This window comes from Acanthochromis polyacanthus, chromosome 13, assembly GCF_021347895.1.
Source record: "Acanthochromis polyacanthus isolate Apoly-LR-REF ecotype Palm Island chromosome 13, KAUST_Apoly_ChrSc, whole genome shotgun sequence".
NCBI lineage: Eukaryota > Metazoa > Chordata > Actinopteri > Pomacentridae > Acanthochromis > Acanthochromis polyacanthus.
In genome coordinates this window covers 36,468,686-36,612,864 of record NC_067125.1, presented here as the reverse complement: position 1 = coordinate 36,612,864, position 144,179 = coordinate 36,468,686, and the positions used below count along the sequence as shown (strand labels likewise).

At 40.4% G+C, this 144,179-nt stretch overlaps 6 protein-coding genes across 10 annotated transcripts in view; 2 read left to right on the top strand and 4 right to left on the bottom strand.

Moving 5' to 3' along the window:
* The window catches only part of si:dkey-202l22.3 (7 transmembrane receptor domain-containing protein), a 17,966-nt gene extending 10,663 nt beyond the window's left edge, over positions 1-7,303 (top strand). The window contains exons 2-4 of the mRNA XM_022196137.2: positions 1-53; positions 304-701; positions 1,522-7,303. The exon at positions 1-53 is cut by the window's left edge and continues 420 nt beyond it. Coding sequence (XP_022051829.1) covers positions 1-53; positions 304-701; positions 1,522-1,749 — 679 coding nt within the window. The 3' untranslated portion in view covers positions 1,750-7,303. The remainder of the gene's footprint in view (positions 54-303; positions 702-1,521) is intronic.
* A 5,308-nt stretch (positions 7,304-12,611) lies between these two features.
* On the bottom strand, positions 12,612-17,563 carry gpr184 (G protein-coupled receptor 184). The gene is made up of 2 exons (XM_022196107.2): positions 17,236-17,563; positions 12,612-14,887 (listed from the first exon to the last, which is right to left on the bottom strand). The coding sequence occupies exon 2, from the start codon at positions 14,842-14,844 to the stop codon at positions 13,819-13,821; it is 1,026 nt and encodes a 341-aa protein (XP_022051799.1). The 5' UTR covers positions 14,845-14,887; positions 17,236-17,563; the 3' UTR covers positions 12,612-13,818.
* Positions 17,564-33,186: 15,623 nt separating this feature from the next.
* prkd2 (protein kinase D2) lies at positions 33,187-72,299 on the bottom strand. Of its 5 annotated transcripts, none has more exons than XM_051957777.1 (19): positions 72,151-72,299; positions 45,158-45,296; positions 44,673-44,804; positions 44,338-44,537; positions 42,384-42,567; positions 42,213-42,284; positions 42,010-42,027; positions 41,665-41,824; positions 41,442-41,553; positions 40,622-40,699; positions 40,218-40,536; positions 39,659-39,711; positions 39,490-39,562; positions 38,745-38,851; positions 37,008-37,169; positions 36,656-36,754; positions 36,176-36,443; positions 35,491-35,576; positions 33,187-34,817 (listed from the first exon to the last, which is right to left on the bottom strand). In XM_051957777.1, the coding sequence occupies exons 3-19, from the start codon at positions 44,710-44,712 to the stop codon at positions 34,593-34,595; spliced, it is 2,256 nt and encodes a 751-aa protein (XP_051813737.1). In that variant the 5' UTR covers positions 44,713-44,804; positions 45,158-45,296; positions 72,151-72,299; the 3' UTR covers positions 33,187-34,592. The 5 variants fall into 5 exon arrangements, with proteins under 5 accessions (XP_051813737.1, XP_022072773.1, XP_051813738.1 ...); XM_022217081.2 differs by lacking the exon at positions 72,151-72,299 and adding an exon at positions 68,510-69,541; XM_051957778.1 differs by lacking the exon at positions 72,151-72,299 and adding an exon at positions 64,446-64,461.
* A 387-nt stretch (positions 72,300-72,686) lies between these two features.
* strn4 (striatin, calmodulin binding protein 4) lies at positions 72,687-92,448 on the bottom strand. Its single transcript, XM_022217078.2, has 18 exons — positions 91,634-92,448; positions 84,042-84,145; positions 83,793-83,869; positions 83,552-83,630; positions 83,233-83,418; positions 81,233-81,410; positions 80,971-81,127; positions 80,329-80,424; positions 79,834-79,952; positions 79,559-79,734; positions 79,424-79,471; positions 79,197-79,318; positions 78,936-79,103; positions 78,713-78,853; positions 78,500-78,598; positions 78,326-78,412; positions 77,641-77,829; positions 72,687-75,664 (listed from the first exon to the last, which is right to left on the bottom strand). The coding sequence occupies exons 1-17, from the start codon at positions 91,943-91,945 to the stop codon at positions 77,660-77,662; spliced, it is 2,319 nt and encodes a 772-aa protein (XP_022072770.1). The 5' UTR covers positions 91,946-92,448; the 3' UTR covers positions 72,687-75,664; positions 77,641-77,659.
* A 1,161-nt stretch (positions 92,449-93,609) lies between these two features.
* fkrp (fukutin related protein) lies at positions 93,610-97,368 on the top strand. Its single transcript, XM_022217083.2, has 2 exons — positions 93,610-94,423; positions 94,690-97,368. Exon 2 carries the CDS (start codon positions 94,800-94,802, stop codon positions 96,396-96,398), a length of 1,599 nt encoding a protein of 532 aa, XP_022072775.1. The 5' UTR covers positions 93,610-94,423; positions 94,690-94,799; the 3' UTR covers positions 96,399-97,368.
* A 1,846-nt stretch (positions 97,369-99,214) lies between these two features.
* Positions 99,215-109,611, bottom strand: slc1a5 (solute carrier family 1 member 5). Its single transcript, XM_022217080.2, has 8 exons — positions 108,926-109,611; positions 105,119-105,161; positions 104,921-104,989; positions 104,624-104,790; positions 103,661-103,894; positions 103,278-103,472; positions 102,989-103,123; positions 99,215-101,990 (listed from the first exon to the last, which is right to left on the bottom strand). Exons 1-8 carry the CDS (start codon positions 109,453-109,455, stop codon positions 101,762-101,764), a joined length of 1,602 nt encoding a protein of 533 aa, XP_022072772.2. The 5' UTR covers positions 109,456-109,611; the 3' UTR covers positions 99,215-101,761.
* Positions 109,612-144,179: the final 34,568 nt, after the last annotated feature.

Here is a 144,179-nt window from a genome sequence, read left to right as displayed (position 1 = left end):
TGCATCAGTGCTCTCACTCACTGCCATTGCCGTGGACCGCTATGTTGTTGTAGGTAAGGAACTTAACATAGTGTTTGTACTTGTACTAAATATGCAAAAAGTAAATGTGGTTTATTTGCACCATATAGTGCTGGTATCCTAAATGACAGTAATGAGGTAGACAGTGATGCATGCTGATAATCAACTACTCAGATGAATCTGGAGTTATTGAGCTGCCGTCAGATTAATTTGAAAGATGTTTCAAAGTTCTGGCTTGGTGGTTTACCTAATATATGCCATGTCTGTATTTCTTCGTTGTCTCAGCTCACCCAGTGCGGAGGAGGATCTCTGTGTGGGGCTGTGGTGCAGTGACTCTGGGCATCTGGCTTTTGTCTTTGGCCTTGGCTGCTCCTCCGTCTTACTACACTCGCTACCTGGACCTGCGACCCAGCCACATCGATCTGGTCGTGTGTGAAGAATTCTGGCCAAACAGTGGCAATCTGCGGCTGCTCTACTCCTGCTTTATTCTCATAACCTCCTACATGATCCCACTGCTGTCGGTCAGTGTATCCTACTGCGCCATCACCGTCAGCCTAAAACGGTACTCCATCCCTGGGGAGCCATCCAGCAGTCAGCAGCGCTGGAGCCAAAGGAGGAAGAAGACCTTCTCTCTGCTGGTGGCCTCAGTGCTGGCCTTTGCACTGTGTTGGCTTCCTCTCCAGGTGATAATGTTAGATCCAACATTAATTTTGTTAACTGGGATTTTAGAAAGACCTTGATCAAATCAAGAAGATCAAGCTTCGATTCTTTTGTAGGTATCTGTTTCCAAAGAATAAACTCAATAGGAGTGAAGTGACAAAAAATAAAGCTGTAACTGCCCATGAGATGACTGAATTTAATGCATCATTTACCACGGAAGCCCATCATTGGTAATTGTGGCTGCAAAACCAACATTATGTCCACAATGAGCCATGCAAAAGGCTGAGAGATGAGGATTTCATCATCATATTAACTGAAGGCGATGGAGAAGTTGTTGCTGCAGTATGACTAGAGAGACCTAATTTCACAAGTGTTTTGCATGCAGTGCTTACATGCAGATCACAAACGATAGAGAAGTCATGTTTTGCATGCAAATTATAAATAAAGCTTCCAAGGATTTTGAATTCACTTGCATTGCTCACAAGTATGGCAGTTGGGATGATTAGTAAAATTGTGCCAAGCCAAATTAGAGTAAATGATAACATATAAATGACAGCATGCATGTTGTAAATTTTGTGAAACTGGCCTCAGGCTGCAAGTTTTTAAAGCCTAACTTGTCACATGGAGTAATTTAGTATTAGTAAATCAAAATGTCATCAGATAAGTGAAGGTTTAATTCTGAAAAGCATTACCACATTTATTTCTGTGATCTATAATTTGCTTTTTGTTATTAAAGAATGAGGGGGAGCAGAGTGTGACATTTTCAAAATACTGCACTGTGTGAATGTTTATATTTCAGAACAGATTCAATGCAATTACAAGTATTCCCATGTCATTGTGTAGGTGCTGAACCTGTTGCTGGACCTGGACCCAGATTTCCACATTATCGGAAAGCGCTACATAAATGTCATACAAGTCTGCTGTCATTTAGTGGCAATGAGCTCTGCATGTTACAATCCCTTCATCTATGCCTCACTGCACAGCAAGGTGCGCCTGCACTTGAAGGGGTACTTCTGTCCTTGCCACCACCGTCAGAGGGGAATGGCGGAGAGAGCGCCATCTAGGAGCTGATCTTGTGATGCAGCTGCTCTAACAGCTGTCAACATACAGAGTCTGTCTTTACCTGCAAGCTAACACCTACACCACAACACCAATGTGTATGTCTGAGGTGTGTCGGAAGATACAATAGAGCTGCTTAACATTCATAGAGACCAGATTTCTCTCCACTTTTCCAGCATTTTATGACGTCAAGACATTTCCTCTCGTACATTATCGCTGGAGGCAGCACTAAATAAGGCCACTTCCAACAAACAGGCGAAGCAGCAGATCTAGTCCAGAATGTGTAATGTTTAGAATGATGATGAGGAAAGAAGATTAAGCTATCCAATGTGATCCCTGTGTTGTTCTTGGACAGCAGAACTGCTGGCAGAGACACTAAGCAGATCCTGCAGCTTTAAAAAATGGCCAGCAGGGACCTAAACAGACCCTTAGGCTGAGGAGCTCTGTAGCAGACTTATGCTGGAGGCTGAAAGCAGCTGCCGTGGTTATGCTGGCCAGGTTATCCTTAAAATGTAAACACTTGACTTCAGGGAGCTGACCGAACGGTGAACTCTTCTCATCAGACATGGATTACAGACCAGAGAGGTGATGAAGAAAAAAAATGTGCTTGTTTTATTTTGTCACTGATACTGAATCTCTGTTTCAAAATCCTATTCTTAATATCAGTTATTCCTCTCTTGCATTACATCTGACAAATATCATATAATTATGTTAAAATGCAGATTTCCTGTTCTATTTAGTGTTATTATAGACGACTTAGTCTTCATGAATTAATGTTGTTTGTGCACATAGAAATTTATGTTTGTGTTTGTGTACTGCATGCATAGTGTATAACAGAAGTAAGTACACCTGTGTGCAATATCACTGAAATATCAAATGTGTTAAGGTTTGCATCACCTTACAGTCATTGCATTAAATTGAAGTATACAGAAGGGTATTTGCTCTCCTTGAAAATGAAAAACTAACTATTTAGATTTACTATTTTGAAAATACAGGAGCTACGGTAGGACCTCAATGCAACAAATGCCAGTACATTACTTAGAATCAGATCTTTTCATTTTTTAGTATTTTATATATTCATATTCATGTCCTCTGCCATTCTTACAAGACTATTTTAAGCTGGTCTTTACTAGAGGGGTTGTTTAGCTTTACATTTATCTTCCCTAAAGGTGTCATATTCGATTAAAGTCAGACCACATATTTTGTCAAGTCATAGTGTTTGCTTTGTTTTTTCTTCTATATCATTTGACTTATTATCATGTGTGAACGTTTGTCTTCTGCCAGTGGGGACTGGAAGTCACCCATACTACACACCCAGTATTTTGGTGAATCCACAGGCACTCATTGTGTCATCTCTAAATGTAATTTCCCCAACACCTTTTGCACTCATGCAGTCCTTTATCTTCCTACATCTACCTCTGTGCTTCACTGCAAGGACTACGCATTAATTGTGTTCCTGGCCAGGTTAATGCCAAATATGCTTGAACCACATGAACCCAACAAATTCATTTTGGTCTCATCTGACCAAAGAATGTGCTCTGAATGATCATCAGGCTCATTTTCATGCATTTTTGCAAAGTTTACTGTTGTAGTTTAGTGCCGTAGAGCCGGCAACTGATTTTTTCTTGGACATTGCCCACAAATGCTGACTTCTTGTCTGAGCTGTCACAGAAACTCTGATTTCTATTAATAACCCCTGCTCTAAGTCTGATGCACTTTCCCATCTGTTTTTTAGCATTAGACTGTCTAAGTACCACACTGTCCATGGCAGCATTTTAGGGGGGATGGTAAAATGGGTCATTCCATACCTTCCAATTACGAATGCAGCCGTGTTTCAGTTGTTTTTTTTAGTTCATCACCACTCTTGCTGTATCATTTTCCATCTTTGTAAAATGCCACAATCCCGTTTTTCAGTTGCTCTGGAAATTCTTTTAGCACATGGAGCCATGATGCAGACATGCAGATAGATACAACCCATAGGTCCAAAACTGAAAGGATTCTGGTGTTCACAGGTCATTTTCTAACAATGTTCATGCAGTTAGGCTTTGGTTGCCCTCAGTTTCTACTGTATTTTTAATATAGTCTTTCTGAAGTATTTATTTTTGATTATTAATAAGAGGAAATACTGTACTTGTCAAATTAGAAACAATAAAGCTGTTAAGAGGTGATTTCATTTTAAATCATAGGCATTTAAATGACATTCCCCAGTGGTGTACTCACTTCTGTTGTATACTGTTATTTGCACAGTTTGTGGGGACGTGGCTTGAAAAAAATCAATATGCGCAATCACGGTAGTTGAAATGTGACGTTTATACAGAATGACACCTTCTAACCTGTCTGTAAAATGCAATCAATACCAAATTCATAAAGGTGTTACTTGGCTGACAATACAAGTGTTCTGGCTGTGTCAGAAAAACAAGGCTGACACAGTAATCAACTTAATATTCAGAACACGAACAAGAAAGTCACCCACAAACGTCACTGTGCTGATGCTGAGTGTCCATCAAGTATGAATAAGGCTTTCGAAGTCTGGGTATCCAGTCAATTTTTGTATATGCCGTCCGACTCACCAGAGAACTTGCTAATGTGATCTAAATTACATGTATGCAGCATTAATTCTATCCACTTAGTTATTTAGGGTGCTGCAGTTATCGTTATTATTGCTGCTTGAGATTTTTAAAAAGTGTATTTTTCAACTGTTAAGATTGAAGGTTTAACAATTCATTAAACACAGCAAATGTTTCATGGTGCAGGCGTATTGTCAATCAACCAACCCAGTCAGCCCATTCAAAATTGCCAAAACACCATTAGTTCGGTCAGCCTACTGGCAAGAGCAAAAATGCCCAGAGCAGTTTTAGTCCAAACAAATAATCCCCAGCTCCCCAGTCAATGCTGCCGATGTCAACTGTCGTCTATTAGCAATAACATTATTTTGCTGTTTGTTGCTTGGCAGCCAGGTTGCCGTGGCTTTTGTCTCTAAGTGAACCTTGAGACTGTATTCACTCTGCTGAAATTGATTTTTTATCCTGATGCTCTTTCTAAAAGAGTTTGGTTGTTTAGTTTAATTTTGCTCTGTAGAAAGGAGAAACGCTGTTTTAGAAGTGAATTTTACCTCCTTCCTCCAATGCCCTTCAGCTGCACACAACAACCAGTTGCAGATCAGGTACGATTGATCAGTAAAGTGTCTGAGTGCAATTGCCGCCCCTCCCAACTCCCTGTTGATCAGTGTTCACAATAATGGTCCACCTGAATACGCTTACATCATCATCCATGTGACACTTGTGTAAGCTACACAAGATGCAAGTCTTCTTATATGTTAGGAAAAAGTGGCAGTGGAGTAGTATTGATGTTATATTTTCAACAGTGCTACATTTTATGATTTTGATACAGCTATATTTCACATATCACCCAAGAATGCCTGATCTGGACCTCAGTCTGCCTCTTCCAAATCAGGAACAGATTGTTGTACTCTGCTGTAATAAGGCTCTCAAAGTACTGACGTTTGATGCAGTCATACTTAAGTACAGCACAGACTACCATGTGTGGAAGCACCTGTTATCAATCCACAGTTAAAGCCTCCGCAAAATGGTTTTAAGTCTTCAATATTCTCATATTACATTATGCATAAATGTCTAAATAAACAACATCAGAAGCTAAACACTCTCAAGTATTATTTATCAAAAGCTAACTGCTTCAATAATCAGTTAATTGTCTTAATGAGGACTCTGTGGGTGTGACTTGATCTGATTTGGTGACATAAGGAAGCATGTAGCCAACATTTTTTTATTCTGTTTACAAGTTTACACATCTCTTTCATGGTCTTTCAGTAGTGATCTTTTGGCTATGCGCTCTTTGGGGAAGTGGATTTCTTTGTTGCAGTATTAAGAGTTACCAATGGAACAATCAAGTAGTGTCATATCCAGATTTCCTACTGACATGGCATAAAACATAAATTACACAGTTTTCATTACTTAGGTGTGACTGTTTTCATTACAATAGCACATTGGAGTTGTAGGAGTGATCATTGTTAAAAAAAAAAAAGGAATTGACAACCAAAAAAAGCAGTTTTGTCATTATATAGAGCGACTCAGTGAAAACATTAAATCATTTTTTGAGGTTTGCACATCAGTACAGTAAGTACTCTGCTGTAGTATAATTATTGCACTCTGGGTGTAAAAGTCCAATATTTATGGTTTTATCACAGATGGCAGTGGCAAGTAAATTATGCTTCTATACTGAGTTGTCAGATATCTTGCTGTACAAACCTTTAAATGTAGAGTGCATTTGGACAGCATAACTATGTTAGATACTAATAGGGATGAACATGACATTTCATTCTTTGGAGCTCCAGTGTTGGCAGCTCTGAAGATTTTTCACAGTCTCTTCAGTTGTTTGGATAAGTTCTACATCAGTTCACTGACTTCGAATTACACTATTATAATCTGTGCCGGTGATAAGCAAACTTTGGCGTTTTGACATACACAAAGGTGGGCGGATTTTTGCTAAGACTTTACTGTATAAACAAAGTAAGCCCTTTAGAGTGGAAATTAAGACCTGATTTAATGATCTTTGTTTATAGGGTGTGACAAGTTGCACGCTTGTCACACCCTACTTGTCTCACCGTTGTGAAGTATTGCAGAAGTTACATTTTCTAAACTTTGAAAATTTTATTAAGTTTTGTAACCTAAAATTATTGTATAAATGTTTGCATAATCAAGCCCCTGAGGTCCTTGGACAGCTTACAGTTCCACTCAGAGCACTGGGCTCCGTTACACGAGGAGCCGCCACTGGGAACATAAAAGTGCCTTATAGAAAAACAGCACTGGGGAAGTCAGCCTTTTCAATAAAGACTGCTACAATGTGGAACTCGTTACCACCTGAGCTAAAAAGGGACCTAGATCTAGCAGCTTTTAAAAATGAACTGAAGTCTGTTTTAAAAAGGGATCAAGTCTGTACCCATTTTCAGTACTGTTGTACAGTGTTTGTGTTATGTCAGATTGTAATGTAATGTAATGTAATTTTGTACTGTAAAAGCCCATCTAGGGACGGACATTGCAAATTAACCTTGGCTATAAATGTTTTTTTTTGGTGTGCTACTTGTTTATTGTACACACTTGTCCCTATCAAATAAACGAATAAATAAATAAAGTTGTGACAGTGAAGACATTAGAGTGATTAGGTGTTACATAAAAAAGAGAATTATCCAAATAATAACCACCATGACTGAAGATTAAGTGTTGCTGATACAGTGCAGAATGCTTACTAACACAGAATTATAAATATGCTTTTTTTGTAAAGTGGCGTAGAGCAATGGGTAGTATAGAGTATTGTTTATTTGACTTTTTTCTTTACTTGTGTTTAAGTCACCCAATGAGAAAAACAAAGATGTCAGATTGTTGCTTTGTCTGATGTGGTTTGACTCATGTGGTCGCATATTGCACATACACGTGTGTGCAAACACAACGCTGCTGAGAAAACCACATGTTATGCAACATTTACTCAGCTGTAGAAAATGCCTTTCAGCTCTTGTAAGTTCTTGTCTGTGAATTAAAAATGTGGTAACATATTTTGTGTCTTTATTTTTTCAACTTTTGCACTGAAATAGTCATTACATCCTCGTAGAAGTGTGTGTATGCATGTATGTGTGGGCATAAGTGTTTCAGGGTTGTTCTTGCAGTGTAGTGTTTGGACATTTAAATGACTGAAAGCAGCATTAAACTGGCACTGAGGCAAATTAGTATGTCCAAGAAGAGAAGTACAAAGATGTCAAATTAAAAAAAACATAAAAGCAAATTAATTATACAGTCTCCATCAATGACCAAGTCCAACCCAGGGACCAAAGGATCCTTGACCAGTGTACAGTGGGTCACAGATGTTTTGGCAGCACCAGGGAGATCTGTACAATATGAGGCAGGTGGTTTCAATGTTGTGTCTGATCAGTGCATGTTCACTTGATTGTATTCTCAATCATAGACAGGCAAACAAGGCATAGTAGTCCAAAAAGGCTCAAATTTAGTTACACTGGAGTCCAAAAGCCTGAGACCACAAGTGATAAGACTTCTGTTTTGAATTAATTTTGAATATAGGACAAAATTTTTCATCTGTCTGAGTAGATTCTCAGTCATCTGGTTCATGGTCATTTTAAGACCTTCAGTAGAACACAACTGGACTTCTCTCTTTGGTTGTCGAAGACATTTCAGGAGTTCCAGAAATACACTATATTGCCAAAAGTATTTGCTCACCCATCCAAATAATCACAATCAGGTGTTCCAATCACTTCCATGGCCACAGGTATGTAAAATTAAGCACCTAGGCATGCAGACTGCTTTTACAAACATTTGTGAATGAATGGGTCGCTCTCAGGAGCTCAGTGAATTCCAGCGTGGAACTGTGATAGGATGCCACCTGTGCAAAAAATCCAGTCGTGTCATTTCCTCGCTCCTAAATATTCCACAGTCAACTGTCAGCTGTATTATAAGAAAGTGGAAGTGTGTGGGAATGACAGCAACTCAGCCACCAAGTGGTCGGCCACATAAACTGACAGAGTGGGGTCAGGGGATGCTGAGGCGCATAGTGCGAAGAGGTCACCAAATTTCTGCAGAGTCAGTGGCTACACACCTTCAAACTTCATGTGGCCTTTAGATTAGCTCAAGAACAGTGCTTCAGCAGAGAGCTTCATGGAACGGGTTTCCATGGCTGAGCAAGTCATACATCACCAAGTGCAACGCAAAGCATCGGATGCAGTGGTGTAAAGCACGCCGCCACTGGACTCTAGAGCAGTGGAGACGCCTTCTCTGGAGTGACGAATCACGCTTCTCCATCTGGCAATCTGATGGACCAGTCTGGGTTTGGCGGTTGCCAGGAGAACGATACTTGTGGGACTGCATTGTCCCAAATGTAAAGTTTGGTGGAGGGGGGATTTTGGTGTGGGCTTGTTTTTCAGGAGCTGGACTTGGCTCCTTAGTTCCAGTGAAAGGAACTCTGAATGCTTCAGCATACCGAGACATTTTGGACAATTCCATGCTCCCAACTTCGTGGGAACAGTTTGGAGCTGGCCCCTTCCTCTTCCAACATGACGGTGCACCAGTGCACAAAGCAAGGTCCATAAAGACATGGATGACAGAGTCTGGTGTGGATGAACTTGACTGGCCTGCACAGAATCCTGACCTCAGCCCGACAGAACACCTTCGGGATGAATTAGAGCGGAGACTGAGAGCCTGGCCTTCTGTCCAACATCAGTGTGTGACCTCACAAATGCACTTCTGGAAGAATGGTCAAAAATTCCTATAAACACACTCTAAACCTTGTGGACAGACTTCCCAGAAGAGTTGAAGCTGTTATAGCTGCAAAGGGTGGACCGACATCATATTGAACCCTATGGATTAGGAATGGGATGCCACTTACGTTCATATGTGAGTCAAGGCAGGTGAGCGAATACTTTTGGCAATATACTGTATATTATCATCCCCAAACCTATGCCTTAAAGGTGCAAAACACACTTGTGAATGGTTGAGATTTTTTTTATGGCAGGGATGATTCAAGGTGTTAAATGTGGCAAAATTTCAGGGAAGAAACAATCAAGGCTGAATTATAAGTAGGTGATAATTGGTGTCATAGACCCCCCTCTTCTGCTCAAAGATGACTGCTCCAGTTTAAAATAGATGACTTTCTTCACTCCTCTCTCAAACCATCTGTTTTGTCATATTCTGGACAGAGGACACAGATGGACAGGTGATAGATTCCCATTTGCACCTGGCATGTGAGTCCTGGGTTGTTAAAGGGCCTGTAGGGTTTGGGATTGATTACACACCTCTCAGACTCCACATCAGTCAGAACTGAAGAAGCCTTTTGGATCAGAGGTGAAACTTCTTTAAGAACCAGAACGACAAGCTCAAATGTTTTCTACTGAAGCTCTGATGATTTTTTGTTGTTGTTGTTTGCCACAATTTGAGTGATAAGTTAAATTTATGAAAAATGTACATGAATTTCAGAATATATTGGTATTTGGTGAGCCCCCCTTTTGCTTCAATGATTGCACAAACTTGAGCTGATGTGGTCTTCACAGATTTGTACAAAAATCTGATGACACCTGTTGTCCCATCATGAGCTGACAACATGGGCTTCTTCCGTCTTCAAATGCCCTCATAAATATTCAGTGGGATTGAGGTGGCCGTGACTGGTGGAGGAAAATCCGTGACAGGCAGTGCTTCTCAGTTGTCTTTGGTTTTCAAGTAGTTTTCAGAGCTTTGAGGTGTGTTTGGGCTCATTGTCCTGCTGCAGCATGAGTCATTTTCTACAAAGATGCAAAACAGAGGATGGAGCATGTCTCTGAAGACAGGAGCGCTACTTCTCCTTCATTAGGATGGAGGCAAAACACCCCAAAATTGAATATTCTCACCATGTTTCCCCTGTGACTTTACACACTGTCTCCTTTCATACACCCTTCTGTTGCTGCTACTAATTTCAAACTAGGATTCATGAGTTTATAAGACACTTTTCCACTCTGACATTGTGGTGTTTGACCTTATTTCCCCTTCCTGAGAAGTGCTCTAGAGATGGCTACTTATCCTCTGAGACCAATGCTAGACAACCTTCTTCTAACAGTACTTTTGCTGCTTGGAGTCTTCAGTTCTTTATTCAGAAAATTTTGTATTTTTGATGAGTTTGTTTTCTAACTTGCCGCAAGCAAAGCTTATATTGTATTGATCTTTGATGGTGTGGTCACTTTTAGTCTCCCTCATCCTGCATTAGGTACAATTGATTCACTTTCCTCAAAGCATTTTAGAGCAGTCAGAACCCTCAGAAACGTTCAGTCAGTCATGATTTGATGGCAATTAAGTTGCTTTTTGCTCAGAGTAACAATGTAACTTCTGACACTTTTATTTAGTTCTGATGTCATGTTTCCCACCATCACAATGCCACTCACTGAGCGATATTCTGCTGGAAACTCGAGTCATGGCCATATATTTAACAGGTGAACAATGGCTGCAACCAACCTTTGATGAATAGATTCAATCCATCTGAGTGTTATCTCAATGCTGATTCAATAGACGGAATACAATTTAAGCAAACCTGACCTTTTGTGCAGAGTTAACAAGATCAGTGCCACTAATTTGCTTGAATTTGACTTCTGACCTTGAAATCGTGCAGAAAATGATTATGTCCTCTTCATTTTACATGTCAGAATTTCTTGTGTTATAAAATGTTCTTGAATCTTATTATTTCCAGGTTTACATGGAAATATTGAATATTTTCATTGTGATCTTAGACTTTTGAATCAAACTATATAATTTTCTGTTATTTGAGATCTCTTCAAGAGAGTAGATCACATATATTCTATACTGTTGCAAATTATTTGTGAAATACTGGATGCCTTAAATGTATCTTAAGGATGAAACACATGTTCTGTACACGTATTTATTCATCAGTAATGTGCTTTAATTTGACTGTGGCAGCCTGTATATGTGTAGTAACAGATAAAATCACGAAACAAAATTAAATATCTTGTTAGTATTGTTGCAGATAAATTATTAAATCTAATGGCAAACCACTTTGGGTTTGTGGCTTTTGGAAAAATTGAAGTCTTGGACAAATTGAGTTTGATTATGAGGATTTACTTTTTCATTAAAGACACAATGAGCGGCAGGAAAGCAGCAGTTCAATGGAATATTAAATAATTAGCAGTGATTGCACATTATGGTGGTGGAACTGAAAGATTGCTTTCTACTGAGTGCTGTTTTGTGTGTGTCACAACACTCGACTGAGAGTTAAAAATAACGTCTAAGAATAGCTTGTCTACATAATACATTTGGAGCAAGCCTATGTTATGAGGCAATGAGTCATAACAGCTGATCAATAAAACCTCATTGATTTTCCAGGGAGTCCAGTTGCAGCTCGAGTTAGCTCATTAAAAGCTGAGTCGATAGAAAATGGATCTGCAATGTCTTGGGCCTAATGCCACGGGATGATGGACTGCAGCTTCCATTTCTTCAAACTTGACTGCATTTTAACATTTCAAATATGGACTGAAATCATTTTTCAAGTAGTGCTTTTCCAAATTGCCTCAGACTTTGACTTTTAAGAGTATTGCAATGAAATAACAAAGTGTGGAGAGGACATCTTTTTTGAAATGTTTTGTACTTTTTTCTTTCTTCCTTTTTCATCTGTGTCTTTGTTTTATAGAGCAATCTCTTGATTTGGAGAAAGTCCTGAATGTGATGGGGCAGATGAGATTTTTTACAAGTTGAGATTTTCCTTTGAAAGTTGGCATTATTTTATTATCTTATTATTTTTCTTCATGTCAACAGATCCCATGAAAGCACCAAAACCTTCAACGCTTCAGTTCATTTCTCACTGCTTTCCAAATTCCCTAAACTGCTTACCACTAATTTGTTCCTGGACATTAATCTTGAAAGTTCAAAAATATGTACTTTCATTTTTTTTAAAGTAATTTCCTGAAGCAGGTTGGTGCTGCAGATAAGACAGGATATATATGGATTATTCTCTGCCAGGGAACACAAATTATCCTTCAGTGAGTAATTCCAACCGGATGTGATGTATATGGGGGGTTGATTGCCATCATAATGGTAATTGTATTGCACTGATGTTATTTTAATAGGGTTTAGCTTGCAGGATAGGCCTGCAGCACGGAGAAAGAAGCTATATGAGACTTTGACTACGCAGACAGATACTTGTAGGTAAAATCAGTACGTTGGTTTTGTTTTAAAAAATACAACCAAAAATCAACAGTCCCATCCTCTAGGTATTCAAAAATGCATAAAGTAGTTTGTTTCCTATATTGTCTCCTAAAAGATCATATTCAAGCATGCAAAAGTGAATATGTTTTAAGAGAAAGTAACAGCACTGGATGTGTATTAATTTAAAAAGGGAAAATTTTAATGAAGTATCTGCAAAGTCACAATGTTTTCATACCAAACATATCGGCAAAACTCCCAGTACATTTCACTTGTTTCCCTGCCACATTTGCTCATCATGTTCTGGAAAAACAAATGTTGCCAGTGGACATAGCACAGGCAGCAAGTACATTTCCATTAAAGCGCATTACATGTAACACTCAAGTACTTTAGTTATGTAGAGAGTTAAGAGACTCGATTTCGAGACTGGGCAGTATAGACGTTGGGGGAAAAAAGAGAGGTGGTTGTACAAGCCAGGACAACCTCAGGGTCCATACTGGATAGCTTCAGGACAAGTACACAGCTGGTGATATATCGATGAGCACTGCAAAGAGCTCTATTGAGGAATAATAGAGTAAATACTGATGTTGGTTCACTGTCTCCATCCTTTCTTTCTTTCTTTCTTTCTTTTCATGTCTGTACAGTAGATTTACAGAGCGTTTGCATGTATTTACAATATCAGAATATGTTAATCCTTTCTCTCTCTCTCTCTCTCTCTCTCTCTCTCTCACACACACACACACACACACACACACACACACACACACACACACACACACACACACACACACACACACACACACACACACACACACACACACATATACACAGGCCTCCTGGTTGTTCTCTTCGTGTACCTGCCAGATATGCATCACACAGCTGTGTTGACTTCACAATTAATCGCCTTTATGTGTTAAGGTAACAGCCAGGTATTTGGATGCACAGGCTTATCATGTCTTAAGCCCTCCTCTCACTCTAAGTGTCACATGCAAAATGTGACCATCGCAGATTTCCTGTTATTTAAACACCACCTACAACCAGAGCATCTGTTCAAACCACTTGTTAACTTGGCTTCCTGTTCACCACTGTTTCACCTCTTTCACTGACATTCTCACACTGAAGACAGGCAAGCATGCTAATAAAAGCTTTCTGTAGCATGCTTTAGAGTTAATGCACATTTCACTATGTCAGGGTCACCCAATCATGCTATTATTGTATAGACAGGAAGGAAGACACAAAGGCTTGATTATGGAGTATAATAACCCTTCCACTGACTGGTTAACTTTGGAGATGAAGATTGGTGTTGAAAAAGCACTATCATTATGCGTAATAATGTATATGCATGCAAAGACACATAAGAACATGCACATAAATACAACTCATGTTTCTATATTAAATTGGAACTAGGCTTTCCTCTGTTGTCTGCAGTTAGAGCATAGTCCTCCGTCCTTATCTGTCTTTGCTTTCTCCAGCACAGTTTCACTTTCTCCTGGACTATGTTACTGACCAGCACATACAGCACTGGGTCCACCACACAGTTCAGACTGGAGAGCGCCAGCGTGCATGAGAAGAAGAAGTGCGTGCTTTGTTCAAACTGGCAGTAAGGTCCTTGAGGAGTTGGTTCCTTCTCGTTGTTGTAGTAGTAGTAGACTAGTGAACGGATAAGCAAGAGAACGTGATATGGAGCGAAGCAAACTGAGAAGATCCCAATCACCCCGTAGGAGAGTAGACGGACCTTCTTCTTAGCCTGAGCGCTCAGGCCAGGGCTTTGGCCCACAGTGGCAAGCACCCTCCAGTAGCTCACCGTCAACACTAGCAGTGGTAGGAAGAAGCCGATACCCACTCTGATCATATTAAACATGGCGATGTTCCGCTCCATGGGGAAAGTCTCATAACAACGGTCATTGTTTTTCTTGTCATCATGGGCATCTGTGAGATTGTCATAGTACAGCACCAAGATGTGCAGCACCACCACTACAGCATAAACAATGGCACATTGCACCCAAGCGTAGCGAGGTGTGCGCTTGGTCTTGAAGTGCAGTGGGAAACTGACAACCAGGCAGCGGTCCACGGAGATACAGCAGAGCAGGAAGATGCTGATATACATGTTGGAGTAGTAGAAAAAACCAGCTACACTGCAGGACCCAACACCCAGCCGCCAATGGTGGTCCTGCCGGTAATAATTGATCCAAAGGGGCAGAGTGAAGAGGAAAAGCATGTCAGAGACAGACAGGCTGAGCAGGTAGATTCCCAGAATGTTTTTCCGCCTCACTTGTTGAATTATGGGGCCCAGGGTCAGCACATTGAAGATCAAACCGAGAATAAAAACCAAGATGTAAACAGACATCAAGAGGTCACTGACGGCACTTGCGTTAATTTCAACACACTCTGTGAAGTTGCCTGTGCTGTTCATTTTCCTTTTAGATTTTCTGTCACTTTGCTGGTTAGAAATTCACCTGCAGGAACAAAAAGAGAGGTTTGTAGTAACAGATTGTGACACAACTTTACTCATATACCTCAAAATTCATAATACAGCTTGAACACTTTATATCCCCTATTTTATTTCATGGTTCAATGACTTCAAGAGATGAAATCATCTGGTTGCCCTGAATGTGAGACAGTTTGGCTCTACAGTATACGGCGCTCAGACAGAGTCATTGCCCCCCCCTCGCCACCAAATGGAGAAGATACAGGCTGCGTCATGATCCTTGATGATAACAGTTTGCACCTATGGTTCAATGGAAACTCCGAGTGCCAAAATACCCTCTTTACTGCCTCAGCTGCTCTGTATGGAGAAAGTATGTCATGCATTTTTGTCATAAATGCACTGGCTTTATGGGAGCTGAGAGCATTAAGGAACTAATGCCTCTATCAAGTGAATTTGATGTAGAAACCTCGGCCCCCAACCCCCGAGCCATTATTTCATGTTAATGCTGCTTTTTGTTAGATTGTCTATAAATTGTTGCACTTTGCCCTGCATGATCTAAATCTGAGTGGCAGGCAGGGGAAGCGCTGACTAGACTGGCAAAGTGAGCATTTGCATTTTACAGTAACCGGTGCTTAATCCAACTGAAGTTTAATTCATCAGCACTATAAGAATTTGTGATTCTGCGAGTGCAAACCAACCAACAGTTATCGTTATTTTTAATGATATCCTTCCAGAAACAGGCAGACAGTTTCATTTGATGTCTAATTTTAATTTAATGTAACAGCCACCAGCAGAACTTGAGTCTACAAGACGAGACAGATGTAGATGTTTACTATGTTTCAAAAATGACAAATGGGAACTTCATGCACTGTATGAATTATCAATTACTTCCCTCCCTGATTGACTGAGTAGATGCATCATCAGACTTGGTCCATCACAGATTTGTGGGTGAGATGTTATCCTGTTAGCCAGATGCATCTTACAAAATAATCTGTGTTGCTTCATCCTCAAAGTATCTCCTGCTAAAATGGCACATAAAAGCCAAAAAACACTGCCCACATAGTTAAAGGTCATCTGACACTAGGAAAAATTAGTCAACAGTCTCTCCTAAATGTAGATCCTATGAATCATTCCACAGACAACACAGGCCTGATTTTTTTTTTTTTTTTTGGATCAAAGCAGAAGTATTTAAATACATTGTCATGAAGCCATTTTATTCTTCCAGTTCCCTGCCTTTCTTTGAGATTTCAGCAATAGGAAATCAAAACTTGGCTTTGTATCTCTGTGGCAATTTCTGATATTTGTTTCCTCTCGGTTTTGTTTTGTTCTGTCTCTTAGGCTTGTCCCTGGTGTGTTCATGGGCTCAGGAAGCATCTAATGCCATTAACGTCTGGAAATTCAATAACTGAGAGGCCATTTAGAGTCAGACTGTCTTTAGCCGATGATAATGTGTGCCAGTACATGTGTGCGCGTGCATGTCCGCAGGTGTGTTTGAAATCAGTTTGATTTAATGGATTATTCATATAAAAAGTTTTAAAAATGTGAACTGGGAAATGGTGACTGTAATATTGGAAAGTTTTTGCCCGTAAATATTTTTGAAGATGTTCATTTTTAGTCATCAGTCTGGATGCTGTGAGTAACCATTAAATGGTAATCCCCTCTTACTAATATCTGGCTTATCTGTATCTTTTTCTGCTTTCTGTCATTTCATGCATACTTAACAGGTAAAGTGTTTTCTACTATCACAAAATCCGAATATACAGGCCTTGTTTTCCACAGCTGCTCCAAGGTTCAGTTTGTTCTCTTGTGCATCTGAGCCAACTATGTGTTTGTTAATATTATAAGCTGCCCTAAACCTTGTTGTTATTATGAAGTCTTTTCACCAGTGAGCCTTTTAAAAGAGCAAAACTTCAGCCTTTTCTCTCAGAAGGGGAATGCCACAGTTCAAATCCAAACAAAATGGAAATATGCTTTCATTTCATGTTTTATAGCCTGCCTCCCTAATACCAAAAGCAACATTTCTAAAATGTCAGAGTCTGACTGCATATGCCTATGAATTTCTAAAATTGCTTCAGCTGTTGCATTTTCCAGTTTGCTGTGGTGACCACTGCTGGGAGGACCTCGGAAAACATTCAACCCTGCAGAGATTCAACATCTGTAGTGTAATTATTTGTGCAACGCTGACTCATACAGCCTCAAGCACGCTGTCTTTCCCTTGACAGCACTCAGTTGGGGATGAAAAGAAACCAAGCAAATAAAGTAAGGTTTCAAAATGAATGAATGCTTTTAACAGCAAAACATTATTTCAGAATACTTTGGATCATATACAAATTCCAGACGCCTTACAGTCTAAAGTATAATCAATAATCACCTCACCTGTCGTTTTTGGAAAGATGTATCTCTTGTTTGTAAAAGAAAGCTGTCCAGTGCAGGTGAAGAGTTTCAGACACATTCCAGAGCTGCTTCAGGTTTAGTAGACTTTAGTCCAGGGAGGTCACAGAAAGAGCTTTAGAAGAGACTCTTCATAGTTGTTGACATGCTGCCAAGACTCTATAGTCCCACGTGGTCCCAAATGATCAGTAAACTAGACAATTATCAACCAACACGACAACTCCTGACTGCAAGGTTGTTTTCTCTCTGTGTGTTGTCTAATTTTTTTTGTTCTGGGTGAGATAGGTTCCCGTTGACAGCCACAGCTGAAATGTCAGCAAGGAGTGTGTAGAGTAGATGAGACAAAGTACAAAAAAGGGGAAGACACACGTAGGAGGAGGGAGGTTTGGCTTTGCACACGTGCATGCAGGAAGTACGGTATTCAGGGGTGGAGATACTCACTGGACTGTAATGGAACAGACATGATGCATATGTTAACCCCCATGAACCACAGCCACACAAAAGAAAACCCCATGTTTAAGGGTAATTGAAACTTTGTGGGCAGACAATCACATTGTCTGTTTCACAATTTAGTCTTGACTTCCTTCTTCAATTCCACAATGATATGAGTATTTTAATAGTGCAGCCAGTGCAAATGTATATGTGTAAATAAGTGTGACTGGTGTAATCATAGCAGAGCCTCTCAGTTGCTTCTCGTCATCATTTTTCTTCCTCTGTGTAAAATTCCTCTGATAACTTTCAGTTACACTCAGAGCAAGAAAAAGTGCTGCAATCATTACCCAGAAAAGTACAAACATGGTTATGAAGTGAGCTGATTTACATGTTGGGAGCTCTGTGCCAGGCAGTACTTTACCCAGAACACTGAACTCTGTGTCTGTGCAGTATTGAAGGGTCTTTTTATGTTTATGAAAAAAAAAGCCTGTGAAGGAAGTCTGGTGCCGATCTGTTGATGTGTTGAGTAAACATCAGCGGCAGATGTGAATGAAGGGTATTTTTCTATCAGCAAGAATGCATACCTGAGGTCAGCGGTAGGGGAAAGCGAAAGAGGACGATGTGAAAAGAGGAAATGCTTTAAAACATTTGATAAAATAATCTGAAGGGGATTTTCTAGTTTCATAGTGTTAGCAAGAAGTATTTATTTCTCCTTTCCACAGAAACTCCTAGTTGTCACTCTCTTTTCCATTACAGCTTGTTTTCTTCCAGACTGCCTACATTTTGGTATCAGTAGGAGGCTTTCATGTTTCATTTGTACCTGTTTTAATGAAATTATACTATTAATCAAGAATCTGATCTGACTTTATTTTAAAAATGACAACCCAAGTATATAGTATAAAGCAGGAGCCTTTAGTATGTTCAGTGTTAGTTTCTGAAGCAAGTAGTCCCATTTGTTCTGTCTTATAAAAGGCTCATAATGCTACATTTAGTTAGTTTTACATCCTTCTATATGACTACTAACCACATCACTTTACCATAAACCTGTTTTCTCATTAGTCATTTTTTTGCCAACTGTATATTCGTTTGTATGTTTGATACTGTTCTACATTGTTCTTAAAGGTACCACAGCCGCCTTAGCTTAAACTGTGTCAAGACTACCGTCATGCTGATCAGTTACAGTTTGTGGCTTTCCAGTCTGAAAGGGTAAAGTTGCAACATTTCTTTGTCAGAGAAGAGCTTTCTCGTGACTGCAGCTGACGTTTCAAAAGCATAACTTGTCTGTGAAAATGTAGTGATGGCTCCAAGTTGTCAAGTGCGCTGACATTTTCACAATGCTGGAGACTGTGAGAGCGACCTTTGAGAACTTCTCTTTTATTCCTTTATTTTTTTATAAGCGACTGTGATGCTGACATTTAAGGAAATACTTTTTGGTTTTTTCTTGCAGTTTTTGAAAAGAGAACAAGTCAAGGCAACGTGTTTCTTGATGCATTTCGGTTCCTACCAACCGCAAGCTCAACTAAACCTCTGAACGTTGATCTCACTGTGTACTTCACCTCTGTCATGAAACTCAGAGTGTCACATTTCTTTTTCAGACAGCGTACATGTTCCTCCACTCTTACTTTGAACCTGTCTTTACTGGTACTTTCTCAGATATAACGGTCTTACAGTGATGTGAAAAAAAGCCCTAATGGCACAACTGACAACAGACAAATCAGCTTTAAGGGACACAAGGACACACAGGCTGAATAATAAATTCCAAAATTTTCAATACAAGTATTAGACAAAAGTAAAAGACAAATATAATTAAATGAAACTGTGTCCTTTAATACCAATTTAGTTAATCATTCTGTAAAATGATCTTGAAATAATGACTTGGACTGTTTCTTTAATATGTAAATTTATAGGGAACCATGGGTGTAGAGCAGTCGTCTTTTCAGCATCTGCAGCTGGTACACAATGTGGCTGCTCATCTTGTAGCAAGACAAGAAAAAGGGCAATCACACAAAATAGTTCTGGCCTCCCTCCACTGGCTTATTTTTAGCTTTTTAGATTTTAAAGGGGTTAGTCTAGAGAGCTGAGGTTGGCCAACCAGATGCTCTGGGATGTTCTGAAGTCCAAGCACAAAAATAAAAGTGACTGAGCATTCAAAGTGGCTGCTTTTAATCTATGAAACTTTTTTTTTTCTTCATTTAAGAACTGCTCAGAGTTCACGTAACTTTTAGACTTATCTCTTCTCTTTGGCATTTGATCTTTGAGACTCTGATGTAATCCCTTGTGGGGTTATATCTTTCTGTTTTTATTGTTTTATTGTCTTTATATTCACATATGTCTTTCAGTCACTGTGTTTTACTGTCGTACTGGCTACTGTTTTCATTGTGCAGCACACAATGAAAATTTAATGTTTTTAAAAAGACGTCACGTTAGTTTGTTTCCAACTAAACCAAAGTGTTATTAAGAAGATAGGTATATAGAGCCTATGGTGAATACCCTTTAACTGCCTCTTAGAGAGAAAATGTGTTGAAATGGGAAACTGAGTGAAGAACAGTTTTAATATGATATCTATATGATGAAATAATGTAAAGTAGGCCGTGAAAACCACTATAGAGCAGTTTTCTTTGAAATAAAAAATCATCATGAATTTTGTCCCAAAAAAAAATGCCAAAAAAATGTAAAAAAAAAGTGATTTTTTTCAACATGTGGTAAAAACATGCCATATGATGAAGTAATGTAAAGTAGGCCCTGAATAACACTATAGAGCAGTTTTCTTTGAAAAAAAAAATCATCATGAATTTTGTCCAAAAAAACGCCATAGTATACTATGACGAAAAAAATGTGATTTTTTCAACATGTGGTAAAAACATGTCATATGATGAAGTAATGTAAAGTAGGCCATGAAAACCACTATAGAGCAGTTTTCTTTGAAAAAAAAATCATCATGAATTTTGTCCAAAAAAACTCCATAGTATACTATGATGAAAAAAAAATGTGATTTTTACAACATGTGGTAAAAACATGCCATATGATGAAATAATGTAAAGTAGGCCATGAATAACCACTATAGAGCAGTTTCCTTTGAAAAAAATCATCATGAATTTAGTCCAAAAAAAACGCCATAGTATACTATGACGAAAAAAAATGTGATTTTTTTCAACATGTGGTAAAAACACGTCATATGATGAAATAATGTAAAGTAGGCCCTGAATAACCACTATTGAGCAGTTTTCTTTGAAAAAAAATCATCATGAATTTTGTCCAAAAAAACTCCATAGTATACTATGATGAAAAAAAAATGTGATTTTTTCAACATGTGGTAAAAACATGCCATATGATGAAATAATGTAAAGTAGGCCATGAATAACCACTATAGAGCAGTTTTCTTTGAAAAAAAATCATCATGAATTTAGTCCAAAAAAACGCCATAGTATACTATGACGAAAAAAAATGTGATTTTTTTCAACATGTGGTAAAAACACGTCATATGATGAAATAATGTAAAGTAGGCCCTGAATAACACTATAGAGCAGTTTTCTTTGAAAAAAAATCATCATGAATTTTGTCCAAAAAAACGCCATAGTATATACTATGATGAAAAAAAATGTGATTTTTTCAACATGTGGTAAAAACATGCCATATGATGAAATAATGTAAAGTAGGCCATGAATAACCACTACAGAGCAGTTTTCTTTGAAAAAAAATCATCATGAATTTTGTCCAAAAAAACGCCATAGTATACTATGACGAAAAAAAATGTGATTTTTTTCAACATGTGGTAAAAACATGCCATATGATGAAATAATGTAAAGTAGGCAGTGAAAACCACTATAGAGCAGTTTTCTTTGAAAAAAAAATCATCATGAATTTTGTCCAAAAAAACGCCATATGACGCCTATGACGCAAAAAAAACGCCTATGACGAAAAAAAGTGATTTTTTTTCAACATGTGGTAAAAACACGTCATATGATGAAATAATGTAAAGTAGGCCATGAAAAACACTATAGAGCAGTTTTCTTTGAAATAAAAAATCATCATGAATTTTGTCCAAAAAAACTCCATAGTATACTATGATGAAAAAAAAATGTGATTTTTTCAACATGTGGTAAAAACATGCCATATGATGAAATAATGTAAAGTAGGCCATGAATAACCACTACAGAGCAGTTTTCTTTGAAAAAAAATCATCATGAATTTTGTCCAAAAAAACGCCATAGTATACTATGATGAAAAAAAATGTGATTTTTTTCAACATGTGGTAAAAACATGCCATATGATGAAATAATGTAAAGTAGGCCGTGAAAACCACTATAGAGCAGTTTTCTTTGAAAAAAAAATCATCATGAATTTTGTCCAAAAAAACGCCATATGACGCCTATGACGCAAAAAAACGCCTATGACGAAAAAAAGTGATTTTTTTTCAACATGTGGTAAAAACACGTCATATGATGAAATAATGTAAAGTAGGCCATGAAAAACACTATAGAGCAGTTTTCTTTGAAATAAAAAATCATCATGAATTTTGTCCAAAAAAACGCCATAGTATACTATGACGAAAAAAAATGTGATTTTTTCAACATGTGGTAAAAACATGCCATATGATGAAATAATGTAAAGTAGGCCATGAATAACCACTATAGAGCAGTTTTCTTTGAAAAAAAATCATCATGAATTTAGTCCAAAAAAACGCCATAGTATACTATGACGAAAAAAAATGTGATTTTTTCAACATGTGGTAAAAACACGTCATATGATGAAATAATGTAAAGTAGGCCCTGAATAACACTATAGAGCAGTTTTCTTTGAAAAAAAAATCATCATGAATTTTGTCCAAAAAAACGCCATAGTATATACTATGATGAAAAAAAATGTGATTTTTTTTCAACATGTGGTAAAAACACGTCATATGATGAAATAATGTAAAGTAGGCCCTGAATAACACTATAGAGCAGTTTTCTTTGAAAAAAATCTTCATGAATTTTGTCCAAAAAAACGCCATAGTATATGCTATGATGAAAAAAAATGTGATTTTTTCAACATGTGGTAAAAACATGCCATATGATGAAATAATGTAAAGTAGGCCATGAATAACCACTACAGAGCAGTTTTCTTTGAAAAAAAATCATCATGAATTTTGTCCAAAAAAACGCCATAGTATACTATGACGAAAAAAAATGTGATTTTTTTCAACATGTGGTAAAAACATGCCATATGATGAAATAATGTAAAGTAGGCCGTGAAAACCACTATAGAGCAGTTTTCTTTGAAAAAAAAATCATCATGAATTTTGTCCAAAAAAACGCCATATGACGCCTATGACGCAAAAAAACGCCTATGACGAAAAAAAAGTGATTTTTTTTCAACATGTGGTAAAAACACGTCATATGATGAAATAATGTAAAGTAGGCCATGAAAACCACTATAGAGCAGTTTTCTTTGAAAAAAAAATCATCATGAATTTTGTCCAAAAAAACGCCATAGTATACTATGACGAAAAAAAATGTGATTTTTTCAACATGTGGTAAAAACATGTCATATGATGAAATAATGTAAAGTAGGCCGTGAAAACCACTATAGAGCAGTTTTCTTTGAAAAAAAAATCATCATGAATTTTGTCCAAAAAAACGCCATAGTATATATACTATGACGAAAAAAAATGTGATTTTTTCAACATGTGGTAAAAACATGCCATATGATGAAATAATGTAAAGTAGGCCCTGAATAACACTATAGAGCAGTTTTGTTTGAAAAAAAAATCATCATGAATTTTGTCCAAAAAAACGCCATAGTATTATACTATGATGAAAAAAAATGTGATTTTTTTCAACATGTGGTACAAACATGTCATATGATGAAATAATGTAAAGTAGGCCATGAAAAACACTATAGAGCAGTTTTCTTTGAAATAAAAAATCATCATGAATTTTGTCCAAAAAAACGCCATATGACGCCTATGACGCAAAAAAACGCCTATGACGAAAAAAAGTGATTTTTTTCAACATGTGGTAAAAACACGTCATATGATGAAATAATGTAAAGTAGGCCATGAAAAACACTATAGAGCAGTTTTCTTTGAAATAAAAAATCATCATGAATTTTGTCCAAAAAAACTCCATAGTATACTATGATGAAAAAAAAATGTGATTTTTTCAACATGTGGTAAAAACATGCCATATGATGAAATAATGTAAAGTAGGCCATGAATAACCACTACAGAGCAGTTTTCTTTGAAAAAAAATCATCATGAATTTAGTCCAAAAAAACGCCATAGTATACTATGACGAAAAAAAATGTGATTTTTTTCAACATGTGGTAAAAACATGCCATATGATGAAATAATGTAAAGTAGGCCGTGAAAACCACTATAGAGCAGTTTTCTTTGAAAAAAAAATCATCATGAATTTTGTCCAAAAAAACGCCATATGACGCCTATGACGCAAAAAAACGCCTATGACGAAAAAAAGTGATTTTTTTTCAACATGTGGTAAAAACACGTCATATGATGAAATAATGTAAAGTAGGCCATGAAAAACACTATAGAGCAGTTTTCTTTGAAATAAAAAATCATCATGAATTTTGTCCAAAAAAACTCCATAGTATACTATGATGAAAAAAAAATGTGATTTGTTCAACATGTGGTAAAAACATGCCATATGATGAAATAATGTAAAGTAGGCCATGAATAACCACTATAGAGCAGTTTTCTTTGAAAAAAAATCATCATGAATTTAGTCCAAAAAAACGCCATAGTATACTATGACGAAAAAAAATGTGATTTTTTTCAACATGTGGTAAAAACACGTCATATGATGAAATAATGTAAAGTAGGCCCTGAATAACACTATAGAGCAGTTTTCTTTGAAAAAAAAATCATCATGAATTTTGTCCAAAAAAAACGCCATAGTATATACTATGATGAAAAAAATGTGATTTTTTTTCAACATGTGGTAAAAACACGTCATATGATGAAATAATGTAAAGTAGGCCCTGAATAACACTATAGAGCAGTTTTCTTTGAAAAAAAATCATCATGAATTTTGTCCAAAAAAACGCCATAGTATTATACTATGATGAAAAAAAATGTGATTTTTTTCAACATGTGGTACAAACATGTCATATGATGAAATAATGTAAAGTAGGCCATGAAAAACACTATAGAGCAGTTTTCTTTGAAATAAAAAATCATCATGAATTTTGTCCAAAAAAACGCCATATGACGCCTATGACGCAAAAAAACGCCTATGACGAAAAAAAGTGATTTTTTTTCAACATGTGGTAAAAACACGTCATATGATGAAATAATGTAAAGTAGGCCATGAAAAACACTATAGAGCAGTTTTCTTTGAAATAAAAAATCATCATGAATTTTGTCCAAAAAAACTCCATAGTATACTATGATGAAAAAAAAATGTGATTTTTTCAACATGTGGTAAAAACATGTCATATGATGAAATAATGTAAAGTAGGCCATGAATAACCACTATAGAGCAGTTTTCTTTGAAAAAAAATCATCATGAATTTAGTCCAAAAAACGCCATAGTATACTATGACGAAAAAAAATGTGATTTTTTCAACATGTGGTAAAAACACGTCATATGATGAAATAATGTAAAGTAGGCCCTGAATAACACTATAGAGCAGTTTTCTTTGAAAAAAAAATCATCATGAATTTTGTCCAAAAAAACGCCATAGTATATACTATGATGAAAAAAAATGTGATTTTTTTCAACATGTGGTAAAAACACGTCATATGATGAAATAATGTAAAGTAGGCCCTGAATAACACTATAGAGCAGTTTTCTTTGAAAAAAAATCTTCATGAATTTTGTCCAAAAAAACGCCATAGTATATGCTATGATGAAAAAAAATGTGATTTTTTCAACATGTGGTAAAAACATGCCATATGATGAAATAATGTAAAGTAGGCCATGAATAACCACTACAGAGCAGTTTTCTTTGAAAAAAAATCATCATGAATTTTGTCCAAAAAAACGCCATAGTATACTATGACGAAAAAAAATGTGATTTTTTTCAACATGTGGTAAAAACATGCCATATGATGAAATAATGTAAAGTAGGCCGTGAAAACCACTATAGAGCAGTTTTCTTTGAAAAAAAAATCATCATGAATTTTGTCCAAAAAAACGCCATAGTATACTATGACGAAAAAAAATGTGATTTTTTCAACATGTGGTAAAAACATGCCATATGATGAAGTAATGTAAAGTAGGCCGTGAAAACCACTATAGAGCAGTTTTCTTTGAAAAAAAAATCATCATGAATTTTGTCCAAAAAAACGCCATAGTATACTATGACGAAAAAAAATGTGATTTTTTCAACATGTGGTAAAAACATGCCATATGATGAAATAATCTAAAGTAGGCCCTGAATAACACTATAGAGCAGTTTTGTTTGAAAAAAAATCATCATGAATTTTGTCCAAAAAAACGCCATAGTATTATACTATGATGAAAAAAAATGTGATTTTTTTCAAAATGTGGTACAAACATGCCATATGATGAAATAATGTAAAGTAAGCCATGAAAAACACTATAGAGCAGTTTTCTTTGAAATAAAAAATCATCATGAATTTTGTCCAAAAAAATGCCATAGTATACTATGACGAAAAAAAATGTGATTTTTTTCAACATGTGGTAAAAACATGCCATATGATGAAGTAATGTAAAGTAGGCCATGAAAACCACTATAGAGCAGTTTTCTTTGAAAAAAAAATCATCATGAATTTTGTCCAAAAAAACGCCATAGTATACTATGATGAAAAAAAATGTGATTTTTTTCAACATGTGGTACAAACATGCCATATGATGAAGTAATGTAAAGTAGGCCCTGAATAACACTATAGAGCAGTTTTCTTTGAAAAAAAAATCATCATGAATTTTGTCCAAAAAAACGCCATAGTATACTATGATGAAAAAAAATGTGATTTTTTTCAACATGTGGTAAAAACATGCCATATGATGAAGTAATGTAAAGTAGGCCCTGAATAACACTATAGAGCAGTTTTCTTTGAAAAAAAAATCATCATGAATTTTGTCCAAAAAAATGCCATACTACACAATGTCAAAAAAAAGTGATTTTTTTCAACATGTGGTAAAAACATGCCATATGATGAAATAATGTAAAGTAGGCCGTGAAAACCACTATAGAGCAGTTTTCTTTGAAAAAAAAATCATCATGAATTTTGTCCAAAAAAACGCCATAGTATACTATGACGAAAAAAAATGTGATTTTTTTCAACATGTGGTAAAAACATGCCATATGATGAAATAATGTAAAGTAGGCCATGAAAAACACTATAGAGCAGTTTTCTTTGAAAAAAAAATCATCATGAATTTTGTCCAAAAAAACGCCATAGTATACTATGATGAAAAAAAATGTGATTTTTTTCAACATGTGGTAAAAACATGCCATATGATGAAGTAATGTAAAGTAGGCCCTGAATAACACTATAGAACAGTTTTCTTAGAAATAAAAAATCATCATGAATTTTGTCCATAAAAACGCCATAGTATACTATGATGAAAAAAAATGTGATTTTTTTTCAACATGTGGTAAAAACATGCTATATGATGAAATAATGTAAAGTAGGCCGTAAAAACCACTATAGAGCAGTTTTCTTTGAAAAAAAAATCATCATGAATTTTGTCCAAAAAAATGCCATACTACACAATGTCAAAAAAAAGTGATTTTTTTCAACATGTGGTAAAAACATGCCATATGATGAAATAATGTAAAGTAGGCCATGAAAACCACTATAGAGCAGTTTTCTTTGAAAAAAAAATCATCATGAATTTTGTCCAAAAAAACGCCATAGTATACTATGACGAAAAAAAATGTGATTTTTTCAACATGTGGTAAAAACATGCCATATGATGAAGTAATGTAAAGTAGGCCCTGAATAACACTATAGAGCAGTTTTCTTTGAAAAAAAAATCATCATGAATTTTGTCCAAAAAAAACGCCATAGTATACTATGATGAAAAAAAAATGTGATTTTTTTCAACATGTGGTAAAAACATGCCATATGATGAAGTAATGTAAAGTAGGCCCTGAATAACACTATAGAGCAGTTTTCTTTGAAAAAAAAAATCATCATGAATTTTGTCCAAAAAAAACCGCCATGGTCTTTTGTTTTAAAGTCGGTTTTAAAGATAAATTTGACTTGACTTTTCTTAATTTTGTGATGAAATATGATAATCATAATAGTATTAATAATAAGAAGCATTTTACACCTCCCATTTCTTTTTGACAAAGTTAGTGTTTAATTTTTGTCATGGCAGACTGGTATGATGTAAAATAGGTTCTGGTGTACCTCTTGGTTTTGCATCTGTCTGACAACCGGAATTGCTCTGCAATTTTCTGTAATTTCGTAAATTGTTTAACACAGCGGAGCTATTCCCTTTCAGAATGCATTATGCCTAAGTGCAAGGGCAAACTCAGCAGCTGGTATAGTCTTTTAATGTACTTGATGGTCAAACTGCAGGTCAATGGTTCTGCAGTCATGAGTGCTGATGAGGAGAGTGCGATCAGAATTTGTCATCATGTTACACAATTCCAGACTAAACATTTCCGGAGCTAACAGGATCTTTTGCTTTGTGTGTTCACTGACAGTGAAGCAGCAGATGGTTATCTCAGGAAGCATCATTAACTGAGCAGAGCTGACTTGATAATTCCAATGAGTAAAACAAAACATTTACTTCAGTCCACATTCCAGATTTGGGAGGTTCTGAGTTTTTTCTCTGTAATACCATCAAAAAAAATCTACACGTTGGGTCATAAGTTTCCATACATAGGAAAATGTATGATGTAGATTTTTTTATGTTTCAGATACACTAGAAGATGTATTTGACGCTATCTTCGGGGGCACTTAAATGCCATGGTTTGTCAGGTGAAGATACGCGACATAAATCATCCCAAGGAACGTATCACCAATGCCATTCCAAGCATAACATCAACTGTGCTAATGCAAGGTCATCAGCAGTGGAAAACACATATTAATATGTGTTTTCGAAACAATGGTTATCATATAGAGCACATTATATAAATGAAAACGGTTGTCCAAGATAAAATGGCTATTTTTCTTATGTATGGACAGGGGCAGATCCAGATTCATTTTAGTGGGGGGCACAGGGGGGTACAATCGATATTTTGGGGAGGCCACCGAAAAGCTGTAAGAAAAAATGAAACCGACCTCTCGCTTTTACAAAATATTTTTCATGTGTGGTCTTTTTTTGGCTCTTTAACCCAATAGGAAAGCTGTATGTGACCTTTTCATTTTGGACTGTTAACATTTAGATTATGATGGACTTGTTTCCTTGTTTATGTGAATTACAGCATCAACAGCTGCAGCATCTGCCTGTTATGTAAAACTTGTAAGCTCAATGACAGTATCCTGAGCCAATTAAGTGACAAATACTGTGCAAGAACAGTACGATATACAACCCTGTCAATTTCCACTTCTTCGAATGTTTACTGCCAATGACCACACCTAAAATAAGAAATAATATTTTTTACTTTTAGCAACCAGTTCTCAGCTGTAAACCAGAAACATCATAGGGTTCTGTATGCTAATCAGTCTAAATCAAAATGAGTATGACCCAATATACAGTGAACAACAACAATCTGTACCCTTGATCTGTGGTAAAATAATCTGAAATGTTCTGTGAAGTGATGTAAATTTTAAAATACAGTAAGCAGCACTCTATACATTTAACAATAAACCTGAGAACAATAATAAACAGTAACAATATTCCATATTCTTAAATCATTTAATAGTGCACAGCTCAGCAAACATCATAGTGTTCTGCATAGAAATCACAAAAATCTGCTCTTAATAATCTTTCACAGTGAGCAGATGTTCTTGTGTTGCAGGTCCATGGTCCAGACGTGGCCATCAAACAGGCCGGGGGGGTCTGGCACCGTGTACTTCCTAGAGCACCTCCTCTTTTTGCATTCTTCATATGGGATGGAAATAAAGTAACGTTGGTTTAGTACGTCGAAAAAGGCCTGTAGATGTGAAGCAGGAAGCCCTCCACAATGAGGATGTGAGTCTTCTCCTCCTCCTTGTGGTCGGACTTCAGGACGATCTCTGTGTCCAGGGTGTTACTAACGCCATGAGACTTCTCAAACTTCACCGATTAGCTGCTAATCAGGACTGGTCAGCTAGTTCAGTTAGCATCATTAATTCACATTAAAGCTAATATTCACTGGATGCTAACTCTCTTCTCTGGTCAACATACACACAAATAAACTCCACCAACTCCTGGAGTTCACTGCTCACATTATATCTGAAACAGATATCCATTTCTAGTATTTCTATCAAATATGTTTATGTCTGTAAAATATACTGGACATCCATAAAAATGTCTGCAAAGTGAAATATATGAAGTCCATCTGCATTTATACATCATATTGATGTTTAAATAACGGGAACTGCAGCCCATGTTCAGTCGAGTTAGCGGAATTACGGATAAACAACGTTTCCAGGTTTCTCTGACAAAATAAAAGCCGTGACTTGTTTTATGGAAAAAAAATGACTTGATTTAAAAAATGTGACTTTGAAAATGTAAATCAAACTGTAATAAGTGTCAGCTAGCTTCTGCACTTGCTCTGAATATTTTTGTTCTCGTCTTTGTCAAGCCCAAACGAAAAATGAATCTATATTCTGACTGCATTACCAACAACAGCATCCATGGAGTGACCGGAAGTTAGCCGACCTAGCGGAAGTCTACTCTGGCACGGATTATTACCGCCACACATGTAGCTATTAAAATAAATGTTCTACAAGACACAGAGCTGTAGCTCCGTTTCAGTGTGAGGCCTAATGTTTCTCTGTGTGACTACGTCTGACTTCCTCTAATAAAATCCTCCTGTTCACTGGGAGCTGCCACCATAGCTATATATCCATCTACTGATTCATATCTATGCATACTAGTCTGGCCGATGCAGTCTCGATGATGACGTTTCATGAGTACGTGAGAACCAAGTATGGACAGTTACGTACTGAGAAACGGCCATAGTCTTCTTACCGCAAAGGTACAAAGCTGCTCGTCTTCTACTCTGGCATCAGGAAACGTCTTCAAAGCTTCTTCAAATCCAAACGAAATACAATCAAAAGATCAAACTAACGTCATTGGTGCATTCAGGTGCAGTCGGACATCGAAGTTGCGTTCAGGAGCGTCAGAAATTGGAGTATCAGTAATGTAAATTTCCAACAAAAATTTTGGGGGCACACAGGGTGGCCAATCAGATCACAGGGGGGCCATTGCCCCCCCGCCGTGCCCCCACAGAAAATCTTTCACTGTGTATGGAAACTTATGGCCCATCCTGTAGTAAGCCTGCTTGTCTCAAGTGTTGATATGTGTTACAGATCACATGTAGCTGTAGCATGGAACTGCTAGTTGTATTTTTTGAAGGAGCACTTACACTACAGATAACGTGGGGCATGAAATTAACACTGCTGATAACCTCAAGCCCACAACCGATTGAATTTGTGATGAAAACACCACTTTCCCCCCACAGGGCATTTTCCCTATTAATACAGATAACTTCTCAACAAGCCTGAGACAAAATTGAATTCTGCATGCTGGCTATAATAAACTGGCCTGGTGTATGTATGATCATTCGTGTGTGTGTGCGTGTGTGTGTGTGTGTGAGAGAGAGAGAGAGAGCAACAGAAGAAAACACCAGACTCTGCTGAAGTTGATAAGAAATGAGCCCCGGTACGTCTCAGAAGCTTAGATGACAAAATACGAACTACGAAGAAAAAGCAATCAGTAGCTCTTTTTTTCTGGAAGCTGCACTCATTCAACAAAATGTCAAAGTGTACATTTTCATTACATTCCAGACTGTTTTGCCCCTACAGTAAAACATCAGGGTAGATCAGTGACAATCTGGGGTTGTTTCAGTATGGGTGGAACAGGGCTAATGCAATTGTGTGAAGGCCGAAACAACTAGGTCATGTATAGGGCTACTCTTGAAAACAGTCTTCTTCCATCAGAAAACCTGTGGAAAATCATCAAACGTAAAATGGAGAAACACAAGCCCAAAAAGAAAGCAAAAGTGTTTGAATTTGTGCAACAGGAATGGGCTGCTGTGACAGCAGAACAATGTCAGAATCTGGTGGAGAGCATGCCAAGACGCCTGGCTGCAGTCATCAAAAACAATGGTTATACAATCAAGTACTAACTCCTGTGTGTATCATGTGACTACAACAGACAGAAAAGAACATAAAACATGGAATGCCTAAGAACTGTTTTTGACAGTACAGTGTCATAGCTATTGCTGTAAGAACAGAAGTGATTTTGGTTATCATGAAGAAAAACCATGGAAAATGGCTAGATATCAGCTTCTAAATTAAACTCTCATGAAGTATTTCTGTTGTTTTCATTATATTTGTCCAAAAAAAAGTACCTTTAGTTGTACCAGGCATTGAGAGGAACAGGAAATTGAAGAAAGCAATGGCGGTCTAATAATTTTTTCCATGACAAAACCTTCCGTCTTTGGAGGACATTCATCTAAAAGCCATAAGTCAATACCAGTCTGAAAGCATCGATATATTTTCACTTATCAAACTCCTTTTCCAGCTCAAGGCCATTAATCAGATCAGACGAGATACAGCCCTGCTCTCAGTTAGAAACTTGAATTTGTCAAATCGTCCTGCTCTTCCAACAAATGAGGTTAACACAGCTTTTCACAGAATTAGGTGAAGCTTCGCTACTGGTGCTAAGCAAGCGTTTTTCTGAGATTTGGCTCCGTCTCTTTTGCTTACTAAGTGGAGGTTCTCCACTGTCCGGCACCACTTGTTAGTGCAAAGATTGTGAAAGTGTAACTGTTGGGATACAGGTAAACCTGACTTCATTTGAAAGAAATAAAAGGAGACAGAAAGGGAGAACGAGTGCATCATTTGGCAATGATGTTGGATATAGTGTGGGAGGAACAAGGGTGTACTTTCACCAGAGTAGCCGGCTGAAGTGCGCTCATTTCAGATTGGAAAACAATTCACTCTCTTCGCCTCTGTAGCCACAGGGTCCTCTTAAGTGCCACTCAGTCTGTGAGGTATAATATGTGAAAAGAAAAAAAAGTCTTTCTCCTCTGACAGCTGTGATTGGCTACATCAATATGCAAATCCATCATGTCTTTAAGTTCACTTTGCTTGCATCCATATGGGAGCTCTAATGTCAGGACAACTAAGAAGAAATTTCAATTCACAAATTTGGTGTGGAATAATCAGCTCTTCTTCATACATAAAAAAAAATGTTATTGAAGCTTGTCTGCCGCTGAGTGACAGTAATGGTCCTTGCTTCTTAAATATACTTTTGAGAAAAAAAGCAAATTACTTGACTGTGACTGACAAGTGTTTAAGTAGTGAGTCCATGCCTGCTCATATTTTTTTTTTGGCTTTTTCTTTAAGAAAGCTGCAGATGATTGCATGACAGCTAGGGATGTGTGAATGATTTGATAAATAAAGCTTCCGAGACAAAAGTAAACTACTGTTGAAGGTTTGTATTATCTGTCATAGAGGCCAGGATCATCCTTCAAACATGTTGGACACAGTCTACACATATTTGACAAGCTACATCAGCTTCAGGTTACACATTTGTATAGCAGACTATTGTAACTACAGTATGTTCAATGATGTATCTAGATAATTGTACTTCACAGAAACATGCAACATAATAACATTAAAGATAGTCGATAACAAAATCTAGTTTAACAACCCAAGCTGTCTGTCCTCGCACTTACATCACAGAGAGAAGTCTTCTCTAGGCCACTGATGTGCTCATCGTTAACAGTACATGAGTCTTCAATACAGTCAGCTGTGAAGACTTGTTGTTCATCATTTCAATGAACTGCTTCACTTCAGGAACATCAATATCAATAGAGGCAATTTTCACCACTCAGCAGGAGCTTCTGAGGCTTATGTTGTCTAATCTGTCGGCTGCAGGTAGAAAACGTCTCCCATGACTGAAAACTGTCTGGTTGTGGCAGGTGACATCCTGAATATTAGAGCTCATTTAAACCCACAATGGCATCTTTAATTACAAATGTCTTTTAGGACTCTATTGTGGCTCAAAACTAGCAGTAATTACTGGAGGATTTGCTGTCCCCCAGATCAATACTTTAGTTTTCACTGCAGGACATGAATTTATGGGAATGCATTTGTGAATACAGATGGATTTGCCTCCATGCATTCAGTGCAGTAATTACCAGCACAGAGGAAGTCTTTTGTCACTATAAAGAGCTTCATCACTGAAAAGAGATTGAACCGGCCTTTACTGAAGACATAAGATGGACTGTAATTCCAGTCAGCTCAGCTCAGTGAAACTAAAAACAAGCCTTAATTTTCCTTTAATTTGTACATTCACTTAAATTCTACTATTTTTTTGTGTAGAAAAAATACTTATAAAAACAAACCGACAATTCTTATCTTCGCTTTGTGGTGAAATGCTATTTCCTGCTACGTGTTGAGGTGCATCGCAGGGAGAGGAAAGGAATGTTCCGCTTCATTCTTGTGACAAATTCTGATGTAAAGTTTGACTCCAGTTTTATCTGAGAAGACCTGCCAGGTTAGCCGAACAGACAACGAGAAATAGAGTCAGGCTGTGAGAGGAATTCAACAGTTCGAAAGATGAAAGAGGACCAGTAAGAGTGAGGTAAACGATTAAAAGGACATTTTGAGGACCTCAAGCTGGAGGAGGGAAATTGGATTTAATGCTGACAGACAGCAAATGTTGTGCATTGAAAGACTAAACAAGCTGGACACTCATCGGTTCCTCTCAGAAGAGTGATTCTTTGTAACTTTATGTCCTTTTCAGACTCCAGGTGAATCTTGCCATCCTTCTTCTCCCTCCGCTTTCTTTCAAAATGAGCTTGAGTAGTCCGTGTCTCTGCGGTCAGAGGATGCTGACCCTCTCAGTGAGACCTTGCACATCCGCGTCCTCCCCACCCTCCTCATCATCAGAGGCCAGTGCAGGAGGAGGAGGCACAAGGTGAGCAGGGTATGGCAAAGTGTGTTCCCGGGCAAACATCTGCCAGCGGCTGTCGTCGCTCTCGTGGGTGATGTAACGCTCTCCGAGTTTAGTCTCCAGCTCTCGCAGGTCCAGCCAAGTCTGATAGTCCTGAGAAATGAGAAACAGGAACAAACACGGGGATGAAATTTCACTTTCAGGAGCCTTGAAATTAGATCAGTGCTCAGGGGGCTTTTACGCGTTTATAGTGCATCACGCAGTAATCACTTTAGGTCGTGTGTGTGTTTAACAAAGCATGTGTGTGGGTAAGAACTTAAATGACCCTGAAATTATAAATTAGAGTTTCATCCCTGCTACAGATCCTGTGACACTGAAGATTAATTAATGTGTGGACATCACTGCAGCAAAAACAACAGCAGTGTGTCAAGCTGCAGAGATATCTGGCTGCTCTCCACTCTCTTTGGTTTTGAAGCAGACATTAAAAGCATCTTCTTTTTTTTAATAGCTAATCTACCCTCTTACAATCTTTGTAAAGTTCCAAAACGTCCACCTCAAGCTCCCATCTCACAGTTTGGACATGAGTGCACACCCATCCTGTTTATATTTGCCATTTCCTTTAATGGCCACAGATTTTACTGATGCGATCTTACGATCTTGAGGTGCTGCTCGATTTAATGGCTGTCACCATATCAGGAGAAGACGCTGCATCGTGTGCTTTTATTCGAGTGTTATGTCTGTACTGGAAGCGCAATAAAACAAATGTAAAAAGAGTGAGAGCATCCTTTTTAATGCAGAAATGGTCTGTGTGTGCACATGAAGCTACCTGTAAGTATGAATGGCTGAGACTTTTGTCCACACTGTAGCGTTTCCTCATCTTGACTTGCAGCAGGTTGTTGATCAAGTCAATAGCTGGAAACACAGAAGTTTACATATTGTTCAGGAAAAAGTTGCAATAATAAAGAACATTAAAGGCATAACATCATCTTTTGACATGCCAGCTGCATGTGGACACTTTTATACCAGCTGCTCATCACAGATCAAAGTATTGTTGGGTAAATTTATTGTGAAATATAAAGTTGTTGTTTTTTTTGCTTGTTCTGCTTTGGCATTTCACGTCCTTCCACATTCACACTGAGTTGGCAGTTTATTAGGTACACGAGATAAACTAATGATTTACAAGAATTTGTGTTGTCTGAGCTGCATGGTCATGTGGAGATGCTGTATTGCAATATACAGAGAGGTGTCTTTGTTGGGTATACACACATGCAATCCAACAGCAGCACGAACTGCATCCTTTCGATATGTTGGTAAAGGTAAGCCATCGTGTCTCTAAAACAGTTTGGACAAAAGCTGAAGATTACAGCTTTCATGAAAGGAGGTTTCATTGGAAAACCGCTAAAACCAAAGCAGCACTGCACTAGTTATGGAAAGGTGTATCAAATAAAGTGAGTGTATTTCGACTCTCATTTTATGTGAAATTCAAACTCTCCCTGCCACTCTGTGTTTACCATCACTGGAGATCTGTTTCCAGGGGTTGTGAGGGTACATGAAGGCTGCGTTGTGGATCTGGTCATTGATGTCTTCATCCTCATTGAATGGGAAAGTCCCACTGAGGCTGACATACATAATGACTCCGACTGACCACATGTCCAAGGAGCGATTGTAGCCTTGGTTCAGCAGCACCTCCGGGGCCAGGTAGGCCGGGGTGCCGACCACCGAGCGACGGAAAGACTTCTCACCGATGATACGGGCGAAGCCAAAGTCACAGAGCTTCACCTGAGAGAAAGAAACCGTCGGGAGCAGTGAGCAGGGATTTAGGAACCATATGGGAATATGAGGATGAAAAAATGAAATTGATGAAATGACAGAGAGACTTTTGAGAACAGTCATTAGAGAAATAACATGTCTGACTGAGGTGCTCATTACAGAGTGTGAAAACCATAACTGCAGCATGTAGGAAGTGTTGGTGTGTATGTTTGTGTGGGTACCTGTGGAAAGGGGTCAGCGGAGGCAAGCAGCACATTCTCAGGTTTCAGATCACAGTGAACGATGTTCTTAAAGTGCAGATGTCTCAGAGCTGCAAGAATCTGCTCACACATCAGCATATGCACATGCATGGGCACAACCACACAAACAGGATACTAGTTAGTCAGACAGCCACAGACGTTTACCATCAAAAATATATGCCTCACGTCACGCAGGAAATACGCATGATGTCGCCCAGATAGGCAGACCACAGAGCAAACACGTAGCAGGGCAATGAAGTATTCAGACGTCAACATCTTGCACATTACAACACATCTGTATAAACATTGCTCATCCCTCCGTTGCCATACACACCTGTGTGATGAGGAACTTGGTGAGCCTCTCAGGCAATCTGCCTTTCTCACTCGAGAGGATCATCTCCAGCATGTCGCCGTGGAGCTTTTCCATCACCACAAACACTTTTTCTGGGGTTTCAAACATGCACTCTAAGTTCACAATGCCCAGGTGACGTAAACTCTGAAAGGTACCACAGAGGAGGAGGAGGAGGGCGAAGAATTAGGATAAAGAATAAAATTCGCAGTGAAACAGCAACACAATAGAGGAGAGAGTAGTGGAAGATTTATTACAATATTTACAGAGACAGAGTGAGAATCAAAAGATGAGATTAAACAGTGTGACAGACAGGAACAGGGTGACACAGAATGAGATGAAGAGCAGAGCAGAGACCGATAGTATGAGTAAAATAAACACTAAACCACAGAAAACGGAATGTACAACACAAAAGGGACAGCAGAAAATTGATTTGCGCATATTGAAACTCCAAAAATGGTATAAAATGTTCTGTAAAAGGCCCTTCATGCACTGATGTATGTATGACTCATGGGGGTTTCATTTTTTGGACACGCTATCACTTTAATTCTGAGAAATGTGGAAGTACCACACCTGTCATGGGCTAACTGAATTAACTGTAGAGCTAAAAGGAAGGTCAGGTGTTTCCCTGACAGAGCTGTAAACATGTGTACACAGCAAATAGACAAAGCACTGCACCTCTGCCTCCATCTGCTGGTGAGTAATGGACTGTACATTTAAATATGAAACCTAAACCAGACAAAAAAGGGCAGCTAAAAGGGGTGAAATTGAAATGTGTTTTGAAATACAATAATCCTAAATTAAAACAGAGCCATTAGGCTACACATCAAAGCAACAGAGCTGGAATTACTCCCATCAGAGCAGTACAGTAGGATTAAAAAACACACCACAATGACTAACAATTTTCAACTGACTCACTGAAGCTTCATCTTATTACACCTTCTAGAGTCGTTCAGTGTATAAAATATTTGGCATGATAGTAAAAAGGAAAATGAGTTACAAAACAGGTATAGTATGATAGCCATACCAGAGCATACTTTTATAATGAAGGTTTTTGTTTCTCACAAGAAACACTCTTTTAAATCACTCATCTGTCAGATTTTATGGTCATCATTAATGACTTAAACTTTACAAATAATCACTACTGTTTTAGGTCTCTGGATTTTAAAGCATTTGGTAGAAGAGCCCATGTGAGCTGTTTGTTGATATCCAGTTACCATGGTTTTAAATGTGGTTTCCTATTATCTCTACACAGTCAGTCGAAAATGGAATTTCTGTAAACACAAAGCAATAGAACAGAGCATTTAAACGGAATCTCATGCACATTATGAATATGACCTGTGATTGTGGACTATCTAAAAATTACTTCCTGACCTTTAAAATGAGGATGACTCAGTGGAAAATAAACTGGAATAGTGAGCGTCATTTATCAGATCTCTCTGACCTTTGTGGTGTTTTCAGCTGGATCTGTACAGCATAGCTCACTGTTTCTAAAAACCTTTGTCTCACTGTTTGAATACTACTGTCCTGTTAAAACATGGTGAAAGTGTGTGTAAGGAATTCCCTTTCCTTTGAATACGATAATAACTCATACACAGTTTTGGTCAGACACTGAATCATCTGTTCCTTAAAGGTAACCACAGAGAAAACATTTCAGCACTTCCTTTAAAAATGGTTTCAGATGACATGATGTGTAATGAAACGCACGCTGTGTGTCATTACCTGAAGGATGGCAACCTCATTCCTCAGCTGGCTCTCTTGCTTAGTGGGAAAGCGAAGCTTGTCGATGACCTTAACAGCGACGTCTCTCCCCGTCTTCCTGTGCTTCCCTGAAGAAGTGAAGTGTTAGTAACACATATGACTGTGAACTGGACCTCACTTGAATGTGTATGTATTGTACATTGGGCTCTGTCATCCACAGTTTGTACGCCAGCGATTTAACACGGAACTAGAATATTGTTGAGCTCATAAGTGACAGTTAAAATGTGTTTTGTAATTCCTGGTCAAATCCTACACCTACAATAATAATACAATACCAACAGAGCTTATAACGTGTAATGTTTGTGGTAATTCACGTAGCTTCCAGCTTCAAGTAGAAATGACGAGCAGGCTACAGAGAGCTGATAAGCTGATCTGCAAATGAGATTCCACATTCCAAGTTTTTTTTTTTAACTTTCAAACTTCATTTGTAGCTATTAATCCCAAAACGGTAATATTTTGATGTGTTCTCCAAATCTGTAAACAGACTGTCATATGTAAAATTTGTTACTTTCCTTTAAATGAACTTCTGCCACATAAACATGGCACCTGCACCAGTATAGTACATGCTATGATTAGGTTGTGATTTACTCTCTTCTGTCTTATTAGCATTAAACTTAATATATCAGGGTTTCCTATGTGTCACTTCAACTAATTCATCTTGACTTTCATAGCACACAGCAATCTACAGCTCATCAGGTCTACATACCTCCATACACGACTCCAAATTGCCCAGATCCCAGCACTTCATCAGCAAAAATCTGGTACACTGTGCCAATATCCTGTAGGAAAGTAATATATCATGCAGTCACCATCACACTTTGCATATAATTACATAAATGCTAACGGAAATAGTTAAAAGTGACAAAAAGTCTTACCACATTCTCTTGGATTTGACTGTTAGACACAGATATGCTGATAGATGCTTGTCCTGGAAAAGCAGTAACAGGAAAAATGTACAGGTTATACAGTAATCTAAAATTAAAATCTCACATACAGTGTTTCTTTGTTTTTGTGAAGAAGCACCTTGCCAGTGCCAGCTTACTAGAAGTGCCTTAATTCAGTGTCTTCTTAATTCAGTGTCTTCTTAATTCAGCTCAGTTGACCTTTTTTTTTAGACTTTTTATTTGTTCTAACACATACATTTTTTAATATAGTATTTAAGAGTAGACTTTTTTTCAAATTTATTTTAGCACACACATTTTTATCATAGTATTTAAGGAGCACTTTACTGTTCCATACATGAGGAACAAAAAAAGCACTTTAAAATTACAATGCTCTTTTTAATGTTGTTTTGTCTTTTTGTGTGCGATTGCATGCCTTGCTTTGTTTTCCTTCTTAAGCTGCTTGTATGCCCTTTTTAATTGCCCCTTGGGGACGAATAAAGTTTTTTGAATTTGTCTAGTCTTTCCTTAACCAGCATGTTTCTCAACTCACTGTGCGGCGTCTTCCCCTCAGCTGGCGGTGCATCCTGAAAGATGACTGGCATGAGGGCCTGGCGAATGGCGCTCTCCCACGCCTTCGCCACCTCGCGGCCAATGCCACTGTTGGGCGCCACCTGGCTCGGGGAAGGGGGCGTCTGTGGAAGAGTCTGAGGGTTGCTGGGGGAAAGAGAGGGGAGGGTGTTGGGGTCCTCCCCTACAAAGTAGCACATAGTGGCTGTGATGAGCTCGAAACAGTGGGGATTGGTGCCTTGGGGAACGAGAGTGAAGTCACCAGCGGGACGCAACTCCAGAATCTCAGATAGAGGGATCTCCTACAAGAGGATGAATGGATGGGTGAGCAAATAAAGGGTGCACACGTCAAATACATGAGCTGAGAGCAGAGTAAACTTTACTTACCTTGTAGTATTTGTTGGAGGTGTTGTTCTGGAAAAGGATGATGCACTTACAGTCCAGACGCCAGTAGTGCCTCTTTCTCTGTTTGGGGTTGAGACAACAAATATAAGATAGGGCATGGAGCAGTAAGAAACGGGGCATGGATTGGGGGTTAAGTTCAGGAATCAATAGGAATACCTGAGTGGCCAGACGAGAAGAAGGATGAGCAGGACTACAAGCTGCAGGATGAGAAGGTGTAAATACAGAGAAAGACAAAAGAGACAATAGCGAAGGAAAGAAAATGAGTGTTAGTGCAGCCAGAGAGGAAAAAAAGACTTCGGAGGCAAACAAATTTCTCTGAGGTCAAATAAATTTTGAATGCTAGGAGAGGAAAAAAGGCAGAAAATGGACTTTTAGACTGAATTCACCACACATTGGCTGAGTGCTGTTATGTTTTCAGGGAGACTCAGCTTCATCATCAATCAAGCATTCTTTTTTTTGCCATGCACACACACACTCACATGTGCACAAATATAAAAGGAAGAGGAAATAAAGTGCATAAAGGCAGAGAGACCAAATAATAAGGGTGCAAATTGCTGGCAGAGGAGCTGCCCGACAGAGAAAATGGAGTGATGACTAGGAGGCATTTGTTATCCTTGAGTGAGTGGAAAGTAAACAGCAAAAAAAAAAAACTTGCTGCAGTAAATTATAGAAAAAGGACTGAAGAAAGTGAGTTCATGCATCGAGAGTAAATTGACTTAAGTCTGTATGCGTCAGTACTTCCAGAAAGAAGTACAGACTGGTTTAGAAAGAGAATTAGGGAAAGTATGTGTGATGTTTTTACCAGTGTGTCCTTATTGCTGTAGTGAACCATCCATCCTTCCTTGATAGCTGTGCTGGATCGACGGGTTGTCTGCCTCACTGACTGTACCACCCTCATCAACGGGATGTAAACACTAGAAATAGAAAGACAGAATTCAGGTGGGTGGCAGGTAAAATAAGGGTTATAACTGCTTTAACATTCGCTGGTACTTGTTTGTAGTTTTTCTCCAAATGTTTCTTAATACCTTTGGTCTCCACTGGTTCCATCCTGGTTGTTGTCAGGAGAGAAGGATCCAGGGATGCTGCAAGCCTCATCTGAGTCGTCTATCGAAGACTTGTCCGAGGCGTCGTACTCACTGCTGTAGTCCATCGGCACCTCAGGGTCTGCAGTGGGACTCAGCATGTCTGAGGCAAAAACAAGGAAGAGAATGGGTTGAGTGCAGTTTCATTTGTACTGACTGTGTTTACTATGCAGTGGGGAAAAAATACTAATTGTTGCTGCCAGGACAACTACTGAGGCTACTACTATTAAACTATAAAGGGAGAGTAAAGCTTCACATGCATCAGCACTGAGTGCTGACAATACTCACCAGAGTTACTTCTGTTGTCTGAGAAGATAAAAAGATTAGTGCCAGTGAGTTTCAATGTTGTTAGAATAATTTGTTAAATCATGTGTTGTTATTACTGTAACCTTGTTCCATCAATGGAAACATGCAGAGATTTTTTTCAACTCCATGCAGGATTAACAGTCCTAAACACATTAGAAAGGCGATAGATTCACACGTTTCCTCACCTCCAAGGGTCTCCCCGAGGCAGTCATTAGGAACCTTGTATGCGCAGCGTTTATGGCAGTTGAATTTGCAGTCTGTGAGGACGGCAACACAGTTAATTCAAAGTGAATTATATGTCAGCTGAGTAGATTGGCCAATATTCTGCATACGTCTCTCTTTTTGTCAGTGTTCACCTTTGCACTGTAAACCCTGCCTGAACAGTCCACGAAGAAGCCTCTTGCAGTACTGGCACACTGTCGGTCTTGTATACGAGTGAACAGCAAACGTATGGGGAACCTTCACTTTGGTCAACAAGATCTTGTCCAGATGAACTGGTCGGCCTGTGTAGAAGCGCCGGGCTTCGCTAGGGGTTCGTGGCTGCAAGAACAGAGAGGAAACAGATTATTAATGATCTTGGAACACTTTATTTAAGTTCATTTAACCCACTTGTCACAAAATGTTTGCTTATTTATACATCCAGTCTTTACAGAGCAACAAAATTATTTATTTTGTGTTGTGTTTTGGGTCATCTGATGAACTGAAGTTCAGTAAACACTCTGTTTAAACTCTATTTTTGATCTTTACAACTCCTGAGGGAAATAAGTTGGTCTTTAGCTGCAAAATGCTTCACTTTGTTTTCCAGCAAGTTTCTAAGTATGCGAGTTTGTTATCAGTTTGTTTGTTGCTGAGCAGACAGTGGGTCTTTTGAGTGTTGTCTCTGAAAACAGCTACCTGCTACAACCAAAATAACGACACCCTGAGGGGATTTATCAAAACAGTGAAGTTACTTGTTAAATGGCAGAGTAGCATTTTCAGTGTTGCAGCTGTAGAACCACATTTCATCGACCTGTTCTTAGTCAACTTTTTGGAGTTTTTTTGGTCAGGGTTGTTAGGGTTAGCGTTAGTGCAGTCCTAAATGTCCAGTTCCAAAATTGCAGTCCTAAATGTCCAGTTCCAAAATTGCAGTCCTGAAACTGCAGCCTCCCCTGCTGTAAACATACTATGTTGGCATGAAACTCCATAAAATCTGAGAAATTGTAGTTTTGGGTGATAATTCTTTGTACATTTATTATTACAAACGACCCTTTCCACACTGTTGAATTATTTCATGTTGCGGTCTGACACATTACTGGAAAATATCAACTGTAGCTGGTATAAGCTTCTGTTTTCTCTCTAATTAAATGGCTTTCCTACCCCATTTTTGTAACTGGAGTAGATGAACAGTGGAAGTCAGTCAGCAATAAGCACTGTTGCCTTGAATGAGCTAATCTGTTGGCTTGAAGGGTTCACATAAATGACTACACAGCACTTGTAGTGGAATGCAGTCCTGCTGGTAGTTTTGAAGGTTTTGAGATGGATATCTCTAAACTTTTCAAACTGCATGCCTAAACTGTATGCCTATGCATTTGAAGTTTTCATATGAACGTATTCACTGCCATCCGAGTGTCCCTTCCATTTGCTTTCAGTGCCAAACTAAATACCTGCTAAATTAGTAGTTAAACTGGGCTAAATAGGTTTCACACAGTTTGTGACACAACTTGACATGCTCAACTAAACGTTCTCCAATGATCAGTGTACCTAATTTTAATGCAATTAAAGGCATTATGGAGGATGTTTTTTTGTTTGTTTGTTTAATTTGTCTGATTCACATAAAATGAATATACTGACCTTTAGTCGACTTGTATGTATGGTCTCTAAAAGAATAAAAAATAAAAAAAAATAACTGTGGACATGGCAGGACCTGAAAAACATCAGCCAATCAATGCGCTCAGACCGAGGCGTTTGGTTTGCTCCCTTTCCTGTCAATCAAAAATCTTCCGGCTCAGGCCGAGTTACGTAGATTACGTACGCCTTGGACTTACGTGTTTTCTGTATGTGTTGCTTTGGTATAGCTTCGTAGTTAGCTGGCGACTTGTTTTGCTCATCTTTTTTTACATAATGGCAGATAAAGATCCAGGGGGACCCAGCCGTAAAAGACAACTTCACGAGTGCTACGCAAGTTTCTGGAGGGGGGCGTTTCTTCGTAAATGTTAAGAGGGAGAGGTTGTATGTGCGCATGCGCATGCTACGTTCAAAGTCGTAGGAAATTAAATCTCCTCTAATGCCTTTAAGGTGGCCTTAGTATAGAGAGAATTAATTAACCAGTACCATTTGTGTGTGTGAACGAATGAGGCTGGCATCTTCTGCACAGGTGGAGGTTGTCCCCACACTGTACACCGACTCAGTGGTGGAGAGACGCAGTGACTGGCTGCTGCTCAGGGATGTGGTGGACAGACGACGTTTACGAGCTCCACTACAGTTGTTGGGGATGCTGAACGCACAGCGCTTGTGGTAGTTTAGTCCACATCCTGCAGGGGGCGGCATGGATCAGAGAGTCAGAGAGCAGCAGGTCAGCAGAGTGGGAGATGGAGGATATGTTGTTAGTCTTTCAATCCATTCAGTGGCTTTTCTCATCAACACTTTTTCTGTTTATTTTTGCTCACCGTCACACTTGAGCCCCTGTCGGACCAGTCCGAACAGCATCTCTCCACAGTGATCACAGAAGGCCGGGGCCCGGTATGAGTGCACATTGAGTGCGTGGGGCCGGATCTGGAAATCTTCAAACGTGGCAGCCGCTAAAAGAGACAAAAGGGACACAGTGTGGTCACACTGTGTGTCAAGATGCAATCGTACAGCTGTAACAGAGCAGAGGTGCAGGATGATTAGATGGATAACATGGAAACAAGATGGAAAATTACACTGAGTTTCTTCCTGATGCAGGAACATTAAGGTTTGAAACACTGAAATAACAGATTAGGCTGGTGTGAGATACTGTGCAGTCAAATAAGCAGATAAGAACTGATTCCATATTGACTTTGATATGGCTATCTTGTACCCTGCAGAAGAGAAGAGAAGAGAAGAGAAGAGAAGAGAAGAGAAGAGAAGAGAAGAGAAGAGAAGAGAAGAGAAGAGAAGAAGATTTCCATACCAGACAGCACCACCTCAACCAGATCTCCCTCCTGAATGTCACCGGCAGCTTTAACTAGTTGCAGGATGTTGTTGGTGGATGTGTCGTGTTTGAACAGCAAAATCTTGTCATAGATGCCATAGAAGCCGCACTCTGGGAACTGCAACATACAAAAAAAAAAACATAACAGAAATGTAGGTTAGAAGGATTGACTGTGGAAAAGCCAGAATTTTGATTACTGCCATGATTTAAGTCCTAACTTGAGAGAAGGGCTGTTGCACTTCATTTCATTCTATAAATAGCTTTTTATTAGGGACCAGCATTTAAATAGTGAATTATAAGCTTCCAGTGTTGACAAGTAAACTCTGCTTTTGATAGTGACAGAAAACGCTCAAATAAAACTGAGAATGAATCCATAATCAGAACCAACCAGCTATGATCAGACAAACAAGATATCTGATGGAACGTCTGTCAGTTTAAGTTATGATTTGAAAGGTCAACAACACACTAAGTTTTGTTTTTTGGTTCTGTATCATTTTTTTCTTATTGAACTAAACTTCTTATTTGAGTGTCACCCCTCAAGTTTTTTTTTTTTTTACATTATGCTTCAGATATCCCTAACAAACAATGTTGATTTAGTTTTCTAAATGGTTGTATTTATACAGCGCTTTTATCCAAAGCTTCACATGATATGTCACATTCACCCATTCACACACACATTCACACACTGATGGCGGAAGCTGCCATGCAAGGCGCTAACCACGAGCAATTAGGGGTTCAGTATCTTGCTCAGGGACACCTCGACATGAGCTTGACGGGCCAAGGATCAAACCGGCAACCTTCCAGTTACAAGACGGCCACTCTACCCACTGAGCTATGCTGCCCTTTTAATGTCCATCCAAATGGCCTGTGATATTTGGCTGAATTATATTTATGAAGCTCTCGGACTAGAAAACACTGAAACATTATTTCCGTTTTGATCACTATAAATTTACCTGTAGTGACAGAATCCTAGACTTTGCCTGGTGATGGAACAACTAGTGCACTATTTAGCATCAGCCTTGCTGCTAATACTGTACAAACTCAATAGTTCTTCTTTATATTCAAGCCTGGAGAAAGCAGCTGGTCTTTAACAACTATATTATATCATGCACATCTACTCAATAATAAACTTAAAATTACACTTAAACAGTCACTGCTCTTCTGTTCTCATTAACAGCAACAACTTCTGATATAACAGAAACATTCACATCCAGTGGGAAAATGTCTATACAGTATTTTCTTTTTACTATATGTACTTAATTAAATCTATCATGCCCTGCTATGTAACAGCACAGTGCCTGAACACACACACGCAGACACAAACACACACTGTTATACAAGAAACACAGGCTGAATTCCAGATTTCAAGCAACTCGGTCAACGTGAAGAGCAAGACAAAGGAGAAACTTTATCCCGTCTTCCTATCAGTCATATACCCGCACACACACAAACGCACACACGGGTGTTTCCATGAAGCTCTTCCAGAGATATGAGAGATGAGAGCGTCAGTCAGAAGTCGGCAGAGCGAAGGAGGCTGTCATAGGGAAACCCTGCCCTCCTGAATAGTTAATACTGTCTGGTTCACTTCAGTGGCCACACCACACAGGACACCACAGCTACAGAGACAGAGGAGGGGAGACACTCACTGGGTTCTAAAATGAATTTGTCTTTTAGGAAGTGAGACCAGCAGGAGGAAGAAAACAGGTTCTAATTGTGAACAGCAAACACACAAACACACATAAAGTAGTCCTCCCTGCTGTTGCTGTTGTTGTTTTTCCCCCTGTTTGAGTCAAGATTCACCATCTGGCCAGAGCTCTAACAACTTACAGGAAGGGGAACCCTGGTCTCCACCTCAGACCGACACAATGACACACACATACATCTCCTCACTTACCAACAGACACACCCTCCTGACAAACAGCAACAGACAACCTCTACTTTCCCCCCACCGTTTCCCTTCTTTTCTCCAAGGCGCATACACAGTCTGCCTCTCAGTTTCCCAACAGGCGCTCCACATCACCACATCTGAAATCCAGGCCTGGTTTGTACTGCTGCCAAGCTACACAGTGAGCAGCCACGCCCCAGCAGTGGGCTACTGCTGCTGACCACACAGTCAACAAGAGTCCAAAAGCACAGAGTGGCCTTTTATTTCAAATTTTTCAGAAGATACCTAGCCTTTTAAACAACCCTTTCAATCAAAGTGTCATCTATAGGGCTACAAGATGAAGAAGAAACACCAAACTCTTGGAGTGGTAATGATGTCTACAGGATGTATGAGCAAATCAGTGTAGTGTAGCGATTAAAAACAAACCAGTAAACCTGTAGAATCCACTTACAGAGTTGGTATGACACTTGCTGCTCCATTTAAACATCCAGCAAAACACACAGCAACACTATCATGCATTTATTGTTATATTTCTGGCAACCTGATGAATTAAGTCTTACATTTTCTATCCTTTTAGCTTTGCTTTCACTCCTCACAATGTGTCTGTTCTTCAGGTCCTAAATGTTGCACCATGTTACCAATGAGTTCCTAACTTTGTCTGAGTGCCTTTTAGTTCTGGACATGCCGTTGTTGGGCATATTTTGCTGAAAACAACTGATTGTCCCATTTGGGAATAATAACTGCTGACAGTGGTGAGTGTGAGCCGCAACAGTAAAGATGCAGGACAGAAAATTTAAAAGCAGCGAAGCTCAGTATATACAAAGAGAGCTGCAGGTTTAGTGATAATTCACTGAGATCATTTACTTTCCCAAACAACAAGTTATAGAATACATTGTAAAGATCAAAGACATAGTGGAGGTTTTGTTCTCTTGAGTTACAAAGTAACTATCTCTGACATTTTATTGTTGAGGTGATTTCTGAAAAGGCAGATTTTTCACTTGCAGATAAAGTTTGGGAGATGTGCACTAAGTGTGGCTGTGGGTAGATCAAGGTGTAGAACCTTGACCGAGAGCAACCATGGGGTTTGACGGTGACGAGTGCACGGTCACTCTGCTGTGAAAGCTTTACCATGTCTTTGTGACAGGAAACTCTTTTTAGTCAGCAAACTCAAGCAAACTCAAGCAAAATAGATTCTAAGTGAAAGTAAAAATGTGCAGGATTAATGTCTGGGCTCTCACTCCCCAAAAAGAAGAGCCAAGCTCAGCACAGCGGGGAGTGAGGAACATTGACTGTTCCACTGTTTCATCGAAGAGCAGCAGTGGCAGTAAGAAGCAGCAAGCAGCGACAAAGCTTTCAGGCGTGAATGAACAGGACGCTGATGCTTTAAGTGCACTGCTGTAATGAAAAGGCCACACTGGATATGTGCTGCAGCGACAAAATGCCATGTGAGTGTAGCATCTGCAGCAATATGTCTTTCCAAATTCAGTAAACCATTATTCTGAATAATCCATGAAACGTGCTAGCAACAGTTTTCCGAGCGACAATTACTTTGGTCATAGTTTCCGTGAAGACAGTTCTATGAGGGCTGCGGATTATGCAAAGTAGCAGAGCCACAGTGTCCAGAAAATGATGAATTTTTGCCATTTTTCAATGATGTGAGAAACACAAATGAAGCAAAAAGCGTAGGCAGAAATACCTCAAGAGCTAGCCAGATAAAACCAGAACTATCTGCATGTCTACATACCACTAGCAGTAAATGAGAAAATAAGTTGTTTTTTTCTGTGTTTTTATTATTTGGATGAAAAGTACCTCTAATCCTAACAGACGTCTGGATAAATGTTTCTGGCTTTCAGTCAATTAGGCGACACACACACTAATGAGAAGAGGCTCCAAATCTTCCCAACTCTAGACTTAAATACCCAGGAATGACAGGAGTGATTCATGTAATAAGTACATGCATCAGTACCTGGGATTGCCACAACTAAGACAAACTGTTGCCATTAGCAATTACAAACACCCACAAAGCCCAGATCAGAGGAGACTCCCAGCTCTGCCCAAATCCACAGACAACCCTCTTCTAAGTCTTCTATAAGCCCTGAGGCGCTGTTTGATGCCAGTCTCTCTGCCATTAGCCCCAAACTGTTGCTGCTTACTTCTTTTCCGAGCAACTCGAGAAACAAGTCAATATTATCCTGCACCTAGTCTCCAAAACATACACAATGCACCGACCACAATTGCAGCTGCCACGTCTTGTGCAGACCACAAGTCTTTACAGCCTCACTGAAAAACACAATATCCAAACTCCCCCCAAAACCACAGTTCCCTCAGAGAAAATAACCATTTTTCTTTTCCTCTCTCCCTGTTCCAGTTTTCAGTGAAAGTACAGGGTGGAAGGAGCACAGAAGACACATATTACTTCTATCTGTGTGTCAACATGGCGAGAAATGACATTCTTTGTCTTGTAATTACATAATCGTCTCTATATGTTTATGTGTACAGTGTACATTTGGCTGTGAGGATAAAGGCTAGGAGTACTGTTACAGGAGATTGTATGTGCATATGTGTGTTTGTATGTGTGTGTGTGTGCAGTCTGCAAACAAAGAGCTGGCTGTATTATCATATATGCTGTAGTATAGTGTAGTGTGGTGTGGTTTGCCTGGAGATAGGGTGGGTCTCTAGCTGCTTTCTTTCAGTTACCAGAGATCAGGTTGCCCGGCGTTGCCTGCACTATTCCTGCAGCTCTTCGGGCCAATGAAGCCATTATGAGTGAAATGAATTATGGACTAGGCTTTCTTTAGCCAATCCCCTGCCTTTGTTTCCCCATCACTCTTATTTTCCTCTTCAGGGATTCTTCTAGACAATCCAACTTTCCTTATTACTCTTTCTATCAGTCGTTCTTATTTTGTGTGCTGTTTCATGGAGACACTGACGAGAAACAAGGCAACAGCTGCTTTGGAGAGTAGATTAAATGCATAAATAAAAACATTCTGCTAGCTTTCCTTATCTTTGCCAGCTACTAACATTATTTTCAGTGTGGTTCACTTTCTCTGTCACAAGCTGAGGTGATGTTTAGCTCAGCTGGCCTTGTCTGTCTTGTTCTCACCTATGCCTTGACCAATGTGTTTTCTTTGAAGGTCTGATGCTTGATCTTATGTTCTGGACATTATAAATGATTTTCAGACAGAGTTTAAAGCACAGGTGTTGAGATAGACTTAAAAGATCTTCTATCTCTATCACCCTATTGAGGTAGTTTGTCTATTTACGTGACTCTCAAAGTCTCTTCAAAGAAGGGCACACGTAGCATTAAAACCATGTGCCTATTATTGTGTCGGTCTCCCTTGTGCCAGTACAACAGCTCTGATTCATTCACCGCGTACGTTGGCATCCTTTAGGTTCTGTGGGTTACTGGGTGGGGATTCTATGGATGGAGCTTTATCCTATGATTGGATTGGTATCTGGAGAGTTTGGACACTGGTTCAACACTTTGAGCTCTTTATGTTCCTTCAGCCAATCCAGATTTTGACCAAAACAGTGTTTAGGTGGGTGTCAGGACCTAACATTTCCAAGTAGAGCATGGCATTATAAGAATATAATCTATGTTGCTCACCTGACCTCTCACTGGTTTTCATGTTGTTTTAATGCATTACAGTACATAATTGCAGAATTTCAGTTCACCAAGAAAAAGTATGTGTTATGAAGGTGACAAATATAGCTGGTAACAGAACAATTGCCTGTCTAATGACTAAAACCTGTTATATTTTTTAGCAACCAACTATTCATAACCACTCAATAATAATTCACTAAGAGTAACTTTTTTCATGCATAACTCATGTCACACCATGTTAAACTAGGCTGACTGAAAAACTGTCAGAAGCAATTACACGGGCACTCTTTGCAGTGTTTTTCCTGGCTCATAGCGGGCTTTTGAGGGGTGACTATGACAGTGAGCATGAAGAGTCTGGAGAAAGGCTGAGTCTGTGTTACCTTATTTGACAGAAACCTTTTCCCATACATTTTTTACTAATTCCATTTTTTCTCATTTTTGTTTCCTTTTGGGGGAGTCTAAAACCTCTTTGGGTTATGCCAAAAATTCTTGAATGCAATAAAAACTCTGATTTTGCGATGAATCGAACACAACCAGAAGTGATAAACACATAAGGATTGCCCTGATAAGCTGCAGTAATAGCTCATTTTTCTCACAAGAATCACTCATCGATTGATGTTCACATGCAACTGGCACTTAAAGTCCTGCTTCAGTCATTTATTAAACTCATATAAGGTGATCTATGTATCAAAGTTACACGCTGTTTTTAGTTTTCCATGAAAATAACCCCTTTGTGATTAAAGTGCAGTAGATGCAACTTTACATCACTGCTTCTTTTGCAGATGAAGACGTCTTTGTCGCTTCATTCTCCTTATATTTGTTTATGTATGAAACCCTGACCATGAATCCACGTTTTAAGATTGTCATCTGTACACTGTAGCTTCAAGGAAGAAGTGCTCAGCCATTGTGTTGACTGCTTATTGTGCTCACAGTGGCACATAAAAACAGCATATAAACATGTTAACAAGGTAAAAAAAAAAAAAAGACCTGCATCTTTAAACAAGGAATATAAGAACAATGAAGTTAACAAAAAGCTGTGTTGGTGTTTTAAACTTGACTGCAAAAATGAGAAATTAATTTATTCCACAATTCCCAACAGATTCAGCCCTCAGCACCATCACCCTAAACAAAGACAACTGTCACTTTCTGTTGCTGTGGGCCTCTGTGCTCTGTTGCTACTGTCAATAACGTCAAAAAGGGCAAACAGCTTTATCCAGACTACTCGTACTACAGTCGTTATTAAAAACACACACTGACACAAAAGGAACTAAAATGCTCAGAACAAACAAACCGCTCTTTGTGTATACTTTACACATAAAAACCCATCATTGTCCCATCAAATCACCGTGATGTCATGGAGCACATCTTTTGTGAGTGAAATCTGAGCTTAAAAACATTGCATTCAAACACACTTGATGCCACATCATGGGCTGCCATTTCCTCTCCGGTGCGCTTGTATCCTGTTGGCTTGTTTATTTCCTCGTCGACCACCTCAGCCTCTGGTCATAAAAGGAAGATCACGAGCACAGAGATGGAGACCGAGATATTTAGCGTGAAGTGCAACGAGCGCAGATGAACTGGGACATGCAGCACATGAAACAATGATCTAATACCTCCTTCCTCTTCTACTTTACTTTATGCTTGTTCTGCCTCATGCACATCATAGAAGCATTAGAAAAGCTTATTGCACTGATGTAGTGTTCTGGGAAACCAATAACGGCTTTATGTATTCAAGACAATCAAGACAAAATGGAATGGGTTAAACTGCAAGAACGTGCAAGAAAGTGAGTGCCTTGCAGAGTTCTCACCACTTCAGCAACAGGTTAGCATCACCTCATCTAAAAGCGTTACACAAAAGCACCAGCACGATGTCCACTTGTTTCATTTCAGCCTTGATGGTTTGTCAAACGGCTACAGAGTGGCAAATCTAAATATAGACTCTCTTTATATAAAGACGCTGCATGTGTGAAGAACACAGACTTTTATGTCCTGCTGAGAAAGCTAGTTGCTTCTGCTTTTCATCTTCCCCATCACTTCCCCTCCAGCAGCTCAGCATGAGCCACCTTAAACCACTAACTCACACAAACACACGAGCAAACTCAGGTACACAAACACCCAAAATTTGATAAATGCAACAACATTAGTGGCAACTAGCCTTAACTCTGCAGTTAATAAACAGCAGGTTCAGGTAGCTGCACGTAAACAACATACTCAAGATCAAGCCTACATTTTGTTCAATAAATGACTGATCTTCTGTGGTCTTGTGTGTCTTTGCCCTCCTCAGTTTTTCTTGACTTTAAGGACGCGAAATGTTAAAGAAACTAACAAACTAACATTGTGAATTCACACAATAAGCATGACACATGAGATGTAGCTTAAACGTTACCAACTGCTTAATCAGCTATTAGTGCTCGTTGCTGGTGGTTTCTTTGGCATAAACATGTTGATGTGTTGTCACCACATACAGGGAAACCTGACGAGTTCCATGAATTAACAAATACAGGACTGCCTTAGAGCACAGGACCTCTGCTCTACATCTGTATTGTTTGAGTTCTATATTAGTGCCTTTCTGTGCACCATACGTAAGACCATATATTTAGTGCATTGTAGTAGTGGCAGCAGCATTAGTGCTAGTTTTGTTTGTAGTGCTTTAGTATTAGCAGTATTATACAAATATGACTTCATCTGTCACCTCAACAACACAGGAAACTGAAACCTTGAGCATGTGGTTATAGCCCTTCGAGGTGGTAAAGTAACATGAATATATGTATAACATGAATAAAAGTATAATTAGACAGCTGCCAAAAAAACATTGTGATTAGGAAATCACATCAAAGATAAAAAAACTTTTAAACATTTCAGTGTTCAACAATCCAATGACATGATTGATGCGTAATTTTCTGATCTGTGTATGAAACAAAATGTAGCCCAGCAAAAATTAGTTTAAAATGGTACTGAAAACACAGCTAAACTGCCACATTCTGAAAAAAAAGACAGAATTTTTAGCTTTTTGTTTTAAGTACACAGAGTAATTATGGTATAAAGTGGTTCTCCAGGGAGCTCAAAGTCACCTTTGCAGTTGTTGCAAATCTACAGTGAAGAATGACTGAAGAAGTGAGACGTTGCAGAGTGTCGGGAGCTGCATTTGTGTTTACACAGCGCAGAATCTAAGAGAAACATCTCCAGCGGTGACAACACATGCTTAACAAACTGGGAAATCTGCATGGCTGAAATACAACACGTGCTGTGCATGACACTGCACAGTGAGCTCTGTAAACAGTGTGACCTCTACAGCCCTACATGGTCCTCTACACTGATGTGCTTCTGCAGCAGAGGCTAGTTATTACAACAGGAACCTGATCCAGCCATTTTATAGTTAGGAGGAAACATGCTGCATCTCTTCAAACAACAGACATTGTTTAAACATCCACGTCTTACTGTGTGACAAGCCGCACGCCCTCCTGCACACGTGTGCTCGAACACACTCACATTCTTGAGGCTCATGAAGATCCACCTGCACTTCACTGGCTGTGGGAATCCATGCCTTTATATTCATGCTTCTCTCTTAGACTGGGCCCTAATTGTCAGACCATAGCTCCCAGTATCCTTGTTAAAATGTCAGACATGGGATTCAGAGAGAACCCCACCTTTCTGAAAATGATGAGGTGTTTAATGAGAGGTTGCCATGGAAACGAGCATGTAAAGACGTCAATGATCTGCCCTCATTAGCTCCTGACAACAGCTTGGCGCAATGGAGGAATTTTTTCCTTTTGTGCTGACAGTGTTAGTGATGGAACAAATGTGTTACCGGCCCGGTGTTTCTATTTTTAACCCTGGTGAGGTCACACGCTGGCAAAAGAAGATGGAGCAGACGACAGAAATGACAGCCATCCCTGCCCTCCCCGTGCCCTCAGTCACCTGTGGAGTCTGTAAAGTCGACTGTGGTGGCTTTAACAAAACAAAAAGTTAGCATGAGATGTTGTCCTTTAAAAACCCACGCATTACGCATGAAATCACAGCAGTGAGTGGCAGCCCTGTGCCAGGAGGATGAGGAATTAAGCAATACCCATGACGTCAACTCACCGCTGGGCTTGGCAGACACAAAGAAGGAAAACAAAATGAGGATGAGTCAAGAAAAAACAACTGACAAGCTAAACAACGCAGTGAATTAAACCATGCCCCTATAACGTCACAAATACAGTATTATGTCGCATTAAACCGCTTGATATTTTTTGATCATCTTACTTTCCACAAACAGCACTATGCGTGCACCTGTAAGCAGAGGTGGATGTTCAGAACGTTACTGTTTCTGCTTGAAATATGCATACATTTATCTCTACCAACTCTCCTTATACGTTTAAAAAAGGAGAGAAAACATCTGTCACTACATACACATCTGGACAAAGTGAGTTGAGAGTTTCTGCAGTAGATTATAGTTTATCGACGGAAAAATCTTGGATTTTTGCAAAGAGACATTAAAGGCTAAATGCAAAAGACTCTTTTTTTCATGGATTTGATATTTCCTGTTGAAACATGAATCAGCAGAGTAAGCAGAAAAGTTCATACATAAAGTAAATACAAACCTTCACTGGTTGCTTTATTTACTGGATGAAATTTTTAAAAATGAAAGTAAAGGTCTTTAAGGTCTGGTGCACAAGTGACTGAATAAATCTGTGCAGTCTACACTAAAGATAGCCTAGCCGCGCTAGACAACCCACGGCAACGAATTTAATTCTCTGCCAGGGTGGGTCTAGTTACCCTCCATAAGGCTCGAGGCTGGATTCTCCTAAAACTGGCCGGACCAATCACCATGAAGTGTAGAGTCAGAAGGCGGGCGTAACTAAGTGACGACAGAGGCGCAACGATTCTGACAGAAACAACCGGAAACAACTAGCCTGGCCGCGCTAGACAACCCACAGCAACGAATTTAATTCTCTGCCAGGGTCGACAACAAAAACGACAACAGTCGTTGAGCTCCATTAGCACCGACTCTGAATAATCTTTCTGTTAACATGTCTGTAATATATTGAGCTTCACCCATTGACTGTATAAATAAGGCTTCACCGAACTACCGCATCCTCTGATTTCCGGTGCTCTAGGAGCCTATTTGTTGCGCTGATTGGTTGTATACCTACCCAATTGCTGCAGAGTGATTTGATAGACAACCTTTTAGCCCGCCTCCCTCCCTGTCCAGCGTGCCTAGACCCTTGCGCATGGGTCTAGCGCGGCTAGGCTACACTAAAGATGTATTGAGTCAAAAAGAGCTACATTGCCTAAAAACACTGGTTTACTTTTGAAAACAAACAATGGGATGCCCATTTCACATTCAATACATCAGACTTGTTGCGCTAGTCTTTTTACACCCGAATAATCAAAATATCACTTAACACAGATTCATTTTCTAATTAAATGCTGATTCACAGCATGATTTTTAAATTCCAGTTTGATATAAATACGCAAAATGAAAATATTTAGGATTTCTATACATGGCTATAGCTTTGGTGGTTTGATAAAGGTTCAGCTATCCTAACAATGACCAAGACTGCTGTGTAGTAATGTGCCGTATACGTTCCGTTTTCACCTGACTCATGTCTTTTTTTAAGCGTCCGTGCGTGAATGTCATGTCATGCTGGAGAGCAGCGACCTAATCAGGTTAACATTCCTGACCTGTTCTACATACCAGAGATAACTGTGTAAACCAGAGAGACAGGAGAGGGAAGAGTAAATCCTAGTTGTTCATACACACATCAGAAAAGACACCCTGCACCTCACCTATGACATACAAACAAGCAGGGCTGAACACTCACAAACACACAGACGTGCACACCTACGTAATAATTTCACAGTGGAAAAAGCCGCGAAGCAAATGACGCAAAGAAGTACAAATAGCCTTGGTTAAAATATAAACACATGCACACACTGAATTAAAACAAATGCATGGTCAGTGTAACAAAAAGAACCTCTGAGACCAGCATGCATTTAAACCTGCTCACACAGGTTCACATGAAAATAAACGAGGATCAAAGATCAACAAAACTGATTTTTAAGAGCAGTAGGAGCAGAACCGAGCTACACCACATGAAAAGACTGTACAGTGAGAAAGTTCATAAAAGAAATAGACATAAAGAGGCCTGTACAGTGATATACTGTGTGTGTGTGTGTGTGTGTGTGTGTGTGTGTGTGTGTGTGTGTGTGTGTGTGTGTAGTCAATAAGTGGAAGAAGCTTAGTCTCGAGCAAGAGCACAGGGACAAAGCATCTCATTCTGCTCCCAGCATCAAGGAGGACGGAGAGGTAATATGAGAGCCGTAACCAGGTCTGAGAGAGGGGTCTGAGGATAAAGGAGGCACGCACTGCAGCTCTGAACCAGCCTTTGTTGGTAGCAGCTCCACCAACCCCCACCATCCTCCTTCTCCTTCTCCTCCTCCTCCTCCTCCTCCTCTGTCTTTCCTTGGCTGGGTTCGGGGCAGGTAAGCTGATAGGAACGTTGGACTCAATCCACTCTGTGTGCAATGAACAACTTACTGATTCATGACAAGAGGGAGAGACAGAAAGCAGGAGGGAAAGGGCAAGTCATGTAAAGAGGAAAATAAAGATGAATGGATCCAAAATGGCCAATTAAATGAGTGTTAGGATTGCTTTATCCAACTTTCTCGCATTTCAACAACGTGACAGTCTATCTGATGTACGGAAACGATCTAATGTGCTTATTTGGTCTCATCGGGTAGTAAAACGTATTGTGTTCTCAGTTAGTTCCCCAAAACTCAAAAAGAAAATGAAAATCAATTTGCTTTTGTACACTTCTTTTACAGAAGCATTGAGAACAAGGTACAAGAGGACATTATCATCAATCAAAACGAGCATAAGCTCTTCAGTAACGCCTGTGAATCAAAGGATTTCACCACTGCTTCAATGTAACTGCGTGTACCATACGCTAGTGATATGGTTAATCGGTTTACTGCATGGTGTTTTCCTTGTAGAGCGATTAAAGAATACACGTTGGATGTGTAATACATGACCTAAAAGAGGAAATGGCTTTCATACTGTCATAGTTCATCCATATATTTCCATGTCATGTTCTTTTTCTCTTAAAATTAGCCTTTCTTGTGTGTTTTAGATGACATATTCCCTTGTGACTGCACAAATTCTGGTTAAATCTGATCACAAAGACAAGCTTAGGCACTTGTTGCATGTATCTGAGCTGATATACTGTCTGTATACAACTGACAACAATTACCGTACTCTTTTCCATTCAGTGCCAAGCGTGCTGAAATATGAGGAAAGCAGGGCGTTACAACTTCCCTGCATGACTGATTGTGAATTACACCGTGACAGTCCATTCACTGCTGCAGCATCTTCCTCCCTACTGACATCAGAAAAAGTCCCTGTAATGATAATGATTCCTTCAAATCTGGATCCTTCCTGTGTTTCATGGATCACAGATTACCTGACAGGAAGGCCGCAGTTTGTCAGGCTGGGGAACTGTGTTTCTGTGACATTAATGAGTAGTACTGGGGCTCCACAAGGAACAGTCCTGGCTCCATTCCTGTTCACTCTGTATACATCTGACTTCAAATACAGCACTGAGTCCTGCCACATTCAGAAATACTCTGATGACACTGCTATCGTGGCATGCATCAGAAATGGACATGAAGCTGAATACAGAGATCTGATAAGTGCCTTCAGTGACTGGAGTCACCAAAAGTGCCTGCTACTCAACGCCTCAAAGACAAAGGAAATGATCATAGATTTACGCAGATCCAAACCCCCTCTTCAGCCAGTGAACACTTGTGGCGTGGACATCGAGACAGTGACATCATATAAATATTTAGGTGTCCACCTTGATAATAAGTTGGACTGGTCTACAAACATAGACTTCATCTACAAAAAGGGCCAGAGCCGACTTTATTGCCTCAGAAGACTTCGATCACTAGACATCTGCAGTAAGATGCTGCAGATGTTTTATCAGTCTGAGGTAGCAGGTGTCCTGTTTTATGCTGCAGTCTGCTGGGGAGGCAGCATAAAACACAAGGATGCAAGGCGTCTGAACAAACTGATTAAAAAAGCTGCTCTGTGGTTGGAATCGGATTGAACACATTGGAGGATGAGGTGGAGAGATGGGCACTGAGCAAGATGGAGGCCATTCTGATAAACATGGATCATCCACTTCACATCTACCTCAAAGAACAACGAAACATCAGTGGACGGCTCCTATCCCTGCGCTGCAAGACCGAAAGATTTAGGAAATCTTTCTTGCCATCAGCAGTCAGGCTATTCAATTCAAAATTAAACAGATAAGAACCCTGACAACTGAATTTCCCTTCGGGGATAAATAAAGTGATTCTGATTCCTCTGGCTATGAATCTACCTGAAGCAGTTCAGCAGAGTGACCAGACCATAAAGAAAAACCACACACACACACACACACACACACACACACACACACACACACACACACACACACACACACACACACACACACACACACACACACACACACACACACACACACACACACACACACACACTCAATGAGCCATGTGAGGAGTGTTTGCAAATTCTCCATGTGCCAAGAGTGCCGTGGGCACACAAACACACAAAGCTGCATGCTGAGGGCCACAATAGGCCACATTACTGCACTCTGAGTCATCCCCTCCTCCTTTATCCCTGTCCCCTCGCCTCTCCACATGCTGCTTCTTTCCCTACTTTCCTCTCCCCATGTGTTGCACGGCTTTAGTTCCTAACTGAATGAGGAGACGCTGGCGGCTAAACACTTAACTCCAGTCATATGACGCATGTGTGGCTACATTTTTAGAGATGAGTTGCTGTTGCTTCAGCTGCCACACAAAACCCTTTAAAGAAACTTTGAAGAAAACTAAAAATCCACGAAACCATCCGATGTGATCTGCACAACTGCTGTATGCACACGCTATATTCACACGTGCAGAAAGACCACACTCTTACAGTATTCTGCATGAATGTGAGCATTTACTAATCCTGAACTGTTTTTGTACCTCCAAGTTTCATTTACCTTATTTATTAATTTATTTCCAAAGGAGGTGATGTACAAAAGTGTGCATATCTAGATTCTTTTACTGAACATTAATTCTACTATACTAATATATACTAGTCAATAACTATAGAATTTCAATCAATACATAATGCAAAATTAAAGTATTTGTTGGATAATGTAGCGATTCCTCAGACTCCGTGTTAAGAACTGAAGGCCTCATGGCTGCACATGCACTTGTTCATTTGGTTCCTCCACTGACCAGTCCTCAGCACTGATGTCATGTGTTTATCTACTGAGGTAAGACTTTGGTTTTGCCCATTTCCCCTCATAACTGTCCCCCTGCATGCAGACATACACAGACATCTACCCAAGTGTCTGAGCCGCTGCACAAACACACTTGAGCACCAGACCAGCCAAACCCATCCTGTCAACCCTCACACTGACCCCATTGTCTGCTGCTTTTCCAAGAACACTCTCCCTCACACACATTTCAAGCATCCAGCATTAGAACAGCAAACAGTTTCGTGCCCTGTGGTGACATAGCTGCCCCTGTTTTCTCTGAGATCATCTTCTCTGAGATCATGCAAGATCTGCTATGATCTAAACAAAAAACAAGTTTAACGCCACTACAAGAGACCCAAGAACCGAAAGTGTGACAAATACTTGATTCCTTATATTTTTGAGGCATTTTATCACTATGTGTTTATCTACTCTTCATCTCCATTGCACTCTTTACTCTGAAAATGTCCTGTGCTATGCTGTTTCCCTAACATCAGGAGAAATTCTCTCTAACCGGCTGGTGCAAACACTTCACATGGTCAAATGGCACCAAATGCAGCTCAGCTCTGCTCTGCAGCTCCCAATTGGATTATGCCACAAAACCGTTTTTACCATTACTAATCGCTGGATTAGTATCATAAGGCCTCCTTTGCTCAGAACAAGAGAAGGAATGCAGGGGTCTGAGAAGCTGAATGGGCCAGAGAAACACACGAGGACTTACAGGAAAATTCCATTTTATAACTTAGGTCTTTATTTTAATAGCTTCAGAGAGCATTTTTACTTGTGATATGAACTCTGTACAAGAGCTGCACAATATATCATTTCAGGATCTGCACAGCAATGCGAGAATATGCAATAGTCACATCGCAAATTAACTCATACATATCATGCTACATTGGGTGCTTTATATAAAAAGAAATGCACAATTTTTACTGTCCATAACTAATCTACAAGAGAAGTCTGTCTGATAGAACATAATTTACTTCAATGTAGGGTGTCTTTTGTGTGCTGTATTTACAAGACAGTCAGTTTGTTGACATGGAGACTCCACTTGCGCACAGCGAAACACATGAGAAATCATAAACAAACACAGAAAAACAAATTTGGTTGGAAAAAAAAAATGCAGCATCAGTTATATTGCTGGACAATTAAATTATTATTATCAACAATGAGGATTTTGGATTCCCACAATAAAATTTTAAAAACAGCCCATGTAGAAAAAGTACTTAGTTTAAACTTGGGCAAATGTAACATTAGAATGCCTGATTACACTCTGTTCAATGTCATTTTTAGTCACTCATCTGCCTGAGCTGCTGTGTTGCAGTAACCTAATGGAGAGTAGAGGCTTCTCTGTGCAGTTCTACAAATAAAGTAAATCTGAAAATGCAATAAAGTATTTGCTCTCTAAAATCAATTACTAATAGTTTCATAACTATGCTAATCATGATCTTAGCGTTGATGGAAATAATAGTGATTATCTTTTGGCCGTAATCATGCAACTCTAGTCAAAAGAAAGACAAAAATAGTTTACAGAAAGGACGATGTTGACGACAAACAGGCCACTACAAATTAATTTCTAAAAAAAAATGCTTAAATGTCTTTGTGTGAACAGAATTCATTACATAAGTTAGTGAGTATAACCTCATTCTTACTGACATAAATTATGGCCAAAAACTGCAATATTTGTACATTTTAGCAATAGTAATCTCAAAGTATCCTCTAATACACCAAAAGGTGCTACAGGTTTGATCTTTTTGTTCAGTGTATCTGATAAAAGTTACTTTGGTATTACAATCTCAGCAGCGACTCACTTTTCAAACACTTAAAATCTCCTATCTATCATCCTCCTTCTATTCCCTCCCTCTGAAAAACATCCCTGTCACTGCACTCGGGGCAGCAGTGTGTACTTTGAATAATCAAATGTCCTAAGCTTCCCCGAGCAGCCAACAGCTAGGGGACACCAGGCACGGTCGGTCATGCAAAGCTGTTCCGCTAGCATGCAAATCAAGAGAGAGGTTTGGGTAAGCAGAACTGATACATGCTGCTGCGGGTCTACTTTTTGCAAACAGACACCATTTCCTTTAGAACAGTGAGGTTTGAGTAGATAAAGTAATTACAGCCACTGTGAGGTCTGGAGAGGTTGGCTGAAGATGCTTTATTTGGTCAGCAGTTGCTTTATCTTTGCTCAGTCATCAAATGTCATATGGCCTGATAGAGGTGTGCTTTGTTCTTTTACTTGCATGTCCACCTGCCAGGGTCCTGCTAAGTGATGTTCACTGACCAACAAAGGTTTGGGCTGATAAGCAGAGTGTGTTTGCCCAACAGCTCTGACACACTTTTTTAGTAAGTGTGTCAAGCAGCCATATAAAAATAAGAAATAAAAAAAAATTCTAATTCAGACTACATTAAGTCGTCCCCGAGAGCGGTGCTGCACGAGACTGTTCTGTTTTCAAACAAACAATATGACCTTGTGTGTCACACTGAGCTGTTATCTGGAAAATCAGGGCCAACTGTTACTTTACAATGTGTGTCTATGTAGAATACATGTACATGAGAGTGAGGTAAACAGGAGGTGGTGTGTATGATCCCATTCCCAGGGCCAAACTCCTTCTCCTGGGAGGGAGATAAAGAAACAAGCCCTTTCCAAAACGGAGGTGGAAACAATGGCTAGGGCAGGGACTCTCAGCCACAGCTGTGTGTGTGTGTGTGTGTGTGTGTGTGTGTGTGTGTGTGTGTGTGTGTGTGTGTGTGTAGCCACTTATATTTCCTTGTGTTTTTAACCATCCAAATAAAAGCAACGTCCGTCTTCTTTAGTAAATCTAATTTTAGTTGCAAGCCATAAAAGTTAGCTAACCTAACCTGACTTCTACTGTTAAATGGAATGCTTGTCAGTAATTTCTACAATTTAAATAATTTAACGGCCGCGTGAGTCCCGGATTCTCTCACTGGATGTTAAATGTGTCGTAACTCATCACAGATTAGTTCGCAGACATGTTCAACAATCCGGTAATGTGACACAGCCGTCACCGACAAGACTCGACAGGTTCTCCGTCGTGTTCACACACACTGGCATCCTCGCACACATGCATTGTTACACACCCACTGACGTCAACCCAAATCACTGTGCGTCTTCTTAATGACGAAATACAACAAGCTGCCAGTGTTGAAAGAATAGAAACTGTTAGGAAGACACACCTTTTGGCAAACTAGGTGAAGGAGGGGGTAATACAAAGCAGACCTTAACGTAAAGTAGATTAACTGCACTGTTTTGGAGGATTTCCTGTTATTTGGAATCCTAAATTTCAATTTACACTGTCACTACTTAAATGTTCACTGGAAAATATGACTGATTCTAACTGAGGCAACCACTTAATAAATGGGAGTGTAGGATTTGTGACTCGGTAGTTTCTTGGAAGCAGGTATGTGTCCTGCAACCATGAATTTCTCCATATTTCACTTGAACTGTGAGCAACCTAAAGAACAGATAAAACAGTAGGGAGAGATTTTAGCAATGAGTGGATGCAAAGTGGATGAACGGGGGATGGTATACGAGGAGGAAGAGGAGGCACAGCGTGAAAGGAAGTTGATGATAAGGCAGCGAGAAGAGGCCGAAGATGAGCAGATAAAGAGGGGAAGTACAGGATCAAAAGAGGAGGTAAAGAGGGAAAGGCATGAGAAGAGGAAGAGGGTGCTCTCCTGAAGACAGTTAGAGGAAACAGAAGGACAAAGGAAAGGAAAGGAAAGGAAAGGAAAGGAAAGGAAAGGAAAGGAAAGGAAAGGAAAGGAATCTTGGCTTTGAATTAAAAGAAACAAGCACAAAAAGAAAACTGACACTGTAGACGGAGTGAACTAGCCCAACAAAAGAGCAAATGCATCAGAGCTGCATCACGGTTGAGCGGAGACAGACTTCTAGTTTCCAGGCCACACTATTAGTTCTGTTCCATCAGTGGGGGACGGGTGGGGGTGGGGTGGGGGTGCTGCTGCTGGAAGTAGGGCAACTATACTATTCATGGGATTTTGTTGAGCATTATTGCCAGGTACAAAGTCAGTGGAGGGTTTAAAAAGGTGTGGAGAGTTAAGAGCAAATGTACTCTTTGTGAGTGAAAAGTGTATTTCTGCTCAGGTTAATGCTCAGATGAAGAAGTTACAAAGGACAAGAGCTGTAGGTTTGCCATTAAGTTTGGGGGGGGGGGGGGGGGTGTTGGAAGCTGAAACTTTGTGAGGCAGAGCATGATCCTTCTCTGAGAAGTGAATGGAAAAATGTGTCAATGGAACACAAGGAGGGATCCTGTGAATAAACAGAGTCGGTGACTCACCCTTTCTGGGACGGGAGAGATGACCGTGGGTGGGGGGTGTGGGTACCAAAACTACCTTCACTACCCCTCTAAACACACTAATGTAGGCATTCATGCATGTACACAGTCCAACTCATGTGTCACATTGAGCTGACCGAGCCAGGACAAGCTGTCTATTGTCCAGATTTCTTACCTAAAGCTGGGGCTCCACGCAGGGCAGGAGTTTTGTATTTAGGGGATTTTGGGGATTGTAGAGCAAGAGAGAGAGATAGAGAGAGAGAGAGAGAGAGAGAGGTTGAACAAGGTTTGTGTGTCTTTTAGTTTGTGTAAGTGAAGGTAGCTTTTCTTTTTTTCCCTCTTACTTCATTCTCGAACACATAAAATCCAGCCATGGAAGTGTACAGGACCATCAAATCCCTCTGGACCACACTCAATAGAAACACCTCTGAACTATATATTGCAAGTGTTTTCATTAGTTTCACACAAGGTCAGGCTGAAACGCCACCCATTGCTTTATTATATCCCTTATAGTTGAGTAGAAATGAAGGCATACCTGGTTTGGAATTGAGAAAATTCAAGTTTTTCATTTGATCATCACCATGTTTGAGGAGAAGGGCAGACAACGATACATGAGGCTGGAGCCTTGGTACAAAAAAAATCTTCCTAAACTTAAACTCTTGTTTAATAGGAGGCTACTAAAGCACAGAGACAGGAAAAACAGAGAAAAGTGGGGAAATTCCACACAGAAACCATCAATGTAAGTTGTGGTGTAGCTATCTTACACCGTACTGGTTCCATCACTACTAAAGAAGGAAGATTTACATAAGGTAAACATTACCTTCAAACTATCTCGCCTAATGCCTGAATACACCAGTGGATTATTGGTTATTAAATCAACATATCTCCATTCAAGTACCTGTTTATCCCCTTAACTTTCAGTTTCCTTTTATTTATTTTTAAGTTGGGTAATTCGTCTTTTTCTACGTTGTCTGAAAGATTAACTTCTCTGTTCTTTATCACCTCATTCACCATATCTTCATGACTGTACCTGTTCATTAGATTACATTGTTTTAGATCTTTAGCGCTTTACACTCATTTACCCCATTTCTGGGAGCTTTTGCATCTTACCTGGAATTTAAAATAAGTTCTGTGACTTTAGACAGTGCATTGAACAACTAACTGACTCTCCTGTCGCTGAGACTGAAGATGTTTAAAACACTGAGGTAGAAGTGGTGGCTTTTCTTTTTTGCTAACAAGGAAGTTTTTTTTCTAAATTCGATGCAGTGAGCATAAACCACCAAGTGGTGCCCAAATGTATATTTAGGATCCTGCTGTGGAATCAACATTCCTTTCTCTGTATAAAAATAAAGAAAGAGCGTCATGTAGATGGGTGTCACCACATGAGGATTGTGGGCCTGATGCTCAATTGTAATTCTGCCACTGTTGTTCATTGATTTATTGATTACAGGAATCAGAAAGATTAACAGCTAGTTTGGAACCTTGTTTAGGCCTTTTACTAGTCATCATTTGACTAATCATCATTATGGAGGTGTCACCTTAGCCAGTCATGTTCTCAACAACCATCTATCTATTTTCTGATTTGTCTCCTTTCATTTTTTTTCAGATTTGCAATGAAAGTTCGTGCACTGACAATGTCTTAGTGCAACTGTCTGACTTTGGTGATGCTCACTAATGTGCACCAACTAACTCACTCACAGAAATAACGGAAGTTTCATAGAAACTATAAATTCTGACTAATACCAACATAAGCAATTTATGTCCTGTACAAGCACAGTCCCAGCATAGCCTCCATGCTGGTTGAATTCCAATAATCTATCATTTGAAGTAGGCAGAGAGCTTTGCAAAGCAACACCAAAGTGGAACCATGAATCAGCTTTCTCAAGCACCGGGTACTGACCCTCTGCAGGCTTCCGGAAACTGGCCAATCAGAGAAAAGAGGGCTTTTAGGGAGGAGAGCTTAAAAAGACAGAAGCTAAAACAGCTTTATTAGACAGAGAATGAACTGAAGAAGAAAGGCCCTCCATGAGATAAATAAAGATTTTCCCAACTATGAATCTTGCAAAGTTACTCCTGTGAAGTCTCAACAAAAAATACAGAGCTGGAAATGAGCATGACAGGTCCCTTTTAATAACGACGATAAAGTGACAGCATTACAGCAGCGATGTCCTTGCTGAATGCTTTTTATTAGACTTCCATTGGCATTCAGGTATGAAGTGAATTGAAGTGTAATTCTATGGAGTTTGATTATAAAGCAATGAAACTAAAATACTGTTATAAGAAGTCACCACTATCATGGACTAGTTTTTAAGTATTCATTTTAATCTTTGCCTGGATATTTTGTGGTGCTTTTTTGTGGCTGATCAGGAGGATTAGATTGTATTACAGGTTTGGAATAGCATGAAAGGAGAAGACAAAACTAACTCCAACCATTGACCCATCTTATATTATACAAAACATATGTTGTTTTGCTTTGGAAGAGAAAACACAAAAAAGAGGAAGATGAAGCCACAAGTGAGCTGGACCAGCAGAGACCCACAGTTATTGTTTACATTCTGATGAAAGTAAGCAGCACCGTGGACGTGTTCCCGTTGTATGGAAAACCAGCTGGGATGGTGCCACAGTCCAGCAAGTGACCCCAGCCTCAGCACTGTACCATGTGATAAAGCTTGCTGTACAGATCACGCATCAGATGTACAGCACTGCTGAGTTATCTATCTGACTAAACTGGCATGAAGGAGAACCACTCATATGACGGGAGAGAACAAAGAGTGGAGCACAAAAACAGATTAGCAGAGTGGAGACAGCTAGCACGGCTTCCTGGAAAATTTATAATTGTGGGGAATTTTTACAAACTGCTCTGAGCAGGCAGTGGAAATCTGCTAATCTAATAACCTGTCAGGCTAATTGGCAGATAAAAACATATGACCTGCTCAAACTGCCACTTTAATGTAGGGATGCTGTTATCTCCCATACGTGTTTTACGCTGTACATGACTGGACTATCTAATGGTCATTTTAAAATTTTGCCAGCCTCCACATGGCTTAATGAATTAGTGCTGTCAGTTCTCAGATAAATACCATATTTCCCATAACACTCTCTGCTTCCTGTTTGCAAAGAGGATGTCACTACCTCCCCCCTCCTCCAGGCCCTCCCTGTCCCTGCACATGTGTGCTTTAAGGTTTTATGTTTCAGTTTAATAAAGCTGATGAATACTTTAGGAGAAAGCAGGTGAAAGGCCGCAAATTCTTTGAAAGATGGTCATTTTTTGTAACTATATTAATAATTTATTCGGATTAAGTGGTGCATTCAAGGGTAGAAAGGCCTTTGATACTCTATGCAAGATGAAAACACAACTTAAATGTGATCATTAACAGATTAAAAAGAAGAAGAAGAAGAAGAAATCAATGAAGCACACAGCAAAGAGACTAAAATTGGTCTGACGTGTTCTTTCGGCATGAAATGCAAAACTTCTGAAATTGTGCTGTGGAGAAGTGAAAGGGATTTTTGGCCATTGCAAAGTTAGATGGAGATTTTTTTCTTTTGATAGAAGCATTTTAGGATATAATTTAATCTGTATTTGCTAATCACTATTCACCGGTAATCTGTTTAACTGATGGAAAACAAAATTATAAAAACCTGAACGTTGACTTTCCTTTGTTTAAATACAAGTTGAGACACGTTTTCTTTTCTTCACACTAATAAGATAAAATAAAATCAAGCAAAAATTCATGTAAAGTGCTGCATTTACTGACCTGTGTTGTAGGTAAACATAGGATATCTCCAATCCGATGTTTATCTGCAACACACGTGCTGCCCATCAGTGAACAATCGGATGAAACTACCTCTATCTTCCTCATCAAAAGTGTCAGACATCCCTCTGCTGATCTGCTGCACTGCATGTGGCACAACAAAGCCTAACTGAACACAGTGTTCTCTTCCAGCTGTTTGTGGAAATAAAAATGCTTATTTCTACAGTTAGAGCAGAGGAAAATTGTAACATTTAGTATGTTTTCTCACAACTATCTGTTCAAACACTTGTTGAATGTTGACATACTTTTATTTACCTGTTGTAATAATGGAGTGCAAGTATATATTTTCTGGGAAACATGAACCCACAAACAGTGATAGCAAAGTGTACAATCTAAAGTTGCACCTAAACAGGTAGAGAACACATGTAACCCATTTTTACCAAACAGTCTTCCCATACACCCATGCAACCAAACACACATTTCTTACCTTGGTGTCAACAATAGAGCAGGCAATTTGCTTCACATAGGCCAAGTCAGCTGTCTGGGGCATCAGGACCGACTCTCTGGTCAGACCGATCTGGATGATGAAGGACACCCCAGCTGGAGTGGGAGGCATTGAAGGCATCACAGCCCCACCGGCACCCTGCACCGGGGTCAGGTCCATCACAGAAAACCCTCCCTGAGTGTGCATGGGCGGCATGGATATGGGTGTCCCCGGCTGCATTACAGCTGAGCTAGGAGGTGAGGGTCCAACAGGAGGAAAGAAGACCTGGGACATGGCCCCTGAGGGTATACAGGGGCTAGCATTAGCCATTCAGAGTCTGCGCGCTCTCAACATACACAGTGACAAACACACACCCAGGTGCAGTGTACAAGTCTCAGAGAAGTCAGCACTCATTCACACTGTCTCAGAGGAGGACGGAGGGTTCACACACTGAGACATGGGCACACTCAGCTACAGTCCAGGTTTCTCCTGGGTCCAGCCCCCTGCAGTGGATCAAGGAAGAACTCCTTCTCCAGGAAGCAGTGTTTGTCTCTTCCTTTCTGCCTCTCCTATCACGTCGTCAGGCTTCTTTTCCAGTCCAGGCAAGACATGCATGAACAAAGTGTGTGAGAACAGAAACACAGTCAGGGAGAAAACCACCCTCCTGCTGCTCTCCCACCTCCACTTTCTTCACTCTTTTTCGTCCAAAGGCGCTGCTCTGCACAGGAGAAAGTCCAAACTTGGTTGTGAAACTCCCCAGCCGTGGGAGCACAAGAAAAACAAAAACAATGACAAACTTTGTTGTTGCTCCTCTCCAGGCTGAGCGTACAAAATGGCCTCCTTGAACAGGAAACTGTGAGAATGAAGGAGGCAAGAGGCTGCACTCCTTTTACGAGGCTTGCCCTGTTTCAGTTTCAACCCCACTTCAGTGTTTTTTGTGAAAAAGCACAGAGAGAAAAGAAAGAGAGAGAGCTGTCTGAGAGTACCTCCCTCTCTCCTCCCTCCTGCCCTCTCATCTGTGATCTTACCACAGCCAAGGAGGAAGTGAAATGATTGACACATACCAGAGCCAACAGACTCTCAGAATGTCCCGCCTTTTGACTCCCTGCTCCCAGACTTCTCCCTCCTCCCTTTCCTCTTTCTGCTTCCCTTCCTTGGTGTACGGTTATTTTTCTTGTTTGCTCCCTCCCTCAGCCGAGGCCAGCATAGATCCTCTTACACTGCCTGAGGGGGACGCGCTCAACAAACTCTCCCATCTCTTCCTCATCCTCTCTCTGTGTCCCTCTAAAACTGCATTTCTTGCCTCATTTTCCCACTGTAACACGTTCTTTTTGCATTTTTAGTGGACACACCTCTCACTGAATGCAGAACAGGACCACACCTATTGCTATGAGTTGGTTCCATGCAGCGTTTCACTAAAATGTTTGGCATTTTGTGACCTTAAAGGGTGGGGTTGGGGATGATAAGTTCCATAATACTGGATATATAATATGTACACGATGAGACTTGGTTACCACAGTCATCAGCATGACTGTGACTCTCCTCGCTGGTTATCTAATCCTCCAACACAGAAAGAATCCAAATGAAAAGAAGAAAAAGGTTTTCTACTTGAGGTCTCTCAAACTGCTCATCATCTCTCCGTCATCCTCTTCCCATTGCCATTGTGAAACCATCTCACAATTTCTGATTCATTAAAGCAAATTAACCACAGGCAACTGCACTCTGCTGAATAGTGATGATGTGACAGGAGACCTCAATAACTCAGCAACCGCAAATATGTTCACAAGGAATCTGCTTTTCACCACAAGAGGGCAATATTTGATACAGCTCAACACTGAACAACTCCATCCATCCGTCATCTACACACCTCTTGGTCCTCATTAGGGTCACAGTGGGCTGGAGTCCATCCCAGCTGATTTAGGGTGAAGGCAGAGGACGCCCCGTACAGGTCACCACTCCATCACAGGCCCACACATAAAGACAAACAGTCACACTCACATTCTTACCTTTGTCTTACTTGCTCCTTCCTTAAGCCAGTATAGATTCTTTTTGGGATTGTTACCTTTTAGGTAAAAATTGTGAGTTACCAATTAACCTCAGCATGTTTTTGGACTGTGGGAAGAAGCCTGGAGTACTCAGAGAGAACCCACACATGCACAAGGAGAACATGCAAACTCCATGCAGAAAGATCCCAGACCAGGACATGAAATGGGGATCTTCTAACTGTAAGGTAACAGTGCTAACCACCGAGTCACTGTTCAGCCCTTTTATGTCAGTTTAGTGTAATTATTCTATAAGTCTGTGTGCACTTCATTAAACTTACCGCAACTGTTTCTGATTAATGCATTGTATTGATTTCATTTTTGACTTTATTCCCGTTAGATTCCCGTAAAGCATGTTGAATAACTTGTTTTATAAACTTGTTTGCCTGCTAAGAGTGAACCTCAATATTAGTCTTCCAAAACAAGATATTAAACATGCCAAATGAGCATCAAATAATTTTTCTTTGTGCATAAGTTGAAAGAAAAATCTTTTTTTTATATAAATCTGAAAAAGCCACACATGGCACATATCCAGAAACAGAAATTACACTGGATTGTACTCAAAGTTACTTGCCAATTCCAAATGTTAACTGTGACTTTAGGTGGTTACATTTAAAACAGACACTTCATTTTTACCAAACACGATCTTGGGGAACGTTGAATGGAATAACACTCAGAAATGTCTTTTCCTTTCCTAGTTCACTTCAGTGCCTAGCCGCGCTAGACAACCCACGGCAACAAATTTAATTCTCTGCCAGGGTCGACAACAGTCATTGAGCTCCATTAGCACCGACTCTGAATAATCTTTCTGTTAACATGTCTGTAATATACTTGAGCTTCACCCATTGACTGTATAAATAAGGCTTCACCGAACTACCGCATCCTCTGATTTCCGGCGCTCTCGGAGCCTATTCGTTGCGCTGATTGGTTGTATACCTACCCAATTGCTGCAGAGTGATTTGATAGACAACCTTTTAGCCCGCCTCCCTCCCTGTCGAGCGTGCCTAGACCCTTGTGCCGTCAGAAACATGGGTGTAGCGCGGCTAGGCTAGTGTTTGACCAGAGTGTGCAGACTATGGCTGAATCCCAAACCGCCCCCTACACACTCCCCCTACACTACCGAGTGTCACTCCAAAAGAAGTCACACTCGCAGCTGTGGAGGGCACCCATTATTGAAGGGGGAGGGTATAAATACGATCGTCAGGAATGGGATGCCCTGTCGCCTCACCGGAAACGGAAGACGTCATCGCCATGGTAACACAAAGACGCCTACTGTCATGGCTGTAGCGCTGTGGCACAGGTTGCAACTAACAAGGATCGCTGCTGCTTCCAGAAGACGAAAGCGTCCCACTTTTTTTTGACTCACATGTTTTCCAATCCTATTATCTGGCATTTCAAATCCAACAAATGAATGAATGAATGAATAAATGAATTCTGTCAGTTGTGTTCAAATTTTATGGTGTCAGGGGGTGCACAATTAAATCAAACGTCAGCAGAGAAGAAGATCTGTTTCTTTTGTTTTATCTTTCTACACCACTATTTTTGTGATGTTCTGTCAGTGAAAAAGGCATGGGAGAAATAATGGACGCATGTGGAACTTACATCGATATGTTGTTTCCTCCTCCATTTCGACGTTGCACTTCCTGAAAAAGTTGTCCAGAGTGAGCATCGATGCAGACTCGCTATTTAAGGGCTGAACAGTCCACTCTTCCTCCGCACTACGCGGTTTGGGACGGCCCTTAATATGGAGGACCCTCCGCGGGAACGCGCAAACGGAGGGGTAGTGTGTAGGGATAGTGTGTAGGGGGCGGTTTGGGATTCAGCCTATCTGTGCAGGGTTTTACACTAAAAGGCTGTTTTGACATCTATCAAGGGGAAGCTTTCTAAGAAGTGGATGTTTACCGGTCGTGCAGGGTCTAATAAACAATACAGAGCTGTATTATGATGAAATGTGGAATTTGTTTTGTAGTACTTTATAAAACTTGTTGCAGTGCAATGCTACATTGCTAGCAATCCCTTTTAAGTACTTCATGCTTCACACTACTACAGTGTACTTTTCTTTATTTAAGCATTGATACCTCCATGGCTCCATGTGTTTTTAGAAAGCAAGAAAGACAGGAAAGAAACACAACTCCCAATTCACTGTACAAAATTTTCATTTTTTGTCTTTTCTTTTTTTCTTCCTTAATGACATACAACAGGGGACCCGTAAACAAAAAGAGAAAGTCATTTGATACAAGCTAGAATGCAGTTCAAAAATATATAATAAAACAAAATTAATAAAAAGCAGGTCTCTTATCCCTTGTAGTTAGAGGAAATCGTTTGAATACAGCTTAATATGATGTACAAAATATCACACAGTGATAAATTGCTAATAAAAAAATAAAAACACAAAGAAATGAGAGTCCTTTACCTTGGCCTCTGACTGGTAACAGATTTTTTTTTTTTGTACTCATTTTCTTCATTTTTCATGTTTTTTAATCCTTTTGATTTTTTACAAGTTTTACATTGCCATTATCAATCACAAGCAAGTTCTATGCCTAGCAAGGAAGAATGATTCACTTATGATACTACAGTATTCTTACATCTTAATAATATTCATAATCAAAGAAAAGAAATGCAAGAAAGAAAACAAGGAAATGATGGACATTTACAGCACATAATGGCAACTCTAGTCATCATTTACAACCTCTATTTCAATTTCTTCTTCTTTTTTGATGTGTCATACTGATTTGTCTTTATTTTCAGAGGGAACATAGTGGCTCAGGACGAAAAGAAAGCATCAGTCGGCCATCAGTAAGTCTAATTATCAAATAACTGTGAGCCACAGCAGGTTCCACCCTGGTAGTATTCGCTACTACTTTCTGCACCCTGTCTGTCCGCTCCTAACCTAAAGCATGCACTTTTAGACGTAGTGCAACATGGAGCCAAATAGAAGTTAAATGTGATAACAGGACGTTATGCCCAGCAGCAGTACGATAATGTAGTTGCACCTGGTTGTTTTCTTTGACAGATTCACGCCAAAGCAACAGCAGAGTGACATCTTAATGTCAAACAACAGTCACACCACCCTGTTTGGAAAAAAAACATATCGATGAAATATGATCGCTAGTGTCTCCAGTGATTTGGAAAGCAGTGTTTACCTCTAGGCTACTTTAAACTGACCACTAGTGTGACCCTGTAGTCTAAAAGAGGTGGAGGATGCCCCAAAAATAACTGATTTAACAGCAGATTTAAGCAGTCTTTCTCAGAGTAAAAACATAAAATTAACCATTAATAAAATGGGGCAACTTTGACTTAAATAAAGAAACGTTTGTCCTGTGGTTATAAATGCACAACACAAACAGAGATCGATGTGAGGTGTCTCAAAAGAGGAATCTTTCCACTTCATCCAAATGTTCTCAGGGTTATATCCAAAATAGCAGAACCATGACACAACCAAGACAGATTAGGTGCTGAATTGTCAGTGTTGTCAGCTGACATCCACACATCTTAACTTAATACTTTTTCTTTCCATTCTGAAATGAAAAAGAAAAAAAAAATCCCCTCCCTCACAGCATTCCTCTTTTGAAAGAGGAGTCCAGCTTCACACATTAGCTCTCAGGCTAATGTGCTGCTCCTGCAACTGATGCAGAGGAAACGTCACTTCGGCACACAAGTGAAGGTGATGTCAAGCTTTTGTGAAAGTCAGAAAAAAATAAGCCATAACCGAACACCAACTTCAAAAAGAGACAATCTCTCATGGGAGGAAAAACCGTTTCAGTCCTGGTGGTCCTCGCTTTAACATGGCTATCAGCTCTGTACACTCCCTCAAGCCAGAAACGACTGAGGCCGACATTATTCTCATTCCTCTCATGAGAAACATTAACAGTGACGGTTAATTTGAAATGTGACCACAGATAATGAAATGATTCGACTATTAAATGTCACTTAAAAAGGTGATTCACTTGATGTACATCTATAGCCCAATGAGTGAGAAACACAGTCTCTCTTTCTCACACGAACACACAAAACAGGTCCCTGATTCTGACTCAAGACTGACAAGGTCTTTCATAGCACCGTGATTTAACTAGTGCATATACAAGCACACACACATTCACACTTTTCTGTACAGTAAAAGCACCAAATGACACAATCTGTGCCATTTGTTGAGAGACTACAGACCAGCCTCACAAGCGATGTAATCTATAGAGTTTAACATCTCACTCGTTTACGTGGAGTGAGAGCGTCAGTTTGCAGAGTCGAGTTCAAACTGCACATCTGTAGAAATGGATTGTGGGATTATGTTCATTTATCTTGCACAGCAAAGTGACAGTTAGCCTCACACACACGCAAATATAAGCAGAATCGTGGGAACGCTACAATACTCAGACTTACATTGGGACTCTGTGTCAACGTTGAAATTAAAGCTATTTGTTCAACACTGGTTAGCCACCGTCTAGTGCTTCCTCACGTCACGCACAACTAAGCTAAACATTCTCCAACCCCAAATACGACACCACACACACCCTACCTGGAGTCTTTGGAATGTAATACATTGATTCCCAATGTAGAGGTCGGGTCAGGTGTTTTCTGTCAACACTGGGAGCAGTTACTCTTTAAGTCATGCCTACACATGTATGCTAGCCACAAGCAGTTATTCAACTAGTTTTAAAAAAAGATCTAAAATGAAATGTGGCGGTGCATTTGTGCATTGTGTGCAGTGTGAGTGTTGGTTCTTTCCGTGAAGTGTGAGTAGTGTGTCAGCGGCTGAAGCGCAACAAAAATGCACACACAAGGTCATTTGTTCGAGCCGTTGGCCGACTGAAAAAAAGCAGAACCGAGTATTGTAGTGTAGAAAAGTGTTACTCCAAACATGATTACTTGAAAACAGAGTAGCCAGGATTTTAAAGTTATAAAAAAGCATTACAAGATGTGATTAGTATTACAAGAAGTCACTGAGGCATCAGAGAACAGCAAGGAATCGAGGGGGAGGGAGGCGACGTCCTGTGGCGATGACCCAGCCAGTGGGGTGCAGGACAAGTGTGTGTGGGTGAGTGTGTGTCTGTGTGCAAGCAGGTAAAATTTGTCCACTGTAGTCTTCAGTCTATTTTGGCCCAGTTGTGGTAGTAGGACTCTAAAGGCAGAAAAGGAAGAAAATTATGTTAGAACAACAACCGCTTACAATGTCCACACAATGCAAAAAGATTAGGTGTCATGTGAAAGCTGGAAGAGGAGTCACACGATGAAAAGTGTATTTTGAGGGTAATGTTGTTATGGTGAGCAAACAAAAGGCAGGCATCGTGAACGTTAAACTGAACAATTAAAACCCAACAGGGTTCAAGAACTTGAGAAAAAGTTTTTGACACAAACACAAAACTCTCAGGCGTGTTATCGTAAACAAAAACACAGGGTGTCCCAAAAAATGTATCTGCACTTTAAATAATTGTAAACTAGGTGTTAATTGTAATTCGTTTAATTTGCAACATGTACCGGGCTTTGCAAAAGTTCTGTTACATGGTTTCATGATCTTCAGAGACGTTTACATGTCGGAGTGAAAAATTCCATTAAATAAACTGAAAGTTCTACCTTATAGGCAGGTGTCCTTAATACAGTTTTTTTCTCCGGTGAAGTTGTATCAAGATGGAAGTCAAAAGAGTTGAGATATCTGCTCTCCTTCATGCTGGCCACAACAAGTCTGACAGAGCCAAGCAGCTGAACATCAGCCGGATGACCGTCCACAGAGTCGCGGAGAGGCTCAAGAATGGTGAAGACCTGAAAGATCTTCACCATTCTTTAGCCTCTCCGCGACTCTGTGGACGGTCATCCGGCTGATGTTCAGCACAAAGGAGAGCAGATATCTCAACTCTTTTGACTTCCATCTTGATACAACTTCACCGGAGAAAAAAAATTGTATTAATGACACCTGCCTATAAGGTAGAACTTTCAGTTTATTCAATGGAATTTTTCACTCCAACATGTAAACGTCTTTAAAGATCATGAAACAGAGTGTAACAGAACTTTTGCTTAGCCCGGTAAAAGAATTTACAAACATCATTCTATTGTTTTGTCATCGCCCGTTCTCAAACTGATGTCCGTTCTGGTCCACACACTGCCGACAACACAAAGCGATCATGAAGCAGTTCCTTTGGTATCTGCGTGCATTCACGTTCAATGGTTGCTCTCAATTCAGTGATTGTTGCAGGTTTCACTGCGTAGACTTTGTCTTTTAGGCATCCCCATAAAAAGAAGTCTAGTGGTGTGAGGTTAGTTAGTTATCAGCTGCTAAAAGGTGGACACATTTTTTGGGACACCTTGTATAAATTTTAATTATACAATTTATCAGAGCCAGAAAAACAAAACAAGAAAAATCATTAGGTTTTTAAGTTTTCAACAGTCCTACAACTTTTGGTTTTATCTGGACAATTAACCAAATCTAAACTTAAATTCATGATATTTCATCCCGTCTCACTTAAAAACCTGACTGTACTGTACAGTAAAATACTAAACATTCTGCACTCCTCGGCATAACAGAGAAGCCATTATTGCCTCAGCTGTGACCAACAATTACATGACAAAAAAAACAAAAACAGGGACTTTTTGGCTGAGCTGGAGGCTGTGTTTACATAGTACTGCTAACACCTGCTGCACATACTGATTCTGGGCTTTTACAGTTTTTAAAATATAAATAGGCAAAGAAAGTCAAAAGAAAATATTTTGGAGGCTGCTCTGCTTCTAGCCATGGCTGTGCTGTTTCCATAGAGGTGCAGGAATATATAATACAGTCAAAAATGAGCAAACTGTGAGCAAAAAGGTGGCATGAGCAAAACACATCCATGAGGTAATTGTAATATTGTACTAATTGGTTTTAAAATTCTCAGAGGCTGAATAGTACAAATAAACTGAATACAATGAGTCTTCAGTGTAAAATGTTTGTTTTTTTATGACAGAGCAATAAGGCCTTTTATAAGACAGTATGTGAAGAGTGAATATTTCTGCAACCCGTCTGACTATGATGCGCCAGTTTATGTCTAAATACATGTGAGATGTCAAAATCTGTAGGCTCCAACTACTCCCACCCTCTGCGCCCCACCCTTGTTCTTTCGGTCTCACCAGAATGACGACAGTGCTGTCAGACAAAAATCTTGGCAAGTGCATCTGCGCCAGCGCTGGCAATGAAGGGCTGGGAAGAGTGGAAGGCCACGTCATGAATGGCCTCGTCATGCTTCTTCCTGTGGGCAGTGATCTCCTGCACGCACGTCCTGTTGTCCAGCATCCATAGGCGCACCGAGCAGTCGTGGCCTGTCGGAGGTAAGGGGGGTACGAACAAAAACAGTGTTACGAGGGGGGCAAAGATTGCTGTGGAGTACAATGTCAAGGAGATTTAAAGCATGGCTTCTACTGCAATGTGTTGCATTGTTATTATAGCCAAGATTGCAAATTGTTTTGTTGTTTCACTAATATGGTAGAAATTACTTTGTGCTTTCTTTACCTCACAAAAAAGAAATTGGAAATCTGTACTTCTATTACGTCTGTTCAAATTGCTGTTGCTCATTAATTACTTCCTTCTAAATACCTGATTATATGCAGCATGGAGGCAATCTCAAAGCAAACGAATAACAGTAAGATCTTTAGGTACCGTGATGTTATAAGAAAACCAGATGTTTTTCAGTGCACAGAGGAGTAGATATGGTCGGAAATTACACTATTTTAAAGATGATGTTTACCGTTTTTATTATAAAATGGAAGTCAGAGCCTAAAATGTTCAGCTAAATAAGAAAACCTGCGTAATACTCACTGCCAGAGATGAGGTAAGTGCCTTTAGGGTCTGTAGTGAGACAGGTGACTGCATCTAAGTGAGCCACCATTGAGTGGACAACTTTTCCTGCACAAACACACACAGCACGTTTATTTAGATGGATGTCAGAAAAGAAATTCCAATAACTGCAAATACAACACTTCCTGCAAATACCTGTCTTGTTGTCTAGGAAGCGGATGGTGCGGTTCTCGTGTGCAGTGATGGAGACGGGCTCAGATGGGTGACTGACGACACGGTTGATCAGCTCACTGCCTGCAAAAGAAAAGACAAGCAATTTGATTTTAATGTAGTCTTGTTATTTAGTTATTTTTTAATGCAATTCTAAAAAGGTGACAAATAAACGGCTAAACTGCATCCAGAGCGTACCATCTTTGGTCTGCGTCTCTAGTGCAGTGACGCTCTGCTCTGTGTTGAGGTCGTAGAGCAGCGTCTCCCCACCGTCAAATGAAACCACCACCTGGTTGGGGTCGGTGGCCACGAAGGCCACAGAGGTGGGTGTTCCATGCTCTGGGAAAAGACGGGAGACGATGAAGCTGCGGGGTCGAACACAACGCAAAGCTCAACGGCAACTCTACACACAGATTTCTACCTCTCTCTTTGTTGAAGACGGACAAGCAGGGAGACGAGTTCTGAGGGTCCCAGATGCGAATGGTGCCGTCGGCTGAGCAGGAGGCAAGACGATGGTGAACTGCCGAGTAGGTCAGACCCCAGACGCTGTCCTCATGGCCTGCTAGTGCGCTGCTCTCAATGCCGGGATCTGGATGCAGAAACGCATATTTAATCAGAAAAAAAACAAAGACTACAGTAAAAATGAATGTCTCTATAAACTAAGCAGTTTTGAATGGCTCACCATAGTTATCATATGGGTCCACATTAAGGTCTGGCATCTTCCAACACCTGACAGTCCCATCCAGACCTCCGCTGTAGCAGGACTCTCCATCCTCGCCCATCGTCAGTGACAGAACAGCCCCACTAGACAGAAAGACACACGTATCAGGAAATTGAAGTTGGATGTCAGTAGCAGGTTCGTGTGTGAAATATGAAATTGTGTCTCTATATGTCTCAGACTGAACTCACCTGTGTGCTCTAAACGTGTAGATGGGCTCAACATCCAAAGCTGCATTCCTGTGGAAGGAGGCAGTTTTAAATATGCAAAAAACGTATGAATGAATTTGCGATGAAACGATTTTTCTGCACCAGAAGGACTCTTACTTTTTAGAGTGCATGGCCTTGTTGAGGTTCCACAGTTTTAGTGTACCGTCCTCAGAGGCTGTGAGCAGCACGGCTTGGTTGGGGTGAAAGGTCAAAGCACGGATGGCATCAAAGTGGCTGCGTAGTGTGAAACGAGGGTTCCATGTCTTCTTAAACTCCTCCCTGTTATCCTGCATCTGACGGGGGACAAGTGAAAAATAAGAGTGAGCATCCAAATATTGAGTTGCAGCATGGGATTACATTTTGTTCACTGATTAAAACAAATGTCTAATTACATCCATGGAGAGATCATTGTCATTGGCAACAGTGAGATCAGCCAGTTCACCCAAGTTCATGTCCCCTCCTCCGACAGCATCCATAATGAAGACATCAGACGAAAAACCGAGGGCGCCACCTGCAGGATGGGGTGTGGAAAAGCACAAGAGTTGCCACTGAATCTTGACAAATGTCATGGTTCTAAAAATACAGGCTGAGATAAGTGAAAAATACAGCAGTGAATCTCAGATAGCGGAACCAGAGCTGAGTCCTTCTGTCCATCCTACTTCCTCACTCCCACACTATGGACCAGAGGAAATATTTAGGTGTAGGAGCATCCTTGCAAGTTTACCCCTACGCAAGTGTCAAAATTGAACGAATCTAAGACGGAATCTAAAAGTGAGATTCAGCGTCTCAGTTACAATCATGCGTGTGGGATGCAGGGTAGACTGAGGAAGAATACGTAGAAAAAATGTTGGTTTTTTTTATGGGCATATTTGATGGTGAAGTCTTACCTTCCCCAGAGCGAGCCTGTCCTGATACAGAGGGGGGCGGGGTAGGTTTAGGAGGGAAGTCCGACATCATGCCTTGTAACTTGTTCCTGCGGTTTTCTGAACCCGGCAAGAGGAGAGAGACACAAAACATCCAGTCATGCAGAGAGGCGGAGGTTGGACGTAGAGGCCAAGAGATGGACAAATGAGAGACGAAGACAGAAAGAGGCAAAAGGACAGACTTTGTTCTTTAGATACAGAAACAACATTGACTCACACAATTTTAAACATTCTTTCATAGAGAAGATGAAGTCTGCAAAAGCACGACGACAGCGTAAATATGATTCAAAGAATGAAATGTGAACACACAGAAAGAAGAGGCAGCATGCGTGAGAACCTTTGGAATGACCCTGGACCACAAAAAATACACCTACAGACAAAGATGACAGCTACACGGCTCTATAGAGTCACAGACTGACAGCTCGTGAAACAGGACAGAGAGACAGGTGGTTGGGAAAAGAGGTTGGTTTTATTGACAAGAGATGCCAAGACACAATGAGAAGTAAAAGATAAAAAGGTGAGCGAGGGGGCAAAAAAGACAGATACACTGGTGGCAGTGATTCTGGAAGTGCTGGTGCTGATGGTGTTGCTAGGGCAACAGCGTACCTAACTCCCGGCCGTCCCCCGAGATCCGGGCCTCTCCCGCCCCCTCCCCATCCTCCCCTGAGCCCAGGAAGTCAAATTCACTGAGGGCGTCTTCTGAATCGTCTTCGTCCTCCTCGTCCTCCGGGTCCAGATCTGTGGTCATAGGCTCCGAACCCATCTGGACACCAGAACAGAGAGCAGTTAACTATACAGTATAAGGCAACAACTTGGTTTATTGTTTGTGAGAACATTCTTTCAGTCACTATGTTTCTTGTAATCGCACCTTTACACGAGACTTTTTGCTCTTGCGGGGACCGTCGATGCAGTCGGTGGCCATTCCTTGGAAGTCATCTTCCTCGTCACTGTCATCTTCATCATCATCTTCACAGCCGTGCAGGAAGGGGATCTTATCCAGCACCGACCCACCAACACGTTCTTTAGAGCTCTCCTTGCCCGCGTTCCTACAAACAGACACATGATTAATAATATCAACACTCTACCTCACATTGAAAGAGGCAAAAGGAATATTTAGGACGACATCTTACAGCGGCAGGATGACCTCTATTAGACCTTATACTATACATTATTTTTTAAAATCTGAGTGCATTAATTATGAGTTTGATGACTTTCCAACTCAGAGAAAACTTTTTAAGCTAACATGAATAATAATATTTCATCTCACAGACTTAATCTTTAAGTAGCAAAATATACCGATCAGCCACAACCCAAAACTCCTTGCCTAAAGTTGTGTTGCTTCTTCTCAAAACACCTCCGACTGGTCGAGGCATGGTCTCTGCAGTACCAATGAGTGTGCCCTGTAGTGTGCCAGGGGGCATTTTCTTGCTAAACAGACCACTTGCATCGGAGAATATTGCTGTTATGAAGGGGTTTACACGGTCTGCAGTGTTTAAGTGGGTGGCATCTGAACGCCAGGAGTCAAGGCATCCGGCAGAACATTGCCCGGAATTTTCTCTGCCCCCCCGTAATGCATCCTGCTGCCATCTCTTTTCTACTTCCAGTGTTGACACTCATTTGCATGTTACCTCTAGTGTGTGTGTGTGTGTGTGTGTGTGTGTGTGTGTGCGCGTGTGTGTGAGAGGCATTATTTGAAGTGTTTTGGAAAACCTAAGGCCAAAAAAGGTGCCATACAAGTGAACCATTTACTATTTGTATCATAGCCAGCATTAGTGTTTTCAGCATTTTGCAGTACAGTAGCTTTTCTGTGGAGTCCGACCACACAAGCCAGCCTCCACTCCCTCTTGAAGCAACTATAATTCTGTTACCATCTCACCAGTTGTCTTTATTTGGACCACTTTTGCTGTTTTGGAGATAACCCACTGTCCATTTAGCCATCACAGTTTGTCCCATGTCAACGTCACTCGGATCCTTGCGATGTCTAGTTTTCAACACACACACTTCAAGAACTGGCTGTTCACTTGCTGCTTAATGCATCCCACCTTTTGACAGATGCCACAGTAACAAGATAATCAATGTCATTCACTTAACTTCTCAGTGATGTTGACGTTGTGGCTGACACACATTTTCTGTATCCTGACTGGCACGCAACCTTGACAGAGCTCTGGAGGACGTATTTTGCGCATCCTATTTGTCTGGTTGTGAGATTAGAATGTGCTATTGCTTCACTGTCTTCATGTTCCTGCTCGTGCAGACAGAAGCACATGGGAGGCGCTCACAGTGTAGCTGCCTGCACAATACCTTTCTGATAAATCCATTTCTAAGTCACAGAATAAGCACCGTTTCTAAGAGCACTCCATTCACCTCGACATTATTACGCAATTGTCAGACTTCCCATAAACACTCCTGATTAAGATCATAGTAAATACCAGGTCAAACCCTGCTCTGCATTGTGTAAGAAGTCTTTGTCTGAAGATTTATGGATCAAGGTCATGTCTGTGAATCAATAATCAGATTAAGGCGTGGTGTGTAAACCAGGACAAGTCTATAAAGGGTGGTTCAAGAATAGAAGTCTGTAGCACCAATATTTCCTCACAGAATTTCCAAAACTGAAAACAACTGCACTATAATCTGACTAAATGGGAAAATATAAAGTTATATATACACGATAGGATGAGTGCAAAGTTGGTACTTTTCACGAAGAATATTAAAAAAATAAAGAAATGTCTTTTTTGTTCTCTCATACTAACTTCTGTGATTTTGGCCTTGTTCTGCAAACTAGATACTCACTGTGTCATCATGAGTAACATCCCTGCTTTAATCTGTGTAGTAACAGCCAAGAGGGAGTGTCAGCTTCTACAGTCTCACCTTTTAATTTGTTCCTCTATTTGTCTGACCAACAGGGACTCTCCAGCTGCCCGTGGCTCAGGCTCAGGGCAGCTTTCGCTCGGCGGGGGACCGTTAGCCTCGGGGCTGCTCCGTCCGAGCAGGGAGCGCACACGCTTAGAGCGCATGTCCAGTATAGTGTCTGAGTAACCCACTTCCTCAAGATATCTACATTGACAGGAAAAGGACACACACACTCACTGAAGTTAATCACTTTAGTCTGGATCACAAATTTATTAGCACTGATAAAGTTGTAGTGGAACACATTAAGTATGACATAAAAGGCTGAGAGAAGCCTTACTTGCGTAGTAGCTGACGTCCCTCCTTCCAAGACATCTGATTGGCTGGCTCAGAATCTGACTCAGCCGGCCCATTGGGAACTACAGAAAATAGATTGTTCAATAGTGATGCAACAGTGAGGCATGAGCAAGAAAAAGAGAAAAGCAGAAACTTTGGGCTACTCTGAATGTACAGCAGCAGTAAAAGATGCAGCAGTGTGGATTATATAATGCATGAGTGTAAGAGGGCTTCATGAAACGCACGTTGATCTGCCTCCGTCTCTGGTTTCTTGTCGCCAGGACTCTGGTCGTTTCCCGTCTTCAGCTTCTGGTGCTTGGCCCTGCAACCCCACAAAACACCACATGAGGGCAACAACACGAAGAAAACACAAGTAAATCTTTCACAAGCAAATCACTACGCCTGAAGCATGTAAATTACTGGGACAGGCTGAATGAATAACAGACAGAAGGAGACGGGGACAGAAAGAGGGACTTTCCTGGCATTTGCTTTACCTCTCTTGTTTGAGGGCGTACTCCAGCATTTTGATCCGCCTCACCAGGTCCTGTTTCATGTTCTCCTGCCCTTTCCTCTCACCCTGCAGGAACGCCACCTGAGCCTGGAACGCACACATAGACAGGATGGTAAGGAACACACAAAGCACGTTTTGAAAGGCATACACACGCCACAACCAACCCACGTAAGCGTTTATAAATGCCAAACATATTTAGGTTCACTCAGGATTTAAAAAATAAACAAATCACACGCACTCTCTCAATTAAGTTGCGACAGTAAAGCGTTTGATATCAACAGAAATCGTGAGCAGAGGCTGTGAACGTGAAGTAAAAAGGCAGATGTGACAAGCATAGCAAACATGACTTCTGAAAACCCAGAGGAATAAGTAGAGGGCTGTGGAACAGGGCTCTTATTTTTAACTTTTCCTAACCAAGACCTCAGTGCGCATCCGCAGAAGAGGGAAAAACAAGACCCAGACTGGCCAAATTCAAACACTCTCTTTCAGAACACATCCTTCCTCTATATGCTTCCTCTCTCGTTTCCCGTCCGTTTCCTTCCTCAATGCTGATAAAATTCTTACCTTGAGGAAAGACATGTTCGCTGCACATTCTTGCCATCTGTCACTGTGAGATTTTTTTTTCCAAGTGATAATGAGAGAGTGCTTGGTGACGACACCGTCAGGTTTTCACGATCTTTACACAGAGTCTTCTCTTGAGTAAGCCGTCATAATGCAAGACTTGACAAAAATGTGAAACGGCTTTCGGAGCGGGTGAGGAAGATTTACGACAGGGGCTGCAAGCAATCTGCGCACCAGGTAACAGTTCTCAGCGGGCACATTTTGAGCAAACTGTGATTCAAATTAGGCAGCAAACATTTTGCCCTCTACTGGCTGGAGGAAAAAAATGCCCCAGTGGAGAACACAGGCTATTGAAGGCACAATAGTTGTACATTTTCACTCTCTCCCTCTTCCTCCCTTTCTGCCAAGCGGTGCTGGAGCATTAATACGGCTTGTTTTACAGTCCATTTCTCCTCTGCACGCCCCTGTCTGTGTCCACGAGTCTGCTCCCACACGCATACGCAGCTCTGTAAAACTAGAACAGTCTAAAAACGCCATCTCATGGGGCAGACACTTGCTCTGTTTGAGAGGGTAGTCAATCTCCGAGGAAAGCGCACACACACGCACACAGACACACACACAAACACAGACAGTCATGTAACAAGCTAGGAGGGCTAGTGGAACAAGGGATAATCTGCCAAGCAAACCTTACTGCTGCTGCTGCTGAGTAATCCTGATTAATGCAATGTGATTTTATATGCTTATCTGAGAGTTTTGGAGATAACTGTCAAAGCTAGCATGTCAACACGGCAGGCATGATCTAAAAGGTTCTGAAATATGGATAACTGTCGGGTTTACACGTGACCTCACACAGGAGGAGCAGGTCAGGTTTTGCAAATGATCTCACGTCTTTAAAATAACGTGGAGTTACTAATGAATTGACTGTTCATTTCAATGGCTGGGAAGAGCAGTGAAACATGAAAAATTCTGCTCAGCCGTGCATGAAGAGCCACGTAATGCTGCATTATTTGCTGTAGTTAGGTGGTTTGCAAAAGCAGTGACAGCAGTTGGTTATCTGAGCATTTCTGTTTTGCAGTCGTAGCTGCAATACAATATTTGCACATTTAACACGGGCAGAGACACTTGTTTTAGTGGGACACAATAAGACATAGACATTAACCGACGAAAATATAAGCTAAGCACAGTTCAGCTGCTGTGATGACTGGCCAGTGCCATGGTGTGGGAGGTTCACATATATTATTATATACTGGGTGCTATAAACAAACAAAGATGCAGTTAAACATTCAAAGGAAATCTTCAGATTTAAATGTGTACTTCGATCAGCAAGTACACATACAATACAATCTATTGAGCTTTGAAAGTTTCATGCAGTTTTCATTCCTTAAATTAGTTTTCAAATGTATTAATAATCTTGCCCCCGAACCCTTATCCAAATTTATTCAAAGACAGAGCAGTAGCAGAGTAACAAGAAGTAAGGTGAATGGAAACTGTAGCATACAAAAATATAAGTCAACATTTGGACAGTCAGCTTTCTCTTTTAGAGGCTCTAAACTCTGGAATTCATTACCAACCGATATCAAATTAATCACAGATTTAAAACCCTTCTCTACAAAGGTCAAGTGCTGGCTAAAAGCAAATCAGAGCTGTAATCATTCTTAGTTTGCCATGTTTTTTTTATTAACTTATTTTGAACTGGTTTGTGTAATTATTTGTTTTTATGTGAACATGTATTTTATTGTTCTTTTGCAAACTTTTCTGTTATTTTATAATGTTATATATTCTGATTTTTATATTTAAAGGCCCATCTAGGGACAAGAGTTGGAAATTAGCATTTGCTATAAACCCTCTGTGCAGCACATCAGATTCATGCTTAGTAATGGAACTATGTTAAACTGCATCGTCCCTATCAAATAAATAAATTCAATTCAATTCAAGGTGACATTAGGAAAAGACCAAAATGGAGGAAATCTGTTAAACTCTGGAAATGGGCAGAGAGGAATGTGAGGACTTTAGTACACAAATAAAACAACTGTGAACACAGAATCCTCCGTGTACTGATTCATCGGTGTGACTGGCCGATTCAGGGTGAAAACACCAATCAATACACAGCACTGCTTAAAGCCTTACTGAAAGGCCGTGGCCAGCTTAATTAAGCCAATACAAGATCTCGACATTCTGAAGCAGTAATGTCACTGTGGAATGACTTCATCTGTGAAAGATGCACATTTTGATCAGGTATGTACTTGTTTAGCTTAAAAAAAAAGACAAAGCCCAGTCAGTACAAATCCTTGAACCACCATATCAGCAAAGTGTAACTTAAATTCCACCTCGGAGCAGAATGTGTCTACTTCATCTTTAAGGGGCAGGATGAGTGTTTCTACTCCTACTCACACGCAGACGAGCTACGACCTGCCTTCACACACAGATAACCATCACACCCCTGTGCAGCCGTCTCACACTGCGAGAAGGACAGGTTCCTACTGTTGATCCAAACCTCAAATCCCTGACTCTGCCCTGTTGGCCGACTGAGAGACAAGGCTTCATGTGTACACTCACACCCTTATATTCACATGACAACAAACTGTAAGAACGGCCTTTTTCTGACGGACAACGGTAGCCAAAACAAGGGGATTAGTGTGTCAAATGTTTTACTGTTGTATGCCTGTTTTTTTTTTTTTTCTCTTGCTTACCAGCTCGTTCTTTGTCTCTGACCTTGTTTTGCCTGTTCTTCCTTTCTACAGTAAATATTGCTGTTTGAAAGGATTAGTATGATGTAAAAATACTATGATAAATGAGCACATTAAATACTGTCTTAGGGAAAAGAAATACAGCTTCCGATGTAGGTGAGATAAAGCCCTAAACTAAAAGCTCCTGTGAGGATGAGTGAAAACATTAACAAATTACCATTTGTTAATGTGATAGATTCATTGAATGAATTGAGAAGTTGTAATAGGTTTCATTGGTCTGTGTTTTTCCCACGTCAGACTGGGACATACTTGTTTTCACTCCTGTGTGGGACCCGATCCAACACACGGCACAAAGCAGTCCATTCATCAGCTGTTAAAGGTGTTCTTATCAAGAGAATGACACCTACAATAAGAGCAATAGCCGCTGAGACAATCCTGACTGCGATGGAGCAGCAGGTCAAGCCAATCTCTATTTTTATTATGAAAGCTAAAGTAAAATATGATTCCATCAATAAAACCAACCCATATCAGTGAGTAACAAAGTCAGCAGTGAGTTTTATGGGTGTCATTTGATATCGCCCTGCCAATAATGACACTGCGGTTGTTTTAGCCATGTGATGTTGGTAAACTAAAAGCCTGAACTACAAAGGAACCTTGTTGCGAGCAAACCTGCCGTGCCATCTGATCTCTCCTTCCTGTGGGTGGGTTCTCCTCCATGTGGCCTACTGCCGCTGACCTTTCCAGAGTTTGTTGTCGCATGGAGAGCTGACACATTTAGCCTATTCTGTCAGACCTTCTGTACGAGCTGCAGAACAGGGTCAAGGGCAGCTTTCCTCCTCCACTGGCCACCCTCCATCTTTTCATCCCTTCCACCCTCATGAGAGAATCCGTGATCAAACAAGTAGAGCAATGAACTTTTCTGGGACAGTGTGCTCTGATGGAGTGTGCTAGAGTGAGAGTGTGTAGTAGAGCCGTGGCAAGAGAATGACATCTTAAAAAGTTGTGCTTCCTGTCCAAGTTTGACTAGAAGATGCTTGATTACAAAGCAAAAAAAACTGCATGTCATGAATGTGTTACAGCAACATGGAAAAAAACAAACAAATTATGAATTTTTTTGTTTTCATTTCATGGGGGAAAAAATTAAATGCAATGATAAGGATGGAGCTGCATATAGAAAAAAGTCAAAATATCCCACACAAAACAGGAGCCCAGCAAGTTTGTGTGGGCAGGAGGCATGCACTCTAATAATGTATATGTCAGGGTAGAGTTGGAGTTTCTACCAGTAGAGATTGCGATTGGAGTCTCTACCAGTAGAAACTCCAATCCTACCAGTAGAGATGGAACTTTAAATCTGACCCCTGCCCTGACCCCTGACCCTAACCTTAAAAGTCTAACCTTAGCCCTGACAAATCTCTACTGGTAGGACTGGAGTCTCTACCAGTAGAGACTGCGATCACAGTCTCTACTGGTAGAGACTCCAATTCTACTGGTAGAGGTTGCAATCGCAATCTCTACTGGTAGAAACTCCAACTCTACCAAATCGCAGTCTCTACCCTGACATATACATATGGATGTCATATGTGTGTCATGGCTGAGAGCACAGAGCTGTTAATTAGAGATGTGCACCCAGGGGTCCCCGGGCCCATACTCAACCGGACGTGATGTCATCTGGGTCACCAGTAACCTATTCTGCACAACTACTGACATGGTGAATAAAATTAAATCGCTGAAAAATGAGAACAATGCAAAGAGGGACAGGTAAAGGTCAATCCTTTTCCCTGCTGAATAAGAGCTGTGACTTGGTTTAAAATCTACTGCACAGTTTGTCTCTTAAAATATAATGAGGGTCAGGCTAAAACAAGCTAATTACAACAGACTTGTTCAGTTAGAGTGCAGTGGTAATAGTGTGACTAGACAGAATTCACTGGAAAAAGCTGCCTATGTGTCTGAAGGACGGAGCAACAAGGCCAACGCCACCTGTCCCCTGTGCTGCTGTCCCCTGTTTGAGCTGGGACGTCCCACCTGGCCCGGAGCAGGGAGGGCCTTCATTCCTGGCCTGTCAATGGAGACACACTATCACAGGTGGCCTTTCACACTGACAGCACGGTCTCAGGGACACACTATGCCTCAGACAAAGACATCCACACACTCGTAGAAAAAGTCACACACATGCAACATGATAGGGTTGACTTCCTGTCAAATATCGGTGATAACTGTGCGCCCCCTGACATCAAAGATTTTGCATGTCATTCTCGGACAGCCTTTAGAATTAAGCTAACAAAATGGCATGTGTAGGCAGCATGTGAGCCAACTATAGCATAGATGCATGTACAGTATGTTGTTAGCTGTGCAGGACACAGCCAGGGGGAATGCTAACTGGCATGGTGAGAGCTAAGCAAGCATGTTGGCAACAAAAGCCAGAGGCCTGTGGCCTGTGGGTGTTAAAATGTAAGCTAGGTCAATTTTTCAGGCTGGCACTCCAGCAATCCACTCTTTCTCTCAGCACAGAACGTGGTGCTAATTGTACCCGTGAAACCAGAACATGTGCAATAGATGCGCACATGCAAACAAAGTTTCATAACAAGCACTAATGACATGTTGGACATGGTGAAGGCCTGCCTCTGACTTCCATTCCCTCTCCTACTCAGGCCTGTAAAAGCAGCAAGCACTGCCAGTTTGTTATTGTTCATCCATATTTTATCATGCTCCTATTTATAACTACGTATGTTTGAGTCAGGGGGCAAAATGAGAAGCAGACTGACAGAAGAGATGTGATGATAAGTGTTTTCTGTGGTTTTGTTGAGCTCGTGAACTCTGCAGGATAGTTCATCCTAATTACAAACAAACTGCGGTTACAGGAGGAAGACCACATACGGGTTTAGGAATGAAGTGATGAACTGTTCCAAACGCAGAGCAAAAACATGCTTGTATGTGTGTGTATTTTCCTAACTTTTTTCAGTCCAAGAACAATTTGATGAGTAAGCTCAATCTTGCCCAGCAATGCTCACAGTTACATGCATGCAGAAGATTTGAATAGTAAAGCCTCTGTCTTCTGTTGTGGCCTTCTGAATAACCAGTACCAGCAGGGAAGTCATGCCTTGCTCAAGGGAAAGTTATGGTACTAAGTCACACATTTAGACACATTTTCCGTCATTTTATAGATTCAAATGACCTTTAAGGATGCAGGCCCACCTCTCTAACCTAAAGGCAGACACTCTATATTTGTCTGTAAGAAGTATTTCATTTTATAATGATATATTTTATACTATGACTTAAGATTCACAAATAATTTTTGCAGATTTGGCTGTAGATAGGATGGTACCTGACAATCTCTCTGAAAATGCAACTCCATTGTACTCCACTGATTCATCCATCTTTGTGACCAGTTGAAAATGATCATTTTGCTTTCATAGCCACCAGGTGCAGAAATATACACTTAACTACAGCTTATCTTGGTTATGAATCAAGAACTTCATATAAAGACAATTTAATGCAAAAACGGCTGTTTGTTGTGCATGTAAGAAGCAGAAACCTCTATTCCTGATCACTTAGTGTCACGGTGCCAATTCTTTTTTGAACAAAATAACATACACATCAAACTATTGCTTTCTTTACAGAGACGTTTTCTTGCCTAAGGACATTTTATTTTGATTGCTCAAATAACTATTATTCGCAGATGAAGCGATTTCAAAGGGAACTCACAGCTGTGTGACATTGTCATCATTTTTTACCACAATAACACAACCACAGATCAGTCCATGTGTTCCTGTGGGGGACAAAAGTCAGATAATTGCCTCCTGACAAACTATGTTTGCACTCAAATGTCAAAATACAGTTAAATAGAGTGCGGTTGAGGCATGCCTTTGATGTGTACCTGCATTAATGTGAAGGAGAGAAGGTAGCCACACCTAAACGGTTTACCTATCTGCTCTATTGGCAGGATGACTTGCTTGCTTTTGAAGGCTGACATAAACCTCTTATTATATAATTTTCTGGTGTTTGTCTGTAGTGAGTTATGTGATTGCTTGTGCATTTGAAGCCCACAAGGCAAAGATTAGCAAATCTAAGAAATACTGCTTATTTTCTGTGTCTGGCTGTTTTTCTTATAGTGAGCATCAAATGGAGGTCATTCAGTCCTCAGATTTTCATTTACTCTCTAATGATCCCACACGTTGAGAAGGTGTAACCTTAGCCCATTAGCATTTTGTCATCCTAAAACTGACTGATTGGAGGGCATGTGTGCATTGGCAATGCAAAGAAGCTCCTGCAAAATCCGTTCTGGCCTTTACTGGGCTGCAAACGCAGGCTTAAGGATAAACACATTTACCCTGAGTTCGTCTCTCTCAGCCTCCCAGCGGTATTTCTCGGCCTGGAAACGTCCCCACTCGTACTGGATGAAGTGCAGAATCCCGGGAAGCGTCATACCCGCGTCTCCGTCCTGCGGCTCCCGAGACTGCAGCGACCCAGGGATGGCCCCGGCAGCCGCTGCCGCTGCCGCCGCCGCCGCTGCCATCGCTCCGGGAGCCGCAGCTGATGTCGCCTGGCCCGGTGCTGCTTTGGGCCCGTTCGGGTTGCGCCCCGCTCCGCTGCCGCCTCCGGAGTTCGGGTTTGGTCCTCCACCGGATCTGTCCGCCTCCATTTTAACCGTTCAGCCTTTCGCCAGGATAAGGAGGTGGAAACGGGCGGAATGTACGAACAGAAAGAATAAAAAGTACCGTTTTCCTACCCAGCGGCACTCCACTATCAGCTATCCTCCTTTCTTCCCTTTCTCACACACGGAGCAGAATTACTATTCAGCTGCTACAATACTACACTTCCACTAGCAGCCCTTCAGCACAAAACACGATCCGACCGCACACCCGTAACATCGTGGCCTCTCCGGGCACCAAAAAGCCACATTTAACTAAAATTCTTACATGGAAACTTGAGAGGTACATCAAAATCTGGCTATTAAATGTCGTCCGCTCAAAACAAACGCGAACAAATTGTCTGCAGCTCTTATTTCGTGTGTGCTGGATGTGTTTTCTCCGCCTTGTGTTTGCAGTTGGAAATGCCCAGTGCGGCTGACAAATAGAGCGCCATGATTTCTGCAATACACAATGAACGTGTCGCGAGGGAAGTTCATTTCCTGCCATTTTGTGAGCAGGGACGTTTGGAGACGGTAAAGTTCACAGAAATTACCCACAACTTCACTTCTGGTTTTAATGCCGTTTATTTAAAAAATAATCACAACTGAGATCTTAGATTTTTATCGATTTCTTTCTTTCTTTAGATTTAGCTGCGTTTACAAGAAACTGCGACTTTTTTGAGAAATTCTACAGAAAACTGCCAGTGAAACGTTCCCTTAATTTTCCTTGAAGGTTTCCCTTATCTAGGTAACTAGTGCTACACCAAGCCAATATCTCCCAACATTTTTTTTTTCAGTTTAACATAAAGTCAGCTACACCATAAAAATGAACATTTTATTTTACAGATTTTTTTTAAATGTTTTGGTAAACTACAGATACTTAATTTGATGGAAAATGTGAAAACCTATATTTTTAATAACAATTCAACATTTGACCATAAAATTAAATTTTTTAAAACTATATTTAAGTCAACAAAAATATAATTATTTCACAGATATTCGGAGCCGCTGAAAGATAATTGTACATGTGTATATGACGGATTGAAACATGGTTTAGAAAAACCTAAATGTTATTTAACAGATTTTCTCAGTTTTGGTAAATTATAGATAATATCTAGAAAAGTCACAGAAAAAAATATTAATTGGCCTCTACATGTAACAGATATTTACTATTATTTTTTATATTATTTACGGTTTTGAATGTTAGAGGATTCTACAATTTTTAAACATTTTTTCTAGCACCTTTGCCAGATATCTGATATCAGATATCAGAATTTTTCCCTCCTTTTTAACAGTGTAATTTGTTTTTTAAGCAGAAAACAATGTATTTTACTGCTGGATAGCCATTGTGTTATGCCAACAAAAGACCTACTCTTATATGTTCACTTATTGCAAAATATATAAATGTTTTTGTTTTGTTTTTGTTCAAACTCCATGTAACTGTCATGTAAACAGTAAGTTGCTTTTGTTAGGTTTTCTTCAGTAGTTCTTGTTTTTAGCGAGTTTTTGTTCATGTAGTAGTTTCTAAGAACTGACTTTATTCAACAACAAAATTTTATCTGAATTTTTTTTTAACTGCAGTTGTGTATTTGAATACATTATGATTAAATATTGAAAACAAAACACACAATGCTACACTGATGCAACTACGAATATTCTTATGCGTACCCAGCCCATCAAAATCATTTAGAAAATGAAAAGGTTTGTACAAATCTAAATCAGAATTTTTATCTTGGAAGCATGGTATAAACAAGTCTCCTGAATTACTATTTAAAGGGCATTTCTTTTTATTTATTCCCACTAGTAAACAGATTTTAGTCCCAGATTACAAAGACTGCTATCCAGCAAGAGAGGGCCTAAAATGAAACTGACTCAGCTTATATTATGTAGTGGTCTGGAGGGGAATTATGGTAATTTACTCTTTTACGTCATGTCAAAATCTAATTTTTCAATGACAGATTAAATGATTGTGTGGAAATTTATGGTAAATATCGTTTTGATTTGTACTTGATGTGTTTGAGTGAAGGTTTGGATGATTTTAATGATGTTGCTTTTATTCTGAAGGATCCGGACCAGAAGTCTTTCTGTTGCTGCGGGCAACAGCGACGACAAGCGTGTTAGCTTCATGCTAAATCCGTGCAGTTGTGATTCTTAGTTGGGTTTGTGATCAGCTACATGCACATGAAATACTCTGATGTTCACTACGTTGTGTCTTTCTTTTAAAAATATGTTGGAGTCTTAATTTCAACCACGGGCGCGCATATACCAGCTAACAATGCTAATATTATACCTTTGAGTTTGCTGTTAGGTTTGCTGCTGTGCTACCTGGGCAGGCTAATACAGAGCAACATGAAATCTACATACAGCCTGTACAGCAGGGTTAATTGGCTTAACGTTGCTAATGCTATTCATAACCACTCTGAGATGTGATGGCCTACGACCTACACACGACTATTTTGTAAAGAAAAAGATGGTTACATTCAAATGAAGGTGAGTTCTGGTGATAGGTTATACTGATTGGTAATTAAGCTATCCCTGTTTCATTTAAAAACCTTGCATGGAAGGAATGCTGTCCTCTTTTTATCAGACTTATTTATTATTACTTGGACAAGTCATTGTAAACTATTTCAGATGTAAATCACCTAAAATACCCTTTATTAATTGTGTCATACAGTATATTTATACATATACGCATGGTGCAAGCAAAAGCAAAGCATGATCTCTATAGTTTTGTTTTCTATTTCTCTCATTGACAGCTTGTCTTCAACTCTTACTCATCTATTACTACACTAATGGGGACTCGAGACCCACCACTGGATTTCTTGTTTGAAACTTAAACTCTTCTCCAAACTGGACAGTAGCAGCCATGCGTATCAGTTTCTGCCAAGGCCTGCTAACTGGTGCCATCATCCTCAACCTCCTCATCCTCTACTATGTGTCTCGGGCCCAGCAGCAGATGATGGAGAAGAGGAAGGAACTTGGCCGGGGCACGAGGAGGGCCGCCCTGCCAGCCTCCGGTCTCGGAGGAGGTCTTGGGGCTCTTGTAGGAGCTGGAGGCGAGCCTGGAGTGGGTGGAGTGGAGGGACACAGTCGAGGTCCACGTGTGACTGTTCTTCTTCGGGAGTTTGAAAATTTTGAGAATTATGTTGGGGATGTAGCTAATTCCTTCCTCCGCCAGAGACCCGAGCTGCCCTTCCTGGCTGTGGCAGATCTGTCTCCATACCCTCCACTGGTGCTTCCAGAGGGGGCTCGGCTTCTGGTGCTCTCCCCGAGCCCTGATCAGCCACCACAAGCTCACAGGCCAGAGTTTCATGTCCAGACTGAGTTTGTGCTGCTGGTGCCTGACGGAGTGGAGCTGGAGCAACCACGGGCCATCGAGAGGTTGATCAGGGAGCTGGAAGGTGAAGGTGGGGGGCCTGTGAGGCTGGTAGCTGCACCTGTGTTGGCTCGAGCCGCTGTGCAGTGTCTCCACCTGCGGGTGAACCTCAGAGAGTGGACCGCCACGTACTCACCGGCCGCATCGGGAAGCAGCGGGAGCGTGTGCACGGCTTTACAGGGAGATGCAATCGTCCTCATTCGCACCGAGGACCTCTTCAACCTCTCTGTCCCTCTGGGGCGACCCCTGTTCTCCTCACTCTTCGTCCAGACTGCTTTGAGAGGCTGGAAGGTCAAACTGCTGGAAAACCCCTGTTTCTCCGCAAACCACCGGCCCCTCTTCAGCTCCGCTCACAACCAATGGAAGGCCGACACTCGACTGAAGGAGGCCACAGGGAAGCTCATGAGGAGCTTTGGTCTGAAGCGCCTCCTGCTGCCTGATGGGAAGGAACAGTGGTACGGCTGCAGTAAAGAGACGCCTCGCTGTTTTGGCACTGTGCAGGAGGACACTCCAGACTATCTTTATCTGGACAGATGGACGCCTCCCTGCTGTCTGCGAGCACTCAGGGAAACCACTAAGTATGTTATCAACATCTTGGAGAGCTCGGGTGTGCGCTACTGGTTAGAGGGGGGTTCACTGCTGGGTGCTATTCGCCATCAAGACATCATCCCATGGGATTATGATGTGGACCTGGGCATCTACCTGGAGGATGTACCCAACTGTGATCACTTGAAGAACCTGGACTCAGGCTCTCTGGTGGATGCTAATGGCTACGTCTGGGAGCGTGCGGTGGAAGGAGACTTCTACAGAGTCCAGTACAGCGAGGCCAACCACCTGCACGTTGATCTGTGGCCCTTCTACTCACGTAATGGCGTCATGACCAAAGACACGTGGACAGAGCACAAGCAGGACGTGGAGTTCCCAGAACACTTCCTGCAGCCGCTAGTGCCCATGCCGTTTGCCGGCATCACCGCCTACGGCCCCAACAACCACAGAGCCTTCCTGGAACTGAAGTTTGGAGAGGGGGTGATTGAGAACCCCCAGTATCCCAATCCTGCAAAAAAGAGGCTGGACAGAAGCAAATTATGAGTGGTACTAAAGGCTAACAAGCCCTTTTTTGTTGCACTGTATTTGTTTACCTAAAAACAGACAACTTTGCCTATTTTTTTTAAACTGCCGAAAAGATGATGCCTGGAAATTGAAACGGTGCCAGTATGACTGCATTTTGCATCACAGTGCAATCACATTTGGTCAGATTTTCTTTTCATTGTCAGTGTTTGGATGTGAATGATCATCAGCCTTTATTTATCAGAGTGGTGCAATTTTGTTTGCAAAGGGTATAGGTACTTTTTTAAATTGTGTACTGACCACCTGATCAGGCACACCTTCGAAAAAGTCAAAAACTGGTTTTACTATATCATGTACAAAATCTGTATGTGATATACTGTATAAATATTACTGCTGTAAAGATGATGAATACTTTAAAACAAAAAAGATTGTTGTTTTTTTTAAAGTAGATTATTTTGAACAGGATTTAAGGTATCGTACAGAGTTATTTGTTTGTCCCCGACAAGTATTTTATGTTTCCTTTACTGTATTGCCTTGTTTTGCACAGACTCTTTGAATTTTTTAGTTCTGCACAATTTATGAACAAATGTTGGTGTCTGTCAGTGCCATTCGGTACCGAATAGCTCTAATGTGGTGAAGTGAGAAGCACACCATCATTCATCCTGCCATGGATGAAACAATGCGCTATTAGGCCTTTATATTCAATTAATAATACATATGAACTGTTAGCTCAAATATATGCATTATTATCATTATATGAACACACATGAAGGAAAAAGTCCAAGGAAACATTTCAAAAGAGACATCAGTTCCTCTGAGTGTCGCATTATATCTGTAGTGTTATTGTGTGTAATGTATTAGAGGGTCAGTCTGTTTGATGTACTGGTAAACTCAAATAATTGTCACTGTTTACAGGTTTATTTATTTGTTTGGAGGAGATTTGAGTTGTTGGTTGATTGATTTTATTGTAAATAAAGAATGTACAGCCATAGTTGCATTTTTTTCTTGAACACTAGATGGCAGAACACACCTAATTATTCCAGTTAAGTTCCTTCACAGTGCTGGCATTATGGGGATTCTTCAGACATATGGTGGGAGTCCAGGGGGTGAAGGGTTTTATGACAAGACATGCAAGAATGCAACTTAACAGTAATGCGGCTGGCTTGTCCGTCACAAACCAGTACAGTGATGTAAACCTGTTCCGTGCTCAACGTGAGCTGCCTTTTCCAAGAGGTGCATTCCTCTTGCTTACAAATGATCGCCAGCAGGGTTCATTCATGGTCTGGGGCCTCATTTATAAAGCTTGCGTACGCACAAAACAGGGCTAGAAAGTGGCGTACTACGCAAAGGTTGTGATTTATAAAAACAAACTTGGCGTGACAATGTGCGCACCGGTGCACCAACCTTGATTCTTGATACCCGTTTACGCACAAAACAGGGCGTAAATCACAAACTTTGCGTAGAAAGTGGCGTACGCTGTGTTCGTTGTGATTTCTAAAACAAACTTGGCGTGAGAATGTGCGCACCGGTGCGCCAACTTTGATGCTTGCTTAAGCACATTTTGGAGACAGAGGGAACGGCAGTGCCGGAGGGTGAGGTGGTGAATTGAAACCAGATTGATCTCAAACCTTTATTGTTATCACATATTAGACTTGTAGAGCCGGATAATCATAAACCCTCATTGTTGTAGATGTTCATATAGGGCGTCATTCGGCCGACGACTGTATTGCAGAACTATGTTCATATATTAACATGGGCAGTGGCGGATTGAACGTTATTTCATTCGGTCGTTTGACCGAAGGGCCGGTATCTGGGGCTGGTGTGGTGATCTTTATTAAATAATATTGTTTACTGATCACTCGGCGCCCATATGGCTCATCGGGGAAAGAAGAAGACCCATTTGCAGGGGTGGTCTCCAACACAATGTCCCAGGTTCGATTCCTGCCCGCGGCACTTTTATGCATGTCTTCCCCCTACTCTTCTCCCCATTTCCTGTCACTCTTCACTGCAACTATCACAGTAAAAATGCAAAAAAAGTAAAGAATTTTGTTTATTTATCCATATGCGGCCGAATGGGATGAGCGTCCAACCATTAATCAGCCCTGTACAGGCACGCAGGCACACATGCTTCACACCACAACCCCCGAGTGAAAATGAATTTGTCTATGTGAACCGAAAAAATGTACATTCAGTCAGTTTACAAATTATTTGTTCATAGGACATGATCATAACAAATTTAGTGGCAGGGTGGCCTGGGTCAACACATGATTCATTCATCCTGACGCACAGCAGTGAAAAGACTGCCGGCCGGCGCTGCGTGAAATGCCATGGATCAGCAGCTTGTTTATATACAGATACATTCATGAGTTACTTTGCATTGACCATTCATGGTAAAATGTGGGTGTGTTGTGGGCGGAATGTGAGGTGGATCCACCTGTGCAATCTTCCAGCTGGTGTGTGATTTATCAAGAAATTGCATGCAGCTGTGCTTACGCAAAGTAAATCAGGGGCGGAGGGCATACGCCAATTTCGTATTATCAGCGTACGCAAACTTTAGTATGGATCCTACGCAATGTTTTATAAATGAGGCCCCTGGTCATTAGATGAGACGTCTGTAGCACTGCGATGCTGCGTGTGGTTATTTTTGGATGTGAAAACATAAAGGATCTCTGCAGTTTAAACACGTCCCCCTGCTTGCATGGAACTACGTCTGAAGGTGACTGTAACAGCACAGCTCCTCATGCAGCGATGAGAGTTTTTATTTGCCGACTTCGGTGCTTGTATTCAGCTACTGCAGTAAGTAATGTGTGAAAAAGCAGCCAAGAGACACACGGAAATAAAAAAAGAAAGGCCTTTATTGCTTACAACCTAATGACAGTACATTCAGATGGAATTTAGAGTTTTCAAACATAGCCCCACTGCAACACAATTATTACCTCTACCATGTGCAAACACAAACGCTATGATTGTACCAGACAGTCATGTGGTGTAAGATCTCAGAGTGGGATGATAACATCTGTACAACCTTGCACCAAAAGATAGGAAGAAAGCAAAGCGCATCAGCTGTTGAGAGGCAGGGTATGTTGTTGAAGCACTTTGGTAAAATACATAAGACTCGACAGAAATTATGAGACCCCGGGCCTGCAATGAATTCATAAATGCCCACATGCCAAATACTGTAGAGCTAAAGCTGGCAAAGAACAACGGATATCAGTCAAAAATTGCATATATATAACAGTCTATGCCCCACTCATTCCTACTTCAAACAGTTTTTGGTGACATGGATGCAAATATAACATTCAGCAGTGCAACTCTCATTGTTGCATCGGAAAACCGACAGTATCATTTTAAGGTACAAACTAAAACAAGTCATCTCATTCCTGCTTCACCACACAAGTCTCCAAAATCTCAAGTCCTGGCCACAGAAAATGGAAGCAACATGTACAAATATAGTTTAGACTGTAACCCCAGAGTTGAAAACAAGGCTGAGATAAAGACATGAACAGTGTAAAAAAAAAAAAAAAAAAAAGATTAAAAATCACCACCAACGAGCTGTTACAAGAAGAATTAAAACTGGCCAAAAAAACAAACAAACAAAAAAAAGCAAATTTGGAGTTACCATCATGTCAAAAATGGCTAGAAATGTCTTTGGGTTTTGATTAGACAAATAAATATCAATTACAACAAATAATTATCAGTATTTACAAGGAGGCCTAGTGCCCATGTAAGAATTTTGTGTTTATGGCCATTTTAGCCAAAACAAAAATAAGCCGAGCCGTTCTTACCCTTTCACTTGAGTTCTTTAGGTGTTCAGATTTCAGAGAGACATAACTGTAGCAGAAGGAAATTAGTTACTTTGCACACGACATGTAGACACACCATACATTTTACAACATCAGCCAAACAGTCCTTATCACACGCTGTGCTTTATCACCCATTTGTACTTTACTATGAAGCTGAGACCTGCACAGAAACAACAGCACATGGAACATCAGGGCTAGAATAACAATATAAAAGAACACTTCCCAGAAAGTGCATCAGGAGTTTGCTCTTGTTCTTGTTTGCCGAGTCTGTGTGATTTTTTTGGTCTCAGAGCATTTAAGGACCAGTTTGAAGAACAATCTTCGAGCGAAAAAGTCAAACCTGAGGTCGTAACGCCAGACTGCGTCCATCTGAGGCAAAAGTCGATGTGTTTGTGTGTGCCCATGCATGTCGTCAAAATCCTTGAGATAGAGCTCCATCATCCTCTTTGGACGTTATTGAAGATAATATTTCATTTAGTGTGCTTTGAAACATGAGTAATTCTGGAGAGTAAGTCTACTGCTTTTTCTCACTATGAAAAAAAAGCATTGTGCATAAGAGAACGATTCCCATGGAATAACCACAACCAAAATTTAAAAAAAACCAGCAAAAGCCTTCAACGCCACATTAAAACGATAAAAACTGAAACGTGCATTTTGGTATATATGGTCACAGCAATTTTCTATGCAGAGATTATGGAATATGGGTAAGCTATACTGTTATAGGTTTCTCATATTTGACAAGTCAAATACAAGACATAGCAACCTGCATGGAAGTAGCTCTAATCATGTAAACTAAAACACATATTAATATCTAAAGCACGTATTTTCATAGAAGATCCTCACTGGTTATTTTCCTTGTGAAAGTCTGAAATCTGATTAAGCTGCACACAAAAGAAAAACTCAACAGTGACAGTGACGAAAACATTTTGACGATAACGGGTTCCTGATGGAGAATATGAAAACTGCCAGACAGGCTGCAGCAAACTATATGGTGGTTCTCATCAACGTTTGAAGTCAGAATTTTTCCTGTTTTCCAAGAGGGGGTTCCGCTGGTGGCAGCTCAATGATAAAAATGATACGTAACAAAGCTTTAGCATTAATGGAACTGCCATTTCTCCACTGAAAACCAATGAAACATTTCCTGTGTTTATAACATCCCCACCACATTTTGCAGAAGGTCATTGGTCCAGTTTTTGGTTGTACAGATTGGTCACGTCTAAAGAACATCCGATACGTAGAACAAAACACAATTCTGACTTCAAAGGTGATGAGGACCAAACAAATGCACCACTAGACTTGAGTGAACATAGCAGCCAGTCCAATGTACACTACCATCCCTCGAAATGAAAACAAAACTGTGCACAACACGGACTTTAAACACCCCATATGACTTATTTTTTAGCTGTCCCCTTAGAAAAGTGTTGAGGTCAGAGAGCTTGTCATTGCATTGTAGTGTGCACGTCTCCTTGAACTCTTTTCTTCAGGGCAGAGAAAAAGAAAAAAGGAGGGCTTGAACGTCTGGTTTCAGCTTGCAGGAGTGTCAAACGGGACAGGGGGGGAACTCTTGGTAATGTCACATAATTACATAACAGACTCTTCACTAGAGGGCGACGCCTTCGCACCGTCCCTTCCACCATGCTTGTCGATGAGCGGCGAGTGCTCGGGTGCAGCGGCTAAAGGATCGTTGCCGAGCCTGACCTCGCTCAGCTCATTTCCGTCTACCTGTTTGGATGTGCGGTCCACATAGTGCTGCAAGAGCCCGGCTCCGAAAGCATCACCCTCCACGTTCAACACGGTGCACGTACGGTCACTGGAAGAAAGACAGAATGGATGGCAAGTTAGTTTAATATGATGATATTTAACCACGCCCGACGGGTACGTCGGCGGGCTTATTGCATTCGGTGCGGTATCTGGCTGGGTAAGTATGTGGCTATGTCCGGTCCGATATCTCTGCAACCGCTGAAGTCAGGATAATCAAACTTGGCACTGAAGATCAGTCTAAGGTCCCCTGCTCAGTTGTGGAGTTACAGGTCAGGAGATCAAGTAGGGAGGGAGATATGTATGATGATCAAAATTGATATATATTGCATCAGTTGTATAGGGAGGACAGGGTTTTCACCAGCAGAGGGCGTGGTTCTGCCCTCTACTGAGGGCTCATCTAGTTAATGAACTGTTTTAGACGCAACGCATTTACCTTCTGATAATATGTTTCTGGATCTAAACATTGGCTGAGGCTTCCTCATTGTCTTAAGAAATCTGAGCTAAGAAAAAAACTACTGTATTAGCACTATTCATTAAAAGCATAGCTACGGTCTCTATGATCCTGCTATCCTCGACACACATATATAATGTTTCAGTACAGAGTTACAGTAGTTCTGCCCATTTTTGTATTTTTTTGAGTCACCTCAGCCAGAACAAGTCATATTATCTCTAAATGCCAAATAGCTACCAGCTTACTGCTAAATTCTAACTCCCTTAACCTTGTAAATCCTCTTTTCATTCAAGTCTGGACTCAAACCCTTCATAATACCACCTGGGGGAACAGCTACATTAATAACCCTATCGGAGTTGAAAGAGTTTAGACCTTTAAAACCCTCTGTAATGCCTCGCTGTTGGTTTGCTTTTGTAATCTGGAGGAGCGTTTGGACACAGAAATGGTGATTACAAAATCGGATAAAGTTATTAGATGTTGACAAATTGCGTGGGCTGTCAAAGAGCAGATTAAGTTTCGATTGCACAAAGGATAATAAATGGCAATTTGCTGTTCATCTTCGCATTCACATAAAATACAAAATGTTGTACACTCACACAAGCCAGTCCACAGCCAGGATAAGAGAGATGTCGCTGGTAGGGAGTCCTATCGCTTCCAGGATAATAGCTAGTGTCAGCACACCACCGGCAGGTATACCTGCTGCTCCAACACTGGATGCTGTAGCTGTCACACTAACACAAACAAAAGGGGCAATTTCACAGTTAGGCACAAGAAAAAGTAAGCATATACCAACATCACTTATGTGGCAACCATTGACATGAGGTAGTGTTACAAGCAGATATAGTATCGAACATACTGTGTAGCTGTGGTTGTGTACAGACTTACAGGATGGTTATGACTTGGATGAAGTTCAGGGGAGTGTCGTTCAGCTGAGCGATGAAAACTGCAGCCACACACTGGAAGAGAGCGGCTCCGTCCATGTTGACTGTAGCTCCGATGGGCAGGATGAAACGGCTGATGTGCTTGGATACGCCGTTATTTTCCTCCACGCACTTCATCATGAGGGGCAGAGTGGCAGAGCTGAGGAACAGGAAACAGGGAGCGTGAGTTTAGAAAGGCAGGAGGTGCATGAGGCGCATGTGTGTGTGGAGAAAGTAGTGTGCATGCTTTAGAACAAGAGCACCTCAGTATTTGATATTTAACAACCAGAGAGAGCAAACAAGTGTGTGTGAGCGAGTCAGAGCAGCGAGTAGCCGTCAGTTCATTACCTGGAGCTTGTTCCAAAGGCTGTAGCCAGAGCTGTGAATATTCCCCAGAGGAAGGTGTACGGGTTCTTCCTTGTAAAGATGAAGTAGATGGCCGGCAGCACCAGAACACCATGGATGGCATGTCCAATGATGCAGCAGGCTATGTATTTTCCCAGACTGGCAAACAGTTTGCCGACATCGTCCATCTCCACGATTTTACCAGCAACAAGGAACATGATACCAACAGGGGCATACCTGCAGATAAGGAGGTGCAGAATGTGAACAAAAAAAGAAAGAAAATAGACCAGGCAAATTGTAGATTAAAGTCCTGAAACAGAGCAGGATGGAAAATAACCTCACACACTGACCAAAAATACTTCAAAGAAAACCCTGAGATCTTTATAAATGGACTTATTTGTGTTTTGGCTCCAGATAAATAAGATAAATGTGGCGCCTATTTCTCCCAATTACATATCTTGCTACAGCCAGCAAACAATTAGCTTAGCACAAAGTCTATGGGTGCTTTTCATTATGCTAACATTTCTCCTTCCTTCTCTTTCTTGCTCCTCCCAGTGATTTAAGGAGGATATGAGGACAGAGGAGCCGAAGCGGACAAGAAATGTTTCCTTCCAGAGCATCACCCTTAAGCAACGTCAGTGAAATGACACGCAGCAGTTATACGTCACACCACTTGATTAAATACTTCCACATAGGATGCACCTGTGCTTCCTCGCTCTGAACTCTTTTCAAAGCTTCCTCATCTCCATGAAGTGCATTTAAGTCACTGGAGAATTGCCCACGCTGTTGGAGGGGAAGCATTTTCCAGGTTCCAGGAGAAACATGATGAAGCAAAATGTAAAGCACCCGACTTCTCCATTTACAGATTTTCCATGAAGCTAATCTAAGCAGCTACTGGCCAGTAGTTTGAATGGCATCTACTATTTTACACTCCCCTTAACTGAAAAAATGTTTGGGCTTCCTTACCACATGATCCAGGAGACCAGCACCATGGTGGCTTCATTGAAGGAGTTGAAGAACTTGATCAGGATCTCTCCTTCCTCACCCAGCTTCCTTAAAGCCACACCAAACACGATAGCAAACACTACCAGACCGAGGATATTCATACCATCCTGGTCTGTTCCAAAGGGCACCTGGCAACCAAACACAGAAACACGCAGTCAGAACACACACACGCGTTCACCAGATCAGGAACACAGTAGCACCTTGACTAATGTGCTGTATTTATGGTCTATGTTATGTTAAAACATTCTCTTTGCTCACCTTCTCCACTGTGAGATTGAAGTTGCCATCTGTGCCATTCTTCTTAACCAGCTTGTAGGAGGTTGCATACTAGAAGAGAGGGAACAGTTTGCTACTTTAACACACTAATCAGCTCATAACCAGCTTGTGTAAATATTACTGATGCTTCATTTCAGATTGTGATTCTGTAGAGATACTGAATTAAGATCTAAGACTCACCGACTGAAAGGCAGCAGACACCAGGTTGGAGGGAAATATGTTTCTGTGGATAGAAAAGAAAAAACAACAACACTTTATATCTGTGTGATCAGTGGGAACCTGATTACTTTGGAAGATCTGATGAAAAATAGTTGTTGCTGTATTCAAGAGGAGAGAAATTCAATGTTTGGGAACACAGTACAAATATTTGGGCATTGTTTGGTTCTAACAGCAGCTTAAAACAACGCTGGCTGCTGATATGAACGTGCAAACAGAGCAGTGTTGCATTTGCTACAGGGCAAACACATTGTAAAGCCATAAACTGGCCTTTTTTTGGATTGTTTCTGATGAAGACTGAACTTGTTGCACAATACACATGAGCATAACTTCTAAAAAAATACAAGTTACCTCAGTTTCACAAAACTATCACCATCAGTGGTGTTGTAGATCAATCTTTGGCTGTCAGTGATAATTCAAACAGAAAGAATGGCAGCACTGATCATGTGGAAATAGATCAGAGAATTTCACTATTAATATGCTTTCTCCTGCCCACATAACTTAATACTGTGGCGTCATTCATTCTGAGCCAACACGTACACAAACACTTACTGGTACATAGGTCCAGCTGTATTTTAAATCTACCAAGAATGCATGAAACCCGTATGTCCCCGATACCCCTGTACTCAGCTGTCTGCTATAGATTTAGAGTAATAAGGCATTAACTTCACAAGCCCTTTTCAGCGGACCCACAGTGCATCAGGATTAAACATCATGTGACTGCATAACAAGGCGGCCTGCAACTGGAACACAGGCCAGTTGTGTTGCAAAGAGTCACGACAAAAAGAGAACAAATGCTGCCAATCTTTCAAGCTAATGCTCGCCTCTTATCCGAGTACTCAAATGCTTTGGAATTTACATACTTTCATTGTAAATATATACACGACTAAGGCCTCCAAACTGTGCTTGAGTCACATTTTCAGTTTACAAAAGCTGGCTGTTTGGAAATAGAAACACATGATTTAAATGCACTGTGCATTTACACTTGCTCTAACTTTGCATAGTGTTAATATTACAGAACCGGAAAGGATCCACTTCCTCGTTCATTTTCCCTGATGCAGGTGCAAAACTAAAAAAGTGAACACCGAGTTTCTTGTGAAACTTTTTGAGATGAACATGTAACTTGGTTTTATAAATAAACACAACCACTGTACAGCTAAGTACAATTAATAGAAAAGTATGACAACCTACAACTATGTACCAACAGGTACACACAGCGCCGTCACGTGCCGTCAGATGGGTGCGTCTCCATTATGCTAAGCTGTGGATTGTTTGAGGTAAATTATTCTGACGTCTTCTCATTGTCTTCTTACACCTTCCAGATCTGGCAAAGAGCAGCCAACACTCGACAGGTCAGTGAGAGGAAGCAAATGTTAGCTTTCATCCTTTACAACAATGATTGACAGACAAGAAACAAGCCCTGTCACCAGCCCTACAAAGGCATTCTTTGACATTTAATAAGAGAAGTTGGAAAGCTTAGACATGACGGAAGTTCTTGCAAATAAAAACATGGCGTTGGGCGACAATCCTAATGCTTACAGGTGTTGTTTTGCGGAAAAAAAAATGTTATGAGAATCTACATTATCAAGGACTTGTTGAGCTTCAATTCAGAAAATGAAAAATGTATATTAAAAAAAAAATATTTATATTACAGCCAAAGACAATATGACAGGCACTTGGGATTTAAGCAGCCAATATGTGAAGCTCTTTTGATAAAATGTGCATTCATTTCATGACTTCTCAAGGTAAATATTAGTCAGAAAGAATAGCTGTCACCGTACGGTTCAATGTGGGAAAACACACAAAAGACAAGAAATGTCAACAAGGATGTGGAGGAGTGGCTTCAGCCGGACTCACGGTTGTCACACGCATCGATGGTGCGTCAGTGTGGACAATGACAGCTCTGCGTGAAACGGAGTGTGTGTCTGCGAACAATCACCAGGCCAGTTTCACGCTTTGATGAGCAGCTCTTCAGTCGGTTCCACCCAGTAAGTTCCACGCTGCCTTTGTTGTCAAAACTAAGCAGGACACCGACTGAGAGGGCTCGCTCTAATGAGAATCGTGAGTTTTGCCGGCTGTCCTGTGGGGATAATTTGCCAAAGCGTGTGTCCAGCACAAAATAAACACTACTCTCCCATTTAGAAAACTTGAAACTACACAAGTGACACACTGTGTTCAGGCACATCGGCCGCTCCACATCTAGGAACACGGAAAATGGCCATTAAATAAAGAATACCTCCAACTAATTCCTAAATAAACTGGACAAGTCTGCTGCAACTTGTAGATTTGGTTATGTAAAGCTCTGATACATATCAGGGTAACAATGTTAATCTGCGAGTGGATAAGTTTTATCCTGTTGCTCTTGCATGTCAAATCTGCAACTGAACACAATAAACTGTTCTAGGAGGTGTTGCCAGGGCTGGGTCACATTGTTGGGGGAGTAGGAGGAGGAGAAGGAAGAGGGAGGGAGGAAAATACTGTCTTTTATGGCACACAGTTCCGTAATTCATGGACGTAGTGTTCCAAAAAAGTCAAACCAACCAGACAGAATTGTGCAACAGTTACAACTGTCCTCGGGATTGCATGTGAACAGACTGTTGTGAGTTAATGTAAAACATGAGGACAATTCATGTTGTGTCTCTTATTTCTGGTCTGCTTTTTGAGGCAAACGAGCTCTAATCTGGACTGTGGTGCAGATACTAACAGTAAACTCAAAGGCTCCTTGTTTACTCTAAACACTGTGTTCCCATTAATCTGCAGGTGGTAAACATTCCTGTATCTCTTATTCCAGACAGTGAAGTTACATCAGAGTTTTTGGCACTGTCTATTAATGCCCAACACACAAACCTGTCAAATCACTTATCTACTGAATTGCTGCTGAGTTAGATAAGCAGAGTTTCCCCCGCTTGGGACTTTTTGGCAGGTAAAAACAGAGCAGGTACAAGAGACTAACGCAGAGGAAACTGTGGTGTGAAGCGTTTCGGAAAATTAACTGCGCTGAAACTTTGTTAGAAGATGTTGAGATCCCTCGAACTCTGTCTCTGTCTCAGCTGCTTCCTTTTACTCCACAGTAGACGAAATGGCACATGTTTCAGAAATGTCCCATGAATGTGACACACTGATAAAAATAGAAGGTTAGAGAAGACTTCATGTGTAAACAAGCTCAAGTTCAAGCCAACTTCTTCTGCCAGGCCGGATCACATTTATTTTGGAGAAGGAACTCTGTGAGAGTAGAACAAGAAGAGCAGGATGGTGATGACTGTATGTTTTTTTTTTTAACGAAGGGGCTGTCCCAGCAAGAAGAGTCTCACCATTACGCTCTGCTCGTGTAGGAAATGTCGCACACACGTGTCATTTTGCTCCACGTGTCGAAATTGTACAGAAAAAAAAAGTTAAGCAAGACTAAATTAGACAGCAAATGTGTTACCTCGGAAATGCGCTGGGTAAAAAGTACAGAGTGTGACCAGTGACAAGCGGCACTCAGCGCCGGGAGTTAACCCTCGATGTGAGCGCACAGCTGAGCTGATGCAACTGTCTGTTGTCATTACAGCACTATTAAGCCGTGCGACTGATTTGGCTGTGCCCCCAGGATGTGGTTACACACGGAGACTTTTACCGCCTAAGGTGAAAAGTAGCTTCAGTGTAACTCGGCTCCACGTGTAACTCCCGTGATGTGGAACTGGGGGGATGCAGGCATCCGTACACCATTACGCATCACATTTACACTACTTTTTCAGAGAGTACCGGCACAGCAGATGAGGTTCCACTCACCTTATCAGGTCTAAGAAGGAGTCTATAACTTCTTTATGAGCAGGCACTTCGTCGTCCAGGCCCGCCGGCTTGGTGACGGCCACGGCGCCGGGCGTCAGGATGAAAGCCATCACGACCCCGATGGACGACGCGATCAAGGTGGTGACCAGGAAGAAGAGCATGGCCCAGCCGCCGAGCTTCCCCAGGGCTTTGGGGTCGATGCTGGCCGCCCCGGACACCAGGCTGCACACCACCAGGGGGATGATGATCATCTTCAGCAGCCGGATGAGCAGCTCACCTGGGAAGCCGATGTAAATGATCTGGGTCCTCGTCAGGGTCGCGTTGCGCACGCTAAGTCCGATAAAAACCCCGACGATGACCCCGGCCACGGTGAGAATCACCAGCAGGTTGGCCCTGACGAGCCGCAGCACCCGCTGGGACAGCGTCTCCGGGCTGCTCTTGTGGCTGCTCAGTCCGTTGGCCAGCGGCTCGTCGAGGTGCGCCTCACCGTTGGATGCTTTCCCTCCCTCCATGTCTATCTTCTCAGCCATTGCGCGCGTTTAAAGTTACACTAAAACTTGTTTAAAGGGCACAAAACCTGATGTTACCTTGGCGGGAATAGCTTCTAGTTTAAGAAGGGACTACCGGCTTCTTTCTAAGCACCACAGCACGATGCCCTCCTGTCCTGCTGCTTCCTACTTATCTACCGGGAATCCAACCCCCACCCAGAGGCGTCCATGACGCAGCTGGGCGTGTCTAAACAAAACGCTTTAGGCGGCCAATCTAATGCCTCATCACATTCATTAAAACAGGTATTTATGTTTTATTCTAGGTTGCATTCATTTCAAAATGCCACATTTATCCACGATATTGTCTGCTGATGTCTCATTTACGGTCTAACAAAAAGAACTACTGTCTGCAGCTTCAGTGACAAACAATACGGACTGAGCAAAGATCTCTGGGCTGTGTGAATAACACTACAAATAGAGTTTGTTGGACTTTATAATTACAGTTAAACTAGAGGCCAAGTCCAACTGGGTTTTATGAGGAGTTTAAGGGATTCTTTGTGGTGATTTCTGGATGGATGAGTCTGAAAAATTCAGTGCTTTGGACAGGGAACTTTTTGAAGCAGATTTTATTAGTTAGGTTTGGGAAATGAGACATGGTCACAGAATCCGGTGACCCTGTAGATGTTAGTAGTGTTTAGATAAATTATATGCCATCACACATACATACATATATATGTTCTATACCGGCACCAATCTATTTTTTGCTTCATGTTCACTAACTTGAAACCAGAGACAACTATTGCATCATGAGGTGGAAAGCTAGCCTAGCCATGCTACACCCATGTTTCTGACGGCACAAGGGTCGAGGGCCGCTCGACAGGGAGGGAGGCGGGCTAAAAGGTTGTCTATCAAATCCCTCTGCAGCAATTGGGTAGGTATACAACCAATCAAACGAATAGGCTGACGTAGTTCCGAGAGCACCGGCGGATTGTGGCTAAGTCCCATTAGCTTCCCAACCAGCGGAGCCAACTGGTATATTAAGGATTTGCCATATCCCGTCGGCATAAGTCCAAATACGTCTTTCTTCTCAATGAAACACTTAAGTGCCGTCCTTTGTTTATCTTTCAAGTTGAATTTTAGCTTCAAATCTTTAAGGGCTGTGGCCAAAGCCAAGTCGAAAGATAACTGTTTATTGTGCGCCGGTTGTTTCTGTCAGAATCGTCACGCCTCTGTCGTCACGCCTGCCTTCTGACTCTACACTTCATGGTGATTGGTCCGGCCAGTTTTAGGAGAATCCAGCCTCGAGCCTTATGGAGGGTAACTAGACCCACCCTGGCAGAGAATTAAATTCGTTGCAGTGGGTTGTCTAGCGCGGCTAGGCTAGTGGAAAGCACCACCGCAACACAATTCCCACGAGAAAGAATATGTAAATTACAAAGCCATGTGAGAATTCAGAAAATTTTAAAGCTGAAAGTTGCAAACAACATGCAAAATCTACATTTAGAAACAATCACTTTCAAGTCAGCAATATCAGATGTTTAAAATTCATTCCATTAAACGTATGGTATAATCCAAATAATGCCGCTCTACTGTACTAAGCACCAGCACTAATCTCCTCCCAGACTACTCCCTGTTATTAGAGTGGCACTTGAGCAGAGGTGGAAGCTTTGCCTGTACAGCTGTGGAGTCTGCCACTGCACTTTGATGAGACCTCCCTCCTCTGTCAGTTTATTTGCTCTCCTCCCAAGCACCAAATCAACAGTGCATATAATTTTTGTTGTAGTTACGACATGAAAGGGTAACGTACATGAAACGAGAAGCGCCGCAAAAACATTAATCTCACATCTGGTGTGCTTGCACGCCAAAGACAAGCAGGGCGTTTTTTGGATTACTTCAGCTGTTCCTCACCCAACTGAGAGAATGTCACATCCCTTTTGGTTAATTCTGTCATTTTTTCCGGAATGGCACCACGTAAGGCTGAAATCGATGAGTGAAAATGAAAGTTTGAAATGAAAGCAGTTGAACAGAGGTTCAATATTCGCTGGAGTTGTTGGTATCCTGGCTACTATCCCTCCAATCTTTGGCAAGGTGTGTGTCAACCTGTAACAAGAGACAGACTCTCATTGTGTTGGGATACAGAGGCCTACAGTCTGATAGCTTGAAATTTGTGTGTAGGGGTCCAAGGCATGCTGGGGTTACCTTACACTCAAACAACAATCCGAGTTCTTTTTAAAAATGGGTCCCACTGGTGGAAATTTGTGGGAAAAGCACCTTTAACACCAAACAATGCCCACAGGACCAGAACTCAGGCTGCTAGGAAGCTTTCCTCTCAGGGCCCAGTTTGTTGTCTCAAGCTTGGTCTTTGTTCCCTCTGGCTGTGCGAATGATTGGAGGAAGCACTATGATTCTGTGAAATAGTGCATTACTCTGTGAGAAAGGACGACTTCAATGCCTAAACCCGCAGGCACATGAGAGCTCCCAGAGTTTTTCTAGAGCAGGCCCCATCTATAAAAACACACACTGCCCACAGTCGCTGCACATGCTGTGGAGATGAGGTTTTTGCGGTTATTTAACACTTCAAAATGTGACTGGTTGACTCCTAAATGTTGATCTTTTCCATCAAGAGCAGCAGTTAGTGATAATATCCGCCTACGGTATAATGTGGGATGAGTTTTTACACAGTTCACAGCTACTAAAGATTTCATTTCTATGTCACTGCATATGTGCACTGAGCTTGTGGACACAAAAACAGATACACATGCATTGGTGAGAGACTTTTGCTTTTGTTCAACTTTAAGTAAGGGTTCTAGTTTATTATGGTGATATCTTTGATTATATATTATTCTTTTTGTTAAATCCATATCCTGCACTTAAAGATCTTGGGCACAATACCTGAATAAGACTCTAGCAGGTCTTTAAAACATGTGACTTCTTGGTTTTGGTTGGTCAGTCAGTTCACCATTTTGGTGATCAGTGAACTATCTTAACTTTCTAACTGTAAACATTTTCTTTGCATTTTTTTTTGCTCCAATCATATTTTTACTAACCATGGGCTAACTGTTCACTACAACATAAAGTTCTGCGCCCCTGCGAAAACAGCACAACAATGGTTAGAAATAAAAAGAACTAAATGATATCTTCTGTGCCGTATGATGCAGCTGTAATGTCAACAGAAAAAAGCTGAACTTTTGATGTTTTACAACTTTGTTTCCATATTATCTCCTTTCTTTTTTGTGCAAACACAGCCTGAAGTTCAAGCCATTTCAGGTGAAAACTCCCTGCACTGATGCTGACTCACTAAGGGTTTTACGGTTGTGGTGGGGAGAGCAGCATTTTAAAATTTTTACAGAATTTGGTTTGAGCAAGTGTCTTTTTTGGGGTCATTTTTAAGCGATACTTATAGAATAAAGTTATTTCGATGAAAATTTCACACTAAAGCTCAGCCGAAATGGCATGTCAGAGAAAGTGTATGTCTCTTGTTACAGTTTGACACACACCTTGCCAAAGATTGCAGGGATAGTAGCAAGATACCAACAACTCCAATGAATATTGAACCTCTGTTCAACTGCTTTCATCTCAAACTTTCATTTTCACTCATCGATTTCAGTCTTACGTGGTGCCATTCCGGAAAAAATGACAGAATTAACCAAAAAGGATGTGACATTCTCTCAGTTGTGTAAGGAACAGCTGAAGTAATCCAAAAGACGCCCTGCTTATCTTTGCTTCTCTCAGAAAATTGAAAATCAGATGATTCTTTATATTTTTGCTGTTTCTGGATCTGATAAATGCTGTCACTTTGGCAATTATTTAAAGATAATATACCTTTCAAACATGCCTGCCGGTTATCCTTTTCAGAAGGTGAACAGATTGATGTCAGTTTTTGTACAGACACTCATGGTGCCCAAGTCCTAATGACTGCGATTCCTCTAATAATAACATAAGTTTCACATTTTTTTAGATTTTCAAATGTCTCAATAATTGGAGGAACTGTCATTAAGTGTTGTTTAAATCAGGTCTCAAATTAAATGTGTCCCAAATCAAGATTTCTGACTAAGCACCCACAAAACTAATAGCATTCCTTTTAGCTTTGTCTGCACTGTGTGTTTAGTGTGAATTAGCAAATGTGAGCATATTGATAAGTCTAACTAAAATAGGGAACAGGGGAAACATGAGCTTTTACTATTACAAAACACCTTTGTACAACTTCCAGGAGCTGCTTGTATGACTGTAGACTCTTTTCTGCAAGTTCAGCACAATCCTCACTGACAATTAAAGGTTTTAAAACTGTCCGATGAGGCTTGAGGTTGTATCTGAAAAAAGACGAGTAACACAAGCAGGAAAGTAGAAATATCAGAAAAGTTACCTCTGAAATAGGGATGTGGAAAAATAACATGTCAGACAACAAAACATGGCTGTCTCAAGTATCATGAGAACAACAGGTGAAAGACAGGGAGACTGACAATAAAGAAATTTGAAAGGTGGAGACGGAAAGGAAACTTAATACCCCATCTGAAAGTGCCAATGCAGAAACGCCTTTCCTTTTATTCTGGTACTGTTGTTGAGATGTAGCAGGTTCAACATACAGTACAAAAGGACTTTCCCGACTCCAAATTGCTTTTCCAGTTGGAAGTGCAGACAAATTCTTTGATAAGGCAGTAGATAAAATCCCAAGAATGTCTGCCCTAAAACTACAGAGGAAAGTGCTGAGTCATGATGAGAGTACACGGCTGGATGTTAATCTAAAATGAATGTTGGGAAGAGGAAGCAACGACTTTGAAACTGTCTTTTTTCAGTCAGTCTCTTGGGGGCAAATTCCATGAATCGCATATTTCAAGATATTCTTCGGGACTTAGAAACAATGCAAATGCAAACAATGGTACACAGACAAAAAGAGAGGGATGGTGGGAAACAAGGGGGAGAGAAGTGCAACAGGGTCAGCAGCCAGATGGAAAGAACGCTGTGTTCCACAGTCAGCATGGAGACAATCCAGTGTAAAACTCAGCTAGCTAGAGCTCAAAGTAAATAAAGTGATTATTTCGATAAGTGAGGTGCAGCTGTTCATTCATGCTTTAGAGTGCCATTTCAACTTGTGCTGCAAATTATTTTTGAGCTATTCTAGGAGCATGATTTGAGACATGGCACTTTGTTCTTGACTGAAATATGTCCACAAGTGAAATTAAGTTTTCAACAGATATTCACAGTCGGCAGAGGATGGAGCACCACAAAAGTTGTGGTTTTGAGTGAAACATTTACACATCTATCACATGTATTTACATGAAACTCAGTTGAGACATTCATGGTATCATGAGGAAGTTGTTTTAATGATAATCATTATACCAGCTTAACATAACTACAGCCTCACAAAGCTGCAAGCATGACTCAAACTCTTTCAGGCATTGCCTGTCAAAAGCACGATGCATGCAAATGAATATCATTCATTCATAAGTTGCAATGCAACTTAAATGAATATTATTCATTTGTGCCTTTTAATTTCTTCTATTTCCCACGGCATGTTTGGATTCTCCACCACTGTTATCTCTGTATGCCAGGAGTGACAGGCTGGCCCCTAAACCCTATCTGAGCTCTCAGATGTTTATGTGACCAGGAGGGGCCTCCCGAATTTATTTACGGATTTACACTGTGTAATCAGACTCACATGCCCAGCCTACCTCTGTGTCTGTTACAGCCTGCCTTGGATCAGTAAACTGACATCCATTTGAATGTAAATTATTATCTCAACTATTTAGCAACAGTGTGCTACTCAAATATAAGTTTAAGTGTTTCCATGGCAACATGCACAACATGAAGTGTAGCCAATTTTTGGACTATAGTGCTATTTTGCAGATATTGAAAACTCAGTGCGACCAATTACAACCTGAGGCTGTTCCTTGTGACTCTAGTCTTTGATCCAAATACTTAGCGTGGTTTAACAAAATGAGTTACAATCATCACCAACAGAGCTCAAAGGTGCATCAGTGACCAAAGTTGTGAGTGATTTTACAACAGATTTCCAACCTGTCAGAGGATTCAAAGGGCACTAAACTACATCTATGATGACAATTCCAACTGCAGTTAAACTGTAATGCAACAAATGTTTTTATCTACTGTGTTGTTATACGCAGAATGATTTCTATAAGAGAAACCTCTGTGTGTATAGCAACAAGTGAAATTGTTGCTTTTTCTAAACAACTTCCCTACAATGCACGCCTGCAATGACAAGCAAAGTGAGAATTCTTGTAAACTGCAAAGAAATAAAATCAGATTTACTGTGACAACAAGCACCTTCAAAAGAACCTTTAAAATACGCAATTTTTCAAAGCACTTTGAATCTTGGACGTCTTGTCACAGTTTGTCCGTGATTTCAGGGTGTCTCACTGTAATGCATCTTCATGTAATCCCAAACTAGACTCCATGATGTTAAGATCAGAGCTCTGCAGACGCCACACCATCAGCACGACTCCTCTTTCTTGTCAGTGAAGACAGTTTTCAGGTGATGCAGAATGAATCGGAGACGAATCAGATGACAATCCCTGCTGATACTATGTATAGGATAAAAATGTCTGGAGCACTTTAAACATCTCAAGAGTCCACTTAAGCACAGTATGCATACAGAAAGTGCAGTCCACAATAAAACCTTTGGACCTCAGACAAGAGCTTCTTAGCACTGCTAGCAAATGGATAAGAAATAATTAGGAAAGTACAGCAGAGATGCCTGAATACTTTATGACTAGATCATGAGGTGCCACGTTTTCCTTTAACAATCCTGCTTAACAGAACATCCTCTCTAGCCCACACAACCCTGCAATTTGCGTTAATTATCCACACACAACATATTCCTTGCGGAGAGACTTGCTTAAACCGCACCATGTGTTAAAAAGCTGTTGTTATGCCACACGTGTTTTAGTTTTAAATGTTTAACACAACCCTTCTCCCCTTTGCCTCTCCTATCTCACCACCATTTGTGCTCTGGTGCGCTTTTTGCTTTTGGCTTGGTTGAAAGATTAAGTGACCCAAGAAATGCTGACCATGTTTTGTACCCAATAAGTGATGTATTTTAGCTGTGACTGACATATCATTGTTAGAGTATCAATGCTATCTTTTAAAATTAATGGATTCTGGCAGCCACCACCGACAGGTAAATACTGCTGGATTGTGCATTCTCATCATGCAGTACTTTAATAATCTTTAATGGCGGTTTCATCTGATAAAACTACAGGAGCATTACAAATAATTTTTCCTTCCGCTGGCTCTCTGCACAATTAGGTAATTTGATCTCCCTGCATGCTTGCTCTCTCTCTGCTACCATCGGTAAAAGGTAGAGTGAGGTAGAGGTCATATCTGTCTGTATACACAAGGCTGGTCAGAACACACCCACAGGACACAGACGTTCCCTCAGTGTCACTGTTGAAGAAGAACAATACACAATACTACACAGCTCATGCATAGAATTACCACATTGTGTAAATGTGCACATGCTTATGTTTGTGTGTATCTGAATAAATGACCTACATTAAGCAGAGGAGAATCAATAACCTGGACAGAGGACAGCAGTGAGCTGGATCTTGTTTTCCTCGGTGCAGAGACACTGCTTTTCTGGGTCATTCTGGCAGAAAAAAATATTAAACAAGATTTTGCAGATTCTTTTAGAATTCAGACGACTCATGGGAGGCAATTTAGACACATTCAAATGGAAAATCAAGTGACTCTCTTCCCCATGTATCGGCTTCACCTTGCATGCAGCCACACTAAAAGGTCAGACCCAGGAATGAGACGCAAGGGAGGTTTAACATTCATCATGTGCAGCGTTGCATCAGTAACAGGTCAGGGAACATCATCTGTCCTGTGCCAGGCTGCATGAGAAGAATGCTCTGGAGAAGCATCCTTCTGAAGCAGAGAAACACAGGAAAGAAAAAAGAGGGGTGAAGTCCATACTTTTACCACGTGTCCATCCAGTCAGGCTGGTTTGTAGCATTAGTCCTGTCACACTGTGAAATACCTCAGGATATTTGGATAGCCAAGTAGGTCTTGCTAGGAAGTTACTTAATTTCTACAATTTCATTTAGCAGATGCTTTTCTCCAAAGCGACGTAGATCTGAGAGTAGATACAACACAAGCAAGGATGTAATCAGGAGAAAACAACCTGGATAGGTGCCATAGAACAAGTTCAAGAACAAGTTCAAGTGTGTACTTAATGCTGAAGAGCATAGAATGTTTTAACCTGGTACAAATGATCATTATATTTTCTTTATCATTTTATGCAAATGCCTGCCTTTCTTTCCTACATGTTTGTATTAGTTTCTAGCAGAGCTTTAACAGATAGTTCTGCTGTGTCTCTGCTCGCTAATGTATAGATAGAAGGTTTACCGAGGCAACAACAGACTTTAGAGCCAAGATCATTGTGGCGATGGGCGTGGGAGAGCTCAGCTGCAGGGGAGAGAGGTGTGGAGGAGAGTGTGTGGAAGCAGCGTCAGGTTAATTAACGCAGCTAGCACCAATTAGGCTGACCTGATTATCTCTGCAGTAGCTGACTGGAGCGGCGGAGGACAAAAAGGCGGACAGACAGAGAAGACGAGAGGAGACGCACAGGTGGAGGACAGTGGACAGAACGAGGTCCGGTGGAGCGGACAGCTTACCGGGTGAGGTCCTGTGGAGCGGCAGGCACGAGAGGGAGACTGTTTTCCGGACGAGATCCGGCGGAGAGCTGGGCAGAGATTGTTTACCGGACGAGGTCCGGTGTAGCGCCGGGCAAAGGAAGAAACTGTTTATGTTCACTGGTGTCTCTATAGTGAATAAAACCCGTGTTGCATAGCCAGACTGCCGTGATTATTGCACTGAGTGGACCCACAGACAGGTCATCTGTCACAATCATCTTCAACCAATGACTAGACGCTCACAGAGGGCATTCATGAATTTGAATCTAGAGAGATGAACGTGAGTGAACTGTGAGGGCAGCCAACCTATAGACTAAAAACACAGCCAGAAAAAAAAAATCTTCCCACAGGACATCTGCAGGGAACATTCAGGCCTGGGCAGCACAGACCAGGTTGAACTAATGAGGGCTCTGATTTGTTGAGACCAACACGCCCTTCTCGCCACGCCTCCCCCTCCGCTTCCCAGCTCCTTTATCCACAATGCTGCTTTGGAAGTCATACGATACTGTACAGAACGCAGGAGCTCTGAATTTCCTTCTTTCACCATCCCACCCTCTCACTGTCTCCATTTCTACCTCCCACTCCTTTCTTGTTCACTAGCTTTCTTTGTGCAGATAAGGACTGGGCCTGAAGAACAACTGAGGGGAAAGATGTGAGACTCTTCTGTTTCTCAAGCCTCTTTTACCTTCTAAGTCGGAAATGTCAAGAGAGTCTCATAAAACATATTTGCAAAAAGAAAATCCCTTTTGTAAGGTTTTTAATGTGAGCTTTATTAGCATGGGTTGTGGCCTCACTGAGGATATTCTTGTTATTTGCAATAAAACATGCAACAGCAACCACTTATATTGCTGAGTCACCCTTACTTCACACATTTGCTCTGCCTCTCGTCATGTCCAGCATGCGCATGTGCCGGCATGTTATGAATAGCCCGTTTAACGGCTGTAGAACCCACAGGAATGTTTGCTCTGCAGACCCTGCTTCAGTTCAGTTTTTTTTACATGTCTGGGTAGTACTATTCTTTGCCTGTTTACACAGGAAATTGGCCTGTGGATGTTACTGTATCCTAAATTAAATTATAACAACATAAAGAAGCCAACAAATGAATGATGCATCACATTTATTATCCACAGTTTTCTGTTTAGTAGGTTCACATACAGTATGATGAGACATGTTCACTGTATTCAGCTATCCAGTTCCCTTGTAGATTCCAAACGTCACTTCCGGATACGTATATGATATGCCTTCTAGGAAAAACACTGCAGAGTTCAGGTGAAACCAGACACATAACCAACATGTGAGGTTCACTGAGTAAAGTTTAGTTAATGTAGTCTTTTTACGGAAAACCATATGTTGAGCATATCTGAAAATTAATGTTCAGGGGTAACTCAATCTAATATTACAGGTTAAATAAATGAATAAATAAAAAAAACACTTGTCTGTGTTAGGAAAATAGTTCTGTAGATGTTTGAAAGATAACCAATAAACAATGTGATGAAAGTTTTATGAAAGTCGAGGACAGAAAACAAATAACTCACCATGAAAGAAGAGAATATGTCTGTCCAGAGTTAAATGTGTGCACCTGCAGCTGTTCATGTAACTGTATATGTACATGGGATTTGCCTGTGTATGTATGGCTGTGTGAACACGAGCATCCAGTGCCTATAAAAAGATTCACCCGCCTTGCAAGTTTTCCCCTTGTATTGCTTTTCAGCACTGATTTCTACAAACAATGTCAGTTAAGTAAATAGGAGCCTACATCACCTCAGGGTGACCCCTGAGAGGGCCTGTGATATCACTGTGGCATGTGTTGTTCTTCATAATATTACCACTATTAGAGGAGAGCAACACCCTGCCCTACAAACTGAAGACCCAGATGATGAGCCCATCCACCTGCAGCTATCCAGGACAGCAGAGCAGTCAGAGACACCGTATGCAATAATCACTTTAGAGTTTAAGTCACCATCATCACCACCACAGCAAATAAAGACATGATACACATTTCATTTGGTCGTCTTTATTTCCTACAAATAAAAGAGATAGTTCAGTTAATGTTCCAGTAGTTAACATAATTCACCTGTGACCATCACCACCTCTAACTTGTGCTCCAGTATTTCAATTTCCAGATCTGCCCTCCAAATCTGTTGTTTTGGGTTTTTCTCAGCAAATGCAGTTTGTAACTCCGTTTTACTGATAACTGGGAATACATAGAGGACATTAAATTATACAGTTGCACATGAATTCCACAGAATGAACCTCTGGTGTTTCCTGAACATCCATCTCACTGTGTCAGTCTGTGCAGTGGAAGCTGAGGGACCATCCTGCTGCTGTCCAGCCATGCTCTGTTAAAAAAAAGATGAGAATGTGCAACACTTCAGTGTAGGCTAAATGTCACACTCTATATTCCACCCATAATCTGAATGGGAAGAGAACTATCAGTAACATACCTCTGTATGCCTTTCTGGATCCCCCTCTGTAAAGGCAGCAGACACAGTTTCATCCTAGATCAGTGACATGTTTCAGTAAACTTAAACTACCATTTGGATAAATCTTTGGAGTGTTGCCTACTTACAATTACAAGGTCTGTTGTGGTGTGAAGGGGCCAAAAGACAAAAAAAAGACACAAAAGAGAACTAAATAATCATATGTATAAATATATATATATGCATCTTTTATTCCACCCGATTTACAGACATCTACTTTCTGTCTGTTGGCTGAGCAGAAGTCTATGTTAGTTTAAATAGGCTCAGTTATTTAACAGGCCATGATATGGGATGCAGACATTTAGACTATGTGTGGATAAAACAACTGCACAGTCAAACAGCCACTTAATATTTAGGCTACTTTACAATGTAAAACATGATCAACATGAAGTACCTCCATGAGATAATGCCGAGGTCTGACCTGTTTGAACAATGTTTTTATATTTCATCTTAAGCTGCTGCCACGTGCGCTTCTCCCCCGCGGGATTTCACCTAAATGAAATAACTTAATATTCTACCATTCAGACAGTTTTTCCCTGTAATATTATTACGATTACAAAGGACTATATTTAAACTTACGCATTGACCCGGGCAGCAATGCTCTCCACGCCATCTCCCTCTCTTTTGCAGCTGCAGCGGTGTTTCACTTCTTTCTTAAAACGTGTTCAAACTCGCCATATGAGCACATTAAAAATTTCCCGTTCAAAAACGCAGCCTTTCGCTTCCCCGTTGCCATGGTGACTCGTCGAATCGGGGCTCCATTGATGCTGTCTTTTCAGAGTTGTGGTGCACGCGCTTAACTCCGAGGCTGAATCCCAAACCGCCCCCTACACACTATCCCTACACACTACCCCTCCATTTGCGCGTTCCCGCGGAGGGTCCTCCATATTAAGGGCCATCCCAAACCGCGTAGTGCGGAGGGAGAGTGGACTGGTCAGCCCTTAAATAGCGAGTCTGCATCGATGCTCACTCTGGACAACTTTTTCAGGAAGTGCAACGTCGAAATAGCCTAGCCACGCTAGACAACCCACAGCAACGAATTTCATTCTCTGCCAGGGTGGGTCTAGTTACCCTCCATAAGGCTCGAGGCTGGATGCTCCTAAAACTGGCCGGACGAATCACCATGAAGTGTAGAGTCAGAAGGCGGGCGTAACTAAGTGACGACAGAGGCGTGACGATTCTGACAGAATCAACCGGTGCACAATAAACAGTTATCTTTCGACTCGGCTTTGGCCACAGCCCTTAAAGATTCGAAGCTAAAATTCAACTTGAAAGATGAACAAATGATGGCACTGAAGTGTTTCATTGAGAACAAAGACGTATTTGGACTTATGCCGACGGGATATGGCAAATCCTTAATATACCTGTTGGCTCCGCTGGTTGGGAAGCTAATGGGACTTAGCCACAATCCGCCGGCGCTCTAGGAACTACGTCAGCCTATTTGTTGCGCTGATTGGTTGTATACCTACCCAATTGCTGCAGAGTGATTTGACAGACAACCTTTTAGCCCGCCTCCCTCCCTGTCGAGCGGCCCTAGACCCTTGTGCCTTCAGAACATGGGTCTAGCACGGCTAGGCTACCGTCAAAATGGAGGAGGAAACAAACATATTGATGTGAGTTCCACATGCGTCCTTTATTTCACCAACGCCTTTTTCACACTGACAGAACATCACAAAAAGAGTGGTGTAAAAAGATAAATCAAAAGAAACAAATCTTCTTTTCTGCTGGCGTTTGATTTAATTGTGCACCCCCTGACACCTTAAAATTTGAACACAACTGACAGAATTCATTTATTCATTTGTTGGATTTGAAATGCCAGATAATAGGATTGGAAAACATGTGAGTGAAAAAAAGTGGGATGCTTTCGTCTTCTGGAAGCAGCAGCGATCCTTGTTAGTTGCAACCTGTGCCACAGCGCTACAGCCATGACAGTAGGCGTCTTTGTGTTACCATGGCGATGACGTCTTCCGTTTTCCGGTGAGGCGACAGGGTGTCCCATTCCTGACGATCGTATTTGTACCCTCCCTCTTCAATAGGTGCCCTCCACAGCTGCGAGTGTGACTTCTTTTGGAGTGACACTCGGTAGTGGAGGGGGAGTGTGTAGGGGGCGGTTTGGGATTCAGCCCGAGTGAAACTACTCCGAGTTGATTAAACCAACTCAAATCAGCCGTTGTGAAACTGAAAACTCAGAGTTTCCTGTCTCAGAGTAGATCAACTCAGAGTTGAGGATGAAACTCAGAGTTTCTTGAACCTGCTTCGTGACACAGGCCCAGGCCCGGGCTGGCAATCGGGAGAGGCGGGACTTTTCCCGGTGGCCTGCCTCCTTATTGGCCTGCCTGGATAGGCCAGCCACGGACTGGCAGGCCAATGACAAAAAGCTGATCGGCTTTTTGGCAGACAGGCCAGAGACAGCAGCTAGAAGCCTTACAGAGTACACACCCACCCTCCTGTTACTCACACAAAGCAAGTGCTCTGAGCTCTAAATCATTAGGATAGGGATTGGTCAAAGTGGCATTTTTTTTAGAAGAAACGTGCCATGATTGGTTAGTTGCTTTATGGCCCGCCCCTTCATAGCGAGAACGGGGAAGCATGCACTGCAGAGCGGCGAGAGAGTGGAAGGAGCGAAGATTATGGAGCACCCTTTCATTCATTCATTCATTTCATTTTTATTTGAGCAATTAACATTTCGTTAGCACAGTACTGTTCTCTTACATTGAGGTAATATGCTCAAAAGGAGTAGGCCGAAGCGAGATCGCTTATAAGCGCCTACCCCTCATTACAATTATTGTTAACCATGCATTCATTGTCCATTTCTTCATTGTTAGCATCTGACAGTTTTTCAAACGCAATAAACAAAAATAATAATAATAATGATAACAATGATAGCAGCAGAATCACATATAAATATGCATAAGTTCAGCTGCAAACTTTTCTTGTGTGGAATAACAGTTTCATTAATTATTTATAAATCTTAATCACTATCATTTTACAAAACAAGTGTGATATAGGCAATTTATGTTTTAATAGTTTCGATAACAATAGTATTTTTAACACTGATGTATTTTAAACAAATACATATTACCAAACAAAATCAAAACTTATTCACTTATAGTTTTAAAGGAGAAAAAAAGAAAAACAACAAAATAGCAAAAAGAAAAAAATGTATATATTTAAATAAATCAAAAAACGGCATCATATCGTTTTAACAATAACATTTTAACTCTTTTCTTAAAAATGTGAAGGGATTTGGATAATTTAATTTCATCTTCTAGTTTGTTCCATAAATTGACTCCTTGCACAGAAATACATCTTTCTTTTAATTTTGTCCTAAACTCTGGTTTAACAAAAGTTTCCTTTCCTCGTAAGTCATATGTACGTACACGTTTTTTAAAATGATTTTGCAAATTAACCGGTAGTAATTTTTTGTGTGCTTTGTACATAGTCCTAAGGATGTTATAATCTACCAATTCGCTAAATTTTAATGTTTGTAGTTGTTTAAAGCAAGTAAGTTTACAAACGGTCGGTTCTTCTCACAAATGCATCATCAGACTGCAAAGGCCAAAATATAATAAAAAATGTCTGGCCCAAATAAGCTCCACAGGTGTCAGGTGGGTTGCTGGAAGCCTGAAAACGTTTGAGATACCCTCTTCTGTAGGATAGGCAGTTGACTTACAATTTTCAGTTATAAAATGAACATTGGTGTTTGCATATACTATTAGCTATGACCAGCTGACATCTAAATGATTTGCTGACAAAATAATATATATTTTTTTTAATTCCACATGTTATATAAATAATAAGAAAAGGAAAACATTGGAAAAATTGGTGAGGGTAGTGAAGAGATTACAGAAGAGAAAAGTACTGGACTGTATGGAGCTGTCATTATGGTTGTGTTTAATAGACTTACTGTCTGTTTAGTAGTGTTGCAATTGCATTAACATAACTGTAAAAGGCATATTTTTGGAAGGAAAAAAAACAAAATTTTCGTGCATTATCCCACGTGACAACCCTTGCGGTGGCGGAAGTGGCCTGACTGATTGGAAATCTCCCGGCCTGAATTTCTTTCCCAGTCCGGCCCTGCACAAGCCCCTGGTCACACAGTCTACACCAATGACGTCATTGGTCTACACCCTACCAGATCGTAAACGCTGATTCATCACTCACTGACCCAGCTGCCCGGTGTCTCCGACCCAGCTCTGCCTTCTGAAACCCCGGATCCCCTGTCCACCCAGACCTCCCCTCCTGGTCCTCCCCAAACCCCTACGTGGATCTCTCCTCTCGTCTTGGAAGGTCCCTGCTCCACCAAACCAGTGCTCATCTTGCCCACCACCCAGTACAACCAGCCCGTGCCTCCCCCCCCGGAATCAGAACCTCCTGCCCGCTCTCTGCCGCCGGCCCACATCTCCCTGGACGTCGACTGGACCGCTGACTCCCGGTCCCATCACCCCTTCCTTAGTTAGTTTCCTGAGCTCCCTCCCTCCTATTCTCCTGAGTTTATTTTTCTGCCAAATTAAATCACCTTTTCTGCCTCAGCCTTGTCTCCTCTGTTTGCTCTCTGCATGGGTTCACCCCCCGCATCTTGACAAGTTGAGAATTTGTTCGAATTTTTCTGACAGTTTTGTAAAGGTAAACCTGCAACATCCAGATGCCCAAGGCTGATTAAGACTTATTCACACAATGCAAGTGCATCCAAGCGTGCATCTACTAAATACTGACTGGATAGAGTGAACACTAATGCAGTTACTTATTTTACATTTTATATTTCTAACTATTTGACTTTACTTTGGAGAAATCTGTTTTAATTTTGAAATGAACTTGTTTATTTGTAAGCCAAATTGAATAGACCATGATTCAACACTGAAAAGCAATAAAAGGGGAAAACGCTGCACGCTCTGTATTATGTGTGAAATATGTGTACAATAATAGTCATGTTTACCTGAGGAGTGCTGGCTAGAACTGATCTGCGGCAGAGTAGAGGTCACTCAAATCCGCAAGTAAGTTTACACAAGATTTGAAACTGCAGGTGTGACCAACTTGTTTACTGTTCCTCTCACAAGGGTTACTGCTGCTTTGTTTGGGTGAGCAGACGTCCTTCATGTGGCCTTGACAAACGAATTGTCCTAACAGCGCACATATGGGGGAAAAAAACAATTTGAATAACAGCCGCATGATTTTCAGCTTAACTGTAAACCAGTTCCATAAATATAAGCTAAACTGGCTATGTTGAATAGAGGGATGGTCATTTAAAAAATTGGTTTGGCTGGAGCAAAGTAGAAAGAAGTCCCTCATCCACACAAGGTGACTTGCCCTGAGGTGAAAGTATCAGTGCTTCCATGGCGATACTGACGTCATCAACATCTCCTGGGATTGCAGGTTCCATGTTGCCATAACAACTATGGATTCTCGAGATGCGCTGGTTACATTATAAGTCTATTTTCTCCATTCTGTTGGATTGCATTTGGTAAGCTAGCATCAGGAAAGTCAGGTTGTATATTTTATTATCTCCTCTCCTCCTCCTTCCTCCAGACCCTCAATAACTAGAGTATTTCCTCATCCTTGCTTGCTCTCTTCATAATCCTTCAATACACCCAGAGATGCCTTTCCCATGAATGCCACTGCCATCTTAGTCCTTCAATATTGAGTTTTACAGGCTGTAAACTGTTGAGCCAGTTTAAGATAATTTCCGTAGTCAGTGCTATTTAAAGGCTCTGCTCTAAATTGAAACACAGGTGGAGGTCTTGATGCTGCACAAACACTAGCAATCATTTTCCCAGTAATACACTGAAAGCCCAGTTTGCCCTCAGATTGTTTTCACTGGGCTTCACCGTAATGCAGAATGCAGTGAGTACCTAAAACGAAAAAAAATCTTAGTCTCTGCTCCCTCAAAGTCGAGATTCACGGGCATTCCTCCACCATATATTTCCACTTTCCCCCTCCCTGCCTCTCCTTCCCTCTTCTCTCCCTCAGTGTGTGAACCCACATGGCAGCCTAATCCCTCTACTGTAGCCGATAATTCCTGCTGGCCTGAGCCGTTAACTGTAATAGTAGATTGGATCAAGAGCAGCACTGCTATGACAGTTAGATGAACTGCTGCTGCTCCCACTGGCACAGTTTTCTACTGTCACCCGACAAATGTATTACTGCCTGATCCCAAAAGCTGACATGAAAATGATACTCCCTACGGTTACAAGCCTTTGCAGGTAGCCACTGTGATGCATTATCTTCATCCTCTGCCCCAGTTTCTTACTGCTATAATCCTCCCCTTTTGCTTGCATAGGCTTGGATTACACCACAAACTGCCACCTCATCAAACACTAGCCTGGCTTTGGAGCAAACAGAAGTGGATTTTGTAGGAACTACCACTATAAGCAGCTACGTGGCATTGAAGTTAAAAGTTTATTCTGCACTAGACTGTACATAAAAAGATGCAATGTTGGCACCCAATGACAAAAACTTTCTAAAACAAATTTTACAGATTCAGAGAAATTTCAAGTGAGAACTACAACTGTGGATCTCCTCCATTCCTCCCCCTTTCTGCAAACTGTAAAACTCCTCCTCCTTCTGCAGGAATGACAGTTGAAACATCCAGCACTTACATTTGAACAATAATAATATCAGGTGCAATATTACATTTCTCAGTTTGTGTGGTATCAGCGTCAGTATCATGTGTAATATTTTTCTGTTTTCATGTATAACAGGTCAGTGTCATGTCCATCCACCCATCCATTATCTAGCTAATCCTCATTAGGGTCTCACACACACTCACATTCACACCTACAGACAACTTAGAATTACTATTTGATCTCAGCATGTTTTTGGACTGCGGGAGGAAGCCAGAGTACTCAGAGAAAACCCACACATGCACAGGGAGAACATGCAAACTCCATGCAGAAAGATCCCAGGCCCAAGCCAGGATGCGAACTGGGGAGCTTCTCGCTGTGAGGCGACAGTGCTAACTACACATCCACTGTGCAGCCCTCAATATGATGTGCAATATTTAATTTTTCATGTGAAATATTCACTGAATGTGCAAAATCTGATTGTCATTTGTAACATTTAAATTTATTTTGCCATACTTTATTATGTGTAAATTACTTTTGTAGCCAAAAACAAAGTCTACAGCCATGTTATACTTGCTAGCAAGCCATGCCTACACTGACGATGCTTATAAACTAATCATAAACAGGTATGATGTTTGCCATGTTCACTTTCTCAGTTCGGTGAGAACAACATGACCTGGACACACCTGAAGTCTTTATGAGTTTCCAATTTTTGCCATGCACAGCCCTATTTAATGTCTGTCTGAGACTACACCCATTTTAATTTAGCCCAACTATCCTAGAAGCTTTACTGGATTGTTCTTTTCAGATGTTGGTGTACATGTGACATAAGTATCTCCCGCTGCTTTTCTATAAACCAGACCTGAAAGAATCTTGCCAAGGGGGCTTCCACAGACAGACGCCAGCCGAGGGAAGGCTTGTGGGGCCCAGTGGAGGACCAGTCAGAGGTCAGGCAGAGGGGTCAGACGGTCTAAACCTCCCTCTGTGTTGGAGATGCCCCTGGGATAGGTGCTCAGACACACCCCATCCCGTGAGAACGATCACACTGCCAGGCTCCCCTGGGATGCAGAGACACATACACATGGGTGTATAAAGCCTGCCTAACCAACCATCCTTAAGCGTGTCTGTCAGTCTACACACACACACACACACACACACACACACACACACACACACACACACACACACACACACACACGTGCACACACGTGCACACACAAATACTGGCATTATACACACATGCTGAATTATATGTGAATGCAGGTAAAACATCTGCCCAGTCTGATGTGTCACATGCACAGATAAACACAAGATATTTAAAAACGCAATGTCGATGCACAATACAATCCCAGTGCTCATAGATGTACTCTGTGCTCCACTTTGGTGCATATCTACTGATTGACCATAACAGACAAAAGACATCACTTATTCCGAAGTGTACTTGGCAGGAAATCCATCACCATGGCAACTACAGATGTGACCTTTTACTAGAGGATATATTAAAGGCAGTACTGTATATTTTGAACAAAGAAATATCTAATCCTGCTATTTCTATTTGAGCATAGAAAGGAAAAACTGTAAACGATCAAAACTGTTGCAGCTTTTATGATTCCCCCCCCCCAAAATTGTTTATTTTTCCAAAGAAAGACACAGTCACAAAGTCGGGCTGGGATGGGTGACAAGACTAAGCCACAATTGCATGTTTTTGCTCTTTGGTAAGGAGGACACAATGTTCCACTGGCACACAGGGAAAAGAAAAACACACTTTGCCTGTCTTCAAAGTCTCAAAACAAAACTAAAGACTCTTAAAAAACAAATTAAAAGGTAAATGCAACAGAGCTGGTGTAAAGTGAGACATGCTCTAGCCAAAAGAGAAACTCTTCGGCCTTTAAACATACAGATTAAATATATAGAAATATAAACCAATATACAGAAGTGTGGTTTTCTGTTTGCTTTATGCCTCTGTTAGTTTTAGACATATGGCCATATGTCCAGGTTGTTCTCGTCAACAGATGCTCATCAAATTCAGCCAGTTAGCGCTTCGAGATAAACAGTTAGTGGCATTAAACCACAGCATAAAAAATGACGCAAATGTGGAAACAGCGATAAATAGCTGACATTTCTCTTCTCTTGAAGTTTTTGCCATTATGTGCCTTTTAACTATCACGGAAACACAAACAAATTTAAATTTAGGACACATAATAAATGAAATACCACTACAAATGCTCGTTTTAAATTTAGCAGCCAGTTTGAAAACTATCTTAGAATCTACTGGGCAGATTTTCATCACTGTGATTTCCTCTCTCTTCTGCTACCTTTGGTGTCCTCACAATGTGAATGGAGTGACATGTTGTAATTTCCAATATATATTCTAACCCTCTGGCTACTTTACAGCATACAATAATGGGATATTTCTTTTCACCGCCGTGCTGCCAGAATATAGAGCTTCCCATTTGTGTCCAATATTCTGATCTCTACAAAGTTTCTCTTGTGTGCATGGATGATTTTAAATAACGGCAGTCAAGCAATCTCCTTCAGCTACACCCTGACAACACTGAGGTCTGAATCTCTGGCACTAATCTGGATCTGTTTCCTTTCAGAGTAAAGTTCAGGGTGAATCCTCAGATAATCCACAACAAGGAACTTTGCTGTGATCTTGAATTTTGATCTGCACCTTAAACACATTTAAAATTCATGAAAAAAGTAATTCTCTCAAGAATAAAATGACCGCAGTGTTCCATGTGTACCTCAGTAGATAGGCACCGGGTGTTCCAAAGTAACAAGACTGGAATATGTGAACCCAAGTTTTCGGTTCAGTGCTGTGGCTGCAAATACTCTAGGTCATTAATTTTAAAATCATGTTAAAAAGCGACAAAGCACTGAAATGAAACATGCTTTGCACAACATGTACAGTAGCACCAATATCCAGAAGAAACAAAGGCGAGATAAAAACAGTCAGAAAAAAGGATGCATATAGAAAAAGAAGCATCATTTTGTACTACACTGTATGTTAAGTATTCCTTTGTTTTATTTTTAGTAAACTTACAAATCCTTGAAAGAGTCACTGTTCCAGTACTTAACATTGAAACGAAATAGACAAAAGTAACACATTAAATGAATGTAGTGAAGCCAGAAGAGGCTGTAACTGAAGGGTGTGTTATGTGATACTGTAGCAACCTGCCTGCATCACTTTCCTCGAGGCACCCTGCCTCTTATTCCTGTGTGAAAAACACTCTTTGGCAGGAACAACAGTGAGTGAACAATCGTTATAATACAAACAGAACACATTATTCATTGGCACAAAGGTCAGTTGCCAGGGAAAAGCAAAAGAAAACAAGAAATATGTTTTACATCAGTTATTTAACGTGTCAATGTGAAACCTTTCAGGTTGCGAAACACATTAGGTTTCACATTAAAAGAAGAAGGGCAGGAATATTAAATAACGGAAAAGCTGACCAAGAAGGCCACACTAAAAATGAAAGCAAGGAAAATGATCAAAACAGCATAAATGAGACATTGAGAAGAAAGGTCATGAGAAGCCATATTGCAGAAATGTAGCAAGAAATTTAGACACAGAGAGATTTTCTTAATAGCAGAAAATTAAATGTAATACTCATTTAAAAGTAAATTTAAAAAAACAACATGATGACATTGAAAAACAATGTACAAGTAACATTACACAAAACAGGGGTTGGTTGAACAGTTCAACACTATTCATTACAGTTCAGGAGCACTGAACGCTTTGATAAAAGTGAAATCAGTCTTCTTTGCATCTAGGCAACATTTCTGTTTGGGCTACAAAAAAATTAGTTTGGTTGTATTTTCTTCCTATTTGCAGTGAAGAGTAAAGGTGAGAAAACTCCATTCAAAGTTAATGTTAGCTACACTGTTGTATAATGTTGGCACTCAAGGGAGGGCTGAACATATATGTTGCATCTTTTTGTGGTAAAAATTTATCCCAAGTACTTTACACAGAGCAGACACACAGCAAATAAAGTTTTAATGGGTTTAATTTTTTAGGTTACGGTCTGTTGACACATTGCCAATAATAAAGTGATTATCCCACGCAAATTGTGCCACGTTTTTCACACGGCACCTTAAAATAAAAGGGAGTTTGAATAGACTGAAATGGAACTGTGGACAGAAAAGAATTTAAGGATATTCTCAGTCACCCTAATTAAGGATAAAGAGATCAATGACTTGTTCAATAACCTATTTAAGTGCTTTAAATTGTGCTGTGTTTAATTACACTGTTGGACATTTGCATCGCTATGGGAGTTGTAAACTTAGAGCAGCCAAATACTGCTCCATGGGCTCGAGCCGGTCCTTCTAATCACATTTTTTTTACTGAACTGGTTGTTGGTGGATACCCTCAAAGAGACTGAGCAGGCAAACACCACCCACCGGCCTTCCCTGGGCCAGTGTGGGAGGTGACTGGTGAGGACAGCAGGAGTAGAAGTCATGAACATGTGATTTATAGAGGAATGACAGGGCACAAATATTGTGTTAGACTGTCCTGTAAGATTAAATACCTTCATAACTATGGATGTTCTTTTTGAGCACTTACTACTGATGCTTAGCCTAGCCGCGCTAGACAACCCACGGCAACGAATTTAAGTCTCGAGTTACCCTCCATAAGGCTCGAGGCTGGATTCTCCTAAAACTGGCCGGACCAATCACCATGAAGTGTAGAGTCAGAAGGCGGGCGTGACGACAGAGGCGTGACGATTCTGACAGAAACAATCAGCGCACAATAAACAGTTATCTTTTGACTTGGCTTTGGCCACAGCCCTTAAAGATTTGAAGCTAAAATTCAACTTGAAAGATAAACAAAAGACGGCACTTAAGTGTTTCATTGAGAAGAAAGACGTATTTGGACTTATGCCGACGGGATATGGCAAATCCTTAATATACCAGTTGGCTCCACGGCTCCGCTAGTTGGGAAGCTAATGGGACTTAGCCACAATCCGCCGGTCCTCTCGGAACTACGTCAGCCTATTCGTTTGATTGGTTGTATACCTACCCAATTGCTGCAGAGGGATTTGATAGACAACCTTTTAGCCCGCCTCCCTCCCTGTCGAGCTTCCCTAGACCCTTGTGCCGTCAGAAACATGGGTGTAGCATGGCTAGGCTAACTGATGCTATGATCCTGACAACTGTATGATAAACATGCTGATAAGACCATTTACAGAAAAACCTACTGATGATTTGACTTGTTAGACTGAAAATGGAAATGGTCAGTCTCCGTGTCCAAGTTACGTTACACAACATCCTGCCGCTCAGACCTGAACATCAGCATTCTTTGGATGTCATTTTTGCGCTGAGAGAAGTATTCATTCACTTAAGTAAATGTGGTAATGCTACAACTTACAACACCCATTTACAAGTACAAGTAAGACGTGAAAAAAATTTACTAACGAAAGCACAAATGTGTTAGAAACAAACTGATTCCAGCAGGAGAACAGCCTCGGTCAGTTTTGTTATCATTTAGTACTGGAAATTTCTTATGGCTAGCAGTTGGAAGATGTGGATCTAATTCAATTCATTTTGGGAGTCTTCAGGTGGACCAACATTAAGACCCCAACCATGATCCTCAATGATACACGTCATTCTCCATCTACCAAGTACTACGCTATTTAGTGTAATGCACATAAAGTAAAATAGCAAGAAAAAAGGTGCAAAAACACCAACAACCTACCAGGACAAGGTCATGACAAAAGTCAAATGTCAAAACCAAAAGATGAAACACAATCACACTGAATTCACATCACATTTGTTGAGCTCACATGCATTTTGGATGTAATACAGGGTGACCCAAAAGTTTGGAAACAAAGTTTAACTGCAGTGCCTATTTGAGTTGGGGGTGCATGAATTCACTCTTATTTTACCCATTTTTGTTATAGCATAATAAAATAACTTAAAAGCATAGTATTTGCCAAGTGCAATAACTTGGAAGAAAATGAATAGAACCATAAGGTCCAGGTATGCTGGAGCATAACTTCAAAATGCAGGCCATCAGTGTCAGATTTCAAAACTCTTGATGGTAAAGTATCTGACAGTTTTAATTTTTTTAAACATCCAAAAGTACTATGAGACAACATTTACTGGCCAGTTTGAGGAACCTTCATAAGCATGAATGAGGATGCATTCCAGAAGATACCGGTGTAACCAGTGTAACCAGTTGGTGGAAACGTTCACAACTTTGTATCAGAAACAAACATGAACATGTCGAAATATGTTTGTTTTACACTAATCTGTTACTCTTCTGAATATATCTGTGGTACTGATTTATTGAAATAACATTATATTATTTGGATTATAGACTTTTCATTTGTTTCCAAACTTTTGGGTCACCCTGTATATTCATCGGAAAATGAACTGTTAAAGCTGGGAGTATGACACACAAGCATGTTGTGGAATGCACTGCTTCAGTGCGTCAGAAAATGTGTCAACTGAAGAATTTCGCATGACTGATGACTAACACTCTTGGTGCTTTAAAAATACATTAGCTTGGTTTAAAGGTTTTGCAATGAAACCATGTGGCAGGGTCTTAAGTTAGACGAGAAGAGGTGAGAAGAACTAAGAAATATAGCGATGTCCCCTAAAAAGGCATGAGATCATTTCCACTTGATATCAAGTAAGACGAATAATAAGAACTTCAACAAATATCATTCTCCAACAGCATCGCATTACGACTCATCTGAAATGTTGCAGAAATATCAACTATGATGTTGGGCCCATGAGCCCACCGTGGACACAGTACCACACTAATAAACTACAACAATATTTTGTATGTCGACTCTTGATTTAAAATCAATCACATACATACAAAAGATATTCAAGAGTGAGATCAGAAGAAAAAACAAACTAGAAACCTATGGTTTGCAGTTTTAAATTCAGACTGGTAATTCAAACTGTCAAAATGTTTGTTGTGTTTGACAGACATTTGGTGCATTTCTGAACTGTACTGTCTTATCTATTTTGCCCTCCATCTCTCAATCTCTCCACTAAGGTGTGAAAGTTATATTGAGCCATCAATATGATGCTGACACTTCTAGCAAACTGCAAGCTTTTCTTCACACTCCATCTTCTCACCAATCTGTCAGTCTTCTTCCACCTTATCCAGCAAATGCATCTTGGAAAGCTCCCAGATCAACTGAGATAAAGCTCTTAAAAAGTGAAAAGAAGAAACCCAAAGACTATAATCTGAGTGAAAATTGGTGTTGGTTCAAAAGTGCTACAAACTCAACTTTGGCCTGATGGCGCCGAGAGATCCTTCAGATGTGGATCCTTTCTCTAGTACTTAAAGGAGATGATGGGGAAGGATGTTCTTGTTATTGAAGATATTTTCATGACAGGGATGAAGGAAGTGTTGAATTTGATATTATGAGCCATAATAAGCAACTTGGAAATATCTCTAAAGATACAAACCAAACTGACAGAGACAGAACAAAGCAGAAGGTCAGGTCAGATATCAATGGACTGAGCCACAGCAGCGATGGAACGCACTCACACACCACGATCATCAAAGAGAAGTTGAAGCCAGACATCAAATTTCCTGAGCAAGCGGTCGCTTTTATGATAAAGTGTGTGTGTGTGTGTGTGTGTGTGTGTGTGTGTGTGTGCGTGATCATTCAGCACAGGACAAGGTGAGCTCTGACAATGTACAACTTCTGGTGGCACAACCCAGAAGCATAACAGAGCCTGAAAGAGAAAAGTGACAGCACGACACCCTACTAACACCGTTCTGCTGCAGGTATGGGCAGATAGAGCCATAGCTGATAGATTCCCTGCTGCATTATGAAGAAGGCGGTGTTCTCTCATTGAAATGCTTGCAACAGGTTCCAAACTAGACTCACACTCATATTACTTATTGGTAATGTTCAAACATGTTGACCTTGAGGTACTTTGTGAAGCTTTTGTCCCCAAATAGCAAAACAGCGGCTCGTTGTTTTGAGGCCACACATGGATGAAGCGCTACACCAATAGAGTCGCACCAATCAACGAGTGATGGCAACATGCTACGAAATGCGCCAAAGGTTTGTACTGTGAAGAAGGATTTAAGGTTAGCAAAGTGACTTCAGGTTTAACCCGAACTTAGCAGGACTATGACAAGGGTTTACTTCGAATATTGCGATGGTAACTAATTCTGCACACCTGTATGTTCACAACTATGGAGCGATAGGAGTGCCAAATCAAAATATAAATAAATAAATAAATAAATAAATAAATAAATGTGGAAATATAAAGAGAAATAAATAAATAAATAAATGTGGAAATATAAAGAGAAATAAATAAATAAATAAATGTGGAAATATAAAGAGAAATAAATAATTAAATAAATAAATGTGGAAATATAAAGAGAAATAAATAAATAAATAAATGTGGAAATATAAAGAGAAATAAATAAATTAATTAATAAATCTGGAAATATAAAGAGAAATAAATAAATAAATAAATAAAAAGGAAAATTTTGTCTTTGCTTTTACCTTTTCTGTTTTTTCCTTTTATTTATTTATTTATTTATTTCTCTTTATATTTCCACATTTATTTATTTAATTATTTATTTCTCTTTATATTTCCACATTTATTTATTTATTTATTTATATTTTGATTTGGCACTCCTATCGCTCCATACACAACACCAGGTCAACGAGTATGAAATCATTGCATGCTGAACAATCAGTTCTCTTGGAAAATGGCTTCACCATTCAAGGAAGATCCTGTGTATGGGTATTAAGAGGGTCCAATGGGAAGACAAGAGTTTTTAGAGTCTGTCTACACCCTTTAACTTGCCATTAATCTCAGAGATATAGATTCTCAGCAGAGGGAACTCAAGCCTTGTTTTGTTTGTCGGTTGGACGGCAAGAATGGAAAGATATGTCAAAGCATTTTCTATAGGCCATTGTGTAGCATTTTAATCCTAAAACAGAGACTAATTTGAGCACTAAAGCCCTGCACTTGTTGACCTTATAAGATTTGCAGTAAGATTACTTACATGCTTGAATGACATTTTTATCCCCCGCTTCCACGAAGTGGAAAAGAGGGATATAGGTTTGGCCTCTATCCGTCCGTCCGTCCGTGTGTCCGTCCGTCCGTCCGAGATGAAGGGGACAGCTTTTCTCGGAAATTATTACAGCTAGGATTACGAAATTTTGTGTGTAGCTTCACATCATGGACACCTTGATCAAGAAAATGAGACCTGTGCGATAATATTTAACAGAGTTATGGCCCTTGATCACTGTTTTGGATATAGACTCATAGACATCACATGTGGCGGGGGATATTGATGACCATGTCTTCTTGTTAGATTTGTTATTTACTGGCCTGACTGACTGCTTACACCACCAATGTTGAGGCTGAAAAAATAAGGTTAAAAATGTCTAACACGATAGAACAACACATCCAAGCAGTACATTAACTGAACAGAATACACAACTGTATATAGTCAGATCTACTCTAGAGGCAGCGAAAGCGATATGTAGCTTATGGTTTCACTGTTTCGTCTGCAATTTTTGGGTTTTTTTTTTGCCAGCTTTCGCTCCTGGCTTTGGTTGCAGCAGCTGTGCTTCTGTTTGGTTGTATTATAGTTTTTAAGTTCTTCATTTTGATTTAAGGTTATAGTTTGTTCCTTCTGTGATGAATATGTGGCTATTGACGGGCTATCCAGTGCCACCATGACCGCTGTTATGTAATCACACTTCTGAGGTTGACTTGCCAAACTGATAATCAGCTTTGTGTGATTGTAGTTGTTAGCCTTAGTAAACAAAGATAACAAAAACATATCCAGGATATGGCGAACTTGCATCACAGTACAAACCCCAGGAAAGCAGTAGATTGCTTACTTATAATCATGGATGTAAACACTGAAACATTCTTAAATGACGAAAGACGTTCATTCATCATGTTTGCACTTCCGAGTAACACTGATGGTAATTATATTTGTTTGTTTATGAGGAAACCTTACATTTCAGTGAAGAATTAAAGTGTAAGGCCTCGTCTACGCTAATGTGGAAATTGTACTGTACCCATTCTAGGCCAATCAAACCACAGATCTTTAAAAAAGGTAGGTTGTGTGTACCTGTGTGGGCATCTCAAATTGAAAGTCTGGCAAGTAACGTTGTCATAACTCACGTTGTGCAGGTATATTGTGGCTGTGTGTTAAGAGCATACACCAGACACAACAACAACCTGTGTGTTTGCGTTTGGCTAGCACTAGCAGTTGTAAGTTGCATAACTTGGCATTGCTGCACCGCTTGATGCAAAAGCCTCTCGTTTGCATCCAGTTTAATCCACAGAAACAATGCATCGACAGAATGTTCTTCTCTGTTACTTCACTCCTTGTTAATATAAAGCGGCTCAGCAGCTTCAGTCAGAACTGCCAGGTTTTGTCTGAATTCTAATTAAAGCAAACGTTTAAAAGATTAATTCTCTCCTTTAAAGATGAGAAGTTTAATTCAGTTTCTGTAGACTATTATTAAGGACTTCTCTGAAAATTAGGCCATCAGTTCCAATGTACACCACAATTTAGGAGACACCTTTGCTTTTGCTGCTTTGTTCGCAGTATTATCCACTCCAGTAGTGTACTTTGATTAATAACTAATAATATTATATAAATCACGTATAGGTTTATGTTGTATAGTTCAAAAAACTTAATTGTGTTGGGCTCTTCCAGCAGCATATATCCCACACTTTACATTCCACCCCACCAAAGTTTTGCATTTGTTGTTTTCCACCTGTGCTTGCATTCCAGGGTCAGAGGACAGTGGCGAAAAGAAGAAGATTCCAGGAGAACAAAGCCGTTCATTTTCTGCACAAGACATAAATCAGTGTCCAATTGATGTCCGCATGTGCACACACAGAAGGCGTTTTCTGTATTGTGAAGCAGCATACCTGCTGTCTTTGCTTTGAAGTTTTCATATACCACACTTCCTCAATAAAGACAAGAATGCCCACTAATCATTTCAAATCAATCACACACTAAAACCTAAAAAATATATCACAGTCAGAGCAGAAAAAAAGCCAAACTTACAACTGTACACTGTTGCTCTCTCACTCCATCTCTCCATAAAAACAGGGTGTGAAAGCTACTGTATATGTTGCTAACACTTCTCCATCTCTAAAATAAGCTGCCACCTTTCCTCACACCACATCTTCACTTGTCTGTACATCTACTAACTTGTCCTGCAAATACCTCCTAGAAATCTCAAATGGATATAATTTATTACTGAGACATTAAAAAGTAAGCACAAGAATAGAAGCACATGACAAACTGTGCACAGAAAAAACAATTAGGATGCAACTATTTACCCGCTGTGCATGGCACGGAAACTACCGCCTTCCTGTTTATGTCCTACTGACAGCTATGTCACAGACAAATGATCTTCAATGAACATTAGTGCTCTGCAGGAATTTTAAGTGTTTACTCACTTCAAAAAGAAACCTGATATGTATTTAACTAGCTTGCATCGTGATCACTGAGTAGTGTCAGTTATTCGTTTGTTTAGGCATTCAAATGTTTGATTTCAAATGCAGTAATGTGTTTGATAAAGATAGGATAAATGGCATAAACCCAATTTCTTTGTTTTTCATGCAATCATCATCATCTCGAACACTTGCTCAGTGGAAGACAGTGGAATAAGGGATGTCTATTAAAATCTCATAATGTTTTACAGGCCACCAAAATGAAAACGACTTATTAAAGCCATATAGTTTTGGAGATTGCACAGCACCTAAGGAGGATAAAAAATAAATAAAAATAAAAATAAAAAGGGCACTTGTGTGAGTGAAAATTGGCCCATTTTTACAAGTTTTTTTTACAAAATAAAAGTGGATTCATTTATCCAAATGGAAATCAGAGGAAAAATAACTTAAAAGTTGTCAAAACATGTGTAACACTGATCATATCTGATGGCATCGATATGCAGAACTGGGCTCTTTTACTGTTATGTGACGTGTATAAATTCTCTAGATAAACTGTAAAGAGTAAATAGGACACAAAAGTGGTGCTTGGTACTTTTAGAGGTTCTCAGGTCAAAATGTCAAGTAATGTATTTATTTCAACATAAGTATCTTAATTTGTTGGACAAAATCTGATCACTAACAATAGGTTTTAACATTAAACCTAAACTCACACTGTTACCAAGGGAAATAATCACTAAGAAGTCGGATGATATTCACTTTTTCACAAATATTTTTTTTAAGTGCAACTGAGTGCTGGAAAAAAGCTATGATTATGGCTAATGAAAAACAAGGGCGAGGACAGCCAAAACATGACAAAACTTACCAAAACTAAGGAAATGATTCATAGCAAAAACAGTTTGAGAGAGTAATGGAAGTGCATTCAGGTTACAGAAAAACAGTGATGCATCCTAAGAAGACATTCTGAAACTTACAAAACAGAAAGAAAAACAGTTGAATTTGAAGGAAAAACAATGTCTCATATTATTTCCATTATGCAAAACCTGCATTAGAGGTCAGAGCTGAGGACAGAAAGAGAGAACAGGCACATACACTGAACAAACAATTACTATTTACACACCCAGTCAAAGAATAGCACGGCTGTATAACTATTTATGGGAGGAGTAATAGTTTGGAAACATTGCATCATTGCGACTAAAAACCAAAGACTACAGGTGAGGACCCCGTTAAAGAAAAATTTTCATTTCCGTATAATGTCATGCTTGTCGTTATGATGGAATATGGCATAACTTAGAAGGCAAGTGCAGACTGTGCCTCCATTACATGAGTAAACAGGTTTTCTAACATCTAATGTGCAGAGTGTTTTTTACTGTAGGTGTGTGTTCCATTACAGTCTGTACAATTCAGCCAAGAAAAAAGTGGACAGAGAGAGAGAGACTGCAAGTAGAGTTTACATTAAATTCCACAGAGCACCATTTACAAAGAGCAGCTGTTCAGACATGGAGACTTCATGTATTAACTTCTGACCTCTGGTGGTTACAAACAACACTACAAGAACCATCAGCTCTATATTGTTATGAAGGACATTAACCACAAGGTGGCGGGAAATGACAGCAATGAATAGAAATTTGCAATGAGACGGGTTATATCTCTCATGGATGAAGGTGAATTTAACAAAAGCAACTGTGTTCTGTTTTTATTTGAGACAGATAAAGGGTTTATGTGGTTAAAAATGACCGATACTGGTAATAAATAATTCTCTGCTGCAGCCTCTGCAGCAAAATCTGAGCCAAAGCTCCTCATCTTACATCTCCATTGTTATTAGGCTGAGCTCTGACCACGCTGTTTATATAAAAGGACAAAGCAGAAAGGCTCTCAGATTCTAACAAGTCAGGGATATAATCACAAGGATGTTTATTCAGCAGCACACTTGCCAGTAGTAGGTGTTGAATGTTTTGCTCCCGCCACAGCTGAACTGGTACATTTTGAAAGCACAAAATGACAGATAACCAGACATGATTACAGCTGAATATCAAGCCTCTGAATTTTTTAATTTTTGGCACAGAAAGAGATGTGTGCAAAGCCCCAACTAGCATAGCGTTCTTGTTTATTTATTATTGTAGATACAGTAATTCCTGATTTGAATTTTAGTCTGTTTATTCTGTCAAACTTCTTGCACCGTTGGTGGTCATCATTTGAGTAGTCTGACTCCCTTTGTTAAATTATACAAAATAAACAACAAGGTGGGTATCATTTTTAAAGACAGGAACTGTGTGCATGATTTGCTGTGTGTATATACATTTTGCCTGTTTTCCTCTTTTGTGATACATGGTTTTGACTTTTTTTTCTCTTTTTTTGTTGTTACTTTGTTCGCTTCAATGGGGGGGAAAAAACAAAACAAAAAAAACCCCCACAGAAATTATATTAGAGCTTGAACTGAAAAGCTCTTCGTGTCATTCAAATTGTTGAGGAATTTGCATTAAACAGAAGTATGTTAGTGTCAGAGGTTACATTTAATAAATCCCATTAGATTAGGTTTCTAAAAATTCAAATTTAACTATGACCTGGTGGTGGAGATTCCTCAGATTTGATGCATCTTCCCAGCAGCTGTCATTATGTTTTTACAGAGGTATATGGGTTCTGTAAAGCGTCTTGTGACAATTTGACCTGTAATGGTGCTGATAAATAACACTGAATTGAATTGAATTGAATTGAATTGAATTGAATTGAATTGAATTGAATTGAATTGAATTGAAGTGGAGGACACTTGGAGAAAGTGGCTTGTGTAGTTCATAGTTCAGGTCTGACTCCTGGATTGTGTAAAGTGGAAGAGGAAGCTGAAAGAGTGCTCCAAAACAGCAGAAAGATCCACAAAGTGCATTGTCTGGTTCATACTTTGCTTGTTAGTATGCAGACATGAGGAAGAAAGTGACACTGTATGATTAGACTATGCTGTTTAACTACACTGAGAACGTTTTTGTGTGCAACATTTGTGTAAATACCCTCGTGAACGCCATCTGTGCCAGGTACAGCCTGTTTAGAGGAGTCATCACTGCTGGCAGAGTGTGTGGTGATGACATGGCTGCACAGTCACGAGGGTGATAGCTGAGAGGGGTCAGGGTGACATGCAGGTTAAATCTTGCCATTGCGTGTGTCTGTATTAAACAGAGTGAAATGGCTTCACTGTGGGTTGACTACCATGGCCCTAAAATCTTTCATTTGATTTATATTAAAATTAAATTGTGTGGCTATGAGTGTCGAAAGACCCACTTTAAAATAACCAATTGATAACGTTTTGGTTAATCAAAAAACGATTCAGTAGGCGGAAACAGTAAGACGTCAACAGTAATTTCACAGAATCAGAGGGAGCAACTTCCATTTGACTGCTTTGTCAGACATTTCAAAGTTCAAAGATAAAAAGAAAATTTAAAATGATACACAAAAGAGGAAAGACGGCAATTTTCATATGACTCAAACAATTAATCACTTATCAACTGATTTACCCTCGGCAAATATCTGCACCACAGTTTGTGTGAGTAATTTCAAGGAGCAATCTTGTAACTTTGAGGTTGTTAGTACTAAAGCGTGCTGCATTCAGAAAAGAAAAACCCTTATCTCCCAATTACTACTTGCTATCTCATAATTACAAGAAAAGGAAAAAGCTACAAAGGTTATCACTCAGTCATCTACACTTGAGAGGCCCTGGGCTATGTTGCTGTCTGGTTTAAAAGAAATGACGTGCATTTGAATACCAATAGAGAAAGAGTTATTTTTCAAGCTAAACATCTTGGAAATTGTCACATTTTAAGTCTTTACTTGTGAGAAGAGTAGATGGGATATGGGGAAGAGAAATAAACTTAAGTAAACAAAATGTAATGTTGGCATGAACGCATGACAACACAGTGAGTCCCATTTTGTTTCTGTTTACATTTTGCAAAATGTATCACGGCAAAACAATTTTTTTACAGTTTCTTTTTGCTGTGCATCAAGTGGTTAACAGGCATACATAATTTTAAAAAAATGTAAACCAAAACAAAAAAAGGCCTAAAACTAAACCACTCTGTAATTCTTGTACTGAGACAGGAATTAGAATACTTCAGAACTTCCCTGAGAATCCTTATGTTTTTAAGATTACCTTCAGTATCAACATGATGACAAAGTTGGATAAACATCTAAGGCTACATAACAACAAAAAAATGTTGATAGCTAATTTGGCAGACTTTATTTTCCAAAATAAAAACAAACAGGCTAAAACGAGGTTGAGTTTGCAGCACAGAGTAACTTTGTATCCTTGTTCTGGGACAGCAATGGAAATCCACCAGAACTTGCCTGAAGATCCTCTGGTTTTTAAAACTTCTTGAGTATCAAAGTAATTAATTGATTGTTTTCAGAACATGCAAGGGTACACAGCGAAAAGAAATAGGTAATAGCTAATTCGTCGTGTTTAATTTTCCAAAATGCAAACAAATAAACTCGAAAAGGAGACTCAAGTTTCCATCTTGCTGTAGGCCAGCAATAGGGACCATTCAGAACTTGCCTAACAAATCCTCGATTTTTAAGATTACCTCTGTATCAAAGTTATTCATTGGTAGTTGCCAAGAAATACAAGGGTACACAGCAAAAAGAAATTGTTCATAGCAAATTCGGCGTACTTACTTTCCCAAAATGTAAACAAGTAAGAGCAAATACGAACATTTCATGTTCACATATTTACTAAATTCAATCCGTTAGTTGTCAAAACTTGGTTAGACAAGTTAGCTGGTGAAGAAATTACATGTAGCATACAAAAACTGAGACATTTTGTTGGTGGAGACCAAAAAAAAGATAAAAGAAGAGGTAACATTGGACTTACTCGGTAAACTGGCCAAAAAAAGACCAGTCCAGTGGAATAGCATGTTGCTAAATATCTGCTGGATGTGTAATGAACTGTTAGCTAGCATGTTAGCATGTTGGCTAAAATAGCTTTTGAATTTGTTGGTTTGTTTGTTTCCTAGACGGTCTCTGCCCGCTAGTGTACTAGTGACTATAAATCCGGTATTTGAGCTTTAATACTGTCTTTATCTGGTGCTTTGTAAATTCACTGTAGGTATTAAAGATATAGGTAACAATATGCCTGCGGTATCGATTTATTATTTATAGACTCAAACACAGATGAAGCCCACTTTGTTGCATCATTATAGCTAATCTTGTGTAATTCAGTTATCATCTTCTGTGTATAAAACATTTTAAAAATAACTTTGCATTATGCTGTGTCATTTGTCCTAACTTTTGCCATTGTGTGTTAAAGAGCTTGTGAGTGACCATCCTCCATGTACAGACCAGAACATGCTCCAGACATTCATTGCAAGTGATTGGTACTGGTTCCTTGTTTGTTATTTTATTGTTACAGTCTGACCTTGAATCCACCTAAATCCTGTGGATATGAAAAATGCTCTGCCCCTTAACCCTCTATAAATTTAGCAGTTTTCTGCATGCACCAATCAGATTGGAGGAAATAAAAGCACCACAAGGGAAGTAATGACTTTTATTTGTCCAGCAGAATATTAGAAACCTTGAGCTTTCTGTTCATAGAACTCAAGCCCTCTCATACTGTGGGTCAAATCAAACTAAACCCAGCATTGATTAACTGAAGGCAAAACCACAGCTGTTTTAGT

Coding starts and splice junctions, on each gene's coding strand:
- strn4 (XM_022217078.2), bottom strand. CDS start 91,945: ATGGAGGCGGACAGATCCGGTGGAGGACCAAACCCGAACTCCGGAGGC. Junction 83,870..84,041: donor TACGCCCTCAAACAAGAGAG/GTAAAGCAAATG, acceptor GTGGGGTTGCAG/GGCCAAGCACCAGAAGCTGA. Junction 83,631..83,792: donor AGAGACGGAGGCAGATCAAC/GTGCGTTTCATG, acceptor TATTTTCTGTAG/TTCCCAATGGGCCGGCTGAG.
- slc1a5 (XM_022217080.2), bottom strand. CDS start 109,455: ATGGCTGAGAAGATAGACATGGAGGGAGGGAAAGCATCCAACGGTGAG. Junction 103,473..103,660: donor GCCTTTGGAACAAGCTCCAG/GTAATGAACTGA, acceptor CCTGTTCCTCAG/CTCTGCCACTCTGCCCCTCA. Junction 101,991..102,988: donor CTGGCTGTGGACTGGCTTGT/GTGAGTGTACAA, acceptor TCTTTCTTCCAG/TGACCGTACGTGCACCGTGT.
- fkrp (XM_022217083.2), top strand. CDS start 94,800: ATGCGTATCAGTTTCTGCCAAGGCCTGCTAACTGGTGCCATCATCCTC.
- prkd2 (XM_022217081.2), bottom strand. CDS start 68,836: ATGGCTAATGCTAGCCCCTGTATACCCTCAGGGGCCATGTCCCAGGTC. Junction 39,712..40,217: donor TGAGGGGAAGACGCCGCACA/GTGAGTTGAGAA, acceptor CTGCTTTTCCAG/GACAAGCATCTATCAGCATA. Junction 38,852..39,489: donor ATTTGGAGTCGTGTATGGAG/GTATGTAGACCT, acceptor TCACTTCTTCAG/GGAAGCACAGGAAGACGGGG.
- gpr184 (XM_022196107.2), bottom strand. CDS start 14,844: ATGAACAGCACAGGCAACTTCACAGAGTGTGTTGAAATTAACGCAAGT.